Source organism: Bos taurus, chromosome 25, assembly GCF_002263795.3.
Source record: "Bos taurus isolate L1 Dominette 01449 registration number 42190680 breed Hereford chromosome 25, ARS-UCD2.0, whole genome shotgun sequence".
NCBI lineage: Eukaryota > Metazoa > Chordata > Mammalia > Artiodactyla > Bovidae > Bos > Bos taurus.
Genome location: NC_037352.1, coordinates 14,555,605 through 14,699,783, shown reverse-complemented (window position 1 = coordinate 14,699,783; position 144,179 = coordinate 14,555,605). Strand labels below are relative to the sequence as shown.

General features: G+C 46.3%; 1 protein-coding gene across 1 annotated transcript; it reads right to left on the bottom strand.

The window, feature by feature from the left end:
- Window positions 1-86,513: 86,513 nt before the first annotated feature.
- On the bottom strand, window positions 86,514-142,962 carry LOC515570 (BOS complex subunit NOMO1). The gene is made up of 31 exons (XM_002698036.6): window positions 142,742-142,962; window positions 136,809-136,898; window positions 135,247-135,292; window positions 131,919-132,019; window positions 130,926-131,032; window positions 128,581-128,653; window positions 126,523-126,675; window positions 124,811-124,948; window positions 124,391-124,480; window positions 121,649-121,754; window positions 121,315-121,465; window positions 116,585-116,759; window positions 115,079-115,220; window positions 113,428-113,559; window positions 112,048-112,184; window positions 110,506-110,593; window positions 106,996-107,059; window positions 106,341-106,436; window positions 103,930-104,148; window positions 103,745-103,827; window positions 102,755-102,914; window positions 102,256-102,382; window positions 100,592-100,705; window positions 99,579-99,706; window positions 98,515-98,656; window positions 94,140-94,223; window positions 92,862-92,972; window positions 91,838-91,939; window positions 90,090-90,209; window positions 87,577-87,669; window positions 86,514-87,083 (listed from the first exon to the last, which is right to left on the bottom strand). Exons 1-31 carry the CDS (start codon window positions 142,904-142,906, stop codon window positions 86,952-86,954), a joined length of 3,669 nt encoding a protein of 1,222 aa, XP_002698082.1. The 5' UTR covers window positions 142,907-142,962; the 3' UTR covers window positions 86,514-86,951.
- Window positions 142,963-144,179: the final 1,217 nt, after the last annotated feature.

Sequence of the window (144,179 nt, the reverse complement as noted above, 5' to 3'; positions counted from 1 at the left end):
TTTAGGATGGACTAGTGGGATCTCCTTGCAGTCCAAGGGACTCTCAAGAGTCTTCTCCAACACCACAGTTCAAAACCATCAATTCTTCGGCGCTCAACCTTCTTCACAGTCCAACTGTCACATCCATACATGACCACAGGAAAAACCATAGCCTTGACTAGACGGATCTTTGTTGACAAAGTAATGTCTCTGCTTTTGAATATGCTATCTAGGTTGGTCATAACTTTCCTTCCAAGAAGTAAGCGTCTTTTAATTTCATAGCTGAAATCACCATCTGCAGTGATTTTGGAGCCCCAAAAAATAAAGTCTGACACTGTTTCCACTGTTTCTCCATCTATTTCCCATGAAGTGATGGGACCAGATGCCATGATCTTAGTTTTCTGAATGTTGAGCTTTAAGCCAACTTGTTCACTCTCCTCTTTCACTTTCAACAAGAGGCTTTTTAATTCCTCTTCACTTTCTGCCATAAGGGTGGTGTCATCTGCATATCTGAGGTTATTATTTCTCCCAGAAATCTTGATTCCAGCTTGTGCTTCTTCCAGCCCAGCATTTCTCATGATGTACTCTGCAGAGAAGTTAAATAAGCAGGGTGACAATATACAGCCTTGATGTACTCCTTTTCCTATTTGGAACCAGTCTGTTGTTCCATGTCCAGTTCTAACTGTTGCTTCCTGATCTGCATATAGGTTTCTCAAGAGGCAGGTCAGGTGGTCTGGTATTCCCATCTCTTTCAGACCATTACCACAGTGTGAAAGAGTTTATATGTGGCAACTGGTGATGGGAAGGGGAAGATGTTTGAGGAGTATGACATCTCTTCCTTCAGCCCCCTTGTCTCCATGTGCATCAGTTTACTTAACTGAGCTAGCTGAATGGAAAGTTTGCATCAATATGTAGACGTGGGCTTTGGAGTGTTAACAGCCATGGGTTCTAATTTTGGCTCTACTCCTCTTGAGCTGTGCCACTTTGAACCTGTTCTTTAACTCGGCTGGTCCCTCTCCTCTCATCTGTTAAACGAGGCTAATATCGCCCACCTTGCAGTGTGGTTTTTCAATTAGGTGATATAACAAATGGAAGATCCTTGGCACCATCTGAGCACTCAGTGAATGCTTTTTCCCATCCCCTCCTTGACTACTTCCCTGAAATTTTCCCTCCTTTATCAAGTTCATTTTTTGCTTTAAGATGTTAGGGTCCCCAGGTTTTCCCATTGTTGAAACATTAGATGGAAATGTCTCTGACCTCCAGGACTCTCCTGACTTGTGTCTTCTCCCCTTAGGGTGCTGCGCTCCCTAAATGACAACAGACAGGAATGTCATCCACTAATAAAATCAAACCACTGCTGATTTTGTATTTTAGCTATTAATGGCCAATGTGCATCAAACACTGACTCTATTGGGGTCTTGATAGGCATTTCACCTGCATGATGCCCCCAAATCCTCTCAACAATGAAAGTGAAAGTGAAGTTGCTCAGTCGTGTCCGACTCTGCGACCCCATGGACTGTGTAGCTCACCAGGCTCCTCTGTCCATGGGATTCTCCAGGCAAGAATACTGGAGTGCAGATCTCCAGAATATTTAGTGCAGAGCTCTCTCGTTCTCTGCCATGTGAGAATATGATGAGAAGGTGGCCATGTGCAGACCAGGAAGAATCCACCAGACACCAAATCTCCCAGCACTTTGATCTCACATTTCCCAGACTTTAGAACTCTAAGAAATACAGGTCTATGTTTAAGCTGCCCAGTGTATGATATATCGCTATAGCAGCTCAAACTGATTAAGACAGTAAAGGATGGCTGGTCAATGCTTACCAAGGGAAAGGCAAGCCAGTGAGAGAAAGCAGGCATCACAGACATGGGTGCTTTTGTGCTACTGGTACTGGAAAAATCAAACAGAATTATAACCCTGAGACCATACAAAACTTGGGAAATTTTGCTAAGGGATATCAGGTTTGCACACACACACAAATGAGATGAGTTCTTTGTTTGCCTGAATAATTTAGAAAACATTTAAGAGAACATGAGTTTGAAATCTTATAGCTTGTTTTTTGTATACCAATAAACAATAAATGACATTATAAAGCTAATGTTTACTGAGTGGGTAATTTATGCCAGGTACTAATCACTGAGCATATTCTATGCATCATAACATTTAATCCTTATAGTGCTATCACTACCCTTATTACTGAACCAAACGTGGGTCCATTCACCCAAGCACAGTAATAAAGTGACTCTGCTGACACTGGGCTGTAATGAAAGCATAGCATTCATTGCAGGCGCCAAACAAGGAGTACAGATAGCTAATGCTCAAAAGACCTAAACTCTTCGTTTGGTGCCTGCAATAAACCGTGTGCTCTCCTTCACCACAATCTGGTGTCAGCAGATGGCTTTACTGTGCATGGCAAATGGACCCAAGTGTGGTGCCACAGGCACCCCAGATGGGATGGCATTCCCAAGGGGGCATCTCACCCGTGGCTCATCCATCCATCTTCCTCTGGCCAGTGGCAGCTCCCAGACCCTGTCCAGCAGCTGCCTGAGCACCTCTGTCTCAGAGACAGTGCTTAACAACAACCACCCATCATTACCCCAAGGTGCTTTTGATTTTTGTGCTCAAGAAAACAAGAGGCAGGCAGAGGACATGGTGGGGGAAACATTGGAGGGGAAAGGGGTCTGTACCAGGAAGGCTTCATAGAGTTCTACTCAGTTACACGCTTTTCAGGTAAAAGAAGTGACACTCAGAGAGGCTAAGTCACATCCCCAAAGTCGCACAGCTCCCAGTACCTGGTGAAGGCAGAGTTTGTTCCCTGGTAGTCTGATTCAAAGAGTCACCCACCACACTCTACTGTGATAACAGAAAATCCTTGTGAAAAGTTCCATCAGAATAAAATGTCTGTCCCACTGCAGCCAACCTTTTCATATACTATAACTCTAGGCAGGTGGAAAAGAAAAATCAACCATAAAAGGAAGGGCTGGAGATGCCAGTCTTATCAATCCCCTACAGAGTAAGGGGAAGGATGGATCAAGCTGCTTAAAGGGTAAAACTGACAATAGTCATTCTCCAGGGAGGAGGAAAGCATCTTAGTGCCAAGAGCGGGTGGGCTGGACACAGCCAAGCTGATGGTCACCCTCAATTGTAATTAGATTGGGGGGAGGGGGGACACTCCCTTCAAATCAAGCTAAAGGAAATTAAAATGCTTTAAAAGTTCTGGCCAGAGCAGGCAGCACTGATGCAGGAGGTGAAGGAGTCTGGCTTCACCCTGCAAACCAAAGGAAAACAGGAGGTAAGACAGCAATTGCTCCTGAAGGAAGTATCCGTGTATTTCAATCTGCCAGCTGCCTGCAGCTGAAGCTTTTGTGACCCTAACATAATCAGGGACCCAGTCTCAATAGTCAAAAGAATGTACTTCAGCAGCTTGAAAGTGGTGGTGGTTTGGTTGCTAAGTCACGTCCAACTCTTGCAACCCCATGGTCTATAGCTTGCCAGGCTCCTCTGTCCATGGGATTTCTCAGGTGAGAATACTGGAGTGGGTTGCCATTTCCTTCTCCAGGGGATCTTCCCGACCTAGGAATGGAACCCGGGTCTCCTGCCTTGCAGGCAGACACCTGCACTGCAGGTGGGCTCTTTATCAACTGAGTTATGAAGGAAATCACTTGAAAGTAATTTAGCAGCAAGTTCCCATGCCCAAGCTGAAAAATATCACAGGGCAGGGGTTCTCAGCTCCATCAGGTCCAGTGCCCCATGTTTTTGATAATATTTTGAAATGGAGAGACTAAGTGAAGTAGTCAGATGCTCACACCTACATGCAGAATAACTGAATGTGACAGTCACAAATACGGACAGAGCAGATGTGTGTCACAGTGGAGTAACAGCAAGTGTCAAGAGTTTCCCAAAATGGCAACTCCTACTTGACAATACTTTACACAAAACAAAGTGTGACAATCATAAACAGGTTTTCTAACCCATATGAACCCTGGAGAAGGGCATGGCAACCCACTCCAGTATTCTTGCCTGGAGAATCCCATGGATAGAGGAGCCTGGCAGGCTATAGTCCATGGGGGTCACAAAGAGTTGGACATGACTGAAGAGACATAGAACACACATAACCCATATGAATGCCTGGTAGACTATTAAAAAATCAAGCAGAATGTAGGTATTTTTTTTCTTTGCATCTAATAAAACCATCTCTCATTTTGAGTAACTCCACCACCTCCCATTGTTAAGACAAGCAAAATCACAGATTCTTTAAAAAAATAGAAAAAGCAGAGGGGAGGAGCAAATCAGTCCCCAGTGAACATCTCTAACGGGATATCCAATTTCTAAACCTCAATGATGCTCCTAGAGACCCCCTCCCTGCCTTCTCAGTTCTCATGCATTTCTCAGTCCCCACATAACAAACCCCTAACGAACGTTTTTGACCCACTAGACACCTGACAGTTGCTTGTTCCTCCCCCAACACCATGCCTCTCAATCCTTATCAAGTAGACTAATTTAACAGTTTTGTCTCCGCTTTTCAGCCATCTGTATTCTCTTCATTCCCAGATTTCATATCAGAAAAGTCCCAGGAACCAGCCAGGACAAGGATTGGGCTCTCCCTAAAATGCAGGGAAGGCTATGAACCCCCTCAAAGTAGATCTTTCCCCCATAGATAAAGAATGTTTGTGCCAGGCACCAAACTAGACCTTTGAGATACAATATTTATTGGTACCTACTAGATAGGGGATGATTAAAGTAATTATTGTGCAAACCAGGGGTCAGCAAACTATATGGTCTGTAGGTCAAATGCCTTCTATCTGTTATCCTGTGGCCTGAAAACTAGGAATAGTTTTTACATTTTAAATGGTCAGGGAAAAAATCAAAAGAGGAATAATATTTCATGATGCGAAGATTACATGAAATTCAAATTTCAGAGTTCATAAATAAAGTTTTACTGGAATACAGCCACACACATTTGCTTATGTATTGTTTATGCCAGCTCTCAAGCTACAAGGAAGAATTGAGTAGTTGCTGCAAAGACTTTATGGCCTGAAAAGCTGAAAATATTTACCATCTGGGTCTTTTCAGTAAAAGTTTGCTGACTCCTGGTTTAGACACTGAACAAGTGCCCTTGAGCACCTACAACATGCCAGGCGCAAAGTTATAGAGAGAGAGGGCAATCAACAAGGGTGTGTGTGTGTGTGTTAAATTGCTTCAGTCATGTCAAACTCTTTGCGATCCTATGCACTGTAGCCCCTCAGGCTCCTCTGTTCATGTAATTATCCAGGCAAGAATACTGGAGTGGGCTGCCATTTCCTCCTCCAGGGGATCTTCCCCACCCAGGGATCAAACCCGCACTTCTTATGTCTCCTGCACTGGCAAGCGGATTCCTTACCGCTAGTGCCACCTGGATCGCCTAATCAAGGATCAGTTCAGTTCAGTTCAGTCACTCAGTCGTGTCCAACTCTTTGCGACCCCATGAATCACAGCACACCAGGCCTCCCTGACCATCACCAACTCCCGGAGTTTACCCAAACTCATGTCCATCAAGTCGGTGATACCATCCAGCCATCTCATCCTCTGTCATCCCCTTCTTCTGCCCCCAATCCCTCCCAGCATCAGCGTATTTTCCAATAAGTCAACTCTTCACATGAGGTGGCCGAAGTATTGGAGTTTCAGCTTCAGTATCAGTCCTTCCAATGAACACCCAGGACTGATCTCCTTTAGAATGGACTGGTTGGATCTCCTTGCAGTCCAAGGGACTCTCAAGAGTCTTCTCCAACACCACAGTTCAAAAGCATCAATTCTTCAGTGCTCAGCTTTCTTCACAGTCCAACTCTCACATCCATACATGAACACTGGAAAAACCATAGTCTTGACTAGACAAACCTTTGTTGGCAAAGTAATGTCTCTGCTTTTGAATATGTGGTCTAGGTTGGTCATAACTTTCCTTCCAAGGAGTAAGCGTCTTTTAATTTTATGGCTGCAATCACCATCTGCAGTGATTTTGGAGCCCCCAAAAATAAAGTCTGACACTGTTTCCACTGTTTCCCCATCTATTTCCCACGAAGTGATGGGACCAGATGCCATGATCTTTGTTTTCTGAATGTTGAGCTTTAAGCCAACTTTTTCACTCTCCACTTTCACTTTCATCAAGAGGCTTTTTAGTTCCTCTTCACTTTCTGCCATAAGGGTGGTGTCATCTGCATATCTGAGGTTATTGATATTTCTCCCGGCAATCTTGATTCCAGCTTGTGCTTCTTCCACTCCTTCTTAAAAATTCTAAAAGCATATTATTCCAAATTGGGTAGACTTGGGATCGCATCTCAGCTCTACTGACTTTGAACATGTTTCTTGACCTCAGTTTCCTCATCTATAAAGCAGGGTTGTGAATGACCTACTCACATGGATACGTGGATATAAAATGATACAATCTGGGGACTTCCCTGGCTGTCCTTGAGGCAAAAAAAAAAAAAAAAGCACATAAAACATAAGCAATATTATAAAATATTCAATAAAGACTTTTAAAAATGGTCTACATCAAAAAAGCCTTAAAAAATAAAATAAAACAGCATGATCTGTGCAAAGCTCCTCAAACAGAGAAGAGACCAGCAGCTAACAGCTCCTTCCTGGATCTCCCTTTGTTCCCACATGTGCCAGGAGAACAGGCAAGAATGAGTGAGTGAGGTCAAAGCCTCCTTGTCTAAATGTTCTCTTCTTAGAAAACATCTTTCTTCTTTACATCCTTCCCTACATGAAAAATCCCTGTCAGAGGAATATTAAAAGGCCCTAACCTACAGTGAGATGGAAGGCAAGCTTGTGATCTCACAGCTAAATCATTTTTCCTCTACACTGATCTGATACTGCCCCCCTTTAAAAAAAATAATAATAATATGAAAGTTTGGAAGTGAAAAACTTCATCCTCTGGAGTTTTCAAAAACTAATTCAGTTGTAATCATGGAAGATTGAAACGAGAATTCATGACACATATCTCTTCCTCCTGGGCAGATGAATCTATGACTTGCATTTGATTTTAAATGTGATTCTCCTGCATCGTCAGTGGGTTTGATTGATAGAGCACACGAGGCCACTCAGGAAAATGATACAGTGGAGATCAAAGCATGAAAGATAATTTTTGCTGAAATGTCTGCAGCCGACGGTGAGTTATAAGCCTTTGTCTCCCACTTTATGGAACACAATTTCATTTAAAGCCAAAATCTGTCACTTCAGCATTGTTTATCGGAATACATCCTACACCGCGGTCCCCCAAAGAACAGTGTCAAGTTGAAAGGTAAAAAATCAAACGGGGTACAAATATCCCAGGACAAAATTAAGTAAGGGGAATGGCTTCAGATCTGCATAAATATTATCCACCGGTGATGCATCTGGGACAAGAAATGAAGTCATTCATCTGCAAGGTAAATACTCAGCGTTGTCAGAGGGGCCTGACACAGCCCTTCAAACCCAGGGAATCCTGCTTGGCAGCTCCTGGGTCTCTGCTTCATAACTCTGCTTTATTCATGGGTCCACAAGGAGAGGCACAACTGGGTTTTTATCTTTGCACACCTTTTCTAAACCTTTCCTTTCACAATTCACTCACATTGTGAATATATCATGATTGAGGATCTACCAAACACCATCAGGAGTTATCTGGAAGGCAGGAGGGCAGAATATGAGGACCTGCAGTTGCAGTCCATGGGATCGCACAGAGTCGGACACGAGTCAGAGACTTCACTTTCCCTTTTCACTTTCATGCATTGGAGAAGTAAATGGCAACCCACTCCAGTGTTCTTGCCTGGAGACTCCCAGGGACGGGGGAGCCTGGTGGGCTGCCGTCTGTGGGGTCGCACAGAGTCAGACACGACTAAAGTGACTTAGCAGCAGCAGCAGTTAAAAGACCTAGGCTTGAGTCCAGATGCTCCCCTTTCCAGCTCTGGGACCTTGGACAAGCCCTTTCACCCCTCTGAACCTAAGTTTTCCCCACTACCAAGTGGAAGGCAAATGAGTCCAGACTTGGAAATGCTTCATACACTGTTGTGCGCTTCACAGATGCAAAGCCCAAGGACAGTGCCACTCTAGGCACAGTCGCAGGTCCAGGAGGCCTCGGTTGTCACTGTCAGGAGGGTGTCTCTACAGCTAAGGGTCACCAGTCTCAGCAGAAAGGTTTTGTGCAGAAAATGACTTCACTGAGGCACCTCGATCTCTCTGCCACCAATGGACTCCACGGCATCCGTTTCTGAGATTCCTAGAGGATGCCATATTCTGAACCTACCCACTCTCCTGCCTCATCACTCATTACCCGCCACCAGCTTTTCCTACACTTTAGTAGATGTGACTTAGCTAAGAAAGAGCCCCTTCTTCTTTGCTAAGGGAACCCCAATTTTTAGGTATTGAATAGTCACATGATTCAGAAGCATCCCCCTTCTGGGCCTTGAAGAATAAATCTTGATTGATCTAAACCAATCATAGTAATATTGACCCTCTTCTATTAATTACTCTAGGAGCAGGCACATGACGGATTCTGACCAAAGAGAGCTGTTGGGAAGTGTATTAGGAACTTTTTTTAATAGGAAGTTCATCCTTATTGTTAAAGAGAGATGCAAAAGAAAGGAACATTTTCTTTTCTGGTCTTTGGGCATTGTTGTATGTGGGTGTGATGTTTGGAGCTATGGCAGCCATCATGTGACCAATAGAGGAAAAGACTGGGACAAAGGCCACAGTTTATAAGTGAGAGCAGAAAGATGGCAAAAGCCCAGGTCTTTGATGATATGACTGAACTACTAAATAAGCCAACTCTGGAGTCATCCTACCTTCAGACTCCTTTTCATGCAAGATAATAATTCCCCCAAAGGGTTCTTTAAACCATCTGAGCTTTCTCTTACTTGCTAGCAAATACATGTGGATTACAATGGAATTCACTCCTGACACAATTCACCCACGCTGGCATCAGTGGCAGGTGGTGGCTGGACTGGGGAGGGCCCTGGAGAACTCTTCAGGAACAGGGTTACAAGGAGCTGTCTTATCTTTGATCCCTGCTACTAAGTCTCAGGCTTTCTGTATCCCTCCTCTAACCACCCACCACCCACCCCCACTTATCTGGATAACTCCTCTTCATAATTCAGGTTTCAACTTAACAGTCACTTCCTCAGCCAGGCCATCTCTGACCAACACCCACTGGGGGTCAAGATATTCTATGATACATACGTTCTCATAGCTCCAATATGTTCTTCATAGCATTTGTCATAAATTGTAATTATACATTTGTCTGACTATGATTAATGTCCAACTCTATAAGCTCCATAAGATCAGAGACCACACTGCATTTACCACTATACATTCACCCCCTACAATAGAGACAGGCACATAATAGTTGCCTCAGTAAATATTTATTGAATTCATGAATTAATTAATTGTTTAATTAATGCTTCTTACATTTCAGTCATACTTAGTTTCTGAAAATATCCATATTCTGCCCTGAAATGTCCTTCCCACCTCCCACTGTGTGCAGTCTTGAGAAACAGAAGCCAGAGGGGGCAGTCTCCTTCCCATAATCAGGGGATTGGGAGGTTTTGTGGAATGCAGAATTTTCAGTGCTAAAATTATCACAGTCCCAGGAAAGTCAGGACAGTTGGTCACCCTGCTTGTGACTGAGCATGGGTTTGGGCACAGCCAATCAGATGCTTTCTCCTGCAACTTGCCTCTGATGCAAGAACACGGGGCCTATTGGGTTTCTGTGGATTCTCTGCTGGGACAGCTGTGATGTCTGCAGGCTTAGTCTATCCCCAACACACGCCCTTGGTGGAGTTGCCACTCTACAGACCTCTACAGCAACCTTGTTTGGGGGCCTTTTCCTAGCTGGTCCTTCAGGACTCCCTTCAAAATATTATTTTTCTTTATTAAAGTTATCTTCTGGGATGAACAACTGAGAATTTAGAGACAGAAACAAGAAGTCACATCTTATACTTTAAATCCCCAGCATGAGTCCTGGCACAGAGTATGGGTTCATGGGAGGTTTGATGAATGAATAAATGAGTGAGAAAATTAAACGACCTGACTCCCCTCTCTGCAATATGGTGTCACTGCAAGAAACAGATGGCACACTCAAGTGGGGTAATCAAGAAGGGCTTAATAGGGATTTCCCTGGCAGTTCAGGGGTTAAGACTCTGAGCTTTCACTGCAGGGGGGCATGAGTTCAATCCTTGGTCAGGGAACTAAGATCCTACATGCTGCAACTCCATGTGGTGAGGCAAAAAAAAATGTTTTTAACCTTAAAAATAGATGCATTTAGTAAAGAGCTACGTACAGAAGTATGAGGAGGATTTAGAAAAACCAAAAAGAGTTGTTGCATTACCCCCAGAACTAGCAGGAGTGAGGAGCCATTACCAGCCCTGAAGAGAAAGATGAAACAGTTGTGGAACCCAAGCAGGGCAGCTAGAGCTGCTGGAGAGAGCTGCCTGGCAGGAGCTGCAACCTGCAGTAAAGAAAAGTAGCCTACCCAAGGCAGGTCAACTGGGAAGAGCCAGAAGAACAAATCCCCCACCCTCTCTCTCCTCCCATCCTCTACTATCCTATGAGGGTCCTCCACTGACCAAACCCAACCAGCCACAGAAGGTAAGGGAACTCAGGTGACACAGTCCACAGAGGTCAACCTCCTGGGGTACAGAGCAGGAGAAGGAAGGGTGGACAGGAGGACTGGAAGGCACGTGCTAAATATCCAGTGCAGAGAGGACACACTAAGAAAATCTCCTTCACCCACCACTTCCAGTCCCGGAGGGGCTAAAGCTCTTTGAAGAGTCAGTCCCACCCCACTGCCACCAGCATCACCCTGCAGGCTTACCCCAAACTCTGCAGTATCACCTTCATCTGTACACATTTCCACCATGATTTTGTCCATAAGAGAAACTTATCCCCCAAACCCTGTAGAGTAACTACAGAGCCCAGAAGTCTGGAGCTTTCCAACTTGGAAGCAGCTCCAGGGCTCAAGAGAGCCAAGAAATAAAATTGATGCCAGAAATCTAGACCCCAGGCAGGCAGTGTTGGTGAGCTGCCCCAGCAGATGAGCAGGCTCCCACCCCTTCACCCCAAAAGCAGCAAACACATCTTTCATTCGCTGTGGCCCCTTCACCTCCAACTGGAGGTGCAATAACTTCTAAATGTTTAGTGTCATCCCACATCAGCAATCTCTCCTTCATGCACAGAAAACAGAAACTCACTCATCTCTGGGCATGAAACACAGACCCAAGCTACTTCTCATTTTATGTCCACTAATTCAGAGAGTCAGTTATGATTTATGCAAATTTTTAAAGCTATTTTCTAACATTTATTTTAATTGAAGGATAATTGCTTACAACACTGGTTTGATTTCTGCCATACATCAACATGAATTAGCCAGAGGTGTACATGGGTCCCCTCCCATGACCTGTGCATTTTTAACTGGTGCTGGAAGTAGATGGGGGCAAAGGATTTACTAGTAATAAGGAGTAAAACTGCAAAAAGTTTTATTGATAAGATATGCATGTAAGGGCCTTGATATAGTGCCTGACATGGAAAAACACTCAATAAATATTTGCCATCCAGTGTCTGTTGTCTTCATTCTTAGTAATACTAGCCATTTTATTGAGCATTTACTATGGACTAGGTACATTATGGACACTTGACCCTCACAGCAACTCTTGTTGAATAGCTGTGGTTCTCTGCCCCAGTATCCTTTTTCTAAGAACTGCCCTAACCCATCTCCAACCCCTGTGATCAGAGCTGACTCAGAAAAGACACATCGCCCAAGCTGAGTCAAAAGGTTCTTTCCTTGGAAATTTGGATACTGAGACCAACAGAACTGAATAACTCTCACTCCTGGTCATTGAACTGTTAAGATGTAAACCTTCACATTTATTTCCTGTCTATACAAAGGAACGCAAAAACAATTCTGTATATGCATCAGTCCTGGAGTCAGTTTTCCAAACCCCAGTGGCCATTCTGCCTTTTTTGTGACTTCTTGTTCAACAAAAATAAAATCCTCCTTTGCACTTAAGATAATCCGAGTTGGGCTTCTGGCATTTGTAACCACAAGCATTCCTTGAGACAGGTATTAATATCCTTACTTTACCTGGATGAGAGCATCAAAACTGAAAAAAAACAGTGAAATAAGTAATCTGCCTGAGATATCCCTGGTACTAAGGGAAAACCACTAGACCATTCAGGTATGACCTAAATCAAATCCCTTATGATTTATACAGTGGAAGTAACAAATAGATTCAAGGGATTAGATCTGATAGACAGAGTGCCTGAAGAACTATGGATGGAGGTTCGTGACACTGTACAGGAGGCAGGGATCAAGAACCTTCTCCAGGATAGATCATATCCTGGGCCATAAATCTAGCCTTGGTAAAGTCAAAAAAATTGAAATCATTCCAAGCATCTTTTCTGACCACAATGCAGTAAGATTAGATCTCAGTTACAGGAGAAAAACTATTAAAAATTCCAACGTATGGATGCTGAACAACATGCTGCTGAATAACCAACAAACCACAGAAAAAATCAAAAAAGAAATCAAAGTTTGCATAGAAACGAATGAAAATGAAAACACAACAACCCAAAACCTGTGGGACACTGTAAAAGCAGTCAAGACTCTGATGCTGGGAGGGATTGGGGGCAGGAGGAGAGGGGGACGACAGAGGATGAGATGGCTGGATGGCATCACTGACTCGATGGGCATGAGTCTGGGTGAACTCCGGGAGTTGGTGATGGACAGGGAGGCCTGGCGTGCTGCGATTCATGGGGTCACAAAGAGCCGGACACGACTGAGCAACTGAACTGAACTGAACTGAACTGAAGGGGAAAGTTCATAGCAATACAGGCATACCTCAAGAAACAAGAAAAAAGTCAAATAAATAACCTAACTCTACACTTAAAGCAACTAGAAAAGGAAGACATGAATAACCCCAGGGTTAGTAGAAGGAAAGAAACCTTAAAAATTAGGGCAAAAATAAATGCAAAAGAGACAATAGCAAAAATCAACAAAGCCAAAAGCTGGTTCTTTGAAAGGATAAATAAAATTGACAAACCATTAGCCAGACTCATCAAGAAACAAAGGGAGAAAAATCAGATCAGTAAAATTGGAAATTAAAATTGAGAGATTACAACAGACAATACAGAAATACAAAGGATCATAAGAGTCTACTATCAGCGATTATATACCAATAAAATGGACAACGTGGAAGAAATGGACAAATTCTTAGAAAAGTACAACTTTCCAAAACTGGACCAGGAAGAAGTTGAAAATCTTAACAGACCCATCACAGGCACAGAAATTGAAACTGTAATCAGAAATCTTCCAGCAAACAAAAGCCCAGATCCAGACGGCTTCACAGCTGAATTCTACCAAAAATTTAGAGAAGAGCTAACACCTATCCTACTCAAACTCTTCCAGAAAATTACAGAGGAAGGTAAACTTCCAAACTCATTCAATGAGGCCACCATCACCCTAATACCAAAACCTGATAAAGATGCCACAAAAAAAGAAAACTATAGGCCAATATCACTGATGAACATAGATGCAAAAATCCTTAACAAAATTCTAGCAAACAGAATCCAACAACACATTAAAAAGATCATACACCATGACCAAGTGGGCTTTAACCCAGGGATGCAAGGATTCTTCAATATCTGCAAATCAATCAATGTAATACACCACATTAACAAATTGAAAAATAAAAACCATATGATTGTCTCAATAGATGCAGAGAAAGCCTTTGACAAAATTCAACATCCATTTATGATAAAAACTCTCCAGAAAGCAGGAATGGAAGGAACATACCTCAACATAATAAAAGCTATATATGATAAACCCACAGCAAACATTATCCTCAATGGTGAAAAATTGAAAGCATTTCCCCTAAAGTCAGGAACAAGACAAGGGTGCCCACTTTCACCATTACTATTCAACATAGTTTTGGAAGTTTTGGCCACAGCAATCAGAGCAGAAAAAGAAATAAAAGGAATCCAAATTGGAAAAGAAGAAGTAAAACTCACACTATTTGCAGATGACATGATCCTCTACATAGAAAACCCTAAAGACTCCACCAGAAAATTACTAGAACTAATCAATGAATATAGTAAAGTTGCAGGATATAAAATCAACACACAGAAATCCCTTGCATTCCTATACACTAATAATGAGAAAACAGAAAGAGAAATTAAGGAAACAATTCCATTCACCATTGCAATGAAAAGAATAAAATACTTAGGAATATATCTACCTAAAGAAACTAAAGACCTATATATAGAAAACTATAAAACACTGGTGAAAGAAATCAAAGAGGACACTAACAGATGGAGAAATATACCATGTTCATGGATTGGAAGAATCAATATAGTGAAAATGAGTATACTACCCAAAGCAATTTATAGATTCAATGCAATCCCTATCAAGCCAGCAACAGTATTTTTCACAGAGCTAGAACAAATAATTTCACAATTTGTATGGAAATACAAAAAACCTCGAATAGCCAAAGCAATCTTGAGAAAGAAGAATGGAACTGGAGCAATCAACCTGCCTGACTTCAGGCTCTACTACAAAGTCATAGTCATCAGGACAGTACGGTACTGGCACAAAGACAGAAATATAGATCAATGGAACAAAATAGAAAGCCCAGAGATAAATCCACGCACATATGGACACCTTATCTTTGACAAAGGAGGCAAGAATATACAATGGATTAAAGACAATCTCTTTAACGAGTGGTTCTAGGAAAACTGGTCAACCACTTGTAAAAGAATGAAACTAGAACACTTTCTAACACCATACACAAAAATAAATTCAAAATGGATTAAAGATCTAAACATAAGACCAGAAACTATAAAACTCCTAGAGGAGAACATAGGCAAAACACTCTCTGACATACATCACAGCAGGATCCTCTATGACCCACCTCCCAGAATATTGGAAATTAAAGCAAAAATAAACAAATGGGACCTAATTAAACTTAAAAACTTCTGCACAACAAAGGAAACTATAAGCAAAGTGAAAAGACAGCCTTCAGAATGGGAGAAAATAATAGCAAATTAAGCAACTGACAAACAACTAATCTCAAAAATATACAAGCAACTCCTACAGCTCAATTCCAGAAAAACAAATGACCCAATCAAAAAATGGGCCAAAGAACTAAATAGACATTTCTCCAAAGAAGACATACAGATGGCTAACAAACACATGAAAAGATGCTCAACATCACTCATTATCAGAGAAATACAAATCAAAACCACTTTGAGGTACCATTTCATGCCAGTCAGAATGGCTGCGATCCAAAAGTCTACAAGCAATAAATGCTGGAGAGGGTGTGGAGAAAAGGGAACCCTCTTACACTGTTGGTGGGAATGCAAACTAGTACAGCCACTATGGAGAACAGTGTGGAGATTCCTTAAAAAACTGGAAATAGAACTGCCATACGACCCAGCAATCCCACTGCTGGGCATACACACTGAGGAAACCAGAAGGGAAAGAGACACATGTACCCCAATGTTCATCACAGCACTGTTTATAATAGCCAGGACATGGAAGCAACCTAGATGTCTATCAGCAGATGAATGGATAAGAAAGCTGTGGTACATGTACACAATGGAGTTTTACTCAGCCATTAAAAAGAATACATTTGAATCAGTTCTAATGAGGTGGATGAAACTGGAGCCTATTATACAGAGTGAAGTAAGCCAGAAAGAAAAACACCAATACAGTATACTAACGCATATATATGGAATTTAGAAAGATGGTATACGAGACAGCAAAAGAGACACTGATGTATAGAACAGTCTTTTGGACTCTTTTGGAGAGGGAGAGAGTGGGATGATTTGGGAGAATGGCATTGAAACATGTATAATATCATATATGAAACGAGTCACCAGTCCAGGTTCAATGCACGATACTGGATGCTAGAGGGATGGTACAGGGAGGGAGGTGGGAGGAGGGTTCAGGATGGGGAACACATGTATACCTGTGGCGGATTCATGTTGATATATGGCAAAACCAATACAATATTGTAAAGTTAAAAAATAAAATAAATAAATGAAAAAAAGGAAAAAAAAAAAAAAAAGACCATTCCCAAGAAAAAGCAATGCAAAAAGGAAAAATGGTTGTCTGAGGAGGCCTTACAAATAGCTGAGAAAAGAAGAGACACTAAAGGAAAGATATAAGCATCTGAATGCAGAGTTCCAAAGAATAGCAAAGAGAGATAAGAAAGCCTTCCTCAGTGATCAGTGCAAAGAAATAGAGGAAAACGACAGAATGGGAAAGACTAGAGATCTCTTCAAGAAAATTAGAGATACCAAGGGAACATCTCATGCAAAGATGGGCACAATAAAGGACAGAAATGGTATGGACCTAACAAGCAAAAGATATTAAGAAGAGGTAGCAAGAATACACAGAAGAACTGTACAAAAAAAGATCTTCATGACCCAAATAACCATGATGGTGTGATCACTCACCTAGAACCAGACATTCTGGAATGTGAAGTCAAGTGGGCCTTAAGAAGCATCACTACGAACAAAGCTAGTGGAGGTGATGGAATTCCAGTTGAGCTATTTCAAATCCTGAAAGATGATGTTATGAAAGTGCTGCACTCAATATGCCAGCAAATTTGGAAAACTCAGCAGTGGCCACAGGACTGGAAAAGGTCAGTTTTCATTCCAATCCCAAAGAAAGGCAATGCCAAAGAATGTTCAAACTACCACACAATTGCACTCATCTCACACGCTAGCAAAATAATGGTCAAAATTCTCCAAGCCAGGCTTCAACAGTACATGAACCATGAACTTCCAGATGTTCAAGCTGGTTTTAGAAAAGGCAGAGGAACCAGAGATCAAATTGCCAAATCTGCTGGATCATGAAAAAAGCAAGAAATTTCCAGAAAAACATCTATTTCTGCTTTATTGACTACACCAAAGCCTTTGACTGTGTGGATCACAATAAACTGTGGAAATTCTGAAAGAGATAGGAATACCAGATTACCTGATCTGCCTCCTGAGAAATCTGTGTGTAGGTCAGGAAGCAACAGTTAAAACTGGACATGGAAAAACAGACTGGTTCCAAATTGGGAAAGGAATATGTGAAGGCTGCATATTGTCACCCTGATTATTTAATTTATATGCAGAGTACATCATACTAAATGCCACCCTGGTTGAAGCACAAGCTGGAATCAAGATTGCTGGGAAAAATATTAATAACCTCAGATATGCAGATGACACCACCCATATGGCAGAAAGCAAAGAAGAACTAAAGAGCCTCTTGATGAAAGTGGAAAAGGAGAGTGAAAAAGTTGGCTCAAAACTCAGCATTCAGAAAACTAAGATCATGGCATCCAATCCCATTACTTCATGGCAAATAGATGGGAAAACAATGGAAACAGTGAGAAACTTTATTTTGGGGGGCTCCAAGAAGGCAATGGCACCCCATTCCAGTGTTCTCGCCTGGAAAATCCCATGGACGGAGGAGTCTGGTAGGCGGCAGTCCATGGAGTCGCACAGAGTCGGACACGAATGAGCGACTTCACTTTCACTTTTCACTTTCATGCATTGGAGAAGGAAATGGCAACCCACTCCAGTGTTCTTGCCTGGAGAATCCCAGGGACAGGGAAGCCTGGTGGGCTGCTGTCTATGGGGTCACAGAGAGTCGGACATGACTGAAGTGACTTAGCAGCAAAATCACTGCAGATGGTGACTGCAGCCATGAAATTAAAAGATGCTTGCTCCTTGGAAAAAAGCTATGACCAACATAGACAGCATATTAAAAAGCACAGACATTACTTTGCTGACAAAGGTCCATCTAGTCAAAGCTATAGTTTTTCCAGTAGTCATGTATGGATGTGAGAGTTGGACTATAAACAAAGCTGAGTGCCAAAGAATTGATGTTTTTGAACTGTGGTGTTGGAGAAGACTCTTGAGAGTCCCTTGGACTGCAAGGAAATCAAACCAGTCCATCCTAAAGGAAATCAACCCTTAACATTCATTGGAAGGACTGATGCTAAAGTTGAAACACCAATATTTTGGCCACCTGATGGGAAAAAATGGACTCATTGGACAAGACACTGATGCTGGGCAAGATTGAAGCCAACAGGAGAAGGGGAAGATAGAGGATGAGGTGGTTGGATGGCAACACCAACTTGATGGACATGAGTCTGAGCAAGCTCTGGGAGTTAGTGATGGACAGGGAAGTGCTGCAGTCCATGGGGTCACAAAGAGTCGGACACAACTAAGCGGCTGAACTGAAGTGGTAAAAGCCAGCATTCAAACTCAGAGTTGTCTGAGTCCATTAAAAACTCACTCTGCCCCATTGGATCAGTTCTCCTCAGATCTGGACTTAATTATTCCTGGTGTGAAATTTTAAAGAGAGAAAGAGAGAAGGAACGGAAGACCATCCAATATAGTTTTGCATTCAGTTGGGTTAAACTAAACAGAACTGAATTGAGTGTCTGTGTTTCCATGAATCTAAGCTACGTGCTTTTTCACATTTCATCACTTTTAAAACACACTCATCTTACAATCAATATAAGTTTTTAATGTAGTGCATCTTTTCCCCCCAAAGAGCTCTTATCAAATCAATGACCTAACTTACAATCAATGGTACCTTATAAATAAGGAAATACGGTAAAATACTGTCACTCTGGGAAGGTACCTACTTATTCCAATGATGCTGCCATTGTCAGAAACACTTCTGGAGTTCTCCAGAATTCCATTCTTGAATGTTCATGTTGAGGCAGCTCATCTTTTTCAAGGAAAGAGACTCCAATAACCCTGTGCCCGTCCTGTTACCACTTTGTACCTGAGCAGCTGCTAACACTACATGGCAGCCTGAACTAAAAGAAAACTGTATCCTCAGCCAACTCAGAGAACACCCTGGTTTCATTTATAAATGCTAAATTTTGAAAACACCTAAATTTGGAAGGTTTTCTTAGTCCTACGTAAAATAAGTCTTTAGAGAGACACTTCTCACCGGAACTGAAGAATTTCATTTACACATCAATTCAAATCCAACCAGCTCTCCTTTCCTTGCTGGGGAGACTGGACTCTCAGACACTGCTGGGGAGGATGGGTAGAAAAGGTGACTGGGCACAATCCCTATGTAAGAGGGATTTAATCATATCCAAATTTCTCTTTTGATCCAGCAATTTGACATCTAGAAATTGATATTACAAATGCACTTGTACACATATGCATAAGATTATTCACAAAAACACTGTAATGTCAAAATATTGGAAATGCCACCAACAGGAGACTGGCTAAACAAATTATTGTATGGCTGCTTGATAGAATACATTCAGCTGCTTCCCAGGTGGTGCAGTGGTAAAGAAGCTGCCTGCCAACGCAGGAGACGCAGATGACACAGGTTCGATCCTTGGGTCAGGGAGATCCCCTGGAGGAGGAAATGGCACCCCACTCCAGTATTCTTGCCTGGACAATCCCATGTACAGAGGAGTCTTCTGGGCTATAGTCCATGGGGTTGCAAAAAGTCAGACATGACTGAGTGTCTAGCACACACACACACACATTCAGATGCTAGGAAAAAAAAAAGAGAGAGGTTTCTCCATACGATCTCTATGTATTAATATCTCCCAAAATATCATATCAAGAAAAGCAAAGTATGGAATAGTATGTGTAGCAGATTATATTTTGAGAAAAGGGGGAAAGGAGAGTTTGTATTTATATTTGTATTATTCACATATATAAATTCTATAAAGAATGTAAGATAGCCTTGAAGGTGGGATTTATTAGGTACCCTCTGCTGTATAATAAATTACCCCAAACAGCACAGCTTAAAACAACAAGCATTTATTATCTCCCCGTGTCTGTGACCTGGGATCCACAAGCAGCTAGCTGGGTGTGTCTGGCTCAGGGTCTCTTAAGGCTACGGGTGAGAAACCAGCCACAACTGCAGTCATCAGAGGGTTGTCTGGGGCTGAACAATAAGCTTCCAGCTTCACTTCTGCGGCTGCTGGCAGGCCACAGGTCCTCACTGGCTATTAGCTGGAGACCTCAATTCCTCAGCACAGGGACCTCTCCCTAGGGTGCCTGAGTGACCTCACATCATGGTGCCTGGCTTCCTCCAAAGCAACTGATGAGAGACAGAGAGATGGACAGGCAAAAAGAGCCCAAGACAAAAATTGCAGTCTTTTATAACCTAACCTCAGAAGTGACATACCATCACTTCTGCAGCATTCTGTGGGTCACAAAGTCCGACGCGGCAGACTTCCCTGGTGGTAAAGTAGTTAAGAACCACCCGCCAATGCAGGGGACGTGGGACAGGGGTTCAATCCCTGGTCCAGGAACTAAGATCGCACTTGCTGCCGGAGCCACTGAGTCCGTGCGCCACAATTACTGAAGCCTGGCTTCTCTACAGCCCATGCTCTGCAACAAGAGAAGCCACCTCAACGAGAAGCCCACGCACTGCAACTAGAGATGCGGCAACGAAGACCCAGTGCAGCCAACAGTAAATAAATAAGTAAATAAAATAATTTTTTTTAAAAGACCAACCCTATTACAATACAGGAGGGAACCACTCCAGGGTGTGAATGCCATGAGGCAGAAATCATGGGGGACCCTCTTGGAAGCTGGTTACCTCTAGGGAGAACCGAGGTGCTGGAGATGGGGACAGGAGAGAGACATTTTACCATATTTTTTGTATTATTCTCTTTTTAACTTTATACTAAACTTTCTATTCAAAACATTGGGATTTAAAAGAGTGAGAGAAAAAGAGAATGCCCTCAGGGACAACCAGGAACCAGGATCAGAATTTGAGATGTCTTCTGATAGAGCCATGGTTCTCAAACTGGGGCACAGGTACCCCAGGGGAACCCTACTGGATCCCTGAAAAATTCAAAGCTACAAACATGACCGTCTTCCTTGGAGCACCAGTACACTTGACTTAGTTAGAAACTTAAAATAGATGTAGCATGAAGCAGAATGCAGAATTCACAAATATCTAAGATAAAACGTGAAACTTCAAAGAAATGTTCAGCCTTAGAGAGACTGTTTTGGGCTACACTTGCAGAATTTGAATTCTTTCTCCTTCCCTCTTAGGGGTAGTTTGTTAAAAGTTTGAAAACCACTGCTCTGGGCAAATTTACCTCCAAAATAGCACAGAAAATCGATCTCATTGCTGTAAGATAAATTTTATTTCAATAAAAATGAAACAAGTAACAAGTTGGTCGCCTACTATTGTCACGCAACTTGGCCACAAATGACTTCCAAGTGCTTTTGAAAAATCCAACCCACCCTCAGAGGACCAATATGCTATTAATTGTGAAGATTACAGGCAAATGAGGTATGCTCACCCTTGGGGGCAGCATTCACCCCTGGGGCAGCATCGGAAGGTACACACTCCAGTAGTGGCTGTTTGGAAGGGGGCAACGCACAAGTGAAACCATCAGCTTTGCTCTCTTTTTTCACTGTCGCCCATGAACAGCAAGTGGAGTTCGGTTTCCCTGCTCTCTGTTTTCTCATTTGGTACCTTCCCTTCCCTCCCATGTACTCTCCTGGAAACCAAAAGTGGATCATGTTGTCTCTTGAACAATACATGGATGAAGAAATGATGAAGATCCTGGACTCCAGAGTCTGACTCTGAACCCAAACTCTAGCCCCTTCTACTCAGTTGCTGTGAGAAAAGGCTTCTGATAAAATAATTCTATTGAGCAATGAATGTCTTCAACAGTAATGAATTCTTGGTTCACCAACTAGCCCAAGGACTTACACAAGATAGATAAAGCTTTCTTCTTCTTTTTTTCCTTTTGGTCACATTGCTCAGCTTGTGGGATCTCAGTTCCCCAATCAGAGATCAAGCCCAGACCCTCAGCACTGAGAGCGTGAAGTCCTAACCAATGGACTTCCAGGGGAATTTTCTGCATTTTCTTTCTTTCTTTTTTTTTTTAAGTCACTCAGTGTGTCCGATTCTTTGAAACCCCATAGCATAGACTACACTGTCCATGAAATTCTCCAGGCCAGAATACTGGAGTGGGTAGCCTTTCCCTTCTCCAGGGGAATCTTCCCAACCCAGGGATCGAACCCAGGTCTCCCACATTGCGAGCGGATTCTTTACCAGCTGAGCCACAAGGGAAGCCCTGCATTCTCTTCTTTATAATTTCCCTAGATTCCAAATGCTCTATCGTGAATAAGTATAACCTTTGTAATCAGACACAAAGCTGGCATTATCTTTGTGCCAGCTCATCCTGAACCCAGCAACTGGCCACCAATTTCTGCTTTGGCTGATTCATCTTTAGAGCACGAATAATTACTCCAATTAAAGATGGAGTCTCAACTTGTTTTTTTTGTTAAAAATTAAGTAAGGGGCTTCCCTGGTAGTCCAACAGTTAAGACTCTACATTTCCAATGCAGAGCATGAGGGTTCAATCCCTAGTTGGGGAACTTAGATCCCTCATGCACATGCACATGGCACAACCAAAATTAAAAAATAAAATATAATGGATATTTACCTTCCAGGCAGCATGGAACTTCCCAAGCTAGAGAGGATGGAGGAAATTAAAAAGGTCTCAAATATCTCCTCCTTCCTCCCACCCCCATTCTCTCCCATCACCCAACCTGGGCTCCAACACCCTGGAGAAAAACTGAGGGCAGCTAACTTTGTGCTTTTACTCTGGACAGTCAAGAGCAGAAGGTGGGGGGAATGGTGGTGGCCCTGCTAATGTGGATGAAATCAAGGCAAATTAGGGAAGGGTAAATTCTGGAGCATGTTTTACAACCCCATTAGTTCTAAGCACACAGGATTTCAAATCAAACAGCATCCACACACATACTCTTGGATTATTTAAGAGATAAGGCGTATCCAAAATTAGCATATAGATCACAGGCATGCACTTGAGTGCTACTAAAGTGGGCTATAAATGCTTGAAAAGCAGTTGTTTCTCTGAAGAGAGCTTTACGCCATTCCAAAATCTTGCTCAGGAAATGTGAACCGTAAGTCAAATGAACTCCACTCACTTTCTGGTTTCACACCTAACTCTTGTATCTCCTTGCAGCAAGTCACCCACTCTCTCCAAACCTTCATTTTCCCTACCAGTAAAATGAGTATTCTAGTTCCTCTCATCACCTCATGGGAGGATCTACAGGGATATGGTAAGCAAACACTTTGTAAACTATGTTGGCTGCTCAGTCATGTTGGACTCACGACCACATGGATTGTAGCCCACCAGGCTTCTCTGTCCATGGAATTCTCCAGACAAGAATACTAGAGTGGGTAGCCATTCCCTTCTTCAGGGGATCTTCCCAACCCAGGGATTGAACCCAAGTCTCCCGCATTGCAGGCAGATTCTTTACCATCTGAGCCACCAAGGAAGCCCCCTAAACTGTAAACAGCTGTGCAAATACAAGATTATGTTCATCTCCTCTCATAGACTTATCTATACGCTGCTATGTTACAGAAGAAGACTTAAGGCAGATGTCAGCAAGGTTCTTTGTTTAATTTTGAAGTTCAAGAAAGAAATAAATAAGAATCCAGGGATTCAAATACAAGTCGGAATTTGATACACATTTGATTCAAATACAGGGACACAAATACAATTTCCATGATGACACAAGCATAATTAGTTTACCTAATAAATTCACTGCTCAGACACAGTGGGAAGATAAATTCTCCCTCAGTCTCAAGGTTTCAGTTGCCTACATATTCTAAAACTATCAAGTGCCACTGAGAGCCTACTGTGTGTAGGACCCAACACAATGTCTGGCACTGAAACACACATCAGATACACCACCACCCCCATACATAGCACATACCCTTTACAAGCGGGAAGAACACAGGTTTCTGGAGTTCAAAGGATCTTAATGCAAACTGGCTCCCAGCGTCGTCTTTTCTCTCTTTGAGAATTACTTAAGTCTTCTCTGAGCCACCATTTCTTCACATGGAAACTGGAGATCAACCACCCTCAAATCCTCACGGGATAATTGGAAATATTAAATGTTAAGGACCTAGCAGAGTATTAATAGATTTTTAACAATGGCAGCTACTATAATTTTCCATCACTGCACATTTTGGAGTGTCTATGCTTAGAGTAGTTCAAACAAACTCTTTCTTTTCTTTTAGGCAACAAACAACAGCATTAAACTTTTTTTAATTAATGTGAGTTCTCATAGTGTTCAGAACACAAATCACAGTGATAAATGCTTGCCTCTTTTCCCTCTTCAAAAAATTTACAGTTCTTACACATGACATTTAATGGAGTATTTTGTGTCACTCTACAAAAAATAAATTTAAATTGAAGAGAGAGAAAAATGGGAGAGCCCTTTTTTTGGGCTTAATTTGTACTTGAGTACAATAAAATCTTATCCTAGAAGCTAGAGTCATAAAACTAAAAGTCGGGAAGGAAAAGAATGGCTAATTAGGTGCTGAAAGTAAAAATTCCTTCTTTATTACTGTTTCGTTAAGACCTAACAATTGGTCAGGCACAGGGGCTTAGATGTGCCATTCTAGTTAATGGTCGGTTACAAATTTCCACCATAAACTCATCTTCCTTCCCGCATCTTAAATCTCAGGCACTGGCAGCTAATAAGTAGAGAAAGCTCTGAGGCCCAGGGCAATCTCTCTCTCAATCCAATCTCCCTCTCACTCTGCTCCCCTCCCCTGCCATAACTGTCTGTAAGGGTTCCTGACTTCATGGAGAGAAACCCAACTCTAACTCAGATCATCATGAAAGGAATACACTGGTTTATCCAGCTGGTGTGATGTATGGAAAGAACCAGAGCCCCAGAGACTAGAGAAAGGACTCACTGCCACCAAGGCACACACCCTCCCCACCCCCATTTCGCTCCTCTGTCTTTATCTCTGTCCTTTATTCTCTGTCTCTCCCCTTGGATGAGGGAAAGCATACACTGACAGCTCCACATTCACATCCTACCTCTTTAGGAGCCACGATACACTAATCCCAGGGGAGATTCTGATGGACCCTGCTCAGGCCAGTCAACACTATGTCAACACATAGTCAGGCCACAGTCAACACTGCCAGACAGAGGGGGCACTGGGTTGACTAGGCATGTGCCATTTGCCCATCACAGCAGACACTGGCAATGCCCCACCCATGTCCCTTGAACTTCTATAGCCCATTCAAGCTGAAGGCATCCCTGAGACTCACCACCTGAAGGCTTATTCTTGGCTGAGACAAAATGAGCCAGAAGTTCCAGGAAGTCAGCCCCTCCACCAGCATCCTTCAGACTTGTCAGATGGGAGATGGAAGATGAATATCTATTTCCTCACCAGTCAGGTGGGACCCTCTGAGGTGTGTTCTGCACCATCAGCTAAAGCTCACCAAAAGGACTGAGCCCAAGTGTCTGTAGGAGTAGCTTTCTCATTTCTGCACTCTGTGCTTAGTCGCTCAGTTCTGTCTGATTCTTTGTGACCCCGTGGACTGTAGCCTGCTAGGCTCCTCTGTCCATGGGGATTCTCCTAGGCAAGAATACTGGAGTGGGTTGTCATGCCCTCCTCCTGGGGATCTTCCCAATCCAGGGATCAAACCAAGGTCTCTGGCATTGCAGGTGGATTCTTTACCATCTGAGCCACCAGGGAAGCCCAAGAATACTGCAGTGTGTAGCCTATCCCTTCTCCAGGGGAACTTCTTGACCTAGGAATTGAACAGGGGTCTCCTTCATTGCAGGCAGATTCTTTACCAGCTGAGCTAAAGAGAAGCCCTATTGTATTCTGTATTGACTTAAACTCCATTGTCTCATTTCTCCCTGTGAAGGTCAATTTTATGTGTCAGCTTGATTGGGCCATGGGGTACCCAGATAGCAGGTAAGAAACTATTCTGGGGTGTGTCTGTGAAGATATTCAGGGGTGAGATTAACATTTTAAATCAGTGCTTAGTAAAGCAGACTGCCCTCCCTAATTTGGTGAGCCTTGACCAATCAGGTGAAGGCCTGAAAAGAACCGAATAGGGTCACAGGTGGTGCTAGTGGTAAAGAACCCGCCTGCCAGTGAAGGAGACTAAGAGATGCACATTCAATCCCTGAGTAGGAAGATCCCCTAGAGGAGATCATGGCAACCCACTCTAGTAGTCTTTCCTGGAGAATCCCCATGGAAAGAGGAGCCTGGTTGGCTATAGTCCATAGAGTCACAGAGAGTTGGATGCAAGTGAAATGACTTAGCACACATACATGCCCCCAAGGAAGAGAGAATTTCTCCTGCCTGACTGCCTTTGAGCTGGGACATCAGCATTTTCCTTCCTTCAGACTCAAACTGAGACGTCAGCTCTCTTGGGTCACCAGTGGGCTGTCTCATCCTACATACCTTGGGATTTGTCAGCCTTCATAATTGTGTGAGCCTATTAATTAACTAATCTCCTATTGGTCTCGTTGCTCTGGAGTATCCTGACTAATACACACCCATGTTCATACTGGTGCTTCCTGGAGTCGTCCTACAAAAACCACTAACATGTAAATCCTTATCTCAGGGCCTTCTCATGGGGGAACTCAGCCGAAGAGATCTATGGCTATTTTAGGAGAAGAAAGATGCCTGGGGACTGGCAGCCTAGCTGAACCACACAGGAGAAAGGAGATGATGCTGGGCCAAAAAAAACCCACCTAAACCCATCATGGTCTGAGATGCTGAGCAGATAGGATGGGGTAACTCCCACCAAGTGCAAGCATGTGGAGCATGGTTCCTGGACCAACCTGACACAAAGGCAGGCTGCCTACCTGCTCAAACATCCATCTTAACCAAGGATTCTGCATGTGGATTGGTTCTTCCATTCTTGGCCTAAGCCCCATGGCTTCTCCAGCAGGTACATCGACTCTGTGGTGCTGACTCACTGCTCTTTGGCTGTTTGGTCAACCTCAAGCCTTGTCTCCCAACCTCCAGATTTGCTCTGACCCATTTGACTCCATGTCTAAGCTTGACTTTCAGAGTTTCAGCTTCTCAAGTGTCTTTTTAAAAATTAATGAATTAATCTGGGGCTGTGCTGGGTCTTCACTGCTATGTGAGGGTTTTCTCTAGTTGCAGAGAGCAGGGGCTACTCTCTGTTGCAGTGCCCAGGCTTCTCATTGGAGCGGCTTCTCGTGTTGTGGAGCACAAGCTTTCGGTGATCACTGGCTTCAGTGGTTGTGATGCACAGGCTCTAGAGCACAGGCCCAGTAGTTGTGGCTCATGGACTTAGTTGCTCCATGGCATGTGGGATATTCACAGACCAGGGGTCGAACCCGTGTCTCCTGCATTGGCAGGTGGATTCTCGCCCACTGTACCACTAGGGAGGTCTTTTCAGGTATCTTTAAGGCAAGGGTTGCCAACTTATATGCCCATGGGGCGGGGGTGGAGGGGAGCATGCAGATATGTAGCACAAATGAATGAAGAAGGCTGGAGACAGGACGACAGGGCTGGGTGGGGTCTGAGGCGAACTAGAGAATGCATGCCTCATCAAAGAAAGGATTCCATTTTGAGTGACTTGTGGAAATGGAAGCTGAATATTGCCAGGCTGCCACTAGTCTTTAAAGAGAAGCAAAAGGTCCAGGTATTTTAAATGTAAAATATACAGATTATTTGATGCTAGCAACTCGCTTTTTTAATGTAAATGGTGAGTCAACCAATGTTCCCACCAGCCCTGTGCCGCACAGGTCATCCATCACACGGTGGCCCTGAGGAGGAGTCTCACGGACCTCCACTATGGGGGATGAGACTGACCAGGGGCTGCTGTGCTCCGAAATCTGTTTGCTTCCACAGGCCGCTCCCTGGGGTGACTGAGCAGAGCAGGGACACTCCTTCCTGAGAGACAAGAGTCCTGTCCCCAAAGATGGCTTGAGGACTTCCTTGTGGGGATGCCACCCGACTTCCCTCCCTCCATCCTTCACTGGAGGTTGGAGTTGCTGTGCCCAACTGGGGCTCTCCCCACCTCTCCAGGCTTCCTCCCCATTTCCTGTCACAGGTGTTTCTCCTAATAAAAATCATGTGTGTCTGGTCACATACTAGAGCTTGTTTCTCAGAGGAACTCACTAACATGACATCTTGCAAAGTCAGCTTTCAACACTCAGCCCCCAGTCATTGACATTCCCCAAACTCTGGCTCTTCAGGTCTGACTCTAACCCAGCTCCCAGTTCTGGGTCCTCCCTTCTGCAGAGATCCCCACACTGATTGCCCACCTGGGGGATATGTCAACCCAAAGAACTCGAATCTCACAGGGCTCCATACAGCGTGATGAACTTTGCTCATTTGCTAATTGAACAAGGGCCATGCACATGGCCCTGGAATAACTGCAGTGCCTATAGAAAAGAACTTTTTCCCAAAAAAGATGATCTGAACTTTCCCACCAGCACTCCTTGAGTACAAGAGAGCCTCAGTGATGGCCTGCTTCTGTTTATTTTCTGAATCCCATCTTCCCAGCATCCTATCTCCTGTCCAGACACGGTGAGGGATTTATTTTTAGAGGAACTCATACAAACTCTGCAGCGGAGCGTTTCGTCGACAGCCTTTATGGTGTCTGGTTGTGCCCCATGAGGCAGAGAAAGGTCACAGGAAGCTGTTTTGTCAGAAATCAACTGGTTAATTTAAAATGAGCAGAAATCAGCAATACAGTAGTTAGCCATGGAGAAGAAAGCACTGACCTTGAAGTCAGGAGCCCTTAACTAGATTTACATCCTGGTTTCTCAGCCACTTGCTGTGTGATCTCAGACAGGTTAATTAACCCCTCTGCACAACCACCCATACCTATAAAATGGAGCTAGTGATATTCACCTCTTATTACTCAGCCATTAAAAAGAATGCATTTGAGTCAGTTCTAATGAGGTGGATGAAACTGGAGCCTATTATACAGAGTGAAGTAAGCCAGAAAGAAAAACACCAATACAGTATACTAACACATATATATGGAATTTAGAAAGATGGTAACAATAACCCTGTATACGAGACAGCAAAAGAGACACTGATGTATAGATCAGTCTTTTGGACTCTGTGGGAGAGGGAGAGGGTGGGATGATTTGGGAGAATGGCATTGAAACATGTATAATATCATATATGAAACGAGTCGCCAGTCCAGGTTCGATGCACGATACTGGATGCTTGGGGCTGGTGCACTGGGACGACCTAGAGGGAAGGTATGGGGAGGGAGGTGGGAGGAGGGTTCAGGATGGGGAACACATGTATACCTGTGGCTTCATTTTGATATATGCCAAAACCAATACAATATTGTAAAGTTAAAAAATAAAATTAAATTAAATTAAAAAAAGAAAAAGAGTGGTTTTAAGATCCAAATTGAATGGAGTGAAAATACCTTGCAACTTAAGTGCTTGGACTGACCGTTCCATTTTCAAACAACTGGTTTTTTTCAGCACATCAAAAGAGTTCATTCCTGGAATGAAAGAATATGTAAGCAACATGGCCGAATACATCAGTTCCGTCGCTCAGTCATGTCCGACTCGTTGCGACTCCATGGACTGCAGCACGCCAGGCTTCCCTGCCCATCACCAACTTCAGAAGCTTGCTCAAACTCATGTCCATTGAGTCAGTGAAGCATCCAAACATCTCATCCTCTGTCATCCTCTTCTCCTCCTGCCTTCAATCTTTCCCAGCATCAGAGTCTTTTCCAATGAGTCAGTTCTTCGCATCCCATGGCCAAAGTATTGGAGTTTCAGCTTCAGCATCAGTCCGTCAATGAATATTCAGGACTGATTACATATGTCCTGGACTTATGAATTCAGGCTAAATACATAAGTGAATAAAATCATTATGCTATGCATTCTTTGCTGTTGTTGTCGCTCAGTTGTGTCCAATTCTTTGCAACCCAATGGACTGCACCATACCAGGCTTCCCTGTCCTTCACTATCTCCTGAAGTTTGCAGTACACCTTAAACTTAAGCAATGTTATATATCACTACATCTCAATAAAACCTGAAAAAACTAATTTTTTATTCTAATAATCAGCTTTGGGATGTAAAGGCTAAACATAAGCAAAACTGAAGGAATGACAGTAACTGTGGAAATGTTCTAAAACTGGACATTGGTAATAGTCATAAATTCTAGATATCAACAACTAAAAATCACTGAATTGTATACTTAGAGTGGGTGAAAATTACATTGTGTAAAGTTCAGTTCAGTTCAGCCATTCAGTCGTGTCCAACTCTTTGCAACCTCATGGACTGCAGCACATCGGGCTTCCCTGCCCATCACCAGCTCCCGGAACTTGCTCAAACTCATGTCCATCGAGTCAGTGATGCCTTCTAACCATCTCGTCCTCTGTCATGCCCTTTTCCTCCTGCCTTCAATCTTCCCCAGCACCAGGTTCTTTTCCAAAGAGTCAGTTCTTCACATCAGGTGGCCCAAGTATTGGAGCTTCAGTTTCAGCATCAGTCCTTCCAATGAATATTCAGGGTTGATTTCCTTTAGGATTGACTGGTTTGATCTCCTTGCTGGCTGTCCAAGGGACTCTCAAGAGTCTTCTCCAACACTACAGTTCAAAAGCATCAATTCTTTGGCGCTCAGCTTTCTTTATGGTCCAACTCTCATATCTATACATGACTACTGGAGAAACCATAGCTTTGACCATATGGACCCTTGTCAGTAAAGTAATGTCTCTGCTTTTTAATATGCTGCCACATTAATGCTCAAAAATCTATGTTTAAAAAAAATGAAAAGAATAATAATGACCTTCTCTACTATCCTTTCCCCTGGCCTCCCAGAGCTGTGTGATTTGGACCCTGCCTGAGTCTCCTAACATCACTGCTCACCACCCTTTGTCACTAGATCTCCTCCAGCCCTGGTGCCCTTCTTCCTGTTCCAAGCTTATTTCGGTCTCAGGGCCTTTGCACTTGCTCTACTCGCTGCTGGGACATCTTTCCCCAGGCCATCATTCTGTTGATTTTGTTGTTGTTCAGTTGATCAGTCATGTCCACGTCTTTGCAACCCCATGGACTGCAACATGCCAGACATCCCTGTCCTTAACTATCTCCCAGAGTTTTCTCAAACTCATGTGTATTGAGTTGGTGATGACATCCAACCATCTCATCCTCCGTCATCCCATTCTCCTCCTGCCTTTAATCTTTCCCAGTATCAGGGTCTTTTCCAATGAGTCAGCTCTTCACATCAGGTGGCCAAAATATTGGAGCTTCAGTTTCAGCTTCAACATCAGTCCTTTCAATGAATTTTCAGAGTTGATTTCCTTTAGGATTGATTGGTTTGATCTCCTTGCAGTCCGAAGGACTCTCAAGAGTTTTCTCTAGCACCACAGTCTAAAAGCGTCAATTCTCTGGTGCTCAGCCTTCTTTATGGTCCAACTCTCATATCCACACATGACTACTGGAAAAACTATAGCTTTGACTGGCAAAGTGATGTCTCTGCTTTTTAATATACTATCTACTTTTGTCATAGCATTCCTTCCAAGGATCAAGGGTCTTCTAATTTCATGGCTGCAGTCACCATCTGCACTGATTTTGGAGCCCAAAAAAATTACATCTGTCACTGTTTCCACTTTTTCCCCATCTATTTGTCATGAAGTGATGGGACCTGATGCCATGATGTTTGTTTTTTGAATTTGAGTTTTAAGTCAGCTTTTCACTCTCCTCTTTCACCTTCATCAAGAGTTTCTATAGTTCTTCTTTGCTTTCTGCCATTAGGGTGGTATCATCTGCATATCTGAGGTTGTTGTTATTTCTCCCGGCAATCTTGATTCCAGCTTGTGATTCATCCAGTCCAGCACTTTGTATGATGTACTCTGCATGTAAGTTAAACAAGCAGGGTGACAATATACAGGCCTTGACATACTCCTTTCCCCATTTGGAACCAGTCTGTTGTTCCATGACCAGTTCTAACTGTTGCTTCTTGAATTGTTGCTTTCTGTTTTCCTTCCCCTAATTTAAGTCTCAGCTCAAATTCTCCCAGCTGCCCTCCCCAGTCACCCCATCTAATGGCACTTCCCACTTTAGACATTCTCCATCACAGTGTTTCCAGTGCTCATTTATTCAGAGTACTTCTTACACTTGGAAATCTTTATATACTGACCTATTTATTGTTTGTCTCCCCAACTATTTTGTGAGCTTTCTACGTGAAGGGAACGTGTCTTCTTGATGCTGCTGTGCTGTCAGTACTTAGAATAGCACCTGGATCATAATGAGAGCTTAGAAGACATTTGCTGAATGGCTGTCAATAAAGAACATGAATTTGATGTGCTAACAATCCAGCATCTCTTAAGGTCAGTTTCCTCACCTGTAACATGAAGACACTGTCACCTGGGGTGATAGTAAAAATGAAATCAAGTATTAAGGAACTCCATAAAGGTTAGCTGTCCTTCCTCTGAAACCTTTTGCCTCCTTTCCTTTCTCCCTATGACTAAAACAACCAAAACTAAACAAATTATCCTTTAGATGAAGACCAGCAGCAAAAACTCCAACATAACTGGCCAGTTGCCACTTAACATCTGCGGATCAGATTTGCTATTGTAGATGCTATGCCTTCTCCCCAGGAGCAGATGAGACATCATGACTGAAAATAACAATCAAACCAGGCATGCCCTAATCTCAAACCTCAAGAAATGAAGCTGACAAAAAACCTTGCAAGTGTTGATTTCAACTACCCGTGTACGTATCTGGTTTAATAAAATGACTTTTTCTAACATTAAGAACAATCATCTTTGACTAGCAATGGAAGCTGAAATTCTAAAGAAGAGCTGTAAGGCAACAAGGAGAACGTTTTGCTTGTTGAATGCCTGCTACCCACAAATCAAATTAACATCAGACCCCTGGTCCAGCCTCTTTTATAGATAGGGGACTTGAGACCCAGAGATGGTGAGTAATTGATGACAATCTTCCAGCCAGTTAGCAGCAGAGCCAGAAACAGACACCAACTCTTCTTATTCCCTATACATTCCTTTCTGATATTTTTGGCTGGCTGCAGACACAAACCATTATTTCTGCCAGTCAGCATCCACCCTCCTTTGCTGGTCACAACATTTGTGTTTTCTTTTGGGGAACAATCCTTCTTTCACTGTTCATGCATATAGTTTAGTAGGACTGACACCTTCCCCTGGGACTCAGGGTGAGCACATGACCTGGACTGACCAAGAACCATCTTCAACTCCATAGTCAGAATAACTGATTCAGAGACAGGCACATGACTCTTATGGCCTGATGAGAATCAGCCCCAGGGCTTCTGTCAAGTCTCTTAGCAATGATAAGTTCCCCTCCACCTGGGATTACTACGCTGGTAAGGGGTAAGTCAAGAGCTGTTGAAAAGAAAGTGAAGTCGCTCAGTCGTGTCCGACTCTTTGCGACCCCATGGACTGTAGCCTACCAGGCTCCCAAGTCCACGGAATTTTCCAGGCAAGAGTACTGGAGTGGGTTTCCATTTCCTTCTCCAGGGGATCTTCCCAACCCAGGGATCGAACCCGGGTCTCCTGCACTGCAGGCAGACGCTTTACCGTCTGAGCCACCAGGGAAGCCCCAAGAGCTGTTGAGGACACAGAAAAGAGCCTGTCTGAGAATGAAGCCAACATAGACAAAAAGTGAACTGAGAGCTAGAGATCAGAGAGATTCCAAAATACATCATTTAAGCACCTGGATCCAGCCATACCTGAAATTCAAGCCTATTTGTGGGTTTTGAAGTTGCATGGAACAATAGCATGTAACTGAAAGAGTTTTGCTCATATACCACCTTACCTCTCACCCAATTTCATGGAATATAAAAGACATTATCCATTTAAATTTACAGAGAGTACAGAAATAAAATTCCTGCTATCTTAAACATGGAATTTTCCTGTTCTTTCACTATGTGCCTAGGGCATTCCTATTCATTCTGTGCTTCAGCCTCTTCCAAATGGAGCAAATACAATAGCCTACTTGCTTTAGGAAGAAAGTCAGATTTTCTTATCCAGGAAAGTAGAGAGAAAAGTATACAATGTTATTATTTTCCAAGAAATTTCAGCACCTAAGTCTGGGAGCATATGAACAAGAACTCAAGGATCAGGTTGACTGGACTCAGATTCCAGCAATATCACTTGATGTTTGTAGGACCTTGGACGAGTCCCCTAACCTCTCTGGCCCTCAGTTTACCCATCTGTAATAGGGAGAGCCCAATCATACCTATTTAATTGGACAGTTGCAGAAATTAGAAAATACACAGAGTGCTTAATGCAATCTGGCACAGCATAAACACTTAAAATAGGCATTACATAACTGTTGTCACGATTTATATATTTGATACTATAATTAATGCTATTAATATTGATCCTGGGAGTCTGATCTGAATACAACTTTACACTCAATCCACACTCCACACTCAATCCACCAGCCCCCTTAGCAGATCTAGCTAGATGACTGACTTGTCAAGGAAGTGACTTAACTTCTTCTCCAGTCAAGACAACTTCCAGGAAGGAAAATAAAATACAACGAGCCCAGATTCAACTGCCACTCTAGAAAGTTTCCCAATTACCACAAAACTTCTGCACATCAAATATGAATTACTTTAATTGTCCCATAAGAACATACTGTTGAAACATTTGACTTGCCCAGAACTAATTGTCTGTCAAAAAGATACTTTGCAGCCAAGCAAATCGCTTAATTGGACATCTAATTTAACTGAAACCTTTTTTTCCCTGCTTATTTCATGCTTTCGTCTCTTGTTTTTGCCAAATTATGGATGCTGGGCACTACTTTCAAAAATAGTTTATCTTGTTTTTTTTTCCCCCTATTATAGAAAATAATAATACATGTTCATTATAGAAAACTGAAAAAAAAGTTTAATTCAAAATGAAAAAAAAAACCAATTACCCCTAGACTCACTGCCCAGAGAAAGACTACCAAGACTTTAGCAAATCTCCTTCCCAATTGTTTTCCATAATAGATTGTTCTACATAGTCAACAAAAATATATATTCAACTTTGCAGCCTGAACTTTTCACCTTGTGCTTTAAGTTGAACATTTTCACTTGCCATTCCAAGAGCTTCGGAACATTTTTAGAAACAGAAGACTATTTCCAACAACAGTATGCTTAACCTCCCACCTAATATTGGATCTTCAAGTTGTTTATGAATAAACGTTATGTTATGGTCAGATATATTTTCCTTAGGAAATGTTCTCTTTATTGGGGAGACAATTCTCCATGCATCTCTCACATGACTGCACACCTTTACCAGCTTTTGTTCCCATCTATCTTTATAAGGATGTCTGTATAGCCAACAGCCCTGGAAGAGAGAGATAACAGGACAGAAAGCAGATTCGTTGGCTGACCAGGACTGTAAAGAGCAAAGGTTGGACAGCCCCTGTATGAAGTGATTGGGATTCCTCAACCGTGATGCAAATCCACTTCATGCAAGGCAGCCACCTGGGTTCACTTCCACGTCATCCTTGAGGAGCTTTCGGGTCCAGGATATTGAGCACAAACGAGAAGCACAAGCTTCCTGCTGTGCTCTGAATAATGAAGTCTTTTGTCTCTGACCCAGGAATTTCATGCCTTCTGCCCACATCCATGAAACAAGCTAATGGGGTAACTTGTTAGCTTGCATGTAGAGCAACAGTTCAGGCCCTTTGTTGTTCCTGAGGACTTTCCCAATGGCTCAGCAGACCACCTGCGATGCAGAAGACACAGGAGATGTGGGTTTGATCCCTGGGGCAGGAAAAGGCAACCCATCCCAGTATTCTTGCCTGGGAAATCCCGTGGACAGAGGAGCCCGGCAGGCTACAGTCCAAAGGGTTGCAACGAGTCAGACACAACTGAGCGACTAAGCACATACACGGCTCCTGCCACACTAGAAATTTGATGGGTCAAAGGGCATTAACAATTGCCAAGACTATTCATACCTATTTCCAATTATCTCTCCAAACATAAACGTGAATCACTGCCTGGAATCTGTCTTGTCTTCAGGAAGAAATATAATCTATCTGACTAGAGTCTCGGGTAGATTTCATAAGGAGCCCACACCAGCCTAAGCCATCGTTCCTACCTCAGGTCACAGGAGAGGTTGTTTTCCTCACTACTCAGCTCCCTTAGGCAGGGTGACTTTCTTTTGGATTACTCTTTTGTATAACAGATAGTGGGTATGAGGATCAGGATGAAAGAGGAAAAGGGGGAATTTAATTTCTACCAAGTGCCAGGCTCATTACAGACAGCGTTCAGATGACATGGGAGACGCCCATTATTTTTATTTACCCAGCTCTAAGCTTTTGAACTGTGGTGTTGGAGAAGACTCTTGAGAGTCCCTTGGACTGCAAGGAGATCCAACCAGTCCATTCTGAAGGAGATCAGCCCTGGGATTTCTTTGGAAGGACTGATGCTAAAGCTGAAACTCCAGTACTTTGGCCACCTCATGCTAAGAGTTGACTCATTGGAAAAGACTCTGATGCTGGGAGGGATTGGGGGCAAGAGGTAAAGGGGACGACAGAGGATGAGATGGCTGGATGGCATCACCGACTCGATGGACATGAGTCTGAGTGAACTCCGGGAGTTGGTGATGGACAGGGAGGCCTGGCATGCTGCGATTCATGGGGTCGCAAAGAGTCGGACACGACTGAGCGACTGATCTGATCTGATTTGAAGAAGGTTTAATTGGAGAAGGCAATGGCACCCCACTCCAGTACTCTTGCCTGGAAAATCCCCATGGAGGAGCCTGGTAGGCTGCAGTCCATGGGGTCGCTAGGAGTCGGACACGACTGAGCGACTTCATTTTCATTTTTCCCTTTCATGCATTGGAGAAGGAAATGGCAACCCACTCCAGTGTTCTTGCCTGGAGAATCCCAGGGACGGGGGAGCCTGGTGGGCCGCCGTCTATGGGGTCGCACAGAGTCGGACACGACTGAAGCGACTTAGCAGCAGCAGCAGCAAGAAGCTTTAATAGAACCTGCACGTTGGCCCCTGACCTGGCCATGTGAGTGACCACGTGACCTAAACTGAGCCAATCAGAGTTGAGTCCTCCCCTTAGATTTTTCACACAGTAACCACATGAGAGCATCTCTTTCATCCTGAAACAGGAAAGGTTGTCAGAGTCTTGGTTCTAGCCAAGTGTGGAAAGGCACTCTGAGCAAACAAAACCACCACAGTGAAAACAGACATCTGAGGCATGGGGACAGTTTACCGCATGGTTCCAGTGCTCCTCCTGCTCAACTACACTCCTGCCCTTCCCAGTTTTGGCTACTGGAGTCAACAAATTGCCCCTTTATTGCCTAAATTACTGCTAATGAGTTTCTGTCCCTCGCAACCAAAATAATTCTATTAATAGTAGCTAGCAATCAGTGAGCATTAACTAATGCTCATTAATCCACCTAAGTCTTTCTGTAATGTGGGTAGCAGGTACTTACATTAATCCCTAATTTATAAAAAGGGAAGATAAGGTTAGAGGAAGTGAAATGACTTGCCCAAGGTCACTCAGCTAATAAGGGGCAGAGTCCAAATTTAAGCCCAGAGCCCACACTCTTCACCACTGCCTTATAACACAGATATATAATCTCTTTCAGGGTGCTGCGGAAGTGGGAGAATTGGAGACTGAAGGATGAAGAGCTCAGGTGGCCACCAGTCCGGTCACCATCGCAAGGCGAAAGGTGTGGGGAGCAGGAGCCCTGTCCAAGACCAGCCAGTTTCAGTACGGTCAGGGGCAGCATGGTGCCCTCTTCAGCCACCCACGGTGTCACAGACTGAACTATGTCTTTCCGAACTTCATACACTCAAGTTGGGCTGCGAGAATAAAACCCTTCAGGTCCACACTTCTGACTCATCACCTAAAGAGAACTCAGAAGAATGGAATTTAAATAACCAAAGGCTCCAGATCTGTGTCTTAATTACTTTTCTCATTTCAAACAAACATTTCCATTTGTGTTTAATTTTATATTCATAATTTTGTATTCTTTTTCCCACAGAAAGAGCCCCAAATTGTGTAAGCTTCAGGTTCCACAAAGCCTGCATCTAGGTCCACCAAAGTGATAAATTCTTTGTGACACCTACAGAGAAATACTGGGCTTCCCAAGTGGCAGTAGTGGTAAAGAACTCACCCGCCAATGCAGGAGACGTAAGAGATGAGGGTTCAACCTCTGGGTCAGGAAGATCCCCATTTCCTGGAGGAGGAAATGGCAACCCACTCTAGTATTCTTGCCTGAAGAATCCCATGGACAGAGGAGCCTGTGTCAGAGTCGGATGTGACTGAAGCGACTTAGCATGCCCAGAGAGATGCTAGTTATTTCTGAGCATCTCATATTTTCTGGTACCAAGACAGGCTCAATTTTGAATATCCTTTTGTCTAACTTTAAAGACTCCAGGGGAAGCTATGTTTTGATCAGGGCCATAAAATCTCCAGGCTAGATGAATTTGAGGGAGTGGGTTAGTGGACTCTGAGGGTTGTCCTCAGTTTCCCCATGAAGAAAAGTGAGGAACATCGTTAATAATTACCTACTTTATTGGGCTGAGAGGATTAAATGAGTTGATATGTGTGGATCACTTATAACATTGCTATCTCCTTACAGAGTGCTATGTAAATATTTGTTGTTATGATTACTCCATGCCAGGCTCTGTCCTATATGATGGAGAATACTGCAGTGAATGGAATAAAGAAAATGCCTGTCCTTATGAAGTTTATCATCTACAGAAAGATAGAGACTTCTTTAACAGGAAAGCCCTGATTCAGTCATGCCTGAGGCCAAATCTACATCCTTGAACTTTCCAATTTCCTGAAGCATGAAATTCTTTTTTTTTTTTTTAATTTTGGATGTGCTGAGTCTAAATTACGGCATGCGGGCTTAGTTGCCCTACTGTATGAAGGATCTTAGTCCCCTGTTCAGTTCAATTCAGTTCAGTCGCTCAGTCGTGTCCGACTCTTTGCGACCCCATGAATCGCAGCACGCCAGGCCTCCCTGTCCATCACCAACTCCCGGAGTTCACCCAGACTCACGTCCATCGAGTCAGTGATGCCATCCAGCCATCTCATCCTCTGTCGTCCCCTTCTCCTCCTGCCCCCAATCCCTCCCAGCATCAGAGTCTTTTCCAATGAGTCAGCTCTTCGCATGAGGTGGCCAAAGTACTGGAGTGTCAGCTTCAGCACCAGGGATGAAATCCAAGTCCCCTGCATTCGAAGGCTGATTCTTAAGCACTGGATCACCAGGGAAGTCCCACGAAGTTCTTTTTCTTTTCCAATTTCCTAACACATTAGGGCCCATTTGAGCTGAATTTCATTTGTGAACAAAAGTCCCAAAAGTCTATCAGGTAAGGTCCCAAAGTTCTTTCAGGTAAGGACTGTAAGTCAGCTCTTCTTGCTTCAGCCTCTTTTCAGCTGAGGGTCTATTAGTTTGCACCTAACATCTCTCTGAGGGCCTCTTTAGTTTGCAACCAACACCATCAGTGTGTCAAATCTGTTAAACCACCTGGTGAGGCCCTTGAATATTCAAACCGGTCTTTCAACAGAGTTAGAAACCATAAACACTAAATTATAACCATAACACTAAATTATAAGCATGAAATGGAAGCATGATGCGGATCAGTACACAGGAGAGCAATAAAATCCATCTTGGTGCCTATAAGTTTTATGGAAACCATGACTAGGCTTTAAAATAATTTCTTTATATAAAGAATAATTTACTAAGTAAATCAGATTTCCTCATGTTATATCTAATTATTCCAACCTTTAATATAAGAAGGATAACTTCTTAATTGCCAGCTAATTGCATCAACATAATTCATTTGTCTCACTCCTCAGAGGCCCCTCCACACCCAGAGGACGTTTGTCGCCCTGAGAAAATGAGGAAGACATGAGAGGTGGTGGGTATTGGTGAAACACGTGGGGATTCAGGGTCTGACAGGCCTGGTTTTAAATCCAGCCTTAGTGTGGATTTCCCCAGAAACAGACCCTGAGGTCCACACACAAGTACTCTATTCTGGAGGTAAAAGAATCAAGAGGAAGGGAGACAGGGGAGAGAAGCTAGCCAAGAGAGGGTGAATTATCAAGCAAGTGACCACTCTGGACAACCGGCATTTAATCCTGAAGGGAAAGTGTGGGAAACAGTGAGGAACACATCCAGTCATATGCTGGTGAGCGTTTTAATGATGGACTCTGTGGGAAAAAAATTTAAACTCTGATGTGCAGTGTTTGCCCATCGCCATGGTGTAAATCCTCCCGCCGAGGCTGATTTCAAACCACCCACATGAAGTCACTGAACAAGGAGTTGGGGATATGCACACAGCCAGCTCTTGCACATATGAGCACATCTCACAAGATTACATGCGAATAAGTGGCAGAAGCAGGATCTGAAACTCAGCAGTCTGATGAGAGAGCCCAAGCTTTTAAGGACTATGCCATGTGGCCTCTCTCCGCTTCCTACTAGAAAATTATCGCAGTTCTTTCTGCAAATTGATGCACCTTCTCCCCAGAAATCCCTTGTGGCACCAGGGATCTTGGGATGGCAGGCTTGCTTGTGTCAGAAAAGCTTTTGTTGCGTCCCAGAAGGCAATGGCACCCCACTCCAGTACTCTTGCCTGGAAAATCCCATGGATGGAGGAGCCTGGAAGGCTGCAGTCCATGGGGTCGCTGAGGGTCGGACATGACTGAGCGACTTCCCTTTCACTTTTCACTTTCATGCATTGGAGAAGGAAATGGCAACCCACTCCAGTGTTCTTGCCTGGAGAATCACAGGGACAGGGGAGCCTGGTGGGCTGCCGTCTATGGGGTCGCACAGAGTCGAACACGACTGAAATGACTTAGCAGTATTCCCAGAACAACTGGCAGAACAGACAGTCCACACAAGGGACTGACCAGGAAGTAAAGACAATTCCCATCATGTTTTCACTAAACATGCGACTCCAATGAATGAAAATCAGTTGTCTGCAGATTTTCTGTTTCTTGACGTCGTGACTGCGGTTGTCTGTGACAACACTAAACCCTTCCACAATCCAGGGAAGACAGGTAACAGTCAGTTTTCTTGGTGTTAGCGGGACCCAGTCACAAAGAACCAGCCAGTTTTAATTAATACAACTGGAACTCTTTGAAATATCCTTGTGAATCCGCAATTACAAAGCCTGGTTCAATCTCTTGCAAGAACCATGGTGGAATGCCTTTGTAATTGCTTCCACTTTACACTGTCTTCATGGTAACTCCCAGTTTAGGAGATTGTCTTGATTCGCATTGTTCTCTGCTTGGAGAGATTCAATGGTCCGACCTTCCTCTCCCCTAGCCAGCCGGCTGTGAAGTGGTTCAGCGCACACAGAACCTCTGCCACATCTGAGTTGTGGCTCAGCAACACCACTGCCACCAGGAGGGCAGACGCCAGACAACCAAGGCCAACTCCCTTATCTGTTGAGCCTCCACTTCCTATCTGGAAACTCTATTCATCATGGGTTGTTGTTTTTGTTTTTTTTTTTCCTTCTATATTTTATGATGCTTTGACATCTTGGGGCCTTTTGGACCCAGAGACCGACTGCCCCTCCCAGGGCTAGCTAGTTCCTAGAAAGGAAAATAACTTGACTTTGAACATGCCTTTGAATGCAAACCAGCCCATCCCCAAGCTGCATCCCCATCCCCCTCCTTTCCTCAGACTCCTGCTGTCTGGGACTCTATCCTCTGCCTTAAATCACACCAAGGTCAGGCATCAGACAACCAGCAACCACGCCTATAACCCAGAGACTGCCAAAATTATGCAAATCATCCAGTCCTAAACTTTCTCAGGACACCCCCTAGCTGGCCCACGGAAACCACACTACATGGTCAAGCCCACACTTTCCCTTTGTTCTACCTCCTGACCGACCCTGGTACTGCCACATGTGGCCGTGCATGGCAAAGCACATATTTTCCTCTTGGGAGCTGAAGTAACAAGATGCCTTCTCAATGGCAGTCACCTCCTGGCCTGCTGGCCTCGTCAAACAGGAATAAGACCAAAATCATGGGTGAGTACATTCTAACAAAGTAATGAGTATCATAATGTCAGCTTGTGGTATTGTGCTTCTGAAATGCTACGAGTGTCTAAATACAGGACAAACCTTTTTCAAAGATACTAATAAAGAGAAGATCACAGTTCTCATGCAAACCTGCTATTCGTAGGTGGGTCTCCTTGGGCATGTTCTTTAATCTTTCTGGTCCTTAGTACCTTCATCTCCATTTGGGGGTTAACAATATCTGCCTTACCTGCTCCACAGAGCTGTTGTGGGACCAAATAATATCAAGATGTGAAAGCTCTTTGTAAACTATGAAACACCACCAGACTTGAAAATTCTTTAGGCCTGAGCTGCTCAGAGGCAGTTTAACATGGAGGTTAAGAGCTGAAGTTCTTTAAGTCAGACTACTTGGGTTCCAACATGACCTCAGCCAACCTGACTCTCTAAGATGAAGATGCATCACATCAGAAATTTATTCACAAATGATTTGGTGGGTAGGAGAGGCTACTGGACGGTTGTTGAGCCTTTTCTCTTAAGTTTGAGATTTTTTTCCAAAACAAGAAAAAAATTCAGTTATATGTCAGAGCAGAAAAGGGAATGTGAATGTTTGAATATGCAAATTGCAGGCTCCACCACAGACGGCACTTAAATAATTTATCAGAGGAGGTCATTCCAAGGAAATAATATTTAAAGCCAGAGACAAAGATGAAAAAGAGCCATCCACATGAAGTGCAGGGAGGCAACCTTTTCAGGCAGAAGGAACAGCATGTGAAAAGTAGCTGAACTTTTTAAAATTTATTTTTAACTGGTTTAGAATTGCTTTTCAATATTATGTTAGTTTCTGCTGTACAACAACATGAATCCGCTATATATATACATATATCCCCTCCTTCTCGAGCCTTCTTCCCACCCACCCCCATCCTATCCATCTAGGTCATCACAGAGCCCTGAGCTGAGCTCCCTGTGCTATGCAGCAGCTTTCCACTAGCTAGCTATTTTACACATGGTAGTGTATATATGCCAATGAGTAGCTGAACTTCAAATTTTTAGAGTTATGAGCCTTGCAGTATGGTTGAAGACACCCAGCTCTTAGCAATATGGTTGAAAATAACAACTGATTATTGCATCAGAAACCTGAGTAAATGCCACTGTGTGTACGAGCTTATATCAGTCGGCTGTGGCCACAGTTGTGCTGTGAAACAAACAACTGTAAGCTCTGGGCAAGCATTTGCTTCTCATTCATTATCCTGTGGGTCAGATGGGGCACCTCTGCTTGAGGCTGTAGGTCTGAAGTCATGCTGGGTAACTCTATGCGTCTCTCATTTTTCTTGGACCAGCGACTAAGGCATGCTGTTCTCGAGGAGAAGGCAGGAGCACAGAGGGCAAGCCTGACCACAGAAGCACAGTTCAAGCCATCTACTAGAGCTAGTTCCCTTCATATATTATTGGCCAAAAAATATCACATGGCCAATTCAACAGTCAAAAGGTGGGGGAGCACCCTGCGGCCCTTATCAGGGCAAAGTCATATGACCTCACTGAGCATCAATGAGGTAGAGGGAGAGAATGAATATTTGCTGAACAGTAACCTAATCCACCATAAAGCTCAAACACTTCACAAAAGAGCCACCATTGAAAATATCCTCTGTCAATGTGGTACATACAGGTACCATGGAATATTACTCAGCCATAAAAAGAACGAAATTGTGCCATCTACAGAGATGTGGATGGACCAAGAGACTATCATACAGAGAGAAGCAAGTCAGAAAAAGAAAAACAGATGCATTAACGCATGTATGTGGAATCTGGAAAAATGGTATGGATGAACTTATGTGCAAAAATAGAAACACAGACATAGAGAACAAACGTATGGACACAAAAGGAGAAAGATGGGTGGGATGGATCAGGAGATTTACACTGTGTATAAAACAGATAACTAATGATGTAAAGCACAGGAACTCAACTCAACGCTCTGTGATGACCTAAATGGGGAAGAAATTCAAGGAATAGGGGATACCTGCATATGCATGGCTGATTCACTTTGCTGTACAGCAGAAACGAACACAACACTGTAAAGCAGCTATATGCCAATAAAAATAAAAATTAAAACTACCTTCTCTCTAATCTACTTTACAGGTGGGTAAGGGAAGAGGATGAATGCCAAGGCCTTTTAAAGAATTTCATAGGCCTGAAACACACCTACTTTGCGAGGCCTTACTAGACAGCATTTCAATCATATTACACATTTGCCTACATCTTACATTAAGTGGCTCTTTTGCTATAAACATTTTTGAGAAAATTTCTAAATTTTGCTTCTGAAATTATTTGGCAATAAGTGACTTATTTAATTTCTGATTGGATGTGATTTCTTGGCAATTTACATACTCAGAGGCTTTTGAAAGTGAGAAATTTTAATCTACCAGCGTTTTCAGATGTAATGAAATCTCTATGAACACGAAATTTAACAATTAGCAATATTGACAAAGTAGCACACTGTGGGAGAAGTTTTTTAAATATTCATTAATTTCAACTTCGCTGCTTTCTCTTTGCATTTTGGAGACAATAATTTTTTTCCAAGTCTCAGACATTTTTGTAGACCCTTGAAAAATTTGAAGATCCTAGAATGACTTTGGGCCTAATGGATTAAAAACACATTTTTCTTGAAATGAAATCTAATTGGGATTGGCCATGGGTACTTTCCAACTCCAGACTCCCTGACACAGAAAAATGAAAGATGCTAAGTATAGCAGAATCCCACCCATTCAGAAGGCTCTCTGTCTGGTTTGAGTTCGCTGATCTGCAGAGCCCTTCAGCTCATTCACACCGTATCCACTTCATTTGTAAGATAAATAAAAGTGCCATCTTCCAAGCATGACTCGTTTCAACTTATATGAAAAGTCTCCCTTCCCAACGCTTTGCTATCATTTCCCTGAGGTAATTAAAAAAAGAAGCAATAAACGTTAGCCTACCTGTTGGTTCTCCGAGGACCACGATGTGATTGAAGGAGCACTAAACATACCCCAAAGCCCTGAGGAAAGTTTCCTTGATAATATAACAAAGTTAGAGTCAACGGTGGCAGAGCTAGTTTTATTGAAACTGCAGCATAAACTGCTGACTTTCAACTAGTCACATATGTATTAAAGGACATCAGCATATCTTTGCAACAATCATCTGTATGGACAAAAGGTTTCACAAAAAATTTAGCTCTCTACCGCCTTCCAGAGATGTGGAAAGATGGGAATAACTACCAACCACAGATCCTGGAAAAGGGATGAATACTGATCTCTCTGGCTGCACCATGTCGGGCTCCTTCTCTGTGCACTTTACTCCTCTCTGTACACTTTACACACATATGTGGGAATGCCATGTTGATGTTCCTTTCAATCCCCACCACCTAGTCCAGCACCTGACACATGTTAGCCACTCAAGAAACACTTGCTGAGTGAGTAAACGAAAATTTCAGTGGTTCCAAGACCATACCTTCCAGATTCTCATCGGGACAATCCTACCTTTGAGGTCCTTACATGTACTCCCTACCCAAAATCTCCTGATGAGCATCTGGGTCACATCAAGGGCTCCACGAGTCCATGCCTCTGTTTGCACATTGTCTGTCTCCTGGCCTCACCATCCTTCCCAAAGCCCCTGTTCACAACTTAAATCAGACACTCTGCAGTTCTGGGACTCCCAACCTCCTGGAACAAGGCTAACACTGTCACATCAAGCCTTGTGGGAGGAAGAAGACACTTGCTTTCCTGAGCATTTTCTATTCACGATGTGTATGCATGCTAAGTCACTTCAGTTGTGTCGACTCTTTGCAACTGTGGCACGCCAGGCTCCTCTGTATACCGGATTTTCCAGGCAGGACCACTGGAGTGGGTTGCCATGCCCTCTTCCAGGGGATCTTCCTGACCCAGGGATCGAACCCATGTCTCTTAAACCTCCTGCATTGGCAGGCAGGGATAATAAATGCTTGGCTTACTTCAGGAGTGTTTTCGGTAGCAAGTCAGGAACTTAAGAGGTGAGGGCTATTCTCCTTAAACCCTGTAAAACACTAAGGTGGGTCAGGCCACCCATCCATCAACACCCTGTTTACAAGGGATGGAAACTTCATCACCAGCAGCAGCCTTACTCTCAAATAAAACTCAGTTCCCAAGTTAGAAGTCCATTTAACCATGAACACTAGACAAGCTCATTTCCTTCTCAGATCCTCCATAATGGTCCATTCCCCAGATGTCAGAAGCAACCCAGTTCCATCGTGCTATTTCCTGTCTTCCAATGAGTTACCTCTCAGTCCTTCCTTTTTCAACTTTAGGGCTTTGTAGTTCCAAGAAAACATCTTGGTTGCACATGCTCTTAAAACATCAGTCATCTGTTCACCTGTGCCTTCAACAAACTATTCAGTGAAGTGCTGGGGATGCCACTGTAAGCAACACACAGACTTGGTTCCTGCCCTCATGGAGCTCACAATCCAGTGGAAAAAGCAGATGCTGATCAAATAAACACAGAAACGGGTATGAAATGGATCAGAAACTAGAGAAAGTGCTCTGTAGGGAAGAGATATGGTTTGATACACAGGGAGTTGCAGATGGCTTCCAGGGGATGTGCCTGGACTCTAAGGAATGAATAGGAGTTGATGCATAGGTAATATGGATTAAAGTGGTTCAGCACAAAACACAGCCTGTCCAAAGGCCCTGTGTTAGTGTGCCCCTCCCAAAGAGTGAGAAGTGGAATATGAGGCTAAAGAGATGATCAGGGCCCTAGCCATGTGAGACACTGTGAACCATGTTGAGGATTTTGGCCTTTATCTTAACACACAGTCATCTGAAGGTAACAAGCCCTTGATTAACCAAAAACTTAAATCAGCTAGATCCTTCTCTGCACTTGCCTTTTAGGGAAAGGGAGTCAAGAAGTCAAAAGATGAGATTTCAGTTTAAAATGTTTCCAGTATCTGCCTCAGGTCAATCCATCTCAAAAGCTAGATTAATCGCTCCTGTTAACTATTCATCATGTGCCAGGCACTGTGATGATGTACAATCTATAAACAGCATGGCATTTAATCCATCGCATTTAATCCTCGAAACAAGATTTAGGCCCTATCACTATCCCCATTTTACAGCTGAGGAAACTGAGGTTCAGAGAAGTCAGCAACTTGCCCCAAAAGGCACAGTAAATGGCAGAGCCAGGGGATTCTCAAGCCCGTGGGATTCTCTCTCCAAAGCATCCATGCCGCTGCCTCTGGGGTCCTGGGAACTAGGAGATGATCTTCAGAATTACAAGATGTATGTGCTGAAGTTTCTTAAACATCAAAGAAAGTCTGGAAAGATGAGGTGTCTGAAGGAAGGATGTTTTAGACAAAAGAAGAGCATGGAGGCATGAGCTCACAGGGCACACTCATAAATACGGCAGGGAGGGGGCTGTGAGCAGAAACAAACTGGGGAGATGTGATCAGATTACAGCGCTCCTGGGTGTGCATGAAGTGACACCGCAGAGACTCTGGCGTCACTAGCCATGAGGCGGCCAGACACACAGGGTTATACAAAACCTTCATGTTTTCTAAGTACAGCCCACTTGCGGATCTCAGCAAGATATTTCATCAAACCTCTGCCTGCACTTTGAGCTTAAAAATGGTACATTGTCGTCAATCAGCGTCAATGTGGGGAGGAGACAGGCACAAAGCGAGAGACACTCCACCCACTTTATAATAAATGTGTCCGGGGGAGGGAGTTGGCCAGCGATGGATGGCCTCCAGAGTCTAAGACGCCACATCAGTAGTGGCGGGGAGGCAGGGAGTGGACAGTGAGACATCCAAGACATCGGCTGGAATAACAAGTCACACCTTCAACAAGCCACAGGGGTTCTTTCTTTTCTTCCTTGTTGATCTGAGCCCTGGAGAAATGTCACAACAGTTTACAGAAAGAACAGTTCAAGGTAGACAGTGCCGAGATATTATTTCTGCCAGCTCATTTTAGTTCATTTTGTTAACATTTTGCATTTGCAAGTTGACGTGGTTTAATAATAACTGTCAATTTTGATGATAAACACCATCATGATGGCGCAAATACCCTTCTGGGCTTGAGGGGTGGCGCTGGAGTGGGGGCCGACTTCCCTGTCTCCTGTCCCTTCAGTTGTTATTAATGATGATGATGATGATTCTCATTTGTATAGCTTTGTGATTTCAGAGAGCTTTAGGCTTTCTGCGAGCTTTCAGCCACATTGCTTCATCTGTTCCCATCACAATATGCAGAACCTTTTTTCTCTCCCTCTGGAAACCTGAAGCTTGATTGGGTCAGAGAAGGCCATACAGTTCACAAGTCTATATACAAACAAGAACTTTGCTGCAGGTGACTCAGATGGTAAAGAATCCGCCTGCAATGTGGGAGAACTTGCTTCAATTCCTGGGTTGGGAAGATCCCCTAGAGAAGGGCATGGCAACCCACTCCAGTTTTCTTGCCTGGAGAATCCCCATGGACAGAGGAGCCTGATGAGCTAAGAGTTGGACACAACTGAGCGACTAAGCACAGCACACATATACCAACAGGAGCCACATGCCTGCAAAATGCAGGCAGGTCACATAAACAAAGAAAGAGGCAGGGATGGAAAGCAACAGAGAACGGTGGGGTCTGCGACAAACTGGAGTGTGTGCCCATGAAGAAAGGGGGGGCAGCTGCTGCTCATTTTGTATCTACCAACTGTTTTCATGTGGAAACATGGGCCCAGTGCTACCAGACCTCCTTATACACTAGGAGAAGCTAAAAGGCCAGGTGCCATTTAAATCTTCCAATTATCAGATGATAGAAACTGGATTTTTTAAACACCATACCAATCAAACAAAATACATCTGAGGACTGGAAGTAGTCCTTGCGTCCCCCTTGCCTGCGATCTCTAGAGCCACATCTAGATGGATTTGTTAAGTTGAAACTTTATGGAGTTGACAAAGGGTTAATAATGATCAACCAAGCCACATTCAAAAGAACAACTCTATAGTTTTACATGCACTGGGAGTCACTTGGTTTTCAGTGAGTCAAATTGACTTAAACAAAAGGATAAATGATAGCTTTTTAAAAGGCTAAACAACCAAACCATTTGCTGTTGTTCAGTCACTCAGTCGTGTCTGACTCTTTGCAACCCCATGGACTGCAGCACACCGGGCTCCCTTGTCCTTCACTGTCTCTCGGAGTTTATTCAAATTTATGTCCATTGAGTCAGTGATGCCATCCAACCATCTCCTCCTCTGTCACCCCTTCTCCTCCTGCATTCAATCTTTCCCAGCATCAGGGTCTTCTCCAATGAGTGAGCTCTTCGCATCAGGTGACCAAAGTATTGGAGCTTCAACTTCAGCATCAGTCCTTCCAATGACTATTCAGGGTTGATTTCCTTTAGGATTGACTGGTTTAATCTCCTTGTGCTCCAAGGAAGAGGTAGGCTTCGGGAACAGCTGGAACCAGGAGGCTGCAATTCATCAGAGCTCACTCGTCCCTGTCTTCCATCTCTGTTTCCCCCTGCACACCAAAGTCTTCCCTCCCACTGCAGGCTGGCCTCCCCTCCAACCACCAAAGTTTCCAAGTTTCACCCTGTGGGCTTTCCATCCTCAGGGAAGTGCTGATCAACAACAGAAAACTCTCCCTACCCGATTCCTAGGGAAGAATTACAACTGTGTCAGGCTAGTGCTGGTGCCTGTATCCGGACCAAACACCAGGGGCGATAAAGACAGGTATCTTAATGGGCCAGCCTCAGTAAGGTGCCCTCCTTTGAGTCAGTTCATTCTGGCCAGAGGATCAACATGGAAAAACAGCAGCCGCCACCACAGCCATGTGGAGAGCACGGCTGTTACAGGCGAGGGGAGGGGTCCTGGATACAAGTGGGTTCAGTCTCCATTACAGACAGCGACTGAAGGGCAGGAGCTGCAGTGGGCACCCTGTCAGGCTGCACAGACCACCCCCAGTGGCCAGGCGCTTGGCTCTCGATGGTACGCCACTGAGCCTTCCCAAGTCTCCCTTGGCCAAAAAGAGTTACCTTGCCCAGGGTCACACCCGCAGCGAGCAGTCCTCAGCTCACAGTCAGTCAGTGTCAGGCACCAGGCGGCAGTCTTCCCCAGCTTCAGAGCTCTGAGGGGGATTCACTGAGGCCTCCATTGCTACCTCCTCACAGTCAGCTGCTCCCTTCACCTAATCCTGCTTCCCTTCTTCATAGGTGTGACCCCCCCGGCCACCTTCTCCAGGCAAGTCCCCATCCCAGACTCAGTTTCCAAGAAACACGACCTAGGAGACTGGATACCCAGAGGCGACCCGGGAATCAGGCTCCACAACGTGCTCTGGGGCAGCTCGCCTGCTGGCTGGCTGGCTGGCTGGCAGTCAGGGCTCTGTGGCTGGAAGAAAATTGAAAAGTAATTTCTCTTGGAAGACTGTGGCAGTGCAATTGTTAACCTTCCCACTAGAGGTGACCTGGAGTAGGTACTGGTGGAGGGGTGTGTGTGATAGCTTGGGAGTTTGAGAGGTTCAGGAGAAACTGTATTAGGTCCAGACTTGATACACACGGAGACAGAGACAAATCTGATTCAACTCAATTCCCAGCACAGGACCCAACCAGGGAATGCTGCTCAGCCATTTATGCTGAGTAGCATCTCCCTTTCTAGGCTCAGTCTCCTTTTGTGCAAAAATGGAGTCCCTTCTAAGCCAGAAACTTCCTAAGTCTAAGGACAGAATAAACAGGTGGACTTAATGGACTGAGAGTCATAAGCCTGAGGTGAGGTGGGTATTGCTCTCTCCTGCCCAGGGCAGGCAAAGGGCAGAGAAGGCCTGGGATCCAGCCGTGAGCACACCAGCCCATTCTATCCACCAACCACCCAAAACTCTTCCACTGCAGACCCCCAGCAATTGGTCCTGGGACCAGCACATAAGAGATGCTCAGAGGATGTGGTTGAAGGTCTTTACTGATTACAAGACACATTCTCATCTGTTTTCACCCAAGATTCTCATGAGCACCATGCAAGGGATGAAGGCCTTCTGGACTTGCCTGTTGGTCTGCCTTCCAATGCAGGGGATGTGGGTTTGATCCCTGGTCAGAAAACTAAGATCCCACATGTCACAGGGCAACTACATCTGGACACCACTACTACTGAGCTTCCCCCCCACCCAATTTTACAAATGAGAAGCCTGAGGCTCTGGCAGCTCAGTGGCTTGTCCCAGGTCGTGTGGCTAAAAAAGACACAGAGCTAGCATTTGAACCCTGCCCCCTGGCTTTCATCCCCTGACCACATTTGAAGCCCATCTGGATGGAGAATGGTCATGTGGAACTTTGCTGCACTCTCCAGGGAGACAAGCCAGGGATGCATTTGTGTATCTGTCCCTGCCCAGTGGATCTCCACTCAACTCACTGGGTTCTCACCCAAACCAGCCTCTACACCCCCACCCCACCACCATCCGGGCCTTTCCCAGGCCCTTCCTGCCTACTGTGCCCCTCCTCATACACCCAATTTCTGCCATTCCTCAAGGTTCCACTGGAGTCTGAACTCCCCTGTGACTGCTTTCTGGATTCCAGCCTCCTTCCTAACCTTGGCCTCTAGCTTCTGACAGGCTGGTGTCTCAGGCCTGGATGAAATGACCTTTGCAGGGCCCATACTCCCTGGGTGTATATTTTGGGGAACTCTCTTCATATTTCATCAAGGCATTAGGCCTCCAGGAGAGAGTGGTAGCTTCTTGCCCACAGAGCTGGGTTGAGACTGAGGAGGTATGCTATAAGGACTGAATGTGGCCCCCTCCTCACAATAGGAATGTTAAAACCCTAACCCCCAACATGATGATATTCAGAGATGAGGCTGTTGGGGACTAGGGTTAGATGAGGTCGTGAGGGTGGGGCCTCACAGTGGGGTTTATGGAGTGCTCTTTCTCTCTGTCTCTCTCTCTGTCTCTCTCTCTCTGTGCCATGTAAGGACACAGAGAGAAGGTGGCCATCTGCAAGCCAGGAACCAAACAGGCCAGCACCTTGATCTTGGATTTCTAGCCTTCAGAACTGTGAGAAATAAATGTCTGTTGTTTAAGCTGCCCAGTCTATGGTACTTTGTCATGGCAGCCCCTGCAGACTAAGACAAGCTGGCTTTCATTCTCCAGTGAGGTCTAGCCCAGTACTGTGCACACAGCCAGTCGACTTTGTTCAACACCACTTCCCTGGATCAGTCTGGTGGGAAGCCTCAGGACAGGGAAGTGCAGTTAGGGGGAGGTGGGAGGAGGAGATGGGGTCAGACAGAGGCTGTCTAGACACAGCCTCCTGGCAGAGTCCCCACGCACCCTTGGAGCAGCTGGCCGCACCTCCCCGGCACACCCTGCACCCACACCTCCCAGCCAGACAGCCACCCAGCCCTCCGCCAGTTTTTCCCTCAAACACTGACAGGTGCAAACCTCTTCCCTCGCCACCCCCCAGGACAGTCAGATGGCACCTGCCAGCACACACGGAGCCAGAACCCACCTGCCTGGACCCGAGGCTCAGTCTGATCTCAGCCTGTTTCAAAATCAGACCCTCAGCAAAGTCAGAGGAAAACTGAGCTTCCCTGCCAGCCGGTCCTGTGACAGCAGATGACCTAGAACTCAGGAAAGGGGTGTGACTGGGCCGTGAGGAACCTCAGACCAGCTCTCTCTCTCCCATTAACAAGCTGCAGAAGGGTCTGCTGTGCAGGTCCGTGGGAAGAGGCTGAGGAAAGACGTGAATGGGAAAAGGGTGAGGAGACCATGTGAAAAATACCTTCAGGGTCACTCATATGTTGTATGCTTCGGTAGCCTTGTTTCAAGAAAAATTAACTTTTGACCTGCCCCCAATCTTTTTGAGATTTTCATGGGGTCTTTTATACAGTAGTCCACGTGGAAAGAAAAGGCAGCCTTGCAGCCACGGAGCTATGACCACGTTTATTGGGCTGATGGAGATTTACATGGTGAGGGAGTTCATGTTTCTGGAAGACAGGGCAGTTTCCTAGTGGAACTCCAAATTTGGCTTCACAAATGTAATCTTATCTAACCTTGTTTCCAGTCAAATGTAGTTTTATTGAGATATAATTGATAAGCAACACTGTGTAAGTTTAGGGCATACAACTAGATGACTTGATGTGCATCTGTACAATAATCCAGCCACCACCAGCGATTTAACTTGCATTTGCCTGGCCTTTCTCAGGATACCAGCTTCCAGACTAGCCTTGTTAAATTTCCTTTCTTTTAGCAAATATCACACCAATACTTCTGTCAGAAAAAGTTCACATGAAGATGGGAAGCTCAGTGATTGACAGACTAAGATACCTCAGGAGGTGGGCGAGTCCAATCCTCTCCTAAACAGGATACATTCTAAACCTTAAACTGAGACACATTCTTTCAGAATTCTTTGCTTTGATATGAGTGTTTAAACCAATTCCACCCTCATGACCTAATCACCTTTCAAAGGCTGCACCCACCAAACACCATTATATTGGGGGTTAGGGCTTCAACATATGAATTTGAGGGGGACTCAAATACTCAGCCTCTGGTAATAGTCAAGACTCTGAAGAAGAAATGCAGGTCACCCCAAAAGCAAGGCTGAGGGGGTGCGGTGTGGCCTTTAGAGTCAAACAGTCCTGAGACTTGAAGACTACACGGAAGGTGGGGCGAACAGTCAGTCTGTGTTCAAACTCCCTCTCTACGCCTATTGTCCCCAGGATCTGGACAAGCCATGTAACCTCTCTGAGCCTTAGTTCCTCAACTGCAGAATGGAGATAACAGTTCATGAGTGTTTGTGAGGATAAGATGAACATTTCGCTTCCGCTGCCAAGCCAGGCACATGTTGTGAGTAAACTCAAAGCTCATTTCTTGCTGCAAAAACTGACCTCTAGGGAAAAAAGTTCAGTCTTGTCTAGCCATTACAGAATATCGCTTTCTCTCCTAACCTGATGTGCTACAGAAACATCCAATGAGGAAGCCAGCAGGTATTGAAAAGTCAATTATAAGATAGTTGTTAATCACTCCAAGTCCAGCCGGTTCCCAAGGAAGCACAAGCATGGACATCCTGAGCCTCTGATCCAGGCTCTCAGTGCCCAGGCCTTCTGCTTCGGCCATGGCCAGGGCTCTGTCTCCAGGGAAGGCATTTGATACAAGAAAAAAAACTTTCATTATCTTTGCCCTGAAGCACCAGCAACTGCCCACAAACAGCAGTGTGTGGAACGATGGGTAGTGAGAAATGAATCATTGTGTTTCCCCCTCGGTGGTTAGCCCATTTAGAAATGGGTAGATTCAGAGGAGTGTTTCTTTGTTCAGTCCCTCCATTTCTGTGATATCAGAGATGAACTGGTGACCAAGCTCGACCATCCATTGATGGGGGGCAGAGGCTGTACTGGACCAAGTTCAGATGTAGGGCCACGTCTCCGCCAGGCCTCCTGCCATCAGGGGAAGCTGGGGGCTTGGGTGAGTCCACTGTGGGGGACTGTCACTCTCCACCCCCTGTACCCCGGCAGCTTCCCAAGTCCGTGGCTTTGACTCTGGAAGTCAGCGAAACTCACTTGTTCGTTTATTCAGTGTTAATTGAGCGCTTACAATGTGCCAAGACCAAGCTGAGCAAAGAGGATTCAGCAGTGACAGAGAGAGACGATCCTTGCCCTCCCAGAACTCCTACTACCGGGATTCTCAGCCTTAGCACTCTGGACATGTTGGCTCAGATCACTCTTTGTTCTGGGGCTTCCTGTGCACTGAAGCATCCCAGGTCTCTACCTACTGAACGACAGTACCACTCCCAGTTATGACAACTGAAAATGCCTCAAAAATTACCAAATGTCCCCTGGGGGTCAAAATGCACTCTGCCTGCCCATGGCTGAGAACCACAGTGGTGATGGGAGAGGCAGCACAGTGAAAAGAGCACAAGCTTTGAAACTAGATGGGCCTGGGTTCTCCCCAGCAGTGTCCTGTGTGACCTTAGGGGAATTACCTACTTCTCTGAACCATAGCTTCCTTACTAGCGAAGTATGAGTAGTAGTCATACTTTTACCATGTTTTTAGGAGAACTGAAGATCAAATGTATAAAATACTATGGTAGGCTCTGCTGACAGTTGCCCAAAAGCCATTCTCCCCACCATAGCTCTTCTTGCTAACAGAACACCAGTTCTAGTTAGGGATTCTTATCTCAGGAAAGCTGGCTCAGTGCCTCATGGGACATGGTCATGTGACCCAGGACTAGCCAATGAAATACATACAAGGGGCATCTGAGGGTGGGGACACTCTGGGGTAGATCTCTCTCTCTGATAAGAAACAGGTTGATAGTGGGAATATGCAGTATGATGCAGGGAGCTCAAATCTGGTGCTCTGTGTTGACCTAGAGGGGTGGGATGGGGTTGGAGGTAGGTTCAAGAGGAAGGGGACATATGTATGCCTACGGATGATTCATACTGATGAACGGCAGAAACCAAGACAATACTGTAAAGCAATTATCCAATTAAAAACAAACTGAAAAAACAAACCTGTTGATATCAGTGTGGTGAATTTAAAATATGTGCATAAATTGCACATCTTTGTGCACACATCTTTGACACTCTTCCCTTCCTCTTGTGTGTGGGCTATACTTAGTGCATGCGTGCAGGCTACGCCTCTTCGGTCATGTCTGACTCTATGTGACCCTATGGACTGTAGCCCACCAGGCTCCTCTGTCTAATAAGATTCTCCAGGCAAGAACAATGGAGTGGGTTGCCATGCCCTTCTCCAGGAGATATTTCCAGTCCCAGAGATTGAATCTGTGTCTCTTATGTCCCCTGCACTGGCAAGTAAGTTCTTTACCACTAGCACCACCTGGAAACCCCAAAATTTAGTGGTTCGCTTCTAATGAACAGAATATAACGGAAGTGACAACGTGTGACTTCCAAGAGTAGAATGTGAAAGGTATTTCTGCTCCCTCCGTGGGCTCAGTCTCAGATGGCTCTGGGGGACATGGCCGTCATGTGAGAACACACACCCAAGAAAGCCTGTGGAGAATCCCACATGAAGAGGAACGGAAGGGTTCCAGATGACAGCCAATCCAACTTGCCAGCCACGTGTTAAAGTCACACTGGAACAGATCCTCCAGCCCTGATCAAGCCTTCAGAACACTGCAGACCCAGCCTACATCTTGACTGAAACCTCACGAGACACCCCAAAGTAGAACCACCCAGGTAAAGTACTGAATTCCTGGCCACAGACAATAAAGGCTTATCGTTTCAAGCCTCAAATTTTTGGAGTAATTTGTTATGCAGCAATGGATAACTAACACAAGAAGGAATGATGTGAACCCTCACAGAATCTATCTTGCCTTTGAACCTAGACACATGAGGACGTGAGGTTAGAGCCGTGGCAGCCATCTTGAAGCCAAGAGCAGGAGGCCAGGAGGGTCCCCGTGATGCTGACCAGAGCCAAAAACAATCTCTCAAGTCTCCATGAGTTCCAGCCCCTCTCAACTCCTCACCAGGTGCATCCACATCTTGAACTGGAGGGACCCATGTTGATAGTGGGTCATATCAGATCAGATCAGATCAGTCACTCAGTCGTGTCCGACTCTTTGCAACCCCATGAATTGCAGCACGCCAGGCCTCCCTGTCCATCACCAACTTCCGGAGTTCACTCAGACTCACATCCATCGAGTCAGTGACGCCATCCAGCCATCTCATCCTCTGTCGTCCCCTTCTCCTCCTGCCCCCAATCCCTCCCAGCATCAGAGTCTTTTCCAATGAGTCAACTCTTCGCATGAGGTGGCCAAAGTACTGGAGTTTCAGCTTTAGCATCATTCCTTCCAAAGAAATCCCAGGGCTGATCTCCTTCAGAATGGACTGGTTGGATCGATAAGGGGTGGGGGCCAGAAAACTGAGAAACTCTGAAGCGGTCACCTTCCACCCTTTCTTCTGAGCGCCCTGATACTCCTGACAGGCCAGGACAGACTCCCATCCTCTGAGTCATCCTGGGCTGCCATAAAAAAAAATCACAGACTGGGTAGCTTAACCAACTGAAATGTATTTTCTCAGAGTTCTGGAGGTCAGGGTGCCAGCGTGGCTGGGTTCTGGTAAGGGCACTACTCCTGGCTCGCAGACAGCTGCCTTCTCGCTGTGTCCTCACATGGAAGAGAGAAAGACAGCTTTGCAGTCTCTTCCTCTTCGTGTGTGTGTGTGTGTGTGTGTGCATGCGCATGCACGTGCTCAGCTGTGTCTGACTCTTTGTGACTCCATGGACTGTAGCCCGCCAGGCTCCTCTATCCATGGGATCCTCCAGGCAAGAATACTGGAGATGGTACCCATTTTCTACTTCAGAGGATCTTCCCCATCCAGGGATCGAACCCAAGTCTCTTGCATCTCCTGCTTTGGCAGGCAGATTCTTTACCACTAGGGCCAGTTGAGAAGCCCCTTCCTCTTCTTATAAGGGCACTAACTCCATTATGAGGATGCTATCCTCCTGAGCTCATCTAAATCTAATCACCTCCCCAAAGCCCCATCTCCAAATACCTTCACACTAGGAGTGAGGTCTTTTCGAGGGACACAGTTCAATCTATGGCTCATGACAGATCAAAGAAACCTCTATTTTCTCTTCTCTATATTAGAAAACAACAGTGCAATCCCCTTTCTTAGCCATTATCTTATTTATGAAGGGCTAGTGTTCTTGCCTGGAGAATCCCAGGGATGGGGGAGCCTGGTGGCTACCATCTATGGGGTCGCACAGAGTCTGACACGACTGAAGCGACTTAGCAGCAGCATAGCAATTCTAAAATTGAGAGGCATGTCTCTTTTAACAGGTGTGCATGCTAAGTCACTTCAGTTGTGTCCAACTCTTTGCAACCCTATGGACTGTAGCCCTTCAGGCTCCTCTGTCCCTGGGATTCTCCAGGCAAAAATACTAAAGTGGGTTGCATGCGCTCCTCCAGGGGATCTTCCTGACCCAGGGATCGAATCGACATCTCTTAAGTCTCCTGCACCAGCAGCAGTGTTCTTCCCCACTAGCACCACCTTGTTTAACAGGTGTACTGGACCTCAACTGGCCAGAAAAAGGCAACAAAAGCAAAACAAAACCACTGTGTCCATGTTCAAAAGATGTCAAGTAAGGGATGGGAGAAGAAGGCAGAGGTAAAGCTTCCTGTTTATTTATTCGGATTCTATTTTCATCTTGAGCCTCCTTCTAGTAATCGATCAACTCGGGGTCTGGGGCCAACAGCCTGGGTTCAAAACTGGGTCAGCCCCCCTTTCACTGGTGGTGATCTTGAGTTATTTCACCTCTCAGTGCCTCAGTTTCTTCACCTACATTATGGATACAAGTTCAAGGAGGTGCTTAGGATGGTGTCTGGAAGACAGTAAATGTTTAATCTCATGGTGGCTGTTTATTACTATTGTTACTGTCAGCATTTTTATTATTTCTAAGGAAAGAGGAGGGCTAGCAGCCAGACCACAGATTGCTGACCCCCACAAGGAGTAGCCCAGAGGACTGGCAGAAGATCGCAGGACTGGGAAGCTGTAGGTCGCTGCCGATGCTGGGCCTGTAACCTTTCAATGCTCAGAAGGTAAAGAATCTGACTGCAATGCAGGAAACCCAGGTCCAATGGGTCAGGAAGATCCCCTGGAAAAGTGAATGGCTACCCACTCCAGTACTCTTGCCTGGAGAATTTCATGGACAGAGGAGCCTGGTGGGCTACAACCCATAGAGTTGCAAAGAGTTAGACATGACTGAGCAAATAACTTTCACTCAGTTGTCAGTTGCCTCATCTACAAAATGTGAGTAGGGATTTCCATCCTAGAGGATCACAAAGAAGGTGCTGGAAGCTTGAAACAGCGTACTGGACACACACACTGTTAGCTCCCCTGGCTCTGACACGACCAGGATTATGAGCTGGAGTTTCGGGTAGGAGACAGATTATGTCCAGGTTTCTGAGGACAATGAAGACTGTCCTCAGTGGAAAAATGAAAAATCTGCCTAAGAAATATTCCTAACACAAAAATTGTATGATATTCAAATTTCGGTGCCCACAAGTAGGCTCATTCATTTACCTGTTATCTGTGGCTACTTGTATACTATGACAGCAGAACTGAGTAGTTGCTACAGAGACTGTAAGCCAGCAAAGTTAAAATATTTACTATCTGGTTCTTCAAAGTAAAAGATCCCTGGTCTAAGCCAGAAGTTCTCAAACTTTGTGTCCATCAGAGTCATCTGGAAGGCTTATTCAAATACAGATTGTAGGCCTCACCCCAGGGTTTCTCATTCAGCAGGTTGGAGGGTAGAAGAGGGGGGTGTGTGGCTAGAATTTGTATTTCTAACAAGCTCCCAGGTGATGTTAATGAGGTAGGTCTGAGACTCACACTATGAGAACCTCTGGTCCATGCTGATCATGGTAATTCCACTTCCCTTGCCAGTGACTGGCTTAGAAAAGGGCATGTGATATATAGTTCTGACCAACGAGACTCAAGGGGAAGTCAGCTGGGGGGTGCTTCTGGGAAAGTGATCAAAAGAGGCACAAATAGAAAGACTGGGTTCTGTCCTCCGCTTTCGGTATCATCTTGAGACCAAGAAGGGCCCCCTGAGGATAAAAGGTATGTGCTGTGGAGGGCAAAAGAGCAGAAAGGTGAAGAGAGACTGGATCGGCCACTACACGGCGAGGCCCTTGAATGAACCGATCACCGGGTCGCCTTCTGTGAAGCAGTAACCACCACTGCTGTCCAAGCCCCTTCCGGTCAGGTTCCTAATGATTCAGAGCCCAACACATCCTACGAGGTCCCACTCTGTGCAGCCCTGAGGCAGGTTCCAACTCCACCCCTCACAATGGGAGACACCACCAACCCTGAGCTATGAAGGTCAGGGTCAGGCACACGGGCTGCACTCCCCACCATCCTACAAGGGCGAGGGCAGACCTGGGGCAGAAGAAAGAGCGTTATCTGGAGGCCACAAAACCCCACCACTCAGTGGCCGTGTGACCAGAACACTGCTGACCCCATGTTCCAGGATGTGGCCCGTCCATCAGTGTGGTTTAACGCAGCAGCTCTGTCTGGGGATCTGGGCAGGTTACTTTCCTCTCTGAACCAAGAGTAAGCATTAGAGCTGGCATCTGGTGACCACGCACCAGGTCCCAGGCACTGTGGAAGTCCTTCACCTCCATGAGCCCATTTCATCCTCACACCTCTCCCTAGGAGGTGGGACCACTGTTCCCCTGACCTTACAGCTCAAGAAACTATGGCTCTGGGAGGTTAAGTGGCTGAGCCCAAGGTCGCACCACTTGTAAGTAGTCAGGATCCCAATTCAGATCTGTCTGGTTCACACACCCACACATTAGAGTTCCACGCTGTAAGGTTAGATTAAACAGCAGAATGTCCGCAGGGAACCTGAGCACATGTCAGAAGTTTAGGAACATCACTGCATCTGAGTGTCTAATACATTCCTTTCTCTCTCATCCCTCACCACTCAGGGAAGAGAAGGGGGCGGCATGTGGACGCCACTTTCAGAAGCTGCCCAGCTCTGCCCAGTCTGCCTGAATGAAGCTGACAGATGCATCGGGGGAAATATCAGGGATGACTAGAGATGTGGCCCCGAGGAGCCCTGCCTCCCTGAGAACCACGGCGGAGGTGTGGCGGCCTGGTGCAGGCCAGCCCAGCATCTCCTTCACGGGCTGGGGTTTCCACCACAGGCTGTCCTTACCTGCCAGTTGTCCGTGCCTGGCTGAGCATCCCCTGCCGCCCCCTCTGATGTCCAGGCGTCTAATCAGCCCCCGTGAGTCTGCCCTGGAGAGCCGGCTGTTTGCCTTGCCCCTCTGGAGGGCAGGCAGAGGCAGCAGCACGGGCAGCAATTCCGGAGCCGTCACAACTCCTGGCTGAAACCAAACATGACAGATTTACCATTGGGCAGGCTGTTCCATTTATTATTTAACGCTTGCAATAAATATTTGCATGACCCAGCGCTGGGGGGAACGCTCTGTGATAACTCACTGCATTTCCCTGCCAAACACCACCGCAATTGGATTCCAAAGCCGCAGCAGAGAATATTTCATGCTATTCTAAAGAGCTGGGCGATGGCCCTCTGGTAGAAAACATTCTCGCGTCCATCTCCAAAGAGGGAAGAGGGAGCAGGGAGACCTCGTTCCAAGAAGCAACTAGAGGAGGAGGAGGAGGACAAAGATGCCGGCTCTCATGCTTCCAGGGACTGCCGTGCCCTGGGCTCTGTGCTCAGAACTTCATTCACTTGTTCAACATGGATCTTGAGGGCAGAACTGCCAGACTAAGCAAACAAAACTCAGTTAAAGCTGAAATTCAGATAACAATAAATACGTTTTAGTACCGTATGTCTCCTGCAATACTAGAAAGTTATTCGATGTTGATCTAAAATTCAAACTTAACTGGAAACCCTGTTTTTCTCTGGAAACCTTAACTGAGGTTATGTCCGACTGTGACTGAATAGCAAAGGGGATTTATTTTCAACTTGCGGGGAGTGGTCAGGGAAGGGCCCTCTAAGAAGGTGACATTTGAGCAGAGATGGCAACGAAGGAGACACCCTTGACAAGGAGGGAATAGGGTTCCAAGCAGAGAGAAGAGCCCATAATTACATTAATGATAACACCGAAATCATGGAAAGAATGTGAACATTTGAGAAACAGAGGGAGGCCACTTGAGTGGGGCTAAATGAGGAGGGGGAGTGACAGGTGGACCATACGGGGCCTGTGGTGACAATAAAGAATTTGGATGCTATTCTAAGGCAAAGAGAAGCCACTGAAGGGCTTTGCAGCTGGAAGTGGCCAGATTGGGGTCTGACTCCAGCTGCCTGGATTTCTGAATCCAGCAGTGACACAGAGGACCTGACATTGGCCAGAAGGAGAAAGAACAAGAAAAGGAGAAACTGCTTTAAAGGAGAGCCCGTCAGGCCTTGCAAGAAATGTTCACACAGTAACAAACTTGCAGCTTCAACAGAAACACCCCCCACCCCGCCCCGTGTCTTGCCAGAGTTGTTCTCCAGACAGGCAGCCTGAGGGAGGGGGGTCCTGCTGATGACAACACTATCAATTTCCATTTTGCTTTTGCCAAGAACAGAAAAGGACATTTCAAAGACTTTCAAAAATAACTTCCAAACAACTCAAGGGTGGGAAGAAAAAAGGAAGAAAAAATATAGTTGGCCTGCACAAGAATAGAGATCATCAAAATAGGTAGTACAAATAAAAACAACTGCATTTACACACACCACATTATCTGATCCTTCAGTTCAGTCACCCAGTGGTGTCCGACTCTTTGCGACCCCATGCAGCACGCCAGGCTTCCCTGTCCATCACCAACTCCCAGAGCTTGCTCAAACTCATGTCCGTCAAGTCGGTGATGCCATCCAACCATCATCCTCTGTTGTCCCCTTCTCCTCTTGCCTTCGATCTTTCCCAGCATCAAGGTCTTTTCCAATGAGTCAGTTCTTCACATCAGGTGGCCAGAGTATTGGAGCTTCAGCTTCAGCATCAGTCCTTCCAATGAATATTCAGGACTGATTGCCTGGTTGGATTGATGGACTGGTTTGATCTCCTTGCAGTTCAAGGGACTCTCAAGAGTCTTCTCCAACACCACAGTTCAAAAGCATCAATTCTTTGGCACTCAGCTTTCTTTGTGGGTCCAACTCTCACATCCATACAAGACTACTGGAAAAACCATAGCTCTGACTAGACGAACCTTTGTTAGCAAAGTAATATCTCTTCTTTTCAATATGCCGTCTAGGTTGGTCATAGCTTTTCTTCCAAGGAGCAAGCATCTTTTAATTTCATGGCTGCAGTCACCATCTGCAGTGATTTTGGAGTCCCAAAAAGTAAAGTCTGTCACTGCTTCCATTGTTTCCCCATCTATTTGCCATGAAGTGATGGAACTGGATGCCATGATCTTAGTTCTTTAAATGTTGAGTTTTAAACCAGTTTTTTCACTCTCCACTTTCACTTTCATCAAAAGGCTCTTTAGTTCTTCTTCACTTTCTGCCATAAGTGTGATGTCATCTGCATATCTGAGGTTACTGATATTTCTCCCAGCAATCTTGATTCCAGCTTGTGCTTCAACCAGGCTGGCATTTAGCATGATGTACTCTGAATATAAATTAAATAAGCAAGGTGACAATATACAACCTTGACATACTCCTTTCCTGATTTGGAACCAGTCTGTTGTTCCATGTCCAGTTCTAACTGTTGCTTCTTGACCTGCATACAGATTTCCTCAGGAGGCAGGTTAAGTGGTCTGGTATTCCCATCTCTAAGAATTTTCCACAGTTTATTGTGATCCACACAGTCAAAGGCTTTGGTGTAGTCATTAAAGCAGATGTATATGTTTTTCTAGAATTATCTTGCTCTTTCAATGATCCAACAGATGTTGGCAATTTTATCTCTGGTTCCTCTGCCTTTTCTAAATTCAATTTGAACATCTGGAAGTTCTCGGTACACGTACTGTTGAAGCCTCACTTGGAGAATTTTGAGCATTACTTTGCTAGTGTGTGAGATGAGTGCAATTGTGCAGTAGTTTGAACATGGTTTAGCATTGCCTTTCTTTGGGATTGGAATGAAAAATAATAAGATTATTATTAGACATTAGATATAATAGTAGTCATGTATCAGATATAGTGGCATATTATTGAGATTCCTATTATTAGATATAATAATAATATTATTGTAGTTACCAGGGGCTGGGAGGTTATGGAAATGGGGAGATGTTGGTCAAGGAGTACAAAAGTGAAGTTCACTCAGTCGTGTCTGACATTTTGCAACCCTATGAACTATACAGTCCATGGAATTCTCTAGGCCAGAATAATAGAATGGGTAGCCTTTCCCTTCTCCAGGGGATCTTCCTAACCCAGGGATTGAAGCCAAGTCTCCCGCATTGCAGGTGGATTTTTTACCAGCTGAGCCACAAGGGAAGCCCAAGAATTCTGGAGTATGTAGCCTATCCCTTCTCCAGCGGGTCTTCCCAATGAACCGGGGTCTCCTGCATTGCGGGTAGATTCTTTACCAACTGAGATATCAGGGAAGCCCAAGGAGTACAAACTTTTAGTTATAAGATGAATATGTTCTGGGGATCTAATGTGCAGCATGGTGATTAGAGTTAATAACACTGTATTATATGCTGGAAAGTTGCTAAGAGATCAGATCTTAAATATTCTCACCACAAAAAGGAAATCCTATGATGTGCTAGAGGTTGTTAGCTAACAATATGGTGGTAATCATTTTGTAATATATGAGAATATTAAATTAGCTTGTTGCATACTTAAACTTACACAATGCTATATGTCAATTATATCTCAATCAATCTGGGGGAATATTATATCTAAGTAGTAGTAGTAGATATAAGATTTTGGTTGTTGCTATTATTATTACTATTAGGAGGAGGAAGAAGAAAGAGGAGAAAAAGGAGAAGGGACATTTATGCAGCATTTAATACCTCCCAGATGCTATTCCAAGCACTTTACATGTATCTCTTATTCCTTACAACCACACTGTGAGGCAGGTATGCTCATTTATCTCATTTTTTTACAGAAGGCAAAAACTGCTGTCATGTACCTAGGCCATGAGCTAAGGCTTAAGCTGTGTGAATTGGTGACTGTACCTACCACCATTAGACTACAGTCAATGGAGTAACCGGAAGAGCAAGAGTGTACAAGTGTGACTGAAAACAAGCACTTGAATTGCAACAGCACATGCTCTTCATCTCTGCCTCTGTCAGTTTGTTCCTTCTCCCAGCAGATGAACCTCCCTGCTGCTGGCAGGAGATGAGCCCCAGGCCTCATGTCTCATAGCCTCCATCAGACAGAAGGACAGACTGACACTCTCTCCCTTTCCAAGTTCAAAATCCTAGAGAAGGACCCCAATTGGCCCAGCTTGGGTCACGAACCAACCTCTGGACCAATCACTTGTGGCCAAATCAATCAATGGGAGGTGGAGGCAGGACCCCACTAGGGGGTCAGAATGGGAGGGATGGGAAGTCATTCTCAGGAGAAGGGAGGCAGCATGCTGGGGACATTAGCATTTATTTCATCCTGAGAGCAAGTGAAGTTTGCCCAGAAGCCTCAATGGGGAGAAGCCAGTTGGCCAAGGATTGAGGGCCCTCCCAGCTGTGACCCTTCTGACATCTGGTCCAGATGCTGGCCATCATTCCCTAGAAGTGCACACACAACTTTAATGAGGGACTAAAGAGAACAGTCCTCCTGGACTCCCTTGAAGGGGCATTAGCATGCATTATCATCCTGCTCTGCTTGCCTGCATGAAATATGAAAGGGTTTTTTGAAGACTCATCCAGAGTGTTAGCAAATGCTCCAGAACAGCCAGCTCATCTGAAAATATCCCAAGCGCCAGACTCATTGTGTAATCTGTTACGTTCCACAGTTGGGGTTTTGGCAGGAGGTGGGCTGTACTGACATTCATTTCCATGTCATCTGATTTTTCAGTTCTGCTACCCTCCTCTTCCCCCACCTCCTCAATCCTGATTTACACCTTTAAGACCCCCAGCTTGGTGAGGCAAGAAAGCAGGCCCTACAACTGATCAGAGCTCACTTTGATTCTTGGATTTACCATGTACTAGATGGGTGATCTTAGGAGAAAGCTTTTCGACCTCTCTGAACCTCAGTTTTTCCTACCTGATAAGTGGAAATACGAATACCTACTTTGTAAGGCAGGTGAGAAAATTATAAACAATGTGGGGAAAGTCTATGAGTATGCTGCAGTAGTGAATAAATCCCCAAATGTCAGTAACTTAGTGCCATAAAAGTTCTTCCTCACTCCCTCCAAGTTCCCTGCTACAAGGAAGGAGCTTTTCTGCTCTAGGACAAAATAAGGCAAGTCACCAAGAGATGTTAACACCAACAGAGAGGACAGATGGATAGCATCTTGGTATCACCAAGTCCCTGTCCATGGTCCATGAAGCAACCCCTTTCATTCCATATGCCTGTAATACCCAGGCATATTGCTTAAGTATGCTTGAGGTGGTCTTGGTCACTTGAAGCTGAAGATGGGATCAGTAGGATTAGGATTAGCCATAGTGGATGCTGCTGGATCACTCGCTGAGTGCTTACTATGTACTATGTTCTATCAGTCATGTTATCTGAGCACATCCGTGCACTTCAAAGTAGACCAATTTCTGCTTAGTCAACCTTCACACCTGCCTGGGAGCCAGTAGTTAGCACCCCATTTCTCTTTGGGGGACTGAAGCCTGCAGGGTTGACATCACAGGCAGTCTTAGTTTGGGCTCCCCCAGAAGCAGACATGAGGCAGGGATTCAACACAAGGGTTTGGGAAGTGCAGAAAATACCTGTCTACAAGTGGGGACGTGAGATAAGGAAGGGAAGCAACTGAAAAAGACTGGTCTCAAGACAACTCCAGCTGTCACCACTAGAGCATAATCCGATGGAGAAGGGCCATGAGTCCATGTGAAACCAACACCTCAGAGCCATCCCAGCCATGGGGTAGGGGAACCAGGGTATTTACACACCTGAGGGCTGCTCCCAGGAGCACTAATTCCCAGCCTGCCCTCTGCAAGGACAGGGTCACATTCCACAGCTTTGGAGAAAGCCCACAGGCAAGGAGAGACAGATGGAAGTTACCAATACCTACTGATGTAGGAAGACCAGAGCCATGGTGTGGTGGTAAATAGTGAGTTGGTCAAAGAGTTCATTTAAGTTTTTCCATAGGATCTTATGGGAAAAGCTGGATAAACTTTTTGGCCAGCCCTATATTTAACGACTGGCTCTTGAGATAAAAAAGAAGAAAAAAAAAAAAAAGCCCTAATGTGTAATATTTGTTGATTTCTGTGGTGTAAATATGGTGGATTTCAAGCTACCCAGATCAGATCATGTCAGATCAGTCGCTCAGTGATGTCCGACTCTTTGCGACCCCGTGAATCGCAGCACGCCAGGCCTCCCTGTCCATCACCAACTCCTGGAGTTCACTCAGATTCACATCATTCAAGTCAGTGATGCCATCCAGCCATCTTATCCTCTGTCGTCCCCTTCTCCTCTTGCCCCCAATCCCTCCCAGCATCAGAGTCTTTTCCAACGAGTCAACTCTTCCCATGAGGTGGCCAAAGTACTGGAGTTTCAACTTTAGCATCATTCCTTCCAAAGAAATCCCAGGGCTGATCTCCTTCAGAATGGACTGGTTGGGTCTCCTTGCAGTCCAAGGGACTCTCAAGAGTCTTCTCCAACACTACAGTTCAAAAGCATCAATTCTTAGGCGCTCAGCCTTCTTCACAGTCCAACTCTCACATCCATATATGAACACTGGAAAAACCATAGCCTTGACTAGACGGACCTTTGTTGGCAAAGTAATGTCTGTGCTTTTGAGTATGCTATCTAGGTTGGTCATAACTTTCCTTCCAAGGAGTAAGCGTCTTTTAATTTCATGGCTGCAGTCGCCATCTGTAGTGATTTTGGAGCCCAGAAAAATAAAGTCTGACACTGTTTCCACTGTTTCCCCATCTATTTCCCATGAAGTGATGGGACCGGATGCCATGATCTTCGTTTTCTGAATGTTGAGCTTTAAGCCAACTTTTTCACTCTCCACTTTCACTTTCATCAAGAGGTTTTTTAGTTCCTCTTCACTTTCTGCCATAAGAGTGGTGTCATCTGCATATCTGAGGTTATTGATATTTCTCCCAGCAATCTTGATTCCAGCATGTGTTTCTTCCAGTCCAGCGTTTCTCATGATGTACTCTGCATACAAGTTAAATAAACAGGGTGACAATATACAGCCTTGATGAACTCCTTTTCCTATTTGGAACCAGTCTGTTGTTCCATGTCCAATTCTAACTGTTGCTTCCTGACCTGCATACAAATTTCTCAAGAGGCAGGTCAGGTGGTCTGGTATTCCCATCTCTTTCAGAATTTTCCACAGTTTATTGTGATCCACACAGTCAAAGGCTTTGGCATAGTCAATAAAGCAGAAATAGATGCTTTTCTGGAACTCTCTTGCTTTTTCCATGATCCAGCAGATGTTGGCAATTTGATCTCTGGTTCCTCTGCCTTTTCTAAAACCAGCTTGAACATCAAGAAGTTCACAGTTCACATATTGCTGAAGCCTGGCTTGGAGAATTTTGAGCATTACTTTACTAGCGTGTGAGACGAGTGCAATTGTGCAGTAGTTTGAGCATTCTTTGGCATTGCCTTTCTTTGGGATTGGAATGAAAACCGACCTTTTCCAGTCCTGTGGCCGCTGCTGAGTTTTCCAAATTTGTTGGCATATTGAGTGTAGCACTTTCACAGCATCATGTTTCAGGATTTGGAATAGCTCAACTGGAATTCCATCACCTCCACTAGCTTTGTTCATAGTGATGCTTTCTAAGGCCCACTTGACTTCACATTCCAGGATGTCTGGCTCTAGGTCAGTGATCACACCATCGTGATTATCTGGGTCATGAAGATCTTTTTTGTACAGTTCTTCTGTGTATTCTTGCCATCTCCTCTTAATATCTTCTGCTTCTGTTAGGTCCATACAATTTCTGTCCTTTATCGAGCCCATCTTTGCATGAAATGTTCCTTTGGTATCTCTGATTTTCTTGAAGAGATCCCCAGTCTTTCCCATTCTGTTGTTTTCCTCTATTTCTTTGCATTGATCGCTGAAGAAGGCTTTCTTATCTCTTCTTGCTATTCTTTGGAACTCTGCATTCAGATGTTTATATCTTTCCTTTTCTCCTTTGCTTTTCGCTTCTCTTCTTTTCACAGCTGTTTGTAAGGCCTCCCCAGACAGCCATTTTTGCTTTTTTGCATTTCTTTTCCATGGGGATGATCTTGATCCCTGTCTCCTGTACAATGTCATGAACCTCATTCCATAGTTCATCAGGCACTCTATCCATCAGATCTAGGCCCTTAAATCTATTTCTCACTTCCACTATATAATCATAAGGGATTTGATTTAGGTCATACGTGAATGGTCTAGTGGTTTTCCCTACTTCCTTCAATTTAAGTCTGAATTTGGCAATAAGGAGTTCATGGTCTGAGCCACAGTCAGCTCCTGGTCTTGTTTTTGCTGACTGTATAGAGCTTCTCCATCTTTGGCTGCAAAGAATATAATCAATCTGATTTCGGTGTTGACCATCTGGTGATGTCCATGTATAGAGTCTTCTCTTGTGTTGTTGAAAGAGGGTGTTTGTTATGACCAGTGCATTTTCTTGGCAAAAGTCTATTAGTCTTTGCCCTGCTTCATTCTGTATTCCAAGGCCAAATTTGCCTGTTACTCCAGGTGTTTCTTGACTTCCTACTTTTGCATTCCAGGCCGCTATAATGAAAGGAACATCTTTTTTGGGTGTTAGTTCTAAAAGGTCTTGTAGGTCTTCATAGAACCGTTCAAATTCAGCTTCTTCAGTGTTACTGGTTGGGGCATAGACTTGAATTACTGTGATATTGAATAGTTTGCCTTGGAAATGAACAGAGATCATGCTGTTGTTTTTGAGATTGCATCCAAGTACTGCATTTCGGACTCTTTTGTTGACCATGATGGCCACTTCATTTCTTCTGAGGGATTCCTGCCCGCAGTAGTAGATATAATGGTCATCTGAGTTAAATTCACCCATTCCAGTCCATTTCAGTTCGCTGATTCCTAGGATGTCGACATTCACTCTTGCCATCTCTTGTTTGACCACTTCCAATTTGCCTTGATTCATGGACCTGACATTCCAGGTTCCTATGCATTATTGCTCTTTACAGCATTGGACCTTGCTTCTATCACCAGTCACATCCACAGCTGGGTATTGTTTTTGCTTTGGCTACATCCCTTCATTCTTTCTGGAGTTATTTCTCCACTGATCTCCAGTAGCATCTTGGGCACCTACTGACCTGGGGAGTTTCTCTTTCAGTATCCTATCATTTTGCCTTTTCATACTGTTCATGGGGTTCTCAAGGCAAGAATACTGAAGTGGTTTGCCATTCCCTTCTCCAGTGGACCACATTCTGTCAGATCTCTCCACCATGACCCGCCCATCTTGGGTTGCCCCACAGGCATGGCTTAGTTTCATTGAGTTAGACAAGGCTGTGGTCCTAGTGTGATTAGATTGACTAGTTTTCTGTGAGTATGGTTTCAGTGTGTTTGCCCTCTGATGCCCTCTTGCAACACCTACTGTCTTACTTGGGTTTCTCTTACCTTGGGCGTGGGGTATCTCTTCACGGCTGCTCCAGCAAAGCGCAGCCATTGCTCCTTACCTTGGACGAAGGCTATCTCCTCATCGCGCCCTTCAAAGTGGGATAGCTCCTCCAGGCCCTCCTGCACCCGCGCAGCCACGGCTCCTTGGGTGTGGGGTTGGTCCTCCCGGCCACCACCCCTGGCCTCGGGTTTAGAGGCGTGGGGTAGCTCCTCCCTCCTGCCACCCCTGTTTTAGGGATTAGGGGCGTGGGGTAGCTCCTCCTGCCCGCCACCCCTGTGATATCAAGCTACCCATGCGATATCAATTGCCTTGCAAAATTCCCCAAGATTTAACAGCTGGCTCTGATATTCGCATATCACTAAGCTGGGGTTGGGGGCAGGGCAACAAAACTGTCCACTACACATGCCCAAGTCACTCGGTTATCTAGAGCACAGCTGGGGTAGTTCAGCACAATAGCATCTGACTAAAATCCATAGCTGCTACATTCTACCATACTCAGTATTATTCATCCTTATTCCTTCTCACACAGCTTGAGACCGTGCATAGATTGTGGTGAGGAACAAGCTTCTGGGAAAAGAAAAGAGATGCAGATGCTAAAAAGAGAGGGGCAGTGCTGCTCATTAATGAGAGGGACCTTCAAAACCATCCAGTCTGATATCACACTGAATTCTGAGCTCTTTCTGATAGCATCCCTGCCTGGTGATCATCCGACCTCCCCAGTCCCCATGACGGGGAGCTCACCACTCCTCTAGCAGAGAATCAGCATCTAAAGAGTCTCACCTTGCCAGACCCAGATGAGATTCAAACGGTCTGTTCAGAAAAAGTCATATCACTGCATCCAAGGCAATGGATGGACTAGGCGCCAGAGGAAGGCACTTGAAGAATGAGCAAGCCGCTAGATCGGACAGGTGGAGCAGATAAAGTGCCTGGTTCCTGACCAACTTAAGCAATGGCTTCTTTTGTCAAAGCCACTCACCCAAAGGGAGACTATCCCATGATAAATGCTGGCCTGGATCAGGCCAGTGAAGCAGCTCGTGCAGGCTTCTGCCTCTAAAAGGGCTCTGTGACTTCCTCCAGAGATTAAGGCAGAACTCCAACTTTTCTGTGCGTGAGAATCACCAGGAAGCTTCCCGAACCCCACCTCCAGAGACTCCCACTCAGTATGTCTGGGAGTCTGCATGGCTCTCCAACTCCCAGGCAGCTCTGATGCAGCTGGCAGGGCCAGCTTCGTGGGTGTAGAGGCCACGAAGCCCCACAGGACCCCAGGCTCAGAAAGGCCCTGGGCTTGGTTTAATGCTCTGCTGTCATCAGGGCTTCCCTGATAGCTCAGCTGGTAAAGAATCCGCCTGCAATGTGGGAGACCTGGCTTCAATCCCTGGGTTGGGAAGATGCCTTGGAGAAGGGAAAGGCTACCCACTCCAGTATTCTGGCCTAGAGAATTCCATGGACTGTATAGTCCATGGGGTCACAAAGACACAACTGAGTGACTTTCACTGTCATCACCTTTAGGTTCTTGATTTTTTAGTATGGAATCCCTCATTTTTATTTTATATCATGCCTCACAGATTGTACAGCCAGTCCTGGCTGCTGGTCCCCAAATCATACTGAAGCACCACTGAATCTTTTTAAAAACAGATCCAGGGCTTCCATGGTGGTCCAGTGGTTAAGAGTCTGCCTGCCAATGCAGGGGACATGGGTTTGATCCCTGGCCCAGGGAGATTCCACAGCCCACGAAGCAACTAGGCCTGTGTGCCAGAAGTACTGAGCCCACACTCTAGAGCCTATGAGCTGCAATTACTGAAGCCCGCACCTAGAACCTATGCTCCGCAACAATAGAAGGCATGCAGTGAAAAGCCCACACATCGCCGCACAGAGTAGCCCCAGCTCACCGCAAATTAGAGAAAGCCCGTGCACAGCAATGAAGACCCAGCACAACCAAAAATAAATAAAAAGTAAATCTTTAAAAAATAAGGATCCCAAACAAACCTCTTCTAAGTGTAAATATGTTTTTCAGTGTTCACATTTACATTTATTTAGCACCTAATGTTTATTTAGCTCACTGAACAAGCTACTGGGGTGAGTGAGGATATGGGGTCACTGGGTTCACAAGAGCTGCTCCAGGGAGTTCACAGCAAATGCAGAGCCCTGCATTTTATTCACACTGCCCCCTGTGCCCAGCAGTGTGCAGGGGCCATGCATGCAGCGTTCACTGACCACAAGCCCAGGCTCTGCTCTAGGGGAGTTCAAACCTTCATGAAGGAGAGAGATGCCTCCACCCTCACGGGAAACCAAGTTAATAAACACCAACATCTACGTGAGCTAAACAGAGATATTCAGAAGTCACAGAAATCTCCTTTAAAAATTAAGATGGCAAGTAGAGCAGTAAGTGAACAAGGAACAACATTTTCAGCATCACGAGCCACCTGTCATGTGTGAGCCAGTCTCGGGGCTGGATGCTCACCCAGTCCTCCCAGTAACCCCAGGGGGACTCTCTGCCAACCTTGGTTTTCAGTTGAGGGAACCAAGGCTCTGAGAAAAAAAGTGACATCCAAAGTTACATGGCCAGTAAATCCACACTCGTGACTATTAATCTGTGTATTTTAATACCCAGAGTTGTCTCAAGAAAGAGAGACTTGGAGAGGTGGTGAGCTCCCACCCCTGGGAGCATTCCTACAAAGCCTCCAGACCCCCCGGCAGGTGTGCTAGAGAACTCTGAGCATCAGATACTAGCTGGATGGGGTGATGAGAGTCTTTGCCAGAGCTGAGAGATAGTGTAGCGTGATGACTGTAACTGGGGCACCAGAGCCAGATTGACTAAGGTCAAAGCTGGTCTTGTCACCCCCTAGCCACACAACTTGAACGAGTTATTTGGTATCCAGAGGCTAGAGTGACTACATTCCAAGCATCTGACTAGCAGACTGTACTCAGATCTAAACCCAAAGACTATGATATTAAGATATTCAATACCTCTGCAAGAGACATCTTTAAAAGATAGAGGCTTCCCTGGGCAGAGCAGTTCATGTCAACACAAGCTTCAAAGCACACCCCACACCCATCGGCTTCTCTTCACATCCACTACTGCTGCCCTGGTCCAAGCCTCCACTGTGTCTCCACTGGATTAATCCACTGACCTCCCAGCTGGCCTTCCTGTCTGGGCTCTTAACCCCCTACAGCATTTATTGTAGACTTTTTGGTGATCATCATGCTGACTGGTGTGAGATGTTATTTCATTGTGGTTTGATTTACATTTCTCTAATAATTAGCAATGTTGAGAATCTTCTCATGTGCCTATTGGCCATCTATATGTCTTCTTCAGAGAAATGTCTATTTGGGTCTTCTGTCCATTTTTTTTTTCAGTATTGAGTTTTAAGATTGTATATTATGGTTTTATATTATTGTATTTATGGTTGTATATTTTAGATATTAACCCCTTGTCAGTTGCATCATTTGCAAATATCTTCTCTCATTCCATAGGTTGTCTTTTCGTTTTGTTGATGATTTCCTTTGCTATGCAAGAGCTTTTAAGTTTTATTAGGTCCCATTATAAGACTGTCTTTTTTTATTCCCCTAAATGCTTTAGGGCTTAGACCACTGCTGGGCATATAGCAGGCATGCCTTAAATTTTTGTTGAGTGAATAAATGATTTTGTCACCTCCAAAGACAAAAGAAGAGGCTAAAATTACAGAAGGGATGAATTAGGCCAGATGCACACACACACACAAACTCCCCTAATATAGTGAGACCTGAAAAAGGCCATGATAATAAACCAGTTTCCAACAACTAAATTAGGAAAAAAAAAAAAGTATAGCACCCAGTGCTTACTCATTGGTAAGACAATGAGTATCATTGTGGATGATGACAAACCCTTTGAAAAGCAATGAAATAATAAGCGTCAAGAGCCATAAAACTGCTCACTCATTATACTTGGCATTCCCACTCCTAAAACTTTAAGGAAATAATTCAACAGTAGCAAAGTTTCTTTTTTTGCATAAAAGTGTTTACTGTTTTTATTATCTAAAAAGATCTGGAGTGGCTTAACTGTCCAACAGTTGGAGTACCAGAGAAGGCGATGGCACCCTACTCCAGTACTCTTGCCTGGAAAATCTCATGGATGGAGGAGCCTGGTAGGCTGCAGTCCATGGGGTCGCTAAGAGTCGGGCATGACTGAGCAACTTCACTTTCACTTTTCTCTTTCATGCATTGGAGAAGGAAATGGCAACCCACTCCAGTGTTCTTGCCTGGAGAATCCCAGGGACGGGGAAGCCTGGTGGGCTGCCGTCTATGGGGTCGCACAGAGTCAGACATGACTGAAGCAACTTAGCAGCAGCAGCAGCAGTTGGAGTACATGGCCTATAATCATGATTGTTATGAAAACTCAGTGGAACCACATAGAAAAAGGATTATGTTAAGTGAAAGAAAGCAGATAAAAACTAGAATATATATATATATATATATATATATATATATATATATATATATATTCTGGCTCAAGTAGGAAAACTATTTATGAGCAAGGACTAGAAGAAAGCAAGAAGTAATGGAAACACTTGTGCAGTGTGGTGGAGACTGCAAGCTGCCCACCAGATTTGGTCCCGCCCTTCCTCAAGGACTGGCTAACCAGATTTCCCAGCAGCCCTTGCACCTAGGTGGGGCCACATGGCTGAGTTCAAGTCAATGGAATGGGAACAGAAGTGATGTGCCACTGCCTGTTCTGGCCCATAAACTCCTACCACGCATGCTCCCCCATGCTGTGTCTCCAAGAGTTCCTTGGAAGACACAAGTTGGAGATGTCAGAGACTCTGTGAGCTTGTGCCCCAAACAGCTGTGCATACCATAAACCACCCCTCCCCCCATTTACCTGGGACCCCCGTCACAGTTAACCTGAGTCAGAAATAAACTTCCATTGTGTATATGCCACTGGGTTTGGGTCTATTTGTTACAACAGTTTAGCCGCCTCTCATGAATACACTGATACAATCAATGCCTGGTGGCTGAGAACTCAGGCTTTGAAGTCAGTGACACCTTTACAATCTGTGTGACTTTGGGAGAGTAGCTGCTCTGAGTCTCCGTTTCCTCTAGCAGTCTGTTGAGTATCAAATGAGAAAAATACTATAAAGTCCCTTACTTCTGTGCCAAAGATGAAGAAGGGGCTTGGCCGGTGGTTCCAAGTGTTCTGGAAGCCCAGCACATCCTGCCCTTCCTTGGATTCTGGAGACGTTTGTCTAAGCTAACGCAAGCTGGTCTCCAACCCTTGCAAACAAGAGTGCTGACTAGTCCAACGCTGCTCCAGAGGTCACTGTCTGTCTCCCAGCTCATCACCCAGGCAGAGCTGGTTCAGCCTGGGCACACCCAGAGAGAGGCGGGCTCTCCCCCAGGCAGGCTTAGGATGGGGCCAGTGGGCAGCAACGGGCCCAGTGTCCTCTGTGCCTTAGTGACAGAACCAAGTCCAGAAACCAGGTTCACCCAAAGCAGCCTCTCCCAAGATGTAGCCCCACCCCTGGTGCCCACTCAGGTCAGGCTGGGCTGTTTTCAGAGACATCACAGACCGGCAGGCTGTGCCCAGTCTGAGAACACCTCCCAGACCAGATGGCACCTCTGGCAGGCCCTCAAAGCTAGAAGAGGCCAAGTTATGCCCCAGAGGCCAACAGGCCCAATATGGTGGGGATGGTCCAAAGTCCCCTTGAACAAGGCATTCCAGTGCCCTCCTTCTTTGCCCGCCAGTCACTCCCGAGGGACCCAGAGCAACAGGTGGATGAGGCAGGCCCAGGCAGAGGCAAGCCAGAAGCGGGGCTCAAACCTCAGTTCACATACACACACACAGAAACCCCTATATAAATGCATGCATGCACATATCACACACACACATCACACATGACACACACACACACACACATCACACATGCACACACATATCAGACAAGACACAGAACCCATATATAAATGCATCCACACACATCACACACACATCACACACAGAACCCCATATATAAATCCATGAACACGCACATCACACACACAATCACACACATCACATGCACATCACACACATTACACAAGACTCACACATCACATACACACCACGCACACATCACGTGCATCACACATGCACACATCACACACACACATCGCACAAGACACAGAACCCATATATAAATGCATCCACACACACATCACACACACATCACACATGCACATCACACACACATCACACACACAGAGAACCCCATATATAAATTCATGCACACGCACATCACACACACACCACACATACACATCACATACATCACACACACTCTCTTCCCAAACTCAACACCTGCTGGTAACACAGCAGACAGCAGGGGCCACTGTGTTGTAGGGGAAAGCCTGGAGCATGACCTCACATTTTTTACATGTGTCAAGGGGATAGCAATATTTGACAAAACCCTTGCATCATGTTCCCCCTGAAGACCCCACCCAACCAGCTCCATGCACATGGCCACTCAGACCCTTGCTCACAGGGTCCCCAAGATTGATCACTATTCCAGGGGTTGCATAAAGATAAGTAACAGCAGGACACTGGTGGCCTTGGGCCAGGTTTCCTAGAAGCAGAGCCAAAGACAGGGACTTGGGTGGGCATGAGTTTTTAAGGGGTGGGGGTCTTTCAGGAGAAGGGAGGTGGGGGCCTGAGGAAGCTAAGGGGAAAGAGCTGAGTGAGAAGACAATGTCTTCCCTCGACCTGTGCTCTGGAGCGCAGACTGCAGCACCCAGAGGCGGGGCCAGCCATCCGTGCGGCTGTGTCTACTCCCTGGGGCAAGGGCTCCCCTCCCACCTGGAGAGGGCGCTTCTCCAGAGAAGGCAGGGCTGTGCCGCACTCACGGCAGCTGGGAAAAGGTGCCCTGGCCAGGCCAGCGGGCTCTGGGTCAGACTCCGATGGCCTCTGCACAGTGTGGGCCGAGGAATTGTCTGAAGCTCTGAAAGGAAGGAGAGAATTCATCTCTACTCATCGATGCCTTTCAGAATATTGAGCATCTGCTGTGGAGTGGGTAGTGACCAACCAGAACACTGCGACTAACTCCACTGTCACAGCCACACCAGTGGGTATCACCTAATGTCAGCCCCGCCTCTGAGAAGGGATTACACCACGAGGCAAGCCCTGCAGCAGCAGCAGGTGCTCTCTGAGCATACTCTCCTGACCCTCACAGGATCCCCAGTAATGGCCCCCTGCTCCCCACTTTACAATGGAACAGCCACAGGCTCCAGAGAGTTAGGCAGCTTGTCCAAAGTCACGCAGCCCAGCAAGCAACTGGGGGACGACTCACACTCAGACCTGCCTGCCTCCAAGCCAGTGAACAGTTTTCCACTCTGCCTTACTGATTGAAAGAGATTTAAAAAGAAAGCAAACAAAAGAAGGCCTGCTTCCAAGATACACAAGGGTCCCTCGGTGACGCTGGGATCATGATTTTATCATGTTCAGAGGGGAATGAAAGGCACAGGAAACAAGTGATGTGTGATCTCCTGTCATGTTGGGAGATGCTGTTTCCCGAGAAATGTACATTTCACAGAATCAATATGCTCTGAAGCCTCAGAAAGCCGAGGAAGACAAACAGCCCCGACCCCTGCACGTGAGAGCCCTGTTGCAAGAGACGGTAGAATTAAATGGAATCATCTGGAGTAAGTAGGTTGTTAACATTCAATATTAATGATCCATTTCAGCCCCAAGGAAGTGAGCGTGGGCTTTGCCCGGCTGTGTGCTCCACTGTTAAAAAGACTGACCTGTCCTGAGATAGGGATTCCTTGCCCTTCCTGCTAAAGGATGGTGACAGAACTGTGTCCCCTATCCTGGGGTCAGCAAACGTTTTCCTTAAAGGAACAAATAGATTATAAATATTTTGTGGGCCATGTGGATTTCTGGTGCAACAATCCACTCTGCCATTGTCCCGCAAAAGCAACTATAGATGACATGTAAATAAACAGGCTGGCTATGTTCCAATTAACCTTTATTGACAAAAATCCCTCCCCCAGATCTGACCCAAGGGCCACCCCCTGTCTATCCTATTCCTTGGCTTTTCCAGGTAACCAATATGTGCAGTCTGGATGCCGGGCCATTTCCTGACCTCAGGACATATCCCTAACTTGGGCTTTTTGTCCCTTGGGGTCACTGGCTACGTTGAAGGTCAGACAACAGAGGTTAGATGGCATAATATGAATTCATGCCCACAAACTAAACCAGGAAAAACACTACGAGGCTGAGCATGTGACATTGCCACATTCGATCTTTTTTTAAATAAATGTTTAAACTTTTTACTTTAGAACAGTTCTGGGAAAGATAGTACAGTTTCTGTATGCCCACATATTGATGCATTATTATTAATTAAAGCTCAAATTTATTCAGATTTCTTCATTTTTAGTTAGTATCATTTTTCTGGGCCCTTGATTTCTTCAGTCATTAATCTATGCCAGTATGGTACCATGGGTATTTATTCTATACTTTGAGTTATAATCCAGTACTACTTTATTCATTTTGTTGGTCAAAACTGTGCCAGCTTTGACTGCAAGAGCTCTTTCAGCTGCTCCTGTGTCCATTTGAGATGCTCCCCTCCCCACTCCCCATCATCAATGTGCTGATTTGTCTTGATTTGTTTAGTGCTCCTGAAACAGGCTGGGACCTGGGACCCTTTGCTGCAGTGTTTGCTGGACAACCCTCTCCAGCAACAAAACACAGAGAAACGATGATGGACTAAAAATAACTGCGTGCATGCACGGTTGGAGCAAATTATGGCCGACAAGATACCAAGCGACCAAAAACCCAACTGCCACTTTTGAAGAGCCAGCAGAAAAATCAGAGGATGGGGAGCAAAAACAGGGTCCTGTGCATGCCCCCTGCGCTCAACACCAAAGTGAAAGTGAAAGTCGCTCAGTCGTGTCCGATTCTTTGCGACCCCATGGATTATATATAGCCTGCCACGCTTCTCTGTCTATGGACTTCTCCAGGCCAGAATACTGGAGTGGGTAGCCCTTCCCTTCTCCAGGGGATCTTCCCAACCCAGGGTTTGAACCCAGGTCTCCTGCATTGCAGGCGAATTCTTTACCATCTGAGGCACCAGGGAAGCCAGACCAACACCAAAGAGATAGGCAAACCACCTAAGCCACCCTTCCTGCCCAATCCCCGGACACACCTCTACCCTCAAGCCACATAAGGAACCAGCCTGTCCCACCTTGCAGAGCAAGCAAGGGACACTATTACTTGTGTTTGCTCCCTGCTGCTGTAGCAGGTACCCCAATAAAGCCTTGCCTGAATGTCTTGTCTGGCCTCTTATCAATTTCTATTGATTGAGGAGGCCAAGAACCCTGGTCAGTATCACTTCCTTACTTTCTGACACTATAGGATGCTCCCAGCTCATCTTATATATCCCACCCCAGTCCTAGAATCAGACACTTCTCCATGGAGCCCTGGTGCTTTTTATCGAAAAGGGGCATTGTTAGAGAACGGGGATCTAGGCACTGGGGGTTTGTTGCTGCTATGCTGTCATTCCTTCCAGCCCCACTCAGCTGGCAGAGCAAGGAAGCATATGTATGTTACTAGCCTGTGTGTGTGCACATATGTATAAATATTTCCAAATGCAACCATCTGTGTCTATATGAAACTTGAGTTCATACTGATGTCTCCAACTCTAATCCATCACCACATGGATCATTCTAGTCTTCTTTGCTTACTTGTATCGTTCCACTCCAACCGTGAGAAACTGGCTCCCACATTCACTGTCCATTTACTTGTTTAATTTCAGTATGCATGTATAATGGTTGGGCTTCCAGGTGGCGCTAGTGGTAAAGAACCTGCCTGCCAGTGCAGGAGACGTAAAAGACTCAGGTTTGTTCCCTGGGTTGGGAAGCTCCCCTGGAGGAGGGGCATGGTGTGAATTAGTCAACCATTTTGACCTATAAAAGTGGCAGTTTCATACGGTTCATCCCAAACAGAAGACAAGTGTGAATTGGTGACATGGTCTCAATATGAGTCATGTGGATGGATCACGACCAACATTATTACTAATGACCATTCATTCATTTGGGATTCCCTGGTGGCTCAGATGTCTGGTAAAGAGTTTGCCTGCAATGCAGGAGACCTGGGATCTACCCCTGGGTCGGGAAGATCTCCTGGAGAAGGAAATGGCAACCTACTCCAGTATTCTTGCCTGGAGAATCCCACGGACGGAGGAGCCTGGCATTTAAGCTTGGCTGCACGTTCCCACCACTAAACCCTCAGTCATGGAGCAGGGTCTGGCATAGCCTAGACGCTCAGATAATGCTTGTCGAATGAACCAGTGTCTCCCCGCGCAAATCAAACTTTACAAAGTGCCCACTAGACTAGAGGTCAGCACGCCTTTTCCATAAAGGGGCAGATAGTAAATATTTCACGGTTTGTGGGTCATACAGTCTTTGCCCCAACTATTTACCTCCACTGTTGTCAGATTAAAATAGCCACAGACAATCTGCACGAAAGGGCATAGCTGTGTTCCCATAACACTTTATTTACAAACACAGTAGCTAACTAGTTGGCCTGGTGGGGTTGTAGTTTTGGGGAGGGGGTTGTTTTGTTTTTTAGCAACTTGAAACTTTTGTTAAATTGAAGTATAATTGATTTACCCTGTTAGCAAAGTGATTCAGATATATATGTGTGTGTGTGTGTATATATATATATATATATATATATATATATTTAATTTTCAGGTTCTTTTCCATTATGGGTTATTACAAGACATGGAACATAGTTCCTTGTGCTATACAATAAGTCTTAAAGAGTGTATTAATCCAAAATTCCTAATTTTTCCCTCCCCTACTTTAGTAACCATAAGTGGGTTTTCTATGTCTGCAAGCAACTACTATAGAGAACATTATGGAGGCTCCTTAAAAATATATATAAAAAATAGAGCTACCATATGATCCAGCAATCCCACTTACGGGCAAATATCTGGAAAAGATGAAAACTGTAATTCAAAAAAATACATATAGTCCTATGTTCATAGTAGCACTGTTGATAATAGCCAAGAAATGGAAACAAACTAAATGTCCTTCAACAAATGAGTGGATCACAAAGATGTGCTACATATAGACAATGGAATACTATTCGGCTATTAAAGAATGAATATGTCTGGCTGAATCCTTTTGCTGTCCACCTGAAACCATGACAGCATTGTTAATCTGCTATACTCCGATACAAAATTAAAAGTTTTTCTTTTTTAAAGAATGAAATGATGCCATTTGCAGCAACATGGATGAACCTAGAGAATATCATACTAAGTGAAATCAAACAAAGATAAATATCATATGGTATCACTCATATATAGAATTCTAAAAAGTTATACACATAAACTTATTTGCAGAACAGAAGTAGATTCTGGGGGCCAGGGTTTGCAGACCCCCACCCTCAACCACCGTCACGCTTAGACCTCGCCTTCACACGTGATCCGTTCTTTGCCACCATTAACTAAGTATCAGTCATCACTTCGGTGAAGTGTTCCCAAAACTGGCAAGGGAAGAAGCATCTGGGGTAGGCAGCAAAATGTTCTTTCTCCGTATACCCATCCACCCCAGCCCTGAAGAGGAAGCGAGAGAGGCCCATCTGGAGTTTGATCACTCAGCAGCGGTCAGCCACCTCTTCCTCTCAGCTCCAAGAGTAGAAACAGGATAAAAATGCAGCAGCTGTCAGCTTCCCTCTTCTTGCCAGCCGTCTCCCCTGCAGACTAGACAGGGAGGGGCAGCCATCAGTCCCCAGAGGCACAGATTCTGCACAGACGTGGGGACCATTTGTTCCAATGCATTCATCTGTTTTACAGAATCTTCAAATTCCAAAACGCAAATGCAAGATGGGCTGCTGTTTCATCCACACGGTGGAACAGTGAAACACTCATCTGAAAGGGTACGGAAGTGCGCAGCATCGTAGACAAACCCAGGTGTGGGGGCACAGCAGAAGGACTTAGTGACAATGGTCAAGATCCCCCTGCAATCCCACCACTGTATCATGAAGCATGAACACCCCGCCCCCGCCCCGATAAGGGGGAGGAAGGGGGTCTCTGCATACCTTCCCTCTGAGGCCTGGCACACAGTAGGCCCACAGGAAGATGAGCTTCTTCCCTCCCCTGGGCATGTTGTAACAAAGCCATGGTTATTTGCTAATGAAAAGATAAAGCCAGAAATGATGAGTGACTGTGACCTGGCCATCAAGCCGTGAAGGGAGGAGAGCTGACTTCTATTGGTTTTGCCCAGCCAGGATCCCTTGTTTCTCTGGGAAATGCACATCCCCACTGCGGGAGCTTTGCATGGCATAGATGGAGCTGTGGCTTGGGGCCTGGCCAGGCCCCTGCAATCCTGCAGTTTGCCCATCAGTCCACCTTCCCCAGATGGACACAGGGTCTGTGGGTTGGGAATTCTCTTTCTGTTGGGCCTGCAAATTGGGGTGATTTAGGCCTAAAGCTGCAGGGTGACCACCTTCTGCAGAAGCAGGACAGGCAGAAGTCAAAAGCCAGTTTCCCAAACTTCACTCACAGTGGAAGTCTCCCCACAGCTGCCCTGCGCCAGGCAGAGCACAACTGAGCAAGAAGCCGTGGACCTGGTTTCAAAGTCGGTCGGTTTCCAGCAAAGGGCTCTTTCAGAGCTAAGCACTGAGAGCTGGCGTAGAGCCTTGATGGAGGGAAGAGCATGGTCAACTCACAAAGGGAAACAGAACTGGGAGGCTAAGACATACCCTGGATGCAGCCACCAACGGAGCCAGACACTCCTGGGGTTCTCCACTGCACTGGCAGTGAAATGCCCCATTTTGCTTAAGCTAGTTGGAGTTGGGCTCCTATTACTTGAAATGAAAATAGCCTTGACTAATACAGGTAGAAATACATTGATTTACTGGAGGTCTCTCAGTCACTGTCCATTGATGATAGACCTTTATTGAGTACTGTTCCAGCTACCTAGTGTTGCATAACAAATTACCCCATAACTTAGAGGCCTAATACAATCATACATCATGCTCACAGATTTCTGAGTCAGGAATTTGAGAAGAGCTCAGCCAGGCAGGGTTTCTGAAAGGGTCTCTGAAGCAGCAGCAGTCTGATGTTGGCTGGGGCTACAGTCATCCAAAGGCTTGACCAGGGCTGAAGGATCCAGGTCCAGGGCCCCTGAAGTGCCTGGTTGACAAGTTGGATTGGCTGCTATCCAGGGAACTCAGCTCTCCAAGGGGCTGCTTATGTATCCCCACACAAGGCAGCTGGTTTTCTCCAGAACAAAATGGCGAGTGCAAAGCCCTTTATTATTTTTTTATTATTATTAAAGGGACTGTATTATTAAAGTGTGGGACTGTAGCCCACCAGGCTCCTCTGTCCATGGAATTCTCCAGGCAAGAATACTGGAGTGGGTTGCCATCTCCTGCTCTAGGGTATCTTTCCAACCCAGGGATTGAACCTGAGTCTCTTGCATCTCCTGCTTTGGCAGATGCTTTACCTCTGAGCCACCTGGGAAGCCCTTACTGAAGTATAGTTGATTCACAATGTTGTGCCAACCTCTGCTGTAAAGTAACTCAGTTATACACATACACTGTACTATACACACTCTTTCACTACGGCTTATCACAGGATATTGAGTATAGTTCCCTGTGCTATACATTAGGACCTCGTTGTTTATCCATTCTAAATGTAATAGTCTGCATCTACCAACCCCAGACTCCCAGTCCGTTCCTCTCCCTCCCACTCTTCCCCTTGGCAACCGTCCGTCTCTTCTGTCTGTGATTCTGTTTCTGTCTCATAATCTGTGTCATATTTTAGATTCCACATATAAGTGATATCATATAGTATTTTTCTCTCTGTCTGACTTACTTCACTTAGCATGATAATCTCTAGTTGCACCCAAGTTGCTGCAAATGGCATTATTTTGCTTTTCTTTATGGCTGAGTTGTATATATACACACACATCTTCTTTATCCATTCATCTGTTTATGCGATGCCCTTTATAACCCCATCTGAGAAGGCACACGTCAGCACTCACATCTGAGTGCAGCCCTGACTCAGTGTGCAAAGGGAGCCCATATGAAAAGGCCGTGGGGATGGTTGGGGGCAGTCAGTCTGAGGCAGGCTCCCTTCCTCAGGCCCCCACTGTGTGCAGGGTCTGGAACCGCAGATGGCTGAGACACAGTCCTCATTCCCAGTGAGCACTCGGTCTAGACAGAATGGAATGGAACCACACAAACTTTGTGCCCAGAATCCTTCCCAACTCCCCTCATCAGGTGGCTCCAGCTTTTGAGGAAAGGGGGAATGCTGCCCATTGGATTTGGATTTGGATCTGGGGAATTGGGTTTAAGCATTTAGCCATGTAACTCTGGTTCTAGAAACAATGCTGAAGAACAGTTAAAGGCCTGACCCTCCGTTGCACACATGGCTACATGTCACTGTGCTTTGACTAAATTTATCACAGCTCATGCCCCCATCTCTGGCATATGCTATTCTCTTTCTCAACACCTGAATTATCCCCAACCTGGCACATAGATGCCCTGTCTCATTTTGTAGAGCAGGAGACAGCAGAGCACATGGTTAAGAACTCCTGCACCCGGGTTCAAACCCCAGCTCTGCCACTTAGTGGCTGCGACGCTCGTAAGTCTCAGTTCCCTCCTGTAAGGTGGAGTTGAAGACATACTCATGTCGGAAGGTCCTGAAGACCCAGCATTTCATGCATGAAAGGACTCAGTGTGGTGCCTGGCACATGGTCACCACTCCTTTCCGCCACTGCTCGTCACTCAGGGAGGTGATCGTTCGCTTTCCCCTTATCTCATGACTCGTCTCTCAAGAGTTGAACACAGACCGTTGAGAGTTGAGCACGAGGACCACCTCCTCTCCCTACCTCTCTTGGAGCCCCTGCCCCCTACACACTCCCCATGCCCACCTCCAGCACCCCTCCACCCATGTCCAACAGTCCTTGCTGGTTGGATGATAACATTCCAAACAAAGGAAACCCAGGGAAGACTCAGGTGAAGCCAGCACCTTAGAATGGCACCTCCCTGTCTGTCAGTCTCGGGGGGTATCCTCGCTGAGGCTGGGCTACTTTAATAAGCAAAAAGGCGCAAGCAAGGGAGTTCTTCAGGGACCCGTCATTTAAGACATCTTTAATTTCTCAGGGGGGAAAAAAAAATCTGTCTCATATAACTTTTGCTGCATTTAAAATTCTCTATCCATTCATTCTCACACCTCACAGAGGGGACAGGGGAGTTGTCCTGAGATTGCCAGAAAATGAAGACAATCTCAGGCAACAGGCCGAACTTGCATATGGGCTGAGAAAGGCAGCAGCCTTTTTCCAGGAACAGAGCCCTTTCAGAAGATCCACCAGCAAGAAAGGTGACCTGCAGCAGCGACGGGGGAAGACTGCCCCTTAGTGGCGGCGTCCAGAACTGGATGGAACATATTGACATTTAGTGGTATCTTCCACGAGCTCTTAACCTTTACACTGCGTCAATAAAAAGCCCCATTAACATTTAAAAGGCATGTTTCTGGGTGTCCACTTGGAAGAAGAGTTAGAAAACACTCCAAAAAATGGATTATGCATCTCGTCTCTCCCAGATCTCCAAGAGCATACTTCCTTCCACAGTGAAAAGTAATACCTGTGAAATGGCCAAGAGCCCAACAGCCCCTGGGCTGGAAGTGCAGCAGCTCTTCGGGAGGGCCCCTGGAGCCCGGGAATCCTCAAGCTGACCGTCCTCACTGGCTGTGGCACCCAACAAGACCTCCTTCCTTACTCCTCTTTCCCTTTCAGGTCCTTCCAGACCCAGCCTGAACATCGTGCCGGGGAAGCTTCCCTAAGCTCTCAGGTGGGACCTGACCTCTGCTCTGTGCCCCCTTGGCCACCTGAGCCTCCTCCACCAGGAAGCCTTTGGCTCTCCGCCTTGCCCTGTCCCCTGACCAGCTTGTCTTCCACCTGACGATGGATGGGTCGTGCGCTCTGAGAGCGGGTGCCACGTGTCCACATCCTCGCCTCTCCACGCATGCATTCATTCATTCGTTCCTTCTAAAGTGCCCACTCCACACGGAGCGCCAGGGACACAACAAGGAACAAAGCGGGGCAGGGGGGAGGCGGGGGGCGGGTTCGTCCTCATCCAGCTCCTGAAGTTTATACTGTTGTCTGCTCTGCTCGTCTCATAGCTCCGGTGCCTGTCACACGTGGGGCTCAATAAGCATTGGATGGCTGGATGTCCCTGCTTCCAGTGTAACTTAATTACTTCCCATAAGAATGAAATTAATGCCGTTCAAATGCTGAGAATTCCTGTGGATCCCTTATGCAAACTGGCAGCCTTCAAGCTTCACACAGCCTACGTATGTATTTTGTTTCGCCAGAAGTTACAAACTGAATTTGTCGCTAACATTTAAAACTTGGAAGAGTTCACATAAAACTCAGTTTTTCCGGCTTCTCTAGAGACGTGAACACATGATCCCGCAGCACAGTGGGGGGGCCCCTCGCACTCCTTCAGACAAGGCGGGGCTCTTCACACCGTCACCCCCCACCCTCAACCAAGGTAGGGCCCTTGACGCTGTCACCCCTCACCACCTCTCCCGTTTTCCTATCATTGAGGCCAAGAGCCAGCTGCCACGTGTCATCTCGGCTTCACTCAGGACCCACGTGTCCCTCCAGGCGGTGCAATCGTGACCCCAGCATTAAGCCAGGGCCCTCCAAGGACTGCACCCGAGATGAGCTACAACACAAACAACTGGGCCATTTTATTGACTTTTTACCGCATAACACACCCTCCTAGGAGTACACACAGGCTGTGCGGTTTCCAGCAGGGACCTCAGATGCACAGGGACGTTAAGGAGAGGGTCAGTCCAACAGGAGCTTGATTTGGGAGTCAAGACACCCATTTACTGGAATTCTTTTTGCAAATGAAGCTGGAAGACTCAGGATAACATTCGCACACCACCAGCACAGCTTAAACACTTCTTTGACAAAAATAAAAATAATAAATTATCTTTGACTCAGAAAATCAATTGTGCTCTGCAGAGTGACAGGAGGGTCCCTTCACGGTGTCACATCGGGGCCGGGGAGGGGAGGCTGACGGGTGGCTGCGCCCGCGGAGCTGATGACAAGAGTCACACGCATCCTCCACACCAGGGGCCTGTCCCAAGGGAGATCCCTCACGTCCGCCTTGTCTTCTGTTTCTTGGCTTGTCTCTTTGCGTCTTCCGGGCCGCTGTTGTCAGAGGCTGTCTGGCCAAGGGCTCGGACTCCCTGCAGGCGGCTTGTCAGCTGCAGCAGCAAGGGGATGAGCTGGGAAGAAAAAGGGTATGAGAGAGGGGGGCTCCAGGAGAAGACGTCTGTCCAGCGGGACACCAAAGTCCCCGCCCCCAGCCTGCCCTGGCCCATCCCTGCCGCTCCGTGCTCTCAGCCCAGCCGAGCGCAGGTCTTTGTACCAGAGAGAGTCACCAGAGACCCGGAAGTACTTCAGGGTTAAGGGGTAGGAGGGATACAAGAGGCTTCTAGCCTTGAAAGGAGGCCTTGGCACTGGTCTTGGGAATATCCCCTAGAGAAGGAAATAGTAGCCCACTCCAGTATTCTTGTCTGGGAAACCCCATGGACAGAGGAGCCTGGTGGGCTACAGTCCATAGGGTTACAAGAGTCGGACTGGACCCAGCTATTAAACCATTATCGTGAAGTGCGGTCACCTCTGTAATAATGGACATTCCTCCCCGGCCACATCCCAGCTATGAGGGATCCGCCCCCCACCCGCACGCCTGCTGCCCTGAGGGCTCGGGCCCCCTACCTTGTCGTGGTTGTAGCCGGCCAGCAGGACGAGCAGCGTCAGGGGCAGGGCGATGTATGATCCCTGGGCGATGTCCTGCTCAGGCAGTTTCCTCTGCGAACACCCAGAGCACCATCACCCCAGGCCAGCTCTCCGCCAGCACCCCATCCACAGCCCAGACCTGCCCGGCCTCCTCAAGACCCCAAGCACCCACGTGACCCAGACACTCAGTACCCAAAAGAAGTAACTGAAGTGACACAACTAAATCCTAAGTGAATCCTCTGCCGCACAAACTCCCCTCGCCTGCTCTCTGAAGCTCGGGAATAACCAGGTTCCAAGAACAAGGTGCTCCTCACCCCCGGACCCTTCACCATCTACACTGAGGAGACACAGAGCTGCGGGCTGCAGGGGACCCCTGTGGTTGAAAAGTACGAGGAGCTCATTTTGCTGAGCCCCGGCTGCACCCAGGGACTCTCTCCTCTAAGGAGGCATCGAGAACCCACTGTTCCCAGACTCGGGGGCACAGTGAGCACCAAGCAAGTGCCAGAGGTCACACCCAGTGAGGCGATTAAGCAGTGCTGGGGACCCGGGGCCACTCACCTTTCCTTCCAGGGGAGCCCAGACTGTCAGCAGGGCCAGTGAGAACAGAACACAGTTCCCAGCCTCCCTCGCAGCCAGGTGGGGCCCCGGGGTCAACTCTGGCCACAGAACAGGAAGAGAAGTGACAAGTGCCACACCCAGGCTGTACCCTGGGTGTGCCCTTCCTCCCTGCTGACCGGACAGCCTCCAGCCACCTGTGCCATCCCGGGAAGGGCGATGTGCTGGAGGACAGCAGAGCCACGGAGAGGAGGAGCCCGACACCCAGGAGCTTCCGCGCAACCCCCGGAAGGTCAACATAAGATAGAACCTTCCCTCCTGCTGAAGCCCTGAAGTGCTGGGTCTCTGTAATAGCAAATGAACCTATATCCCAACTAGCTCACTCCACCTCGACAATGGAAACAAATAAAGAACTTTGGGATGATGATAAAACAGGTTAACAAGCCATAGCACTGTTCTCAAGGTACAGCCTCTTTCAGGAGATTTGCACAGTCTACACTGTTCTCATCATACTGTGAAGATACAACGTGCCAGTTTCTCTCGCATGTTCCTACGACGGGGCAGGGGACGTTCCCAGAGGCTGCACCGTGACGATGTCCTCACTCTGACAGGTAACGGGACGTGTGGCCTGTGGATGCTTGTGTTTTACGCATGTCTCAGTTTGCATTTCTAATATGATAAATATACATATAACCCACACAAACCAAAGGTCTTTGAGATTCGCAACTAATTTTAACAGTGTAAAGAGGTCCCAAGATCAAAGCATCTGCGGACACACAGGAAGGAGAAGGACCAGAGGGCCTCTGAACCGAGACGACAGCCGGAGACAGACGCTCCCTTAATAAACAGAAGAATAGCGCAGAATCCCTAACTGTCTGCCCCCACTTGTTTTGACTTGTCTTAGATCCCAAACCAGTTTCCATCAAAGTAAATCCTTAAGAGCAAGATGGAGTCAGTGGGCAGAGGCAGAGCAACTATGAGGCGAAGCTTTGAGGACCGCAGGCCAGGCTCCAGGCCGGGTCTTCCCGTGTGACCTTGGGCAGTCACGTTAAGACTCGGTTGACTCAACTATAAAATAGCGATAATACAAACAGCACCTACTGTGGGGAATGACGAGGTGTGTGGAGTGGTTAGCAGTGCGTGAAACACTGAGTGATGCGTGAGGAACGTGGTTGTCGGTACTGACATTAAGCACGGGATGCAGGGAAGCGCCCTGACGACCCTCGTAGGCGTATGGTGCTGAGCCGCCTGGCCAGCGGCCGGGACGAGAGAACCTGGCTCTGCCGAGCACCCTCAGGTAAGTCACTCAGTCTTTGTGAGCTGCCAGAAGGATGGAAGAGAGGCACCTCCCCACGAAGGACTGGGATGAGGACCCACCAGGCCTTCCCTCCCCTGGCAGGTGGCTCTGCTCCCACGGTCTCAGAAGTGGGACCACACTCCTGGCAGCAGGGACGAGGCCTGCTCGCTTGGGCCCACCAGGCAGCACCTCCATCCTGCCTGGGCTGCCCACGCACTCCCCGGAGCTGGGAGGTGCCCGGCGGACGTCCAGGCTGGAGCCCTACTGCCCTCCACGGAGGCACTGCTCCTCCCTGGGGTTGCGTGCGCCTCCACACGGAGACAAACAGTTCCCGGCCTGCTCTTCTCTGTCACTTCCTCAGTCTCTGCTGAGGTGAACGAGACAAGTGCTTCCTCCTGGGGTCGAGGAGGAACCTTCTACTCAGGGTAAGATCGTGGAGGCCAAGTCACCAAGCACGAGCCAGAAACCAGCAGAAGGGCCGCGTCCAAGTCCAGGCTCCCCATGCACGAGCCTCCCGCCTTCTCTCTACCTCAGGGACGAGGACTCCCGCCAACTTCCCACACGGACGGAGGTCTGAAGAGTGCTCAGTGGCACCTTGGAACCACTGCATACTCCATGCCGGAAGCCCCCTTCTCCTTACCGTGGGATTGAAGACCAAGGTGATGTGTTTGTGGTAGCCCGCTGCCGTGAAGGACACCTGTGGCAGGACGAAGTCGTACTGGGACCTGGGCAGCGTGGAGTCCAGGAGGACCACGTAATTCTGTGCACAAGGAGGGAGGGACAGTCTTTACAAAGGGCAGTTGGGGCAAAGCAAACGAACACTAAGTCCTAATGTGTGACTGTGACGCAAAGGACTTGCTGTTTCCTTTAGGAACCCCCAAGTTTACACCTCCACACCTAGGTCACTAACTCGCACATGGCGGCCTCAGCAGGCCAGTCCAGCAGGGTCAGCCACGCAACCCTGCCATCTCCAAACAGGCGCTCGGAGCCCGCGGCTCGTCTTTCTAAGTGTATCCAACCATGGCAGCTACGTGGTCCTTAGAGAACCTGACTTTACAAAACACACACAGTTCTGATGAATCAATTCTGATGAGGGAGACACGCGGTTAAACTGAGGAAGACTGTTTTTCATCCAAAACAAGGTTGACTTCCAAGCGACAATTCTTGGCTCATTAGCTGGTGAGTTCTAAGAATGCGGCGTCCTCTGCAGAGGTCCTGGTCACCGTCACGGGCCTGCGTGCTGAGCCCCAGCCAGGGGCCCAGAGCTGTGAGCACATTAGGCATATGCTTTCAACCACTGACAAGATCGGGACTATTGTCCTATTTCACAGATGGGGGTTGAGATGCCCGAAGAAGGGAAGCATGATGTGCCCAGGGTCACTCAGCTGGTAAGGCACTGAGCAGGCTGCGAGCCCTGAGGAGCCTGTGACCACACTAGGCTTGTGCTCTCAACCACTGACAAGATCAGGATTATCGCCCCATTTCACAGATGGAGGGAGAGAGGCCGGAAGAAGGGAAACGTGACGTGCCCAGGGTCACTCAGCTGCTAAGACGCCAAGCAGGCTGCGCGCCCCGGGGAGCCTGTGACCACACTGCTGTGCTGCCGGAAGAGGTTCGATTACTAAGGGCACCTGGAGCAGTGCAGGGGAGGCCCCAGACTCTGTCACAACCTGCTTTGTTATTTCACGGCCACTTCACATGGGGAAAGGCCAGAGGATCACCCCTGTGGCAGGTGGCAGGAAGCCAGGGGAGGAACCACAAAGGCTCACCACTCACGCTCTCAGGCTAAGTCCCCAAAAGGAACCAAGTTCTCTCCACAGTTTGCTGCCACCGGGGCAGCCACAATAGCTGGCTCTGTGCAATTAGAGCTGACGGCAAACATCCCGTCATCAGTAAGTGATGATGACCTTGGTTAAATAGATTACGGTATTTTCTCTATCATGGTCTCCTGTGCAGTCATTAAATACCATGCATGAGAAAGTACGGGTGAGAAAGTCTTCAGTGAAAACCACAGATTACAAGAAAATGTACAGAACAGTCCCAGCTTTGTATCACTAAACGAATACACGTTTTTATACTTATACACACATGCACATGCGTCAAAAAGGGTCAAAAGGAAACTATGGACATGTTAACAGCTGCTTCTGGATGACAGTATTATGTCTGATCTCCATCCCCTTCCCCGATCTCCTGCCGTGATGAATGTGTATTATTTTTATAACAGAAAAAGAGCTAATTCCGGAAAAAAAAAATCCCTAGAGAGCCCCACCTCCTCTGATTCAACTGTGTCAGCAAGGTGGCATGAGGGGACAAATGGGAAAACTGAGTTCCTTCAGTGGAAAAGGGGAGTCGTTCCAGCAAAGACAGCGCGGAGAGGAGCGGGCTCACCTGGCCGTCCCTGAGCAGGGGCGGGAAGTGGAAGAAGAGGGACTGGCCCAGGGACACTGTCTGGATCGGGTTGTCGAGGTTGTCGCTTTTGTAAAGCTTCACCTGGAGGGCAGTGACAAAGCAGGGCGTGCTTTCAAAACTTCAACACGATAAACACCACCTTTTCGACACCTTAGTATGGCTTATCTCTGAGGGGAGAGGAACTCTGGAAACACGGATCTTTGAAAGGGCAACCGTCCTCCCGCAACGGGCCGTTCCTAATGCTTTTGAAACACCAGTGATGTGATAGTTGTCAAAATGTTAAAATTTTTTAAATTTAAGATTCTGACAACTTACGTTAATGCTCAAAATAGTAAACACCTGTTAGTGTAGTGGGAACATTAAAGAGAACAGCTTCTAATATATCTGTAACATGCCAGGCGTGGGGCAGGCACTTCACGTACATCGTCACCAACCCTGACTCCCAAATGGGCATCACTGTTGTCCCTGTGGAGACCCAGAGAGCCTGGTCACCTGGTGTCATCACCGCCAGCCTTGTTCACTCGGCGTGCCCCCCACCACGTACTGTCACCTCAACCCCACAGCTGTTCCTTGAACTCCAAACACGTTCCCATTTTGCACTGGGTTCCTGGCTGCTTCCAGGAGCAGTTTAGTGTTCTTTTGGTGGCCTTTCTTTCTCTCCAGCCCAGGTTCGCTGCCTGTTCCCACCATCGTCTGACTCTGAGTCCACTGCCTGCCACACGCACCTTGCGTAGAATTTAGAAAGTGACCAGGTGCTTTGCCCTAAAGCCATCTCTCTGCTTTAGACCCCAGATCACACTCCTCATTCATGAGGCTTCTACTGTGATGCTTCTAAAGACACACAAGGCTGGCAAAACTGTCATCTGAAACCAGACCACGTTTTTCTCTAGCGATCGGCAGTCATTCCACCAGATACATGCTGGGCCTGAAGATTCTTAATCTCAACCTCAACCCTCAGCTAAACAAGGGCTAGAGCACGTTAGCTATCAGCAGCTGGCCTTACCCACAATGTAGGAAGATACTCAGAGGAAGTGATCACATTTCCACTTAAGTCGAATTGATTTATCTGCCGGAAAACTATGATGTTCACATCATCAATGTCATTATTCCCGACCTGGAAAGAGAGAAAGCAAGCTGGGCCAAGGAAGCTGGAAGAGGCGGGCCTCTGCTCCAGCAGGGGACATCCCCGGAGCTCTATGTCCTAGCGACTTCCCTTCGCATTCAGGGAGCAAAGCTTGCTGTCCGAGCAGCCTGAGTCTAAGGTCCCAAATTGAGAGGAGATGGGTGACACTTGGCCATGGACGTGCTGTTTGACAAAGACAGTACTTTTTTCCTTAAGTTTGACTTATCAACATTTTCAAAAAGCAATTTCATAGTAAAAGAGCCAGACTTCCCAGCGGCTCTTGAAAAAGAGAAGGGTGTTCTTGCCTGGCAGGAATTGGCAAGAGTCAAACCCCAGCTCCCCCGCACCCCCGGGGTGGGCACGTGCCTCCGTCAATCACCTTTTCATCTGTGGGGCCACAGTCCACATGACTGCCCGGGACCCCGATCTGAATCCCCATGGCGGGAAAATATAACATAAGATGCAGCCATCACAACCACTTAAACGCCAAATGCCATAAAGATGTCAAGAAAACTCATTGTCTAGGCCAAAAATCCTGAATGGCCAACCAGTCTCTGGACCCATCGTAATCTTTATCCATAATGGCACCTAATAAAGCCACCAAAGGCTTCTTGTCTGGTCCCAAATCCTCTGGTCTAGCAAATGAGACTTATTCCATGGGAAAAAACTTCACTGCAAATGATGCCAGGGACACCTCCTGTGACCTGGAGGGCTGCCTCTTTAGGGATCAGTTAGCTGAGTCATGATCTTAAAGATCAAGAGACTCTATTTGGTGGGAAGAACAAGGTCACCAGAAGATAAGAAATGTCAGTGGCCCTGTCACTGATGAAGCCCATGTTCCCTTTATTCCCTCCCTTGATCTAAAATGCTACTTAGGCCTTAAGATCCTCAACTTGTAGAATAATGATCAGAGCTAGCAGGGGAAGTGGGGAAACAACAGCTCAGATTTCTGCTCCGGATGCAAGACAGTGCTGCTGTTCATTAAAAGCCCACAGAAGACGCTGCTTGTAAAGATGACACTATTCTGAGAGGACCCTTAATTAGGATGTAAAGTCCCCCCCACAACAGATGAAAGGCAGCCAGCCAGAGGAACGCTGAAGGATTTTTGATCAGAGATGCAATCATGCAGTGATTCTGCTGAAGAATTCCATGTCTTACCACGATGACCCGGTGGTGGGGGAGGGCTCGTTCGATGTGGTCGTTGCCTTCCGCCTTGAGCTGAACGTGGTACACACAGCCCGGCTGCAAACAAATGCAGGAGTCTTATCTGGAAAAGGGCTTATCACCTGAGACCTGGTTGGAGCCTGCTCTGCCTGCAGGCCCCCATCCGGTGGACAAGTCTCTGTCCGACCTTGGTTCCCAGGCCTATCACCTTTCTTAAGAGTTCCTTGAAAATGTACCCTGATGTAGAAACCTTTTTCTGAAGTTTTACAATTCCTTCAAACTGTATTCAGCTTTTTCTACCCAAGGAAAATTAAATGTGGTTTCTGATTTCAAAACTGCAAACAAGATAAGCTTATTCTTGTTTAATAAATATGATGAAATTATTCCCTTTTGCTGTCCATCCCTCCCCTGCACCTGTATGTATGTACTGAGCGGTGTCTGGAATGCCACTCCCAAGGGGTATTATTTCTGTGAAGCAGGATTTGAGATTTTTCCTTTTTTACAACAGATTTCCTCTTTATACATTTTATTCTATTCCTCAAATGTATAGGGACATATGATGTTTACCCAAACAAAACTCACTATTCTAAAAAACTTTTTGTTGTTGACACTGCACACATGAAGGATGTACATTATTTACTCAGATCATTTTTTAGCAGACCGCAGTAAAGCACTTTGTTCTAAGCCAGTACATTACGACAGCTTCCCTGGTGGCTCAGGGGTAAAGAATCCGCCTGCCAATGCAGAAGACATGGGTTCCATCCCTGGGTCAGGAAGATCCCCTGGAAAAGGCAATGGTAACCTACTCTAGTATTCTTGCCTGGGAAATCCCATGGACAGAGGAGCCCGGCCGGCTACAGTCCATGGGGTCACAAAGAGTCGGACATAATTCAACAACTAGACAACAAGCAACAACGACAAACCGCCTTGAAGAAATACAGTTGTTTTATGCGTTGCTATGTGGGCTAGCGGCAACTCTGGGAGAGAAAGACATATGAGTTCCAAGGAAATTTCCCAAAACGCTGCATATCAGATACAATTCAGCTTTACGAAGGCTTTAACAGTCTAAATGAACCCACCATTTGTCAACTTCTGAACTTTTTTTTTCCTTACACATTTATTAAAAGAAAAGATCTGCATCTTTCCCCAGAGGGTGACAGAGCACTTATACTAGCAGGGTTTAAAGAACTTTTAAAATAACCAACTTCTGATCACCAACTGCACACCAAATCTGATGACACATGAGCATCTAGAGGCAGGGGCCGAGTTCAAAGGTGACTGTGTGTGTCCAAGAGGGGACAACCCTGAGACTAACTGCTGATTTGTACACTAGCGAGGATAACACGGCCCGGTTTCCTAAATCACGTGCACTGTGACCTTCTCTGTGTGTGAGCAGAGCAGCACCTTAAACAACATTCCCTCTATATTAACCACGAGTCCTGGAGGCCAGTGTAAGGCTGATCTACTTTTTCCCCTTTCAAAATTTTGTCCTTTTCATTATGTTGCTTTCAACTATCTTATAATGAGCACATGGAACCTTTACAAAGACAATAAAACTATTATTTTTTTAAAAACCGAGAAAAGTCAAATTTATGATCACCAATAGACGAATTAATTCACTTTATAGCTCAGTGAGGACTGGCAGCACTGGGTTTGTTCAAAACAGCTCTTAGCAACAGCTACTTGCACCTCAGAAAAAGGTAGCAAGGTGTGAAAAAAAGGAGACGGCACTGCTGGAGATGGGGATCGCGGGCACTGCCCCCTCGCTCCCATGCCCAGCAGCGCAGGAGCCCACCCTAACCACCCGGCTCCTCGCTCCTGGCTGCTGACTCAGCGGTTCACCTTCAGCCTCTGGCAGCAAGATTCAGGCAGCTTCTCACCCAAAATATCTCACAGCTTCTCACCCAAAATGCCTCACCAAATACCCTGCCCAGAAAGATCAACTGCAGAAATGCATTCTCCTCGGGGTCAAAAGCCTGAGGAAATCTTCAACCAGGGCTCTCCAGCCTGGTGTCCCCTAGGAGCCTGGCAAACGCAAGTCCAAACCTTTGACAAGAACCATCTGAGGCTATTCATTCCTTCAGCATCTGAGGCCTGGCACGTGGAAGGCTTTGGCTGCCACAAGGGGGCAACTCCACATAGCATTTTAAGTGCTAATGAATTAACATCTATTACAAGGAGGAGGGTGTGAGGGAGCATTAATTGAAACGTGAATCTATCACGGTGGAGAAGGAAACTATATTTGGTTTAGCTAAATAAAATGTGTTAAGTTGGTGAGTTTAGAAACACATGTCTGGCATATATACACTACCATGTGTATGATGGATCGCTAATGGGAGGCTGCTGTATAGCACGGGGACCGCAGTTCAGGGCTCTGAGATGACCTACAGCGGGGGGATGGGGGTCGGGGTGGGAGTGAGGCTCAAGAGGGAGAAGGGGATATATGTATGCATACAGCTGATTCCCGCTGCTGTGCAGCAGAAACTAACGCAACATTGTAATGCACCTATACTCCAATTTAAAAAAAGAAAAATATGTATGGGCCCGTAAGACTCCGGGGGGAATCAAGACGGTGATGCAGAACCTGAATTCTTGCAACCGTAAAAGGGAGATGAGCCAGGAACACTGGGTCCACCCAAGAAGAAGGCAGACTGAAGGCTACAGACACCCCCCAGGCCTACCTTCTGCTGTGGCTTGGACCGAGGAAAGCTGCACACAATCACCCAAGCTGGCAGTTCTGGTGAGGAACTGCCTCACCAGAGGGAAAGGAGTGGTCTGACCTTGCTTCTAACCACTTGCAGAGTCGGTGCACCAGGCACCGCTCCGTGTGTATTAACTCACTTCGTACTGACAGCCAACCTGTAGGGCAGCCGTGATCCTCATCCTCACTTTACAGATGATGAAATGGACACAGAAGCATGGGACGCCTGCCTGAACTCACGCAGCTAAGAAATGACAGAGGCAGGGTTCAAACCCAGGCAGAAAGGCAACTAAGGGCGCAGCGTCAAAGCCTGCATCTGCATGAACACATGCGACAGAGACCCGGATCTAAGGACCCATCGCCTTTCCCGGGGTCCTGGCTGCAGCCGGCCTGGGGGCGGGGGACACCCATGTGGCCCACCTGTTCTCTCTGGAACCACTGCCATGAGGAAGGGAAGCAGGCCTGGGGGACAGCAGGGAGCGCCCTGGGGCCCTGGGAACATGTCCCGAGGGCAGCATGACAGCACGCTCCCCGTCTAAGGCTATTCCTCCAGCATCCGAGGCCTTTTCCATGGAACAGGTCAGCAGCCACAAGGGGGCAACTCCACACGACTGAAAGTGCTGAGTGAACATCAGCGTTCCCTGGAGCGGGCAGGGCCTCCCCGAGGACAGAGGCGGAGAAGGGAGCATCACAGAAAGGCTGGCCAGACCCCAAAGAAAGCCCACCCAGCTGGCCCACGAGAACAGACATCCTCCAGTCCTCAGCACAGCCCCAGGAGACACCCCCAGGCCTGCATTCCTCCTTTGCCTTGAACGCTCCTCACTCACCAAGTGACCTCCTGCCCTGACTTCCCAATATTGGTGAGTGAGGACACCTGGACACGGGACATGGTCTTCTTAACTTTGGGAAAGGACAGCATGGCCCCAGTAAAGTGTTAGTTGCTCAACTGCGTCCAACTCTTTGTGACCCCATGGTTGTCCGGCTCCTGTCTGTCCATGGAATTTTCCAAGCACGAATACCAGAGTGGGCAGCCAGCCATTCCCTTCTCCAGGAGATCTTCCTGACCCAGGGATCAAACCCTAGTCTCCAGCATTGTGGACAGATTCTTTACTATCTGAGCTACCAGGGAAGCCCCTATTTTTTTTAAATTAGTGGTTAATATCTAAAAATCAGGAGTTGTCACGTGGAAATGTGAATTTCTGACTTCTCTTTTACAAACTCTAATCATCTGGCAACCCTGAGTTATCTTCCCACATGGCTACGAAGAGCTGGAGCTGTGTGGCTGTTGCCCCTTCTCCTGGGCCAGGACCTGTCCACGGTCCACAGTCCACACTGCTCCCGACAGGCACCCAGTCCACTCCAGCCTTTTACACTTGTCTTCGAGCCCCACAGGTATCCGATGTGAGAGGCTGGCCTAAGCCAGACCACCTGTTCTGCACCAAACCCATGGTTTTCTACCTGTATTTTGCCATAAAACCACAACCCAGTACGTCAGCTACATAAGTGTTGGGCATGTCAGTTAAGACAGGGATTGGGGAGTTTCAGAGCCCCACGCCCCCTCTCAACCCTCTTGCCCTCATTCCTAGCGTCTTGGGGGCACCACTGAACCCAGGCACCGCTGAAGCCAGTATGAAAAAATCCACTAACGAAACACATCCAAAGGCTCACCAGCAATCCACGTAATCTGAACTTCCCTTCCTCGTCCGTCACGGTGTCTTCTCCATAAATACTGCAGTCGCTCTGGCCCACTGCTTCCACGGCAACACCCTGTTCTGGCTCTCCGTTTAAGGAAGAAACTGTACCATAGCAACTAGAGAGACGAGAGAAGAAACGGAACACGACATTCTCGGGGCTTTCTGATGCACACAAAAGATTCCAGGGACAGTGTCCGGCATTCACCAACAATTATGGTGCAAAATAACTCGGTGGAGGACAGTACCCCAAATGACCCAGACAACGCACTTCCAGCTGTGTCACCTGCAAGCTAAGCCTTCCTGCCAGAGGGCTCAGGCCACTCCTATCATCAATTTCTCTTCTCATACATTTTAAGGGGTGCTCCAGAAAATCGTAATTTAGAAAGGCTAAACTTTCTTTCACTCCGCTTTATTGCATTTTTTGTTAAACTTTATTTTAAATAATAAAGCATCCAATAAAATGAAAATAAATAACTTCCCCTTTCATTCTATTTTTATATTCAATTGAAAATGGTCCGTTTTTCTAAACCTGTTCCTTCTGATTAATCAACCTTGAAGTGCTTCTACACATGTATATAAATACATACGCGTGTGCCTATAATTATAAATACTTATGTGAATAAACCATCTCTGGATGCACTCAGCAATGCTGGAACACCTAGGTGGCTGGGAGGCCAGGACAGAAGGGAAACTCCACACTGAATATCTTCTTTTCAACATTTCCAAATTTTGTTCAAGTGAATGCATTTCCTCCTTTCCAAAATCCAACTAATGTTTCAAACACTTTAAAAAAATAAAAATTTTTAGGAACTCAGTAGGTTCTCACAGGCCAATTTCAAAAGAGGAGCTTTGTGACTAAATCATTCATGGGGGATATTAGGAGAAAAGGGTTGCAGTCAGGAACCTGTGGACTAGTGTCTCATGGCTCTTGTCTTCCAAACAGAACCAACCTGAAGACTGGGATGGGTTCCAAGAGAAAAGAGTGTGTGAGTGATCCCACGGCCCGGCCCGGGGGAGACGGGAGAGGGGGCAGCCCACCTGTAGGCCGTGCGGTAGCCCGTGATGGTGATCTTCAGGTTCTGCCCCTCCTGCACCTCGATCATCTGCGAGGACGGCTCAAACCGGAATTCCTTCATCATGGGCTTGAAGTAGTACTGGCCAGGGCTCTGCCAAGACACAAACACGAGCTGAGCCTCTGCTGCAAGTCGAGGGGTGGCATTAGAGGGAGCGGCTCAAGTCATGAAGGAAAGAGGCCAGAATGAGGCCCCAAGAGCCCTAAGGCTACCCAGACACACAGAGATGGTAACTAACTCTACAGTCAATCATTACAGTGACAGCAATTACCATTCTAACACCAGCTGTCATTACTGCGCACCTTTAGTACCTCTGCAGGGTAGAAATCACATTTGAACTTTATGAATGAAGCAACTGAAGCTCAGAGAGGTCAAGTAACTAGCCTGAGACGACATGGCAAGTTAAGTAGCAGAGGGAAGATTCGAAGGTGGGCGTGCTTCACGTCCCAGTCTGGGATCTTTCGGCTACACCTCACTGCCTGTTTGCGACATCCCTGGAATGGTGACTTTATTCCCAGGGTTGACAAGATGACCAACTGACGTGTCCACCATTGAGGGCTTCAGACTACATCCTCAGTGGAAAATGGGTGCTGTCCACCCACCGCAGGGAGCGTGCTTTGCAGAAGAAACACAAGCTCACCCCCTGAACGAGACTTGGCATTATAAACAATGAGATCTGGTGGTAAAACAAAGGGACACTTAAGACAGGAGCTGCTGGGGCCAGGGTAATTAATTACATTGTCTCAGTGACAAGTGGGTGACCAGAAAACAAGACGTCTGTGCGGAAGGGAACATGCATCAGCAGCATTAAGTTCTAGTGAGAGCCATCCTTAATTACAGCTGGTCCCCAAAGAAATGTGAGGCACTCCACAATGGTTTTCTGTTCTCACATTGTCAAGCAATACACAAGTCACAGCCGCCATGTCCTTGCGCGCTCATGGGGGAGCCGGGCAGGCGATGCAGTAGTGGGCACCTTACCAGGTTTGAGAAGGTCAGGATACCGTTGTCCTGAGTCAGGAGGTTGGAACGGAACACACCACCGCTGAGGGATAAGAGGACCCCAGGGAGGGGCTGGTCGTCTTCGGCTTTTATCTGGGGATGAGAAAGGAACCCCAGAGCAAGATTAACTCATACAAACCATGAAGGTGTCAAGAGGTAATTATCAGCAGCTAGTTTTTCTTTTATTGTCATTCACTGGGGCCCACGGGGAAGGTCAGAAGGTCTCCTCTCCTCCCCTAGGGTAACCAGTATAAACAATTTGCTTTGCAGCCTTCCAGAACTCTCTGTGCCCACACAAATCTTATCAACACTATGGCTACTGTTGATGGACTTCATAAGCGACTGGGTGGGAGTGGGGTGGAGGAGGGCCCCCAAACCCTCTGGCCAAGTCGCGTTCTCTGGCCTCAGCTGTTTTCCCCACTGCCCTCGTCCACCAGTCCCCACCAGTCGGCCTCACTGTTTCAGAAGAGCTGCATCTCACTCTAAAGCAGAGGTTGGCAAACCATGGCACACAGGCCAGTCTCTGAGTTTTGTGATGGAAAGGAAGGGATGAAGTGAAAGTCCCCAAGCGTGTGTATCTTTGCACAATTAAGTTCTTCTTTTTCCAAAGAGTCAATTCCTAGGAGTAGAAATGACTTCGTGGGTGTGTGCACTTGAAATCCAGAAAGAAACCCCCGATCTGAACTCCAGGGTGGTTGTAACCATTTCCAGCTCCTAAATTACCTGTGTGTGGGAAAACACACACTTGCCAAAAAAATGGATATTGTCTTCATTATTACAACTATAACCCCAAACCCAGTGTTTTGATGGTAACTTCTTTACGTTTGCCTGGTCACTATCGAAGTCAAGTGTTCCCCGTGTGATTATGAGTGACCTGGATGACTTCTGTGAATGGCCTTTCGTGTCCTTGATTCACCTTTTCTCTGTTGGCTTGTCTTTTTCTTTTTTTTTGGCTTGTCTTTTTCTTATTGGTTTTAGGAGACTCTTGTAAACTGGGGTTGTTATTTATGGAATAGATATTTCTCTCCAGTTGGACTATCTTTCCATTTGTTTTAAAAGGCATTCTGCAATGCAGAATTTTAATTTATTAGGTGATGGGATGTTTCTCCTCTTTTGGTCTCGATATCGGCAACACTCAGCCTCAAGGGTCTCTGGACTCACTCTGGCCACCACACAGCATGCTTCTTCCCAAGAAGGAAGGAAGGAAGAGAGAAAGATATCAACTTCACTCTAAGAACATTCTGTGTCCTTTGACACAGAACAGAGTCAAGGATGAAGGCTTAAAATGCTTCCCAGAAGGTATGCACACGAGCTGAAGTCAACAGATCTCCAAAATTACAAGTGAAAGAAAGCAGAGTAAAAAGAGTACGGCCTGAATAATTCCGTTATATAAAATTCTAAGAAATGCAAACTGATCCACAGTGACAGAAGGCAGATCAGAGGGGTGGGGAGGGCCAGGAGAGAGGGGTTACCAAGGGTACGAGGAAATTCTGAGGGGCGACAGATGTGTCCGCTATTTTGACTGGTGGTATGCTCACGGGTGTTGTCATGTGTCGAGACTGTCAGATTACACACTTTACGTGCAGTGTATTGTATGATTGTTATACTCCATAAAACTGCTTTTTAAAAGCACACGGTGTTACCTCAAAGCTCACGCCTGCCAAGGCATAAGCCTTAAAGTCGCCTATGGTTCCTTCCACTGCAGTCAAAACGTAGCCCTCCTTCTGCGAGGACACAGTATACTCCAGGTCACTGTGCAAGGGCCCAACGCTGAATAAAAGAAAGAAACGCTGGTGATGCCTTGCTTCATATCCTAGAGGAAGCATCACCTGCCCCCAGGAAACCTGGCTCCCCAGCTTCTTTCCTGGGCTTCCCGAATGAAAATGTGGAAGTGTTAGTTGCTCAGTTGTGTTCCGACTCTCTGCAACCCCATCAACTGTAGCCCGCCAACTCCTTTGTTCATGGGATTCTCCAGGCAAGAACACTCCAGGCAAGAGTGGGTTGCCGTGCCCTCCTCCAGGGGATCTTCCCAACCCAGGGATCGAACCTAGGTCTCCTGTATTGCAGGTGGATTCTTTACCGTCTGACTCAGCATGGGCTCCCCGACTGGTCCCAATAACTGGTTCTTAGTCAAGGGCTTACCTATAGGCACCTTTGTCATCGGTAAAGACCGTGATCAGGGGTGAACTTGCCCCCTTTTCACTGATGACAATCTCAACTCCTTCCAACTCTGGGTGGATCTGGCCTTCTAGAAACAAGCCTGCTTTCCCTTGGATCTCGATCAGCTTCCCTGGGCAGCTTTCTACACAGGAAAGAGACAAACAGAGGAAGAGAGGGGGGCTTCCCATTAAAGAAGGGCCTAAAACTGAGATATTCGAAACTAACTCCAGTGAGGCTTTTGACTACCTCAGAATCCTCAGTTACTACAATAGGCCCAAGCCTCTCAACATTTATGAACGGCCCTGTTAAACTGTCAGGAATGTTAGCAGGAATAGCCAACAAAGCTGGCTTTCCCCAGCTCCTCTTCCTCAGACCTCACTGACCACAAGTGAGGAGAGAAGCCAGTACCGCAGGTCAGGGCCTCTGTAGCCAGACCTCAGAGGACCCAGCATGGAAGGCGGCCCCAGACAGGCTGCCCACTGGACAGCCACGCCCTTCAACACTCTCCTTCCAAACACACAAATGCTCAGGGTTTACTGAACCCGCGATGCTGGCAAAAGCTGCCTAAACATTCCACCAGCACCTGGTTATCTCATCCCCAAAAGACCCTTCCATCACCCCAACCCAAAACAAACATCACGAACAGTTCAGATACATGAAGACATTTCAGACGTTTCAACCACGGATGCTGTTGCTTTTCATCTGCCTTCTGGTGTCAACCTGATAACATCAAGGAAAAGCAAGTCCTTTTTTCAAAAAGATCCCCAATTCTAACAGTGATAGAGTTACGTTTACCGATTTAGACCTCTCACTCATTCACTCACTCGTCAGATAGTAACATCTATGCACCAACGGGGACTGAAGATGCCTTAGGAAGACGGCTTCACTATAAAACAGCACAGAACAGAACCCTAAAGGCAGGGAAAAGACAGGTGTGAAGGCGTGCCGTCGGCGAGCTGAGCTGACATTTACCTCCACTGACGGTGGCTTCCATGGAAGGAGGATAAAAGAGCAGCTCTTTAGATGAAGGTGTGACAGTGATTTTCTCTCCGGATCTAAAATAATTAAGACACTTCAATGTGGCTGGCCTGTCCCCCCAGAAGGAAGGACATCCGAACAGGGGGACCCTGCAGGGAAAGCCCACCACGGGCACTTACCGTGCCCAGTAGGAAAAGTCGTAGAAGAAGGGGCCCTGCAACTCGTCTACCATCTCCTGCACAGGGGGCTTGGTCCTCCCCTCGCCTCCGGCCTCTCCGCCGCTCCTCTCCCTCTCCTGCCTGCGGCTCTCGATCTCGGCCAGCTGCTGCTCCCTCCGCAGCTCCTGCACAGACTTCAGGGGGCCAAGGACCAGGGCAGGCTCGCTGTCAATGGAAGACCTGGAAGAAAGGAGCAGCCCAGAACACAGAGTCAGGGACCCCTGAGGTCGGTCGAAATTGGTTAAATAAAAACCAAGGACCTCATCAGACAACCAACTGTGGCACAGTCTTCTCCTGTTTGGGATAAACAGTTTAAAAAAGAAAAAACAGGAAATTGAACTTCTTTGCCATGTGGAAGCATCTGGGAGATCTGGGCTGGGATGAAATATCACTGACTTTATGATCTGAAGGAAACTGTCAACTTCCTGAAGGATGTGGAGTCCCTTTCACATTACCGTCTTCTGTCTTTCTTTCAACCTTTATTGAGAATGTACTCTGCAAGAGAATCAGGGGCTGGGGAGACTGTACAGGACAAACAGCATCCCCTAACCTGTGGAATCCACATTCTGTGAGAAGAGGCAAATGACCAACAGAAAAATGATGCCAAGTACAATGATAAGTACAATGAAGAAAACTAAAGCAGCGTGGACAGAGCAGAGAGCTGGGCGGGCGGGGATGGAGGGGGAACTATATTCTATTAGGGACTCAGGCCTTTCCCAGAGAAGGAATGGCAGCCCACTCCAGTATTCTTGCCTGGAAAATCCTATGGACAGAGGAGCCTGCCGGGCTACATTCCATGGGGTCACAGAGAGTCAGATACAACTGAGCACAGGCCTTTCTGATAAGGTGACACCAAGCTGACTTGAAGGAAGGGAGAGAAAAAGCCACACGCTCTGGGTGAGGAGGCCCCAGGCAAGAGGTGATAAGTGCAAAGTCTCAGAGCCTTGGAGGCAACTCCCTGGCCATGCTCCAGGGACAGCAAGGAGACCAGGAAGGGGGACAGAGGGACCCAGGCAGAGTCAGATTAGGGGTCAGACAAAGGCTTTGCAAACCTTGGTGTGGACCCAGGCTGGATGGAGTTTTAAAGAGATGACAGGGTCTCCTGGATCAGACGGTAAAGCGTCTGCCTACAGTGTGGGAGACCTGGGTTCAATCCCTAGGTTGGGAAGATCCCCTGGAGAAGGAAATGGCAACCCACTCCAGTATTCTTGCCTGGAAAATCCCATGGACAGAGGAGCCTGGTAGGTTACAGTCCATGGGATCGCAAAGAGTCGGACACGACTGAGAGACTTCACTTCACTTCACTTCTACTAAGGTCACTCTGATTCCACATGAACAACACTGTTATGAAGCAACAGCCAAAACACAGAGGTCAGACAGGAAGCTACAGCAACAAAACTGGAAGAGACAAGAGTGGGTCAAACCAAAGCATAGAGGCCGAGAGCTAAGAAAGGGACGGATGGTGGACGTACAGTCAGTCCTCCGTCTCCACAGGCTCCACATCTGAGGACTGAACCAATCACAGACGGAAAATGTTTGGGGGGGAAAGTTCCAGAAAGTTCCAAAAAGCAGAACTTGAATTTGCCACAAGCTGGTAACTATTTACATAGCATTTACATTGCACTGGATATTGTAAGTAACCCAGAGATGACTTACAGTATATTTAAAGCATAGGGGAAGATGTGCAGTAGGTTATATGCAAAGGGACTCTGCTTTATAAGGGACTTGATCATCTGCAGATTCTTGTAACCACGGGGGGTCCTGAAATTAACTCCCATGGATTGTAGAGCCCAGGATTTGCAGGTGGATCAGCTAGGTATGCGATGCAAGAGAAAAAAAACCCTTTCATTTCTTGAGAAAATTAGGGTGTCAGATGCAGCCACCACAGGCAAGCATTCCTCTCAAAGGCGCCATGCGAGCAAACCTGACCCTCAGCGAGAGCGCCCTTCATCCACTTTCTCTCACGACCCTTCTCACATGAGGTGTCATCTGTATTTCCCAAGCCTTCGAGAAAGGGTCTAAAGAAAAACAGGCATATGTTTTTGAATTTCCTAAAACACTTGAAATATAGTGAACAAACCAGAGATTTTTTTTTCCCTTAGCAGAGACAGGAAGTATAAAGAGTTCAGGCAGAAATTTGAGGCACTGAAGCGAGCTGTCAGGAGGCTCTTCCTCATCCACGGTTAATTCCTGAATCATAAAAGGAAAGGAGGGCTGTTGTGAATTTATGGCCGTGTCATATAAGAGCGAAGGCCATTTGTATGTATACCTAGAGATAACAAATCAAAAATAGTTTTCAGAGCAGCTCTGAGAGAAGACGGCCTGGCCCCCCACCCTCCCACGCTCGGCCCACCATGGAACATCGGCCTTACTTGATTGTCACGGTCACATCCATCATTTTGTCAGTGGTGATCGTTCCAAGGACGTGGTGGCGAATGGCTGTCAATGTCAAGATACTGGGTGAAGACCTGTAAATCAGAGAGGGAGAAAGAAAACACCATAACAGCACCTCGACGTCCTCAAAGGATCACAAACAATGCCCTTTATGGGCGGCCTTCCTGACCCTGAAATATACTACGTGAAACTGCTCTTAGCTTGGCATGAGAAAACTTCTGAAATACATACAAGTGTCTTTAAGGGTCAACTGATTCTCCACTCCCAAACTTTATGTCTCTAATTTCCAGTGAAACCCACAAGCATTTGTGAAAACAGGAAAATGGCAGACTTGAGCTTGGGAAATTCCTATCAGTGAGGCTGGAAGATTCAACAGACGTTACATTCAAGCCAGTTCCAAACCACAGCCTTCCATCCTGGGTTTACAGAATTCTTGGGGAAGAGCTGTATCTTCACTTCCTCGGTTATTTACCCAAGTGTCTTAAAATCCTTATCTGCAAATTCTTTTCACTGCCTAACCTTACTACTTCCAGAAAACATACAAAACAACTCCCTTGTTCTCAGAAGTAACTGTCGCAGAGATCCGCGCTCACCCCCCCACAGACAGCACAGAGCGGTCGGCACCCGGCTTACGTGTCATAGGTGTAGAAGGCTTGCTCGAACCGGTGGCAGGAGCGAGGGGTCACCTTGTACACGCCTGCAGCCAGGAAATCAAAAGTCATTTTCAGAGAAGAGCATCTATTCCACTGAGCAATTCCAACATCTGGAATCCCAAGGCAGTGCCTCTCCTTCCTAACAGATCACATACAGGATCTGAAAAGCCTTTTGTGCTGCCTACAGACGGCTTCTTACCAATGACCCATCCACTCAAAGGTCTGCCCACCACGTCAGGATTTTCATTTTCCATCATTTAACAGCTCACAGTAGTTTATTCTGTGCAGACCAAGCTAACAGACACATGCATGAGGAGGAACAGGAAGTACATTTCTACTGGGATTCAGACTGAGAATTTCCTACGTAACAGATTCTGTTAAAGATCCAAAGACAGCCAGAGTCTGGACTCCATCCTCTAAATATTCCTAAAAGGTGCATGGGGCAGGGAAGTCCCAGAAAACCAAGAAATAACTGCAGAAAACACTTCCACGCCATGAGCGCATCAGGCTAACACTCAGATTAAGGGCATATGATGTCATTTGCCAGAAAAATACAGTTTCAGGAAGGAGCCAAGTGTAGTAGCGGATTCTCCCAAATGATCTTTCACCAGCATTCTGGCCATCCACCCAACCCAAACATGAAATTCATTCAAATTCGTTCTCATCACACTGATCAAGCCTCAGTGCAGTTACCTAAAAAAAAAAAAATTGTTAGGTTTCTTCATTCACTTTCTTTGTTCTTTCATTTGACAAGTGTTGACAGGGCAACACTCGGGCCAGGTGTTGCATCAGGTGTTGACACAGAGTGGGGAACACGCAGAGTCCCTGCCTTCATGGGGCCTGCCATCTACAGAGAGAGAGAAGGGTTCCACAGCCACCAGGTGTGATAGGTGCGGTCCGGGGAGGAGCTGGGCCTCGTGGGCATGAGCACAGCAGAGATCCCAGCGACACTGGGGCACTAGCCTCCCTGGGGAGGAACATCAGAGCCAACAAGTGATGGCGGGCAGGCAGAGCTAAGTGAAGGCAGGTGGGGTGGAGGGTGCTGCGGCAGAGCACAGCATCTGAACCACGGGCTTGCTGGCTGCCTCCCTAACAGCTGCCTTCCTGCCTTCAAACCAGCTCCCGCTTATGCTCAGGGTGAAAGCATGCCAGCCTCCAGCAGCAAATCCAGCTGCCCCAGGCTCCCTTGCAGCTAGAAGTGGCCATGAGACATGGTTCTGGATGATAAGACATAAAGGAAGTTTCCTGGAGGATGTGGCATGGAAAATGTTTGCCCACCCCTCCTCTCATCTTCTTGCCTTAGACATAAGTTTTCTGGAGCAACAGTAGGTACCTTGAAAACATGAAGCAGAAAATAAAAAAAAACCAAGTGGGGGTTTCCCTAGTGGCTCAGTGGTAAAGAATCCATCTGCCAATGCAGGAGACAAGGGTTTGAACTCTGGTCCAGGAAGATTCCACATGCCATGGAGCAACTAAGCCCATTCTGCTGTTGTTTGGCCACTACACCACGACTATTGGGCCAGCACTTTAGGGCCCAGGAGCTGCAATTACTGAAGCCCACGTGCCCGAGAGCCCACGCTCAGCAACAAGAGGAACCACCACGATGAGAAGCCTGCACACTGCAACTAAAGAAAAGCCCACAAACTAATGAAGACCAAGCACAAAATACACTTTAAAAAAGGAAGTGCATAGTTCATTAAAAAAAAAAAAGGAAAGGACTAAAAGAATCACAAAGACACCAACCCTAACACCTACCATCTGAACCCACGCCTGAGCTGTTAGTCTTTGTTTTGTTTTGTTTTGTTTCATTTTTTGGCCATACTGCATGGCATGCGGGATCTTAGTTCCCCAAACAGGGATCAAACCCGTGTCCCCTGCATTGGAAGGGCAGAATCTTAACCACTGCACCACCAGAGAAGTTCCGCTGCTAGTCTTTGTTAATGAATCAAATTAACCCCACTTGTCAGGGGTTGTCATACAGATTTTGGTACCTGCAGCCAAAGGCATCCTAATTAAAACACAGAAACAGTGGCTGGAACAGAGGGTGACAGGTAGAGCTAGATTACAGAGGAGTTCAAGGTCTGAATAAGGGTTCTATACATGACTGTGCCCTATCTGTGGTATATACATGGTAAGACCCCCAGTGGATGCCTGATATCGCAGACAGTACCAAACGTACCAAGTTTTTACCTACACTGACAGGTGGGTAACATATATGGAGATGTGCCCAAGGGCCGGACAGGAGCAAGACAGTCAGAGACTTCACCATGCTTCTCAGAAGGCACGCAATTTAAAAGGTATAAATTGTTTACTTCTGAAATTTCCCATTTAATATTTTTGGACTGCAGTTGACCAGAGGTAACTGAAACTGTGGGAAGTGAGGTTACTGTACTTTATCTTGAGAACCAACAGAAGTCCCTAAATTATTCCTTAGGAAAACACAAAATAAAACTACAATGAGATACTACTTTAGAACCACCAGGATGCTACAAATCAAAAAGACAGTAACAAATAATGGTAAAGAGGTAGAAAAATGAAACCCTCAGACATAGCTGGTGGGAATATCAAATGGCAAATACAGCTTTTTCAGAAAATATTTTGGTAGTTTCTTAAAAAATTAAACATAAATTTATCATTTGATTCCATTCCTAGATATCTCCCCAACAGATGTCCACACAAAACCTGTACACAAATGTTCACAGCAACATTATTTATAATAGCCCCAAACTGGAAACAATTCAAACACCCACCAACTGGTGAATGGATACACAAACTGTGATATATCCATGCTATGGAATACTGTTCACCAATAAAAAGGAACAAATTATTAATATCTGCTATGACCTGAATGAACTTCAAAAACATTATGCTAAGTGAAAGGAGCCTAAAAAATAACAGTATTGTATGACTTCACTATATGAAGTGTCCAAACAAGGCAAATTCATAGAGACAGAAAACAGATTAGTGGCTGCCAAAAGCTGGGAATAGAGATGAATCGTAAACATGTAGGAAGGAATCACTGGAACAATGAAAATGTTGTGAACTGGATTATATGGCTGTATGGCTAGGTATATTTACTAAAAATCACTTTAAAAAGTATTGTACACTTTAAGTGGGTGAATTTTATGGTCTGCAAACTGCATCTCAATAAAGTGATTAACAAAGAGAGAAAGCAGCCACTGGAGGATTTTTAAGCAAGGTGGGAGTGATCACTCAGCAGGAGAGATCATGGGCTGATGGTGTTCGATTTTTCGACGTGAAAGGGCCCCGTGGTCTGGACTCAACTCAAACTCAAGAGCCTGGGAACATGTGCCAACCCCCAGCTCTAATTCTCTGGGTAAAACTGCTGCTCCCTCCAGAGGCGTTACCCACAACCAAAATCGATAGCTTGATGCAAACTGAACCGAGATGGGGAAAAACACCTCTGAAAACACTCTCGAGAGCCTCTCCATTTCCCTCGCTCAGAGGACATCGATCCTTCCAGACTCACCGGGCTTGGACAGGCAGAACCGGTTGACTCCTTTGGAGAGGTTATAAATCCCCACGTTCTCGGGTCCATTCCCATCCTGGTAAAATTCCTACGGGAACAAATCCAAGACGATGCCTTACCAGGGAAGACGGAGACAGCCAGACGAGGAATAAGCTTTCTGCTTCTGAACCAGTCATCTGTTTTGCACATTAATCATTTGAACAGCTGGATGCCAGGGGAAAATTAAAAGCCTTCCAAATCTTCCAACAGAAACGTGATCTTTTTCATTCAGTCAACGAACATTTACTGAGCACCTGCCATGCGGTTGACCCAAGGCTGGGCCCTGGTTGCTGCCACGGCTCTTGTTTTCAGCGTGGCTTACGTTCTGATATGGGAAGACAGAAAATCCATGCAGTCAACAGAGAAGTCAGTAGATGTCATCTAGGAAGTCACAGAGCTTAGCGGGAAATAAACAGGGAGCAGGACAGAGTGCCCTCCGCAGAGGCTTGTTCAGCTTGGCCTCAGGATAGGCGCCCCCACCCCCTACCCCCCGAGCAGGTAACACTGGGGCTTCAGCCTGAATGATGAAAAAAAGCAACTACACTCAGTTGTGGAGAAGATACAGCATTTCAGGCAGAAAAGAGTATGTGCAAAGGCCCGGAGAAGGGATCGAGCTTGGTGCGGAACTGGAGGCAGCTAGTGAACGAGGGGGTAAGGGGTAGGGGTGAGATGGGTTCTTAGTCTAAGAGAAATGGAAATCAAGGACTGGTTTCCCAAATGTCTCTCACTTGTTCTCAACTGGATATTAATCAACCCGTTTCCTGTAACAAAGCTGTCTGTGGACCATTTGTAGATAAGTGGTTCGAGCGTTCAACTGGCATTAGAGAGACCAGTCTCACTGCTCTGGTGTCTAACATAAGTAGCCACTTAATTGTCGTTTGCCCCTGTTTTGCCACTGAGACCTGACAATGACACCTGCCATTGCTAGAAGTCAGAAGATTATACGAAGTTCAGGAACAGACCTACGCAGGGCTACACAGGTGCTCCCATCCTAAAACCCACTGGGTAACTGCCAACCCAGCCACAGAGACTGCAAGAGGACAACCAACTCTGCTCAGCCACACCTGTTCCTAAGAAAGAGCAGGGTACACAGGAAAACTTCAAATACGTGAGAGATTTGCTCATACCTCACTACAACCCTGGGGAGTGAGTATTACGATCTCAAGTTCAGAAGGAAAAATGGAGGCCCACAAACATTACTTAACTTGGCAGGGCCTACAAAGCCCACATGCTCTGCACTACATCAACGGCTTTCCAAAATCACTAGTCAAAGTTAGAGTTTAACATGGAGCCAGGACGAGGAACTCTCCCCAACAAAGGCATCTTTCCACTAAGGGACTTAAAATGCTTCCTGACGGTGTTTCCATAATAGGTGGGTGAGCTGAGGGGCAGAAAAGGAAATCTGGCTTGACTATGCTGATGATCCTCTTGGCACACTAGTCTTTCTCACTCTCCAAAAGGCGAGTGTCCTTCCAAATAAGAGCATCCTCAGCAGCCACTTACCAGAGTGATGGCGTGGGAAAGGGAGCACCGGAGCATGTAGCCCGTCTGCCTGAACTCAACGGCGGACACATCGTCCTCCAGAACCTCCACCTCCAGACTCTTGTTCTTCCAGCACCAGTCTTCATGCAGGATGCTGACTGCAAAGGACACGACATGGACACCCATGTGGGCAGAGCGCACCACCTCCCTGAATACCCCCAGAAAAACAGTGCTAATGAAGTGGGTGAGTGAGTTTATACACATGCTGTTCTTATTGTTAAGTCGCTCAGTCATTGTCTGACTCTTTTGAGACTCCACGGAGAGTAGCCTGCCAGGCTCTTTCGAATTCTCCAGGCAAGAATACTGGAGTGGGTTGTCATGCTCTTCTCCAGGGGATCTTCCCAACCCAGAGATCAAATCTCTGTCTCCTGCTTTGGCAGGGAAATTCTTTACCACTGAACCACCTTGGAAGCCCCTATATGCACATACATACAAACAAGTATGTGTGTGTAGGTATATATACAGAGCTGGCCATGCTGGGAATAAGTAATTGCTTAAAAAAAAAAAAAAAACTGAAACCAATGGCCATTAAAATAACTAACAAGGAAATCCAACTGAGCTTAAGACCAGGCTATAGGTAAGATATTCAGACACTGGCAAACTTGCTCTCTAAGGGACCAGAGAGTAAATATTTTCACCTCTGCAGGCCACACAAGTCTCAACTACTCAACTCGGCCTCTGCAGCACACAAGCAGCCACAGATGACACACAAACAAATGGGTGTGGCTGTGTTCCAATAAAACTTAATTCATAAAAACAGGCAGCTGCCCTCAGATCATAGTTTGCCAACACCTGACATTAACAGAAAATACAATCTGCCTGAAAAATCAGTCTACTACTTTTGAGGCTGTTTACAGCCAGCAGCTTCAAGCTGAATTCTGACAGAGCAAAAATATAGGCAATGGGCAGCTTCTTGAGGAAGATGAGGAAAAGTGCCTTCTCCTTCCCAGGCACTGTGTCGGGGCTTTACAAACCGGATTCCATCACTCTGCAGAAAGGTTCTGTGACTCCTACTTCAGAAGGGGAAACCGAGTCCCAGGGAGATCAAGTAAGCTGCCAGGCTCACACAGCTGCTAAGTGGTAGAACACGTCAGTGTGATCATATGACACTGTTTTCAGGAATTTACAAATAAAATGTCATGAGAAGTGTGTGGATCATCCTGATGAGGTGGCAGTTGGTTCAGAAACTCAACTCCTGCATTACTGCCCAAGCTAAATAATGCAAATTCAAGGTCAAAGGACAAAGACAAACAAGAGTTAAACAAGTATAGTTGGGATGCAACTAGAGAGCGAGTTTTCAGAAACTTTACAGAGACAGGAAGTGCTGCCTTCAATTCTTACTCTTGTATTTTCCAGGCAGCACGTTGTCAAACATGAAAGTCATCGAGTTGACCTTGCCGGAGAGGTGGAGGCTCCGCTTCTCGCCCTGGCGGCTCAGGGACTGCAGGGTCACCAGCAGGTCACCGCAAGTGTCTGCAGAGAAAAGATGCAGGGGCCTCGCTTGGCGGCTTTGGGAACCACAGCACCTGTTCCAACCCTCAGCTGCTGTGTATTGCTTGCTACCACTTAGCTCCTGGAGGGCAGCCCCAGGAGGGGTCCTTCAAAGCTTGCAGGCATCTACTTGATTCTAAGGCATTTCCCCACATCCCTACCTCTCCCACCACGTAAGGCACTGGCACCAAGCAATGAGGCTGCCCAGCATTTACTGCACTGGCAGAAACAGTATCTGCTGCTGCTGCTGCTGCTGCTGCTGCTGCTAAGTCGCTTCAGTCGTGTCCAACTCTGTGCGACCCCATACACTGCAGCCCACCAGGCTTTCCAGTCCCTGGGATTCTCCAGGCAAGAACACTGGAGTGGGTTGCCATTTCCTTCTCCAATGCATGAAAGTGAAAATTGAAAGGGAAGTCGCTCAGTCATGTCCGACTCTTAGTGACCCCATGGACTGCAGCCTACCAGGCTCCGCTATCCATGGGATTTTCCAGGCAAGAGTACTGGAGTGGGGTGCCATTGCCTTCTCCGAAACAGTATCTATGGAGCACCAACGGGAGCCAGAGAAAAAGTCAGACAGGCAATGAAACTTTCCTGAATGCCCATTTCATACCAGGTACAGAACTGGGCCCTTTATCATCATCATCATCATCATCATCATATTACTAATAATGGCAAAGATTTATGTGGCTCTTGCTGTGTTCCAGGTACTTCTAATGGCTATGAAAAAAGTGTTAGCTGCTCAGTCGTGTCAGATTCTTTGAGAACCCATGGACTGTAGCCTGCCAGGTTCCTCTGTCCATGGGATTCTCCAGGCAAGAAGACTAGAGGGGGTTGTCATGCCCTTCTCCAGGGGATCTTCCTGACCCAGGGATCAATCCTGGGTATCCCACATTGCAGGCAGATTCTTTACCATACACGCATTAACTCCTTTGATCGTCACAATAACCTTGTGAGGCAGGTACTATTAACATCCCCACGTTACAGATGAGGGACTCAAAGCACAGAGAGGTTAAGTCACTTACCCTACATCACACAGCAATGGTTCAAACACATGTGGTCTGGCTCTGGAGACATGGTCATAACCACTACGCTATACAGCCTCTTGATATGACCATATTTAAGCCTCATGAAAACCCTCTGAGAGCAGCAGTATTCCCATTTTATTGAAAGAAAACTGAGGCTGGGCAAGTAAATGCTTACAGTCTCATACTAGTAAATGACAGAGCTGGGACTGAAACCGGGGCCAAACTCCTTTCAGAAAAAGAATCCCACATGTTCTTTTGGGAGCCAAAGCAGGAGTATTCCCAGTAAAATGTTCCCGGTGATTGCGGCGATTATTCAGAAAGAACTGCACACAACACGGCCTCACACACAGCACTCCCCCGAGCAGCTTCTGCTGTGACCTTCGCCACCGCCCAGTGAGGAAGAGCCCACCCAAATCCCACCTCTCTCAGCCTGCCTCTTCGAACTCATCCGTTCTTGCTTTCAACTGACGTCTTACCCAGACAAGAGACTTTCCCAGAAACCGATGCCAAAAACTGCACAAAGGCCACGTCCATCACAGGCCGGTCGGTCACAGCCAGCAGCAGCGTCTGGGGTTTCAGCGTCAGCCCCGCCCTGGTCTCTGCCTCAGGAACCATCACCTGCGAGACACACAGGACGAGGTCAGCGGCTGCACCAGGGTCGCTGCTCCCTGGGCAACAGGACACCAGATCGTCCATCTGGGCCTGAGGCTAGACGGATTCAGAAGGAGAAGGTTCATTCCTAGGCATAGTTTTAGAATCACAACAAATCTGCATATTGCTGGTGTGAAGAAAATTTATTTCTAATCAGACATAGAACACCAGCCTTCCGTGGTGTAAGGGTGCACACAAAAGCGTGTCGGGGCACACAAAGCTGTTATCGATCATGTGTATCCTGGGTGGAGACCACACTAAACCCTAGAACCCGATTCTCGCGTGAGGTCACTCGTGATATGAACTGTGAGCTCGTGGACCCACGTGGATGACCATAGTGGACCTGGGCCATGTCTTCCTCCCTCATTTCTGCGTGCCTTTCTCAGGCTCACAAGAGGGGCTGGGAGAGGAGGCGGTGCTGGCCTTCTTCATCCCTAGAGAGATCACATTCCAGAGCTGCCCCTCCTTGGAAAAGTCCCTGACTGTGCCTCTGAAGGAGTCTCCAAAGGCTTGTCTATGTGGCCAACATCACAAGAAGCGGGCTGGCTGGTAAAGGAGCTGACCACCCATACAGCATGCTGTTCGTGGAAGCAGGGGGAAGGCTGTGCCCCTACCCCACCTCCTCAGAGTGGGGAGATCCCACTGGCCGGGAGGAGAGCAAAGTCTTAGAAGCACCCTCCCTGACTCCCTCCCCTCGCCCAGCCCCTGCTCCTCCCCAAGGGAGGAGAAGGAGCAACAGCTGACATGGTCTCAGTGTGGGGCTGGTGGGCTGAACCTCTGCTTCTGTCTTACCTCTGACCTCCGCCCCCACCTGTGCTCAGGCCTTCACCCCTGTGGTGAGACCACAGGCCAGGGTCTCCCCGGCTTCTTCACCAGGGAGACGGATAGAGGAATCGGGGGTGCCTGTTCAGCATCTCCAATTGACAGCAGGGCAGGAAATGTAAGCTCCATTTTGGCCTCAGGGTCCAGAAGCCATGCTCTGTGGATGTAACTGAGCTGTCACTAATAGAGAGTTCACTCTGATCTCTTCTGGGGACCCATGGATAATCTACAGCAGCCAGAGCCTGAGGAGGTAGACATGTGACTGGCAGCCTGACACTAACCCCTAATAAACATCAGGACGGGAAGAGAAACACCTGTTGCATCCTTTCAAGCCGGCTGCCTATCTGCTCTACTGACTGTGACACGCAGGAATGTAAAGTTGCCAAAATAAGCAGCTGGGAATGAAAATGCTCCTTCTCTGATCCCATCTTAAAACAATCCTTTCAAATCATTGTTGTTGTTGTTTGTTTGTTTTTCAAATATCTTAAACAGAACAAAACTCGTCATACCTGAACTTTATAGGTCCCTGGTTTCGCTTTAAAACAGAAAGATCCCTGAGCGTCCGTCTCCACGGTGACCAGAGACTTGTCCTTGTCTTGAGAGGCCAGGACAACTTTGTATTTACCCATCTGCTTCACTGTGTCAGGGAAGCGAGTGATTGATATCTGGCCACAGACACTGAACCTGCAACAAGAGGACCATTCAGCCCAGCAGGAGAACTCAATTATCACAGGAAAGGTGCTTGGCGACCCAGACTCTGCATCCCGCTTCCAGCCCTCATCCCTGAGACTAGTGTGATCTTAATGAAGAGACAGGAATACAGACCAAACGACTCCAGTTTTATAAGCAATCATTAGAAAGAAGATTGGACCTCTTTCTGCACATGGCAAGGCAGAGGGAGGGCCTGGGGCTGTTTGTGTGTTCTGGGTGACAGCTGGCCATTCCCCACTGCAGAAGCGGTTTTCAGACAATTTGTGGATGATAAAAATGTTTCAGGTAATTGGGTCGTTGACGATGGAGCAGCCACAACCAAGAATGCGGATGAGTCCTTAAAAGCAAGAGCTGTAAGCTGCCTAAGGAAGTGTGGTATTACCCAGGCGATAAAACAAGGCAGGGTTATCAAAGACGGCTTCCTCGCCTGTGATTATATATAATGCACAGAGAAAAGCAATCTGAGAGATCTGAATAGGAAAGGTAATTAAGTTTAAAGAAATGCAGAGCTAAAATTGAACTCCTTAGGAGCTAGGAGCTACAGAAGCAACTTATAATTGAAAAGCCCTATTAAGGTAATGACTCAGACTGGAGACTGCAAATGAGCAGAGTGTAAAGTACGACATGGCACATTTCCAGAAGCACATGAAAGGCACATCTACCCACTAATAAAAACCAGCAAAGCCCAGTGTCCACTGAGTGGCCGTCTTCACGTTTAGTCAGTTGTAATCATGTCCCACAGCCGGAGGTCACAAGCAATTCTTCAACTGCCTAAAATTTACATTTTGTAATCTTCAAGAGAATCGCTTTAGATAAAAATCAGTTGTTACTTTTGACACGAAGCGAATAAAAAATGCTGGATTCAGTGCTGGACAATAATGGGGTGCACTAGATACTGGCATGCCCACTCGGCTGCAAAGAAAAAATAGCAGAAGGAACCACGAAGCGGTGCAGGCCACAGTCGTCTCTCCAGAGCAGAGGTCCCAGCCTCCTGGATCTAATTAATGCCTGATGATCTGAGGTGGCGCTGATGTCATAAAGAAATAAAGCGCACAATAAATAAATAAAGACCTGAATCATCACAGAATCCCCCTCCTTCCCCTAGACCATGGAAAAACTGTCTTCCAAAAAACAGATCTCAAAAAAGAAAAAACAAAAAAAAAAAAAAACAGGTCCCTGGTGCCACAAAGCCTGGGGACCACTGCTCTAGACGGACATGCAGGCTGGCCACCAGGGTTCAGGCTGGAGAGCAGGGGGTAAGACACCACAGCCCACGGATCAAGTCACACCAGCCACCTGTTTTGGTTGGGATCATGAGCTAAGAATGGTTTTCACACTTTTAAAGGGTTAAAAAGGAAAAAAAAAATCAAAAGACTATCTCGTGACATATAAAAAGTATATCATTATAGTGTGCGCACATAAAGTTTTCCTGGAACATGGCCACACCCATTCATTTATGAATTGTCTGTGGTGAGCTTCGTCACAAAGACTGTATGGGCCCATGAAGTCTAAAATACTTATTCTCTGGTCCTTGATGGAAAAAGTGTGCCAACCCCTGATCTGGATGCAAAGGTTTGCCTCTTTTTTGTGCTGTGTGCTTTCAGAGAAAATCGACAGGGAGGGAATATTGAAAAATTGTCCTCAAGGCCCTTCCATATGCTCTTCATTTGTGTCTTTTTCAGGGGGGAGGTCCCCTTATTCATTACAAGTTGAACCCCCTTCCTTAAGTTTTAATACTTTAACCATATGATGTGTTTTAGCTCATATTCGCCATTAAAGACAAGTGACCAATTACACTACACCTCAAATACACATTCATTTAGAAAAAGAACTAAAAAGCTGGTAGGAAAGTGTTTGTTATATTGAAGCCCTTAAAAATCAATTTGTGTCAATAAATTCTTTCATCAGACAACACTGGTAATGGGCTATACCCCAATACAAAATAAAAAGTTTAAACTCTGAAAAAAAATTCTTTCATCAGAATTTAATACATTTATGGAGAGAAATTAGTAATTTTGGTGCCTAGTGAGATAGCTACATTCTGTCATTTAACTCAGTTTTTTCTTTTTCAAATAAATAATGTTTTAAAAGAGCATGAAAGAAAAAGTAAGAAATATCAACGAATTAAAAGACAAACGTGCTATATGAACCAAAAGAAAAATGATCAGCTTTTCCAAAGATATTCAAAGAATGCTGTTTCTCTTTGATTCAAAATTCCATTTCAAAGAATAAATGCAAGATTAAACTATGTTTCCCTACCTCCATGAATGGGGATGGTACCTCCTCCATCTACCCAAATGGCTGAAACAGGAAACCTGGGCTCTGAGGCACAGGCCTATCACCCATCAAGCTTACCCACTCCTTCCCTCCCCCCAGAACCCGGTCTCAGGTCCCACTGGTCACCATCTCCTCCAGCAAACTCCTCCAGCACCTCCTATTTACTCCCTCAAGTTTACTCTGGCTCCCCTCGCCCCATTTATTCCCCACACAGCAGTCAGGAGAAGAAAAGAAAATCTTTCCAAAGCACCCTGATTCACAGCTCCCTTGCTGAAAACCCATCCAGGGTCTCCACTCACCTGGGGAACAGCTCACCCACACAAGATGGCCACAAGGCCTCACCGTCACCCCCACCCATGCTGTTTGTGCCCCCCACCCCTCTACCCAGAGAACCTTTCAGGAGGAGCCCCCCTCCTGCAACACACTGACCCCTCCACCTGCCAAGTCATCCACTCGGCAACCTTTCAGTCCTCCCGAAGGTCTCGGCTTCCACAGCCCCCAACCTGAAGGAAGTCCCCTGGGGGGTCCCCAAGCGCTTCCGACACACCCCCCGTAACTTACAGTCACTGACTCCTCACCTTAAGCCCAGGAAGACCACAGCCCTGCCTTTGCAATGTTGGTCTGGCTCACTGTACACACCCAGCATTCACCTCGGTGCCTCACCCAGAGTTGCCACTCAGAACTGCTCGTGAAGGGAGAACTGAAGCCCAGGATCACTTCCTGAGGCTCCTCAGGGGTCTGCTTCCTCGATGAAGCCCCGACCCAGAGCCCCCACCTGCCTAGAGAAAACCTCCTCAGGGACCAGGCCAGTAAAGCATGTCTTCAGGGCTCAGCTCCCAGACCCCCGTGACCGGCGGGAGGTCACATCTAAAGCCCCCGCCCCTCAAGGGCTGACATTCTATTTCCGGTCCACAGATCCACTTCTACCCGCTCCTACACTTTCCAAGGTTCTGCCACCAGGTCTTCCGGATTCACAGTCCATCTGAGCACCTGGTGAAGAGTGCCACCTAGTGGGCCTGCAGACCCCGTGGTCACAACTGATGCCTCAGCCCCACCTGGCTCCTCTCCAGGGCTGCGGCCACACTGCCCCTCGGGCTGGGAACCCCGAGACATTTCTCCATCAGACAGGCCCTCGTCAGGCTGGGAACCCCGAGACATTTCTCCATCAGACAGGCCCTCGTCAGGCTGGGAACCCCGAGACATTTCTCCATCAGACAGGCCCTCATCAACTCTGCTTTCAGGCCTCCCGCACCCTCATCTCGACCCTTCGAGGCCTTCCCCGCCGGGGCACCAACGTGTCTCACTGAAGACAAAAATCTAACCATGTTACCTCCATGCTTACAACTGTTCACTGGCTTTTGACTTTTCTCCCTGATGCCCCCCACTTCCAATGGGGCATGAAGAGGCCCTGCGACACCTGCTCCCTCCGTCTGCTCAGCACTTTCCACTCCAGCAACGCCAGGCGCTGTGCCCCCATCCCTCACCCACACCATGCTGCTCTGAGAGGCCGCTCTCCACGCAGACCCTGCCCCACCCCATAGCCCGTCAGGCTCCTCTGTCCATGGGATTTTCCAGGCAACAATACTGGAGTGGGTGGTCATTCCCTTCTCCAAGGGATCTTCCCGACCTGGGGATTGAACCCAGGTCTCTCCTGCACTGCAGGCAGATTCTTTACCAACTGAGCCACCAAGTAACTTTTTAGTGAGCACCTATTGCCAAGGAAAAGATGGCAGCCTCCCCCCACCTCCGCTCTCTATGGAACGTGCAGATAAGAAAGACCCAGACTCTACTCCAAGGCCGGGGTTCTCTGCACTAAACGTTGCCACTGTGTGATGAAACTACAGGAATTCAACCACGGCATGTCCCCTCACAACTCACTCTAAGCACAACAAAACAGGAAGAACTGTGACCATGACCCGAAGCATCTTACAAACAACGTTCTCAACCAACTACACTGCCTTCCGATTAAGCCAAGGAAGGCCCCACAGATGTGAAGTCAGGCACGACAGATCCTCTCCTATCGTAAACCCACTTTAATTCTGAAGCAAGATGATTTTCCGGAAGCAGCCAACAGCCAAGTACCTTCAGTTTATAACATTTAGCTCTGATCTTTCTAAAGAAGCCAGCTGCGTCTCCACAGGTGTCAGAGACTGGATGAGACTCCGTGGCAGAAACACACGGTCAGACCGGAGGTGTTCTGGTCTCTGCTGACTGCCAGCGTGAGCCCCGCGGCCCCCCAAGACCCCCTTACCCCGTGGCGATGATGTCCGCCAGCTGAGGCGTGTTGGGTGCGATTTTGATGGTGACGGTTTCAAAGTACAGGTGCTCCTTCTGGGCGTGGATGGTGTACGTCCCGGTGGTTATGTTCTCCAGGCGGAACGAGCCATCAGCTTTTGTTCTGACTGTAGAACAAAAACATGCTGACAAAGGATGAGCCAAAAACAGCTCCATGTCCCTCATCTACGCGGCGATACCGAAAGCTGGCTTGTTTTCACAGAGTCGTTAAGATTTTGTTTCCTTCCCATTTCCCCCGGTAGCAAAACCCAGCCCGGGGAACCAGGCCTGGGCCCAGCGTGTCTGCCCACCTTTGATCTGGCTGTTCAGGGTGACCACCGCATCCGGCACACCTTCACCTTCTGGTCCATTCAAGACCCTCCCGGTGACAGAGAATCCCATGACGTGGAACACCGGCTGAAGATGAGAACAGGGAGAAGCTGTCGTGTACTTGAGCTGAGGAAGCCCCGCTTAGGCCCCTCAGGCCACCGCTTGGCACGCCGGCCCACGCTGGCTCCTCCTGGTCCCCCGCGACAGCCCGGCTCCCTCCCGACTCACCCACCAGCAACCCTTTCCCACACCTGTCTTCCTCCTTAGATTCCCAAAACATGGGTATTTGTCAAATAACTGAAGGAAAAAGATCGAGAGACTGACTTCCCCAGAGACCACTGAGTCAGACCTGTGAGAGCACCCCTCCACGCCTGCTCCCCTCCAGATGCTGTTTCCGGGGGGCCAGGCCACCCCGTAGTCTCCCAGCCTGGACCAAGGATCACCGTGCACCCTGCTGCCCACCTGCCAGCATCACAGTCCCGTGGATTCCACCTCTGCAAGGTCTCTCGGGCCCTTCTGCTTTCCTGCCACACCAGAATTCAAGCCCTAGGTCCGCCTACACCCCCTCACTCAGCCCCTGCTGCTGCGTATCGCCTCACCACACGTTCTCAGCTCAGTTTATGTGTCTACACCCTCTCTGCCTGTGAGGGCCAGGGCCCGGCCGTCCACAGCTGCTGGGCTCCAGCCACCCAGATCTGGGGTTCCCAGGTGCCTTCACCATGTAGGGCTTTTACACCAGCTGCTCCCTCAGCCTGGATCTCCTCCCACACCTGGAGAAGATGGGAGACGGGCCGCCCCATCTCATCCTTCAGGTTCTGCTCAAACCGTCACCACCTCCGAGACACCCTCCCTGACTACGCTCTCTCGGGAGCCCCTGCCTCTTGCCCCAGCCATGCACTGACAATCACACTAATCTACTTTAGAGGCTTCAGCAAAAGCCTTCCCAATAGCCAGTAACTTTCCAATGTCCTTGTTTGATTTCTTCCTAGTTTGTCTACCTCCCACTAGAACGTGAGCTCCATGAAAACAGGGACCTCTTCTGTCTGAGTCACCTGGTATACAGTAGGCACTTAATAAATGACTCCTGAATGAATGGATGGAATGCATGCATGTGACAGTATTTGAGAGCTTTAAGAAAATGGCTTCCTCTTTAGTCAGATAGCTCTTTGTCTAAAAAGATGTGGTTAACCCACTTATTAAATCGCCTATTCGCGCAGCAATCATCTTTATTAGGCACCTGCCATGTACCTGCCACTAAACCACAAGTTGCGAAATACAGTAAAAGAACGAGACTCAACGGTCCTACGTTATTTAGTTTATAGATTGCTTCCTGAAATTCCACTCACGTCTGTTTAAAACTTCGGTTTGCAATCGGGAAATGTGTTTCCCCAGTCACCTGCCCCCATCCTTCCTGGCAAGTCCCTTGAAGCACCAAGGGCCTGACCTTTGCCCTCCCATCCCCCCTCCAGCGCACAGAACAGTCAAATGCTTTCGTGGGTCTTAAAGGCAGAGTCAGAATCCCGGTGAGCATGTGACCTAAAAGCTAGCTTCCACCCGGTTAAGCCACTTCAATGTAGTCCTTTCTAACGTAAAAGAAAACGATTAAAATCTCATTTTTTCAATAACTGTAACCCTAGGTGGCCCACTTATAAAAGGCTGCTGTTTTCTTTGGGGATTTGACCCAGCACATTTTCTATAGTAATCATCTTCTACCTCTGTAATTAAAGATGGAAATGTGATGAAGAACACGTTCACCACCTGTTTTAGGTCTAAGGAGCTTGTCAGGCCACCTCTCACCCCACCCATCGCCTCACCTGTCACCCCAGATGGCCCAGGCTCTGTCAGTTCACCTGGTCTCCTGCCACAGTCTCCGGGCTGGTCCCTGGCTTCCACTTGCCCCCTGCAGACTCTGCTCAACGAGGCAGGCAGGGGGGCACACCTGCTTCTGCTCAGAACCTTTCCGTGGTGCCAACTGTCACCCAGAAAGCCCAGCAGGACCTGCACGACCTGCCCCATCACCGCTCTGGCCCCCTCTCCTCCTCCCCACTTCACTCCCTCCGTTTCAGCCACCCTGGCCTCTGGGGGTTCCCCAAACCTCCTAGCCACACTCTTGCTTCAGGACTTTCGCACCTGCCACGCCTGTGTCTTACACACTCTTCCCACAGACGTAAGCACACTTCACTGCCTCTTCCCCTTCGGCTGTTACTCAAAAGTCACCTCCCGGCGAGGCCTTCCCAAGTACAACCTAGGAGACCTCAACCCCCACTTGACCTTGAAACGGTATAATCTCCTTTCTTGCTTTGTTTCTAAAGAATACAAGACCTTCTCATATACTTTCTGATTTACTTATTTATAAATGTATTGTCTCTTTCTGCCATCAGAACATGAATTACACAAGAACAGGAATTTTTGACTCTTTCAATTACTCCAATAAGCCCAACACTGGAATAGTACCTGAAATATATGTCACTGACACTCAGTGAACACATCTCACTGAATGAAGTAGATAAAACTAGGGCTCCGATTCACTCAGATACAGATGTTAAGTGAGCGATGTGAAGGATTCCGTGGATCCCAGAATAAAGTGGAAGAAAGTGGAAGAGTCTGCTTTTTCCAACAGCACTTTTAGATAAATATTAATTGTTTTTTAACACGTTTGCAATACCCGTGCCCGGGAATGGGCACTCCAACACCTGTCCCTCCAGAAGGCAGGGAGGTCTTACCTCAATTTTCAGGCTGTCATGTTCCACGGTAAAGTCAAGTCTGGAAGGAGCAACATCAAAGGTAATCCTCTCTCCTCTATAGAACGGAATCTGGAAGGAAACGTCTGTTAATTACCAAGAGCCAGGAACATGATTCAACCATCAATACTAACACTCAAAGCCAGCAGCCCACAAATAACCAGGGGTTCAAAGTGGGCAAACAGATACTACTAATCACAATAGCCTCACATTTAAAAGAGGAAAGACTTAGGCTTTCTGCACCTGTTACTGAGGAGACAGAGCCACACCTTAAATTACTGCTAAATAAAATGTTTGTGGAACTGCAGGCCAACCATTCGGTCCTTTGATAACCCAAGGGTACTGATACCTCCTGTTGTAAGACTCCCAGACACAAACAGAATGGAAGTCAGCTTTCCTCACCACAGTGTAGCCCCCGCTCGGCAGGGAATAGAAGGAAAAGGAGCCGTCTTCTTTGGAGACCGCATGGCACAGGTACTCCAGACTCTCGTCCTGGGGCTGGAACCCGGGCACCGGGGAGAGGTTGCAGCCCAGGACATCCTATGTCAGGAGAAAAAGGCCAAAATGACTTCCTTTTCCACTTCCACGTTCTGATTATTATCAAATAGCCACCTTTCAAAAAATTTGCAGAAGTTTTATTTCACAAAATATTTCTGAAACCTACGATGCAGTAGAGAACAGAGCACAATGTAAAAATTTTTACATACAAGTTTGCAAAGTTAAGGGTTTCCCAGGGGGCTCAGATGGTAAAGAATCTGAGTGTAATGCAGGAGATCTGGGTTCGATCCCTGGGCCAGGAAGATCCCCTGGAGAACGAAGTGGCAATCCACTCCAGTATTCTTACCTGGAGAATCCCATGGAAAGAGAAGCCTGGTGGGCTGCAGTCCACGCAGTTGCAAAGACTTGGACATGACTGAGTGACTAACACTTCAATTTTCATTTGCAAAGTTAAAAATGGTATAGCCTTCTTAGAAAAAAAATCACCTGTCCTCCCCTACCATGGATCACCATAGTCCGGATGAGAAACCATACTGGCCCAAGTTCACACAGCTGCTCAGAGGCAGAGCTGGGATCTGTCTGAAGCTGGGTCTGTTTGATTTCAAAGCCTGGGCACTTTCCACTGAATTACACTGCCTCCCAGAGCAGACATTCAATTTCTTGTGAGCAAAAGAGAGACACAAGGTTCTTAGATGGTGAGACTATCCATCAACTTTGACCTGATTTTTTTACTTAATTGAAGTACAGTTGGTTTACCATGTTGAAAGTACAGTTGGTTACAATGTCCTGCTATACAGCAAAGTGATTCAGTTATATATATATGTACATTCTTTTTCAGATTCTTCTCCATTACAGCTTATTGTTGTTCAGTCACTGACATGTCTGACTCTCTGTGACCCCACGGACTGCAGCACACCAGGCTTCCCTGTCCTCAACTACTGCCCAGATAGCGTGCAAACTCATGTCCATTGAGTCAGTGATGCCATCCAACCATCTCATCCTCTGTGGTACCCCCTTCTCCTCCTGCCCTCAACCTTTCCCAGCATCAGGGTCTTTTCCAGTAAATTGGCTCTTCACATCAAGGGGCCAAAGTACTGGAGCTTCAACTTCAGCATCAGTCCTTCCAGTGAATATTCAAGGTTTATTTCCTTTAGGATTGACTGGTTTGATCTCCTTGCAGTCCGTAGGACTTTCGAGAGTCTTTTCCAGCACCACAATTATACAGTTTATTACAAGATACTGAATATAGTTCCCCATGCTATCCCCTGGAGGAGGAAATGGCAACCCAGTTCAGTATTCTTGCCTGGAAAATCCCATAGACAGGGGAGCCTGGTGGGCTGCAGTCCATGGACTCACAAAGAGTCAGACATGACCGAGTACGTATGCACCTCTGTGCTATACAGTAGGATCTTATTGTTTATCTATTTTATATTCAGTAGTGTGCATATGTTAATGTCAAGCTCCTAATTTATCCCTCCCCTGCCCAGCTTTCCCCTCGGGTAACCCTAAGTTTGTTTTCCATGTCTGTGACTGACCTGAATTTCTTAGTCTCTGATCTCCCATCTCCTCCACTCCCTGCCCACAGTCTCTCTTGTTCTTCACTCCTCTTTGCTTACCTCTTTGGTCACTAAAGAAGAAAAGAGAAGAAACTTCACCCCTTTCATGGGTTCCCCATCGCTGCGGACAGAGCCAGACACGTTGTAGCCGGCCACTATGAGGGGACCCGCGGCGTTGGCGTTGGAGTTGGTCACTCGCACAGTGGTGCTCGCCTACAAAAGAAGATTTTAACTTCCAAAAGGACAGACGCTCACAAAGCGTTTAACAACAGGAGGACATGCTTCCACTAAAATATTAAGTTGGAGAAAAGCAACAAATGAAATGGTATAAAACTGCGTACGAATGTGTAGCACGATCACAACTGTTTTTCATGGGCAAGATGAAGTGCAGGGAAAAGCGGAAAAATGGAAATGACGATGGTGGCATTTTATTTCTTTTACACTTTTCCACCTTCCAAATTTTCCATTTCCACTCCTTTATGTTCTTCTGTATGTTCCGACTTTTTTTTAATGAACATTTTTTTCTATGTTGAATGGTATGCATCCATGTATTTTTAATCTCTTCGTTAAAAGTACAATTCACACAGGAACAGTTATTTTCCCAAACACACCATGCATCCAGCACCCAGACACTGGGTCCTCAGAAGCCCCCTCCTGCTCCTTTCCTGATACTGATCCCCCAAAGGGCAACCATTTTCCTGACTTTTAATAGCCTGCTTTACTTTTTTTTTTTTTCAAAGTTTTTATTTTTTTTTGTATTTTATTTTATTTATTTTTTTAATTTTATTTTATTTTTAAACTTTACATAATTGTATTAGTTTTGCCAAATATCAAAATGAATCTGCCACTACTTTAAAACACAATTTTACATGAATAAACTCAAATTCCTTTTGCATACAACTAACAAACGCAAATCTTAAAACGTATTCTATTTATAATGTGTAAGCTACTGAGTTTTAAGTGAAACATTTTAAAATGTTGACCAGAAGAGAAAAATCCTAAGAACCAGACCATAAACAGTATACAGACACATCAAGGTGTGAAATTATATCATCACTTTTAAATGCATAAAACTCACAGAGTAAAAACTGAAATTCTGATGCTTCTTTAGCAAGAATGAAACACAGCCTCAAAAACCAATATAAAAACTAACCTTTTGAAATGTCCTTTAGGTCTTATTTCAAACTGTTTTTTCAACTATTTACAGAACCACATTTAGTAAGTGTCTTCTTTTTTTCGATCTTTTACTATAAACTATTTCAGTCAAACATAAAGATACAGGGATCTATACCAAAGAAGACCTACATAAGCTCCAACCAGCCAAAGAATAAAAGAGAAGAAATGCAATTCCAGACCCTGCAGACCTGCACACCCCCTCCTCCCTCCCTCTGCAGACATCAGTACCATGGTGAATACACTGCTCGCCATTCCCATTTGCAGCATCTTTATAGTTTTTCCACATATGAATGTATCCAGAAGTGGTTCTGATCACAAGTGTTTCTAATCACTATATAAATGGCATCATATTTCCTTGACCTTCAGCAGCTTGCCTTTTCCCTTCAATGTTACATTTTGAAGTACAGTCATATTGATACACGTGGCTCTGGTTCATTCATTATTGCTGATATACAGAATTCTATCATGCGATGAAACCACAGTCCACTCTCCCCTTCATGGACATATAGGCTGTTTGCAATATTCAGCTATTACGAACAAAGCTGCAATAAACATTCTTACATATTCTCCTTGGGCACAAGAACAAGAATTCAAAATAAGTATTGCTGTTACAGACAGAAAAAAGAACAATAAAATAATCTCATCAGGTCCCTCTGGTGTTGATTTAGCTTAAAATAGGCATAAGTTAATAACAAACCAACTTCACAGCAGGAAGACAATGTCGTTACCTAAAACAGAAACCAACGTAAGCAACATCTGCTACAGTGTGTGAGTTTTCCTGTATAAACACCACCAAACTAATCAGCAGTATCATTGTTTTTTCCATGAACTTCTAGAAAAAACATAAAATAATTTCATACCCGAAATTGAAAACCACTCCATTTGTCCCCAAACCAGCACACTGTTGGCATGGCCGTCAACATAATGGAAATAAATGCTCACCTCTTTCAATGGCCAGGTTGGATGAGTTGCAAGGATTTCATAATCTCCAGGAAGAACTTTAAAAAATGCAAACCTAAGAAATAAAAAATACCACTTCACTTTCTCCCAGCAACCTGAATATTTCTAATTTAGGACTACTCTTCCAAGCACAAGAAAATGATGCATGAGTTACCACAAACTTGCCCTGAGCCAGTTAAAGGAGCATAAATGAAATTCAATCCTTCGCTGTTCAAATCCTCATCAGACAGCACTTACTGGGCACTGGCTGTGTGCAAGGAGAGGGGCTCGTGTGCTAACGAGAAGGAAGGCTGATGTTTTCCTTCAGCCCCAGGGATTCTAGTCTAAACACCAGCCCCTGTGGTTCAGCAGGGGTCAGTCACAGATCATTCAAGCGTGTGCCGACAGAGAGGCATGAAGAGGTGAGGAGAGGGGAAGTGTCTAAACGAAGAGAAGTGGGAAGGGAGGAAAGATGTGTGAAGAATGGGGGACAGGGACTTTTCTGGCGGTCCAGAGGTTAAGATTCCACGCTTCCACTGCAGGTGGCATGGGTTCAACCCCTGGTTAGGGAATGAAGATCCCACACGCCACACGGTGAGGACGAAAAATAATATTAAAAAAAAAAAGGCCATAATCAAGTGACTAATCGAACTCATTAAAAAATCAAAGGAGAATATTGAAAGAAAAAATCGGCGGACAGGCCCGCTGAGCTGACGGACGCTGACCCAAGACGACACTAGCGTCAGGGGCAGGTGATAACGAGCTGACTCCAACCCCAGACAGTTTATTAAGATCTGTTATCAGGAACAAACAGAAGCCACTCTGGGCTCTTGCGCAAAGCAACTGTGATGAAACCACAAGCCGATAAAGACTGTTCTAGCAGTTGTGAACAAACCAAGACCAGGGTGAGATGAGTTGAGGCTGGAAACACTGCGTCCAGGATTCTGACACAGTTAGCCCTTCAGATGTGCAAAAGCACCAGACCACAGGCAGGCTAATTCCAGTGACAGGAATGCCAAAGTTTCAACTCAGCTCCTTCTTCCGCGGTGGTATTTATCACATCAGATGTCGCCTGTAATAACTGCACAGGGCCGCGCTGGCCACAGGGGTGCTGATACTGCCACTGGGTTTCGGTCTGGGTCAGATTCAGCCTCTAGCTCGTGCTCACAGCACCCCAGTTCTGCACATGACTCTCCGTGCGCGCAGGAAGGGGTTCAGAAAGCTCAAGTCCCCAGCAGGGCCAGCAGCAAATTACTGAGACCAGAGAGAATGAAAGTCCTACATTCCCTTCTACAGATCAGAGGAGGGGGCTGGAGAGGCAACAAGAAGTATTTTTCAAAACTGAAATATAATTCCAACAAGCATCAGTTAAAAATTGGATGATATACTGACAGGCTCATTATAAATTTCTATTTTGCAGTTTAGTCAGATTTGTGTACTGACGCAGTCAATGGTGATTTGTATGCTTTCAAAATGATCAGCTGGAACTATTCGGATATTAATCTTGGCACATCTATTAACATTTACAACGCAACAATATAAATCCATTACATAAATGCTTTAAATTTGACTCAACAAGGTTAATTAAATAGTCATCAGTTCCAACTACAAAATGATTGCGATGTAATAGTGATAAAATGATTTTTAAAAATTGTAATTGAGCTAATCTGTATTGAGCTAAAAGTTATTAAGTGCATATTCTATGCCAGACAGTTTGAAACAATAATACCGTAATTTAATCTTCTCAATAACCTTAGGTGGTAGGTTCCATGATTATCCTCATTCATAAATGAAGAAACCAAAGCATAGCAGTCTTAAGTAACTTGCCGTGGGGCAGACAGCCAGCAAATGGGAGAAACAGGATTCAAACCGGCTGCTGGACTCCAGAGCCAGTGCCACACCACGCCATGCTCAGTCATGTTCAATTCTTTCGTGACCCCATGGACTGTAGCCCACCTGGCTCCTCTGCCCATGGAATTTTCCAGGCAAAAATACTGAAGTGGGCTGCCATTTCCTACTCCAAGGGATCTTCCCAAACCAGGGATCAAATCCACGTCTCCTGCATTAGCAGGTAGGTTCTTTACCACTGAGCCACCTGGGAACCAGAGCCAGTCCCAGCCAGTAAATGAAGGCTTAGTCCTGCAGCGGGTGCTTTATTTATCTCGTTTTTAATCATCTCATCACCGCTAGATATGGGTCAAAAGACTTCCACTTCACAGGTAAGGAACGTGAGGCCCTGTGGGGTATGAGCCTGTCTGAGGGTAAGAGGCTGAATCAGGGTCTGAACCCACCCCCAGCATCAGGGTCCAGCTGTAGCTGCAGGGCAGGGCGGCACAGCATTAACTCACTTTCCGCCAGGCTGTGTGACTGTGGACTGGATCTTCGCGTCGGTGCCCGTGTTTCGCAGCGACACCTGAACTCCTGCGGGGCCCAGGGGCTGCCCTTTGCTGAGAACCTGCCGTGGAGAAGGAGGAGGAGGTTAGGAGCCACCCAGCAGCCACATCCTCCCCTCAGCAGCACTGTCCAGTCTGCGCCTGCTGCCATGACCTTCTTTGGGTCAGGATTCCTTGGAAAAGATGGTAGAGATCGTGGTTGCCCTTCCTGGGGAAGCAGGAGCACAGGGAGAAGGAACAGCAACAGGAAAATGACACTTCAGCTCATTGACTCTATTGCGTGCTTGGCTGCTCCATCATGTCCAATTCTTTGTGATCCCCTGGACTGCAGAATGCCAGGCTCCTCTGTCCATGGAATTTTGCAGGCAAGAGTATCAGACTGGGTTGCCATTTCTTTCTCCAGGGGATCCTCCCGACCCAGGGAGTGAACCCTTGTCTTCTGCGTTAGCAGGTGGACTCTTTCAGCTCTGAGAGTGACTCTAAAGCATCGTCAGTTAAAGATGCACGACCAGGCCACAGAGAAAGAATAAATGCCCGGGGTCCCCATCTCCAACAAGAAACCCAGACACAAAGCCAGGACCAAAGGCCCTCCCTCTCAGGGTAAAGGGAAAGGAGCATAAACCCACTGTGAGGAAAAGGTAGGCAATAACAAGTGCATCTCAGCCGTGGCACTGCAGGCCGCGCAGGGGAGACTGGCCCCTCAGACCCTGTCTCCCTACAAGGCCATCCTGCTGTCTGTACTCGGACAAAGGAGTGACCAGCAACCCGGACCCAGCCCCCTAGAACACCCGCCACATTTTACATAAGTTTCACCGAGCTCCCAGGCCCTCCTGAAGCTTGTCTGTGCATCCCTCATAGCCTCAAAGCCCCCGTTTCAAAACTCTCACTTTTTTAAAGGTAAGAGGAGACTGAGTCTGTACCACAGAGCAAACGTGACAAACGCCAGACCTTTCCGCTCACGGAGAAGCCTGTGAACACGAAGTTGATGTCCCCGCCCTTCGTGCAGATGTCGCTGACACCATCCACGTACAGCTCCACGGTGGTCGGCTCTGTGCGATGACAGGGGGGTAGGGGGAGGGGGACGGGGGACAGGACACAAGAGCAAGCTGAGTTCTGGGACAGGATACAAACTGTCACATAAAACATACTGCACTGCTTCATTTTCACTGTATTCATTTCTGAGCCACTCATGTGGCTGGAAATCCAAAGGGAGGAGGAGGAGGGAAAAGTCTCCCTCCCCCACCCTAGAGGGAACCAGGGTTAAGAGTATAAGATACGTTTATAACAGTCTCGCGGCTGAGTTGTATCTCAGAGTCCCATGGAAAATCTAGTAAGCACCAGAAACTTTTATTTACTGAACACCCACCAGAGACCAGGCACTGAGCCAGGTGCACTTAACCCTGACAACTATCTCAGAGGTAGGTAGTAACACTGCAGCTTATTGAAGGGTAAACTGAGGCACAGAAAGGTTAAGGATTCTCCTAAAATCACAGAGCTCCTGAGGGACAGAGCCCACTCTCAACCCCAAACGTCTGGCTCCAGATCTGTCTCCTGATCGAGTACGTGAGTTCAGCCACATTATACCAAGACCATAAACTCCAGGGTCCATAGTAAACTGGGGGACTGGAAGTCAGCAGAGGCCAAGTGTGGACTGAGGCAAATGGAAAAAAGGGGACAGCTTCCACCCACTACTGCTGCATGACCCAGTGCTGCCCGAGCTTCCAAGTTCTCATGAAAAACTGAAAATCTGGGTCTTATCTGCTGTGTCCTGATTTTTCAGTATCAGCAACCAATTCAAGGAAATTAAAAATAACTGAAGAGTTCATCATAATATGGGTTAAAGTTGAGTTTTTAAAAAGTTAGGAAGAATGTGAAGTGATAGGGAGAGGAAAAAAAATGGACAAATCAAGAGAATTTCAGGGGAGTTCCCTGGCGGTCCAGTGGCTAGGACTCTGTACTCCCAATCCAAGGTCCCAGGTTCGATCCCTGGTCAGGGAACTAAGATTCCACATGTTATGTGGTGCGGCCAAAAAAAAAAAAAGAGAGATGACTTTTTTAAAAAGAGAACTCCAGGTAAAATAAAGAATTACAAACACACACAGGGGAAGATGTCAGTGGAAAATGGATAAAATCTATCAGGCACCTCACAAAAGAGAATATCCAAATGGCCAGCACACACATGAAAAAGTGTTCAAATCATGGACCATCAGGAAATGCAAATTGAGACCACAGTGAGTGGCTGAAACCGCCCCACCATCAGGACAGCTAAAAGAGACTGACAGCCAACGCTGGTGAGGATGTGGAGGACTGAACTCTTACACACGGCTGCTAAAGCAAAGCTCTGCAACACCTACTCTGCTGGCCCAGAAATCTCTACTAGGGCTGGATTACACATAAAAAGTCTACTGCCCAGCAATTCCACCCCTGGTATATATTAATACTCAACAGGAACGCAGACACGTGTGCACCACAAGATTCACAGGAGTAACGAGGACGTTCACAGAACGCTATTCTCAGTGGCCAAAATCGGGACAAGACCCAACTGCCCACCAACAGCAGAAGGGGTAAATCACCTTCTGTCACACAGCAATCGAATGAACATAGTAACACACAGCAAGGATGAATCCTGTGAACAACATCGAGAAAGAAACCAGGCACAAAACTGTACCTTGGATGATTCCATTTAATCAAAACAGGTAAAATAAGCTATCATTTTAGGTCGGGCAGGGCAGTTCGTAAGCACCTGGGGTGGAGCACTTCTGGGAGTTGGTCAGGTTCTGTCTCCTCATCTAGGAGGTGGTTATGTGTGTTCACTTTGTTGAACTTCATTGCCTGATACCTCTGTCACAAGAATTTCTGAAACCAAGAGAATCGGGTTCTATCCCTGGGTCGCAAAGATCCCCTGGAGGAGAGCATGGCAATCCACTCCAGTATTCTTGGGTGGAGAATCCCATGGACAGAGGAGCCTGGTGGGCTACAGCCCACAGGGCCGCACCGAGTCGGACGTGACTGAAGCGATTTAGCACACATGCACACACGCATGTTATGATTCAATTAACAAGCTTATCAAAAGAAAAAGAACTGACAAGTAGGGAGGGGATTCAAACAAAACACTCCCGCAGGCCTCCAATCTGCAACCTCTCAGGCCAGGGCTTGGCTCTGACTCCCCTCCAGTGTCTGGACCCCAGCAGTCAGGCAGCCCCGGCTGTGACCTGAGAAAGAATTTCGTCTCCCAGATGCAAGTCGCTGCCTCTGTGACAGCAGGGACTCAATTCCTCCTCCCCTAACTCACAGGCAGGCCTGGTAGGAACAACTGGGCTCCCTTTCTCCCCCCAGGCTACAGAACTGGGATCACACACCCACCTCTACCAAAATATCCAGGTTCTGCTCTCCAAAAATATCAGCCACACCAGGGTAGAACCCTTTCTTCTGATCAACCCCACTTTCGCTCCTCCAACCGTGCTAAGACACGCACCTCAGGGAAGTCTGCAGCCTTTCTGTGTGCAGAAAGACTGCTTTTAAGAGTCGGACACAACTGAGCACGTATGCACACATTTTAAGAGTTGTGTCCGACTCTGTGACCCCATGGACTGTAGCCCACCATGCTCCTTAATCCATGGGATTCCCCAGGCAAGAATACCAGAGTGGATTGCCATTTCCTCCTCCAAGGGATCTTCCTGACCCAGGGATCGAACCTGTGTCTCTTGTGTCTCCTGCACTGGCAGGTGGAGGCTTTACCAGTGAGCCATCTGGGAGCCTGATGGATGCTGACCCAGTGGAAATAATTGTCCAAAGTTGTCACAGAGCTGGTAAGGCCTCAAGGTTGCCAGATCTTCTGATTTCTTAAGTAGATCTGAATTTTTATGTCAAATTTCACAATGTTTAATATTACCATTAATTCACTAAAAAATGTTTATTAAAAAAACACTGAGGGAGCTAAGAAAGAAGCCATCCCAGGCCAGAAATCAAGTCCCCACTCCTGACCCCTATAGGCATCAAGTTCTTCTGGCACTAAATGAATGAAGCTGCAAAAACGGAATTTCCTATGATGTACAAGAAAAGATGCCTATTTCAAGAAACAAGACAGAAAACCTTAGGATAGGTCTAAAGTAAATCCAATCTACTCTAAAGTAACAGGGATGGAGGAGTTAAAAAAACGCTCTTGCACACTAGAAATGAATCCTTCATATTTTAACAGTCTCTGCACTCCATCAATTTAATATTCACCATACAGCCTAATCCTTTACAAAGTATACCTGGTTATTTGTTAACTTACCAAAACTCCACCCTAGAGGAGGCTCAATCTTCAGAATGAAATCTCCCTATGAGGGGGGAAAAAAAAAATCAATGCAGAAGACTAAGAACTGATGACCCTTCAACTTTTACAATCATGTAAACTAGAATTTTCACACCTGGAATGGAATTCCAAGTGTAAACTTTGCGCTCATAAATGGGAGTGGACTTTTGACTCCCTACCAGTGTGGCAAGTTCAACCCCAGAAACTCCTATTTAATCCAGCAAAGAGTTGGAGACATTGTATTCAGCCACTCATGGTCTTTCAATACCAAACATTCTACTGTTTCATGTTTACCCTTCATATGTTAACCCTGAAGTCTGCCAGGGTCAGCCAGACCTTTAGAAACTAAAGCCAATTCTTAAAACGAGATTTTATTCATACAGCCTTGAGTAAAGGGTTCCTTGAGAATCCTTTAAAAAAAAAAAAAAAAAGATTACAATATCAACTAGTCCACCTCTAGAAAACAATCTTAGCTATCATGCATAGATATAAGTTCAAGAATATTTATCTCTTGTAATTCACTTATCGTGTTGTTAGTAATAACTTTTGTAACTTCCTGTGTTTATCTACATTTCCACATAAAAAGCTGAAATGTGGGGAGGATGGGGAGTAGGAATACAGGCATGCGGATACCCATCTCTAAGCACACGTGTTTGCATGTCTGCATACGTGTATATGCATGTATATTCTTGGATATCCGTACAACTCTAAACACTGAGAACGCCATCTGCTAGGATACACACTGAAACTGTTATCAGAAGTCATCAGGGGGACTTGGGGGATAAAAGATAAAATATACTTTATATACTTCTAAAAACTTTGATTTTTTTTTTTCCCCCACACACTACTTGTATAATACTTTTTAAAAATCACTTGTTTGTCTATCACTGGCTGTGCTGGGTCTTCACTGCTGTGCGTGGGCTTTCTCTAGTTGTACCAAGCAAGGGCTACTCTCCAAGATGCCCAGTGTTTTCACTCCGGTGACCTCTCCTGTTGTAGACCATTGGCTCAGTAGTCGTGACGCACGAGCTTAGCTGTCCCACAGCACGTGGGATCTTTCGGGAAGAGGGATCAAGCCCATATCCCCTCCATTGGCAGGGAAGCCCTGTGTAATACTTTTTAACAATGTTTTAACCTGCTTGCAAGTATTAATAGGAAGTTCTATTAAGTCAGGGTTTCTCAGACTTGGAACCACTGACATTTTCCCTGACCTGCACAGCATGGCAGCCTGTTTAGCTCCATTCTTGGCCTCCAAGCAGGAGATAATGGACCACTCTCCCTCCCTCACGGTTCTAACAGCCCAAATGTCTCTAGACACTGCCAAGTATCCCTGGAGACATTGAGAATCACTGCTATTCAATCAAACCAGTACATAAGCCGTCACCCTCATAGTTTGGCCAGAACTGCCATATTCCGCTTGTAACTTACAAAACAGAGGTGTATTTGCTCACTTGGCAAAGCTACTCTCCCAGTTAGCACAGCCCTGTGGGCCACACTGACAACCTCCCATCATAAACCACTGAAGTGCTCTCTCCTCTTACCTTATCATACAAGGGGATCATAAAGTAACCATTGTTAGGGGCACAGTCTGTCTGGTATTTCAAAGTCCCATGTTTGGTGTACAACTTTATCTAGAAAGGAAGGAGAAGTCATGTTATCACCATTGAGAATTAGCTATATACAATGAACCTGAATGCATTCAGTCAAAATGCATTTGCTGAGGACCTACTTTAGGAAGCTGAGAACAATGGGCATTACAGACAGAGGGAAATAACACAAAGCATCCCAAATAATGTGATTCGCTATTTTTCAGATTAGAAACTAAAAGTTGTACTTTTCAATGCTTTTCAGTTTATTTTAGTCTGTCTCTATGTTGTTTTGGGGTCTAAAACCAATTTTGCTGTTAGAAAGGGGCTTGTTAAAATGCAATTCCTGGGGAGGGTTGGATTGGAAATTTGGGACCACCAGAAGCAAGCTATTGTATATATAGGATGGATAAACAACCAGGTAGAGTTGAATAGCACAAGGAACTATATTCAATATCCTCCAATAAACCTCAATGAAAAAGAATACGAAGAAGAATGTATACACACGTATAACTGAATCACTGTGCTGTACACCAGGGACTAAACACAGCACTGAAAGTCAACTATACTTCTTTTTTTTTTAAGTACCTTAAAAAATGCAATTCCTGAACTCCACTTGTTTCTAAAAAAAAAAGGTCTAAGGATAGGTCCTTGGTCTAAGGCCCTCACCTTAGACCTTCTGTTTTAGAAACAGAAGTGGAGTTCAGGAATTGCATTTTGATGGTGACTGCAGCCATGAAATTAAAAGACACTTACTCCTTGGCAGAAAAGTTATGACCAACCTAGATAGCATATTGAAAAGCAGAGACATTACTTTGCCAACTAAAGTCCGTCTAGTCAAGGCTATGGTTTTTCCTGTGGTCATGTATGGATGTGAGAGTTGGACTGTGAAGAAGGCTGAGCACCGAAGAATTGATGCTTTTGAACTGTGGTGTTGGAGAAGACTCTTGAGTCCCTTGGACGGCAAGGAGATCCAACCAGTCCATTCTAAAGGAGATCAGCCCTGGGTATTCCTTGGAAGGAATGATGCTAAAGCTGAAACTCCAGTACTTTGGCCACCTCATGCGAAGAGTTGACTCATTGGAAAAGACTCTGACGCTGGGAGGGATTGGGGGCAGGAGGAGAAGAGGACAAGAGAGGATGAGATGGCTGGATGGCATCACTGACTCGATGGATGTGAGTCTGAGAGAACTCCAGAAGTTGGTGATGGACAGGGAGGCTTGGCGTGCTGTGATTCATGGGGGTCGCAAAGAGTCGGACACAACTGAGCAATTGAACTGAACTGAACTGAAGGTACTTAAAAAAAAAGACATAGTTGACTTTCAGTGTTGTGCTTAGTCCCTGGTGTATAGCACAGTGATTCAGTTATACATGTATATAACCACTAGACCATTCAGGTATGACCTAAATCAAATCCCTTATGATTATACAGTGGAAGTGAGAAATAGATTTAAGGGCCTAGATCTGATAGAGAGAGTGCTTAATGAACTATGGACTGAGGTTCATGACATTGTACAGGAGACAGGGATCAAGACCATCCCCATAGAAAAGAAATGCAAAAAAGCAAAATGGCTGTCTGGGGAGGCCTTACAAACAGCTGTGAAAAGAAGAGAAGTGAAAAACAAAGGAGAAAAGGAAAGATATAAGCATCTAAATGCAGAGTTCCAAAGAATAGCAAGAAGAGATAAGAAAGCCTTCCTCAGTGATCAGTGCAAAGAAATAGAGGAAAACAACAGAATGGGAAAGACTAGGGATCTCTTCAAGAAAATCAGAGATACCGAGGGAACATTTCATGCAAAGGTGGGCTCAATAAAGGACAGAAATGGTATGGACCTAACAGAAGCAGAAGATATTAAGAACAGGTGGCAAGAATACACAGAAGAACTGTACAAAAAAGATCTTCACGACCAAGATAATCATGATGGTGTGATCACTGACCTAGAGCCAGACATCCTGGAATGTAAAGTCAAGTGGGCCTTAGGAAGCATCACTATGAACAAAGCTAGTGGAGGTGATGGAATTCCAGTTGAGCTATTCCAAATCCTGAAACATGATGCTGTGAAAGTGCTGCACTCAATATGCCAGCAAATTTGGAAAACTCAGCAGTGGCCACAGGACTGGAAAAGGTCAGTTTTCATTCCAATCCCAAAGAAAGGCAATGCCAAAGAATGGTCAAACTATCCCACAATTGCACTCATCTCACACGCTAGTAAAGTAATGCTCAAAATTCTCCAAGCCAGGCTTCAGCAATACGTGAACTGTGAACTTCAACTTGAACCAGATGTTCAAGTTGGTTTTAGAAAAGGCAGAGGAACTCTCAGAGATCAAACTGCGAACATCCGCTAGATCACTGAAAAAGCAAGAAGAGTTACAGAAAAAATATCTATTTCTGCTTTATTGACTATGCCAAAGCCTTTGACTGTGTGGATACAATAAACTGTGGAAAATTCTTCAAGAGATGAGAATACCAGACCACCTGACCTGCCTCTTGAGAAACCTGTATGCAGGTCACGAAGCAACAGTTAGAACTGGACATGGAACAACAGACTGGTTCCAAATAGGAAAAGGAGTACGTCAAGGCTATATACTGTCACCCTGCTTATTTAACTTATATGCAGAGTACATCATGAGAAACGCTGGGCTGGACGAAGCACAAGCTGGAATTAAGATTGCCGGGAGAAATATCAATAACCTCAGATATGCAGATGACACCACCCTTATGGCAGAAAGTGAAGAGGAACTAAAAAGCATCTTGATGAAAGTGAAAGAGGAAAGTGAAAAAGTTGGCTTAAAGCTCAACGTTCAGAAAATGAAGATCACTGCATCTGATCCCATCACTCCATGGGAAATAGATGGGGAAACAGTGGAAACGGTGTCAGACTTTATTTTGGGGGGTTCCAAAATCACTGCAGATAGTGACCGCAGCCATGAAATTAAAAGACGCTTACTCCTTGGAAGGAAAATTATGACCAACCTAGATAGCATATTGAAAAGCAGAGACATTACTTTGTCAACAAAGATCCGTCTAGTCAAGGCTATGGTTTTTCCTGTGGTCATGTATGGATGTGAGAGTTGGACTGTAAAGAAAGCTGCATGCCGAAGAATTGATGCTTTTGAAATGTGGTGTTGGAGAAGATTCTTGAGAGTCCCTTGGACTGCAAGGAGATCCAACCAGTGGAGATCAGTCCTGGGTGTTCTTTGGAAGGAATGATTCATGGGGTCACAAAGAGTCAGACACGACTGAGCAACTGAACTGAACTGAACTGAACATCCATCTAAAAACTTTCAATGTTAGTAATCTGTGAGTATAACACGAAAATGACAGAACCCAGTCATATCAGCTAAGACGATGTAGAATGCAGCAAATCCACAATGTGTGTGCTTAGGAAAGGAACACTGTGAAATGACGTACAGACTGCAGGCTCCCATGGGCAGTGACCATGGCTTACACTTCATGGTGTATGGGCCAGTGTCTTATGCAGTGTAAATACTCCACAAATACCCGACCTTATTCACAGGCCAAAAAGAAATTCAGATGCATGCACTTAAAGCAGGGACTGAAGATCCACCTGTCCAGAGAGGCCAGGGAAGTCCCGTCAATGGGCATTCATCTAAAAGGTGACAGGACTGCTTCTTAACCCAAGCCAAGTTTTGCAGCCCAAAGATCAGCTGGCTTTCCAGAGAAATCAGGAATGCAGTTTTTAATGTGAAACCTCCTAACAGTTAAAAAATTAGCAACCAATACAGTTTTTCTTGTTTAGGTACTTTGTCTGCTCTGTTCACTGAACTGTTCAGAACACCAGGGACAAGGCTTCAGAACACACTGGGGCTCACTCAACAGTTACTAACTGAATGAATATGATGGAAAAATACCCAGAAGGGAAGAAGGGTGGAGAAGACTGAAGGTAGTTTTACTGGGACACAGAAAACACAACCCAGAAATGATTGTAAAATATCTTCTTCACATTTATTCTGTAAAGCACAGGTTAGGACACAGAATGACAAGATACATTATGTGTATGAAACACTAGATTTCATAATCAGAAATGAAGAAAGAATGAATTTCTCAGGCCATCTGGACAGGCAGCCCTAGGGCTCAGGGAACATACTTCACACTAGGTCACAAAACCTGCCCTCCACTCTCATAGTCACTATTAAGTGTTTGGGGTGGGAGTGTCCCTAGCGTTCTACACTTTTCTCCTGAAGCCCCAGGAAGCTACAAGTTGCAAAGCCTTTCAAGACAGCTTCTGGAATGCCCTGTGCCCACAGCCCAGAAGGTGGCATGGGCACCCAGAGATCCTAGAAGCCTTGCCATTGCCAGTGGGTAGATTCATTAAACACCTGACTTCTTTTTAGATTTTTTTTTTTTAATGTGGACCATTTTTAAAGTCTTTATTGAATTTGCTACAATATTGCTTCTGTTATTTATGTTCTGGTTATTTATGTTCCACTGGGTTTGTGGGATCTTAGTTCCCTGACCAGGGATTGAACCCACACTCCCCTGCATTGAAAGGTGAACTCTTAACCATTGGACCTTCAAGGAAGTCCCATGCCTGACTTCTTAAGACCAAAAATGATGGAGAAGCCACAGATATAGGGGTCTTGAAGGTGATGAGTAACTTCTTTAGGAAATACACGATGCTGAGCTCTGCAGCCTCTCTCCCAACGCCATGCTACAGGAACAAAAATTGGGAGTTGGAGCAAGGCTAAGTCAAACAGCTGTAGAATCTACTTCCAACCCCTCCCCCAATTCTCAGGAACCTGCTTTGTAGGAACATGCTGGTTCAACTCTTCACCATAGCCCTCTAGGTACTCAGGCAGAATGCCTTTGGGGTCTTGGTCCCCACTCCCTTCTCTTGGGCATCTCCAGCGTCTTTCTTTTCTAATTCCCTTCTTTTGACTCATCATCAGTAACTACCCTCCTAAAATAGAGGCCAGCCCTCCCTGGGGTCCCTTCCTATCTGTCCTGCAAATGATTTTCTATGCCCACCTCCATCTATCTCCCTTTCTCTTCACAAAAGCTTTCTGGGTCATAATTCCACTGGGCTAATAACCATCTAACTGAAGAGAGCTTTGCAACTTAATAAAAAGACTTCTGCAGAAATCTCTTGTGTAATTCCAATAAATACCCAGCGATCAGGGCGCTGACAACTCTTCATTATCGGAGGAAAGGGGTCCCAGTGGGGGAACCAGGAAGATTAAAAATAGTTTCCCAGCCCCAGGGATACCAAGAGACAGTAACTGGGTCATGATCTCTGGGATGAGAATTCATGCTCTTTTAAAGCTTCCCAGAGGGTAGGAGGAATGGTCGATTAGAATTTGGCGGGGTGGGGGGAGAACTCAGTGTCGTGGGGGTTAAGACTTGCGGTCTCTAGGTTCTGGAATACAGGTTTCAGGAAATCTGAGTTTCATAAGGTCTGGGTTCCTGGGGGTTTGAGGATCTGGGGTCTGCGTTCTGCTGAGACTGGGTTTTAAGTGATCTCGGGCCTGCATTGTGGGGATCTGGAGTTTGCCTTCTTAAGTATCTGGGGTCTCCATCTGGAGGATCCTCAGTTTTGTGTGACCTAACAAAAGTTATAAACCATTATCATCGTCACCAAAAATGTCCTTCACACCCACATGCACACACCTTCAGAGCTCCACCACCCCACCCCACCGCGTAGCTGACCCCAAGATAAGAACCCCCACCCCAGTGCTACTGGGGAGGAGACCAACAGAGAGCCCGCAGAAAGCAGCGCCTCTGAAGAGGAAAGGGCTCCCAGAATGCGGGCAGTTGCGGGGAGGGCTGGTGGCAACCGCCTGGGAGGCGAGGCCACCGCGGCTCAGCGAGGCTATGCGCCTGGCCCCGGGTCACACACCGAGCTCCGGGCCGCGGGGCGGGCACTCACCTCAATGAGCGAGTAGTTGATCTCCACGTCCGACTTGACGAAGCCCCCGCAACCCACCACGATGTCCTCGGAGCCGCACGCCGGCTCTACCCTGCTCAGCAGCAGCAGAACGGTGGCGGCCACCACCGCCGGCTCGGGTGGCCCCATACCCCGGCGCCCCCGCATGGCCCGGCCTCTGCAGCCTGAACCTCCGCAGGCCTCCGGGTCCCGCCCCTCACTCCGCACGTTGCCGGCGGCTTCCTCTTCTGATGGCAACTGACAGCCCTGTCCCCGCCCCCCGCCCCCCCTCACGCCGCGACTGCGCATGCGCGCCCCGCCCCCACGGCCATGCCCCCAGACCAAATAACTACAGTACAAGCTCAACAATGAAAGGAGACCATTGGTGCCCTCTGGAGGCCTGGAGGACTCCGCGCACTGTCTGGCTGGTGCAGTTGCAAGGGGCGGGTATACAGGCATAAACTGAAAAGTTGAATTTCGTAGTTTCCTGGTTTGGAATTAGGAATTTGGAATTCCAAATCCCCTACTTTGGAATTCAATAGCACTGAAACTGGAAATGACGAGAGACTATTGATCGAAGTATCCAACAAATTTCCCGAATCTATTTGACCCGTAAATTTCACAAGTGATGTATCATCTCAAACTCCTTTTAGGGATTTGTGTCGACTGGTGTAACTTTCCATGATAAATGATCAATTAGCTTTTTTTAAAGCAAAACATGTCGTTTAAGTTCAGCATAATATTTTAAAAGATATTTAAATTGTATTTAATCCCACCTCTGCTGCTGCTGCTGCTGCTGCTAAGTCGCTTCAGTCGTGTCGGACTCTATGCGACTCCATAGACGGCAGCCCACCAGGCTCCCCCATCCCTGGGATTCTCCAGGCAAGAACACTGGAGTGGGTTGCCATTTCCTTCTCCAAGGGGTGAAAGTGAAAAGTGAAAGTGAAGTTGCTCAGTCCTGTCCGACTCTTAGCGACCCCATGGACTGCAGCCCACCAGGCTCCTCTGTCCATGGGATTTTCCAGGCAAGAGTACTGCAGTGGGGTGCCATGGCCTTCTCCGAATCCCACCTCTAGTAACATTTTTATAGAAACAAACTTTGGGGGTTTTCCCCCAGGAAGCAAAAGATGCATGCAGTTTGACTTACTTTGAACTAGCTCTGTGAGGCGATGCATGAAAATCATCTGAAAGCATCTGTCTGAAAATCAGTTCAAAAATCAGCATGTTATGTTTTGTCTCAAGACTGAATGTATGCCATAATGAAGATGAACTACAAGTCACCATATCAAAATAGACAAAAACTGCCCTTCTGACCAGATGTTTGAAATTCTTCCATTTCACTCAAGAAAATCAAGGGCTTTTATTTTGATAGTTGTTATACCTTGCTCCTAAATGATGAAGTAAAGAGATTTTCCACTGAAATTCGCCACTGTGGTTAAGA

Excerpts from the sequence above, each read along its gene's own strand:
- LOC515570 (XM_002698036.6), bottom strand. The coding sequence starts at position 142,906 with ATGCGGGGGCGCCGGGGTATGGGGCCACCCGAGCCGGCGGTGGTGGCC. Across the intron at positions 124,949-126,522 it reads CTTCTTTAGTGACCAAAGAG|GATGTCCTGGGCTGCAACCT; the intron begins GTAAGCAAAGAG and ends CTCCTGACATAG. Across the intron at positions 121,755-124,390 it reads ATGACAGCCTGAAAATTGAG|CCGGTGTTCCACGTCATGGG; the intron begins GTAAGACCTCCC and ends TCTCATCTTCAG.